The sequence below is a fragment of the Scyliorhinus canicula genome, chromosome 15, assembly GCF_902713615.1.
Source record: "Scyliorhinus canicula chromosome 15, sScyCan1.1, whole genome shotgun sequence".
NCBI classification, from domain to species: Eukaryota; Metazoa; Chordata; class Chondrichthyes; order Carcharhiniformes; family Scyliorhinidae; genus Scyliorhinus; species Scyliorhinus canicula.
In genome coordinates, this window is record NC_052160.1 from 53,933,541 (window position 1) to 54,077,719 (window position 144,179).

General features: G+C 50.2%; 1 protein-coding gene across 5 annotated transcripts; it reads right to left on the minus strand.

Annotated features, from left to right (window-relative positions):
• Positions 1-41,405: 41,405 nt before the first annotated feature.
• On the minus strand, positions 41,406-97,764 carry LOC119979128 (complement C1q tumor necrosis factor-related protein 1-like). Of its 5 annotated transcripts, none has more exons than XM_038821143.1 (5): positions 97,521-97,764; positions 77,377-77,471; positions 51,186-51,277; positions 45,397-45,644; positions 41,406-42,345 (listed from the first exon to the last, which is right to left on the minus strand). In XM_038821143.1, the coding sequence occupies exons 4-5, from the start codon at positions 45,623-45,625 to the stop codon at positions 41,789-41,791; spliced, it is 786 nt and encodes a 261-aa protein (XP_038677071.1). In that variant the 5' UTR covers positions 45,626-45,644; positions 51,186-51,277; positions 77,377-77,471; positions 97,521-97,764; the 3' UTR covers positions 41,406-41,788. The 5 variants fall into 5 exon arrangements, with proteins under 5 accessions (XP_038677071.1, XP_038677072.1, XP_038677073.1 ...); XM_038821144.1 differs by having other exon boundaries at positions 51,076-51,277; XM_038821145.1 differs by lacking the exon at positions 77,377-77,471 and having other exon boundaries at positions 51,076-51,277.
• Between the last annotated feature and the right edge of the window lie 46,415 nt (positions 97,765-144,179).

The following is a 144,179-nucleotide window of genomic DNA, read 5'->3' on the forward strand; positions in this document are numbered from 1 at the left end:
TGGGAGTGGGGTTGGAGGGTGTGTGTTTGGGAAGGGAGAGTACGGATGGTGGTGGTGGTGGAGCAGGGTGTGGAGGGTGGTGTGGGGGTGAGGGTGCGTGTGAGGGTGGTATGAGGGTGATGTAGGGGTGAAGGTAGTGTGAGGGGGATGACACATGTTTCACGAGTTCCCGTAACTCAGCGGGGTCTCACTGCTTCACCCGATGCCAATCTTTACCACGGCGATGGCAATTCCTTCGGGCCCACTGACTACCTCCAAGGGCCCTCTGTTCTGCCACAGTGAGGGGCCGCAGGTCCGGCCGTCCCCCTCCAGTCTTCTCCCACACCTGGTGGTTATGGGTAGCCTTCCCCTGGCGGGGGGAACAGAAAACGCAGAGTGTTAGACAGTCCGATGCATGCTGCCCAGGAGGTGCATTGCTGGTGGCTTCAGTTGCCATGGCAGCTGGTCATGGCGGCTGGTATGGTGCCAGCATGTGGAGCAGAATGAGGATTCGGCCAGCCTCCGGGAAGGGAGGGGTGGGGTTACGGCATATGGGTCATGGAATGGAGTGGTGCTAGGGACACAGTGCTGACTACTCACCCTGGCTGCTGTGAGGAGGTCATTCGGTTTCTTTCGGCACTGCTGGTCAGTCTGAATGGTGTTGCTCATGGCGCTGACCACTTCTGCCACCTGTGCCCAGGCCCGGCGAACAGCAGCGGCTGCCAGCCTCCTTCCCGACCCGGATACAGGGTTGCCTGCCTCTCCTCCACGGTATCTAGCAGGTAAGGGGGCTCAGCGTCCGTGAAACAGGGTGCCGCTATCCTCGCTGCCATCTTGTTGGCTGGGATGGTGTGTGCGCGGAGTGAGGTGTGTATATACGGCTGCACCTTGTCGGCCTCCTAAGTGTCAATCACGAATCCGGCAAATCCTGCATCACTTCCCATTGGAATCGATTCCATGTGGGCTGGTGCTAGCCCCTTAACGGTCACTGAATCGGCCCAGGTTCAGCGCCAGTTTTGCTGTGAAAGAAGTCCATGAATCCTGCAACAGCGTCAACTCAGGAACAGAGATTTGCACCAAGGACTGTTTCAATTAATTTCCTTCTGGTCCATCACAGAACTGAAATTGTTTATGGTCAAGTAGTTCTCTGCTTAACGATTGTAACTTCAAGCATATAATTGGGAGTGATATAATGATCATCCTGATCGTGAATTAGCACTGCATTTCCTAATAGGATGCTTGCCTATAATGTTAAGTATCAGAGGTCTTGCTGTGATCAATGGTCGCCATGGAAACTTTAGGTAACCAATGTGCAGTGAGCAAATGGACACCTACACACCTAGTCATTAGCATTCTGTTTAATGCCCTTTATTTTGCTTTCCCTTATTTTTAATTAGTTGAACATGTGTTGAATCCTGTGTCGTGATTTGAGTTTCCCAGATACTTTCACCTCAAAGTTGATCCCTATGGTTCTGATGTGTTCACTGCTATGGATGCTGGTGTATTGGAAAAGTCGAGACAATGGGTGGAAATCTCCGTCAGCTGACACCCAAATCGCAAAACAAGATTGGGTGGAGAATCGGTTCTGATGCCAAAATCACGGCGGGCGCCTATTTGAAGCCAAATCGCAATTCACCGTCACCTCGACAGCGGCATCACTGCATTCCGGAACGCACATACAGAAAACACCGTTTGTTGTCATTAATAATAATACTCGCTTATTGTCACGAGTAGGCTTCAAATGAAGTTACTGTGAAAAGCCCCCAGTCGCCACATTCCGGCTCCTGTTCGATGCCTGGACCACTCTAGAGGGGCCCTCCAATATGATGCTGAGAGGGTTGCCCGCATCGTGACGGCCTGCTGCGTCCTCCGCAACATCGCGCAGCAGAGGGGCGATGTTCTCGAGGAGGAGGAACACCATGCCACGTCCAATGAGGAGGATGTGGGGGAGGGTGAGGATGGGCAGTACATCCAGAGGAGGGGCTGGTTTAGCTCACAAGGCTAAATCGCTGGCTTTTAAAGCAGACCAAGCAGGCCAGCAGCACGGTTCGATTCCCGTACCAGCCTCCCCGGACAGGCGCCGGAATGTGGCGACTAGGGGCTTTTCACAGTAACTTCATTGAAGCCTACTCGTGACAATAAGCAATTTTCATTTCATTTCATTTCATACATGGGGCCCAGACAGACACAGGAGACTGCACAACGTCTGTGCGAGGGCCAGCGTGGGTGGAACACTCTGATCACCTCCAGGTTCACCAACAAGCGGGAGGGGGAGGGGGGGGGGGGGGACTGGTCAGAGGCACAGACACCGCATCCCGCCCCTTCACTCTCTCAGCCCCTCGCCCCCGGATTGAGGCTGATGGCAGCCCGCTCCATGATGAGCTCGTGTGTTGCGCATCGTATGACAACATCTGACTTCTGCCCATGGTAGCACTTTTCACCGTCCACCTGTGTGATCCTTGCATGCGAGCTGGCCATTCCATCACTCGGTCCCATCCTGGGGTGGTGATGGTGGTGATGGTCGGGGGGACAGTGGAGCTTGGGCCACCCACAATGTCTGCCCATTCCCCCCCACACACCCTCTCTGGCAAGCCCAGGCCAGCTTACCCCTCCCGCTCCCAGCTGTTGTGGGCAACCTTCTGCTGGAGGCGGGGGGGGGGGGGGGGGGGGGGAGGAAGCAGAAAACAACAGTGTTATGCAGTCGGATGCATGCAGTCCAGGGGTGGGTAGTTGGTGGTTCCAGTGGCCAGGTGACCCGGCCATGGCAGCCGGTATGGGTGCCAGCATGTGATGCAGGATGGGGGTTCGGATGCCCTCCAGTTTACGGGGGTGGGGTTATGAGTGTGTGGAACGGGGGTTGGTGCCAGGGGCACAGTGCTACCTACTCACCCTGGCTGCCCTGAGGTGGTCGTGCAGATTGTTCCGGCACAGCTGGCCAGTCTGGACAGCGTTGCCCACAGCGCTGACCGCCTCTGCCACCTGTGCCCAGGCATGGTGAATGGCAGCGGCTGGCAGCCTCCTTCCTGGGCCGGTCTGCCGGATCATCCACCTCTCCTTGACGACGTACTGGAGGGTCTCGAGCTCTGCGTACACAAAACCTGGGGTCGCGCGTCTTACTGCTAGCTTGGTGGCTGGGATGGTGTGTGTGGAGAGTGAAGTGTGTATATGTGGCTGCTGCTTGTCAGCCTCCTGAATGTCAATCGCAAAACTGACGATTCCGCCACCGTTTCTCATTGGAATTGATTGAGTTCCACCTGGCACCGGTGCTAGTCCCTCCACAGTAGCAGAATCAGTCCAGATGAGGCGCCAGTGTTGTTGGCGTGGATCGCCATGAATTCTACATCTACGTCAACACTTAACGGAGAATGCCGCCCCATGCCTCTTCTGTCCACTTCTAACATGGTGCATACCAAACACCATCTCATTAAGGGTATTGATGCAGGCGTTTTATGGAGATTATCATAGAAATAGAAATTGCAGTGCGGAAGAAGGGCATTCAGCCCATCGAATCTGCACCGGCCCCTGGAAAGAGCACCCTACCCATTCCCACACCTTCCCCCATCCCTTAACCCAGTAACCCCCTCTAACCTTTTTTACACTAAGGGCAATTTACCTTGGCCAATCCACCTAACCTGCACATCTTTGGACTGTGGGAGGAAACTGGAGCACCCGGAGGAAACACACGCAGACACAAGGAGAACATGCAGACTCCGCACAGACAGTGACGCTAGCCGGGAATCGACCCTGGGACCCTGGAGCTGTGAAGCAACTGTGCTAACCACTGTGCTACCGTGCTGCCCCAGCACATGATATTGTGATGTCTGCCAGCTTGTTATGCTGATTTGATGACTGACCAGATGGCATTTTGGACTCTCAATAACACCCTCACTTAAACATGCAGAGCTGAACATGCATTCAGCAGCACTAGGGTCCCATCTCCAGTTTTATTTAAAAGTATCATCACTCAACTCAGGGTACTGATACTCCTTATTGCTATTTACTGGTTCTTGCAGTGTTTGTGGAAGTACGAGGTGTTTTGATGAGTTTGTAGCTGTTGGTAAAGGATACAGGGAGCCTTGTTGGATGCAGGCAATGTGCTGGTTGCCTCTGTAAGGCAGCTGAAGGCACCATTTGCTCTTAGTCATTAGGGCAACAGTAACATTTCCCCTTGGGCTGAATCATCAGCGGGCGGTGAACGGGCTGGTTTAGCTCACTGGACTAAATCGCTGGCTTTTGAAGCAGACCAAGCAGGCCAGCAGCACGGTTCGATCCCCGGACATGCGCCGGAATGTGGCGACAAGGGGCTTTTCACAGTAATTTCATTGAAGCCTACTCGTGACAATAAGCGATTTTCATTTCATTTTCATTTTTCAGCAGAGAAGACAAACTTCTAAAGGAGGGGGAAGGAAGAGTTCAGGAAACCAAATCCACTTCTTCAGGGAGCACTTTTACTTATACCTAAGCTGGAAGCAGTGCATTTGACCGGTGCGATGTATCAAGTAGGTGGGCACAGAACGGTTCCACCTTTGGAACCAGACCACAGCCTCGAAGCAGGGGGAGGACATCATTGCCAGTGACTATGAAGGTTATTGTGGCCCTGAATATTTCTGTGGTAATGTTGTTTATTGTTTCCTAAAGAGGCTTGTATGGCTGATCAGCAAATGTATTATTTACACCAAACTATATACTTCAGTCCTATACGATTTATATACCTTTCCATTACAATTTCCAGAATTTTGCCCTGTGAGTTATCTTCATACTAACTTCTACCAGACTAATCTACCACTACCATATGTCTCCTGTACACCCATAACATTGGTGGTACTGTTTCCGCAGTCCCACATTAACACTTTCAGTCCCAAACACGCTATTATGGGCGGCATGGTAGCACAGTGGTTAGCACTGGTGCTTCAAAGCAGCAGGGTCCCAGGTTCGATTCCCTGTTTGGTTCACTGACTGTGCGGAGTCTGCACGTTCTCCCCGTGTCTGCGTGGGTTTCCTCCGGGTGCTCCGGTTTCCTCCCATAAATCCCGAAAGACGTGCTGTGAGGGGAATTGGACATTCTGAATTCTCCCTCAGTGTACACGAAGAGGCACTGCAGTGTGGCCACTCGGGACTTCGCACGATGACTTAATTGCCATGTTAGTGCAAGCCTTCTTGTGATAATAAAGATTATTATTATTATTATACTGTCAGACCCATCCTTAGACTGCCCATCTCAGCATGGGCAGCAGCATTCTAGGCTGGCTGGTTAAGAGGCGACAGCAATGGCAGTGAGAGAGTGGCAGTGGTGAGGGAACTCTGAGAGAGAACTGCCCCCACGGAGCCACTGCCACATCTCCCGGGAGGTGCCGCAGATATCCAAACAATGTTCTTGGACAATTGTGACTGCCTGCCCGCAGCCATGGTGACAGCAGCCTGAGCTTGCATAGCAACAAATTGAGATCTCATGAGTTGGGCCTCAGCTTTCACTATGAATTGAGATGTATGGGCGGGATCCTCTGGCTGTTCATGCTGGTGGGATCATCTGGTCACGGCAACGGTGCACCACCGCCAAGGGTTTTGCGGTAGCGTGGAGTGGATTCAATGACAAATCCCATTGACAGTGACTATCCCGCCACTGGCCAACAGAGGGCACCTCCCACCATGAGGAAACATGTCGCGGGGAGGTCAGAGAATCCTTCCCGCTGTGTGTCTTCTTCCTGTGCCGTAATGGAAGCTGAGACAATTGCCATATGATGCTGCATCAAGGTCGGGTCCACGGGTGTTACCATGGAGTTGGAGGACATAATTGCTCTGGAGAGAGTGCAGAGGAGATTTACAAGACCATTGCCAGGGCAAGAAAAGTGTGGCTATGAGGAGACATTGGATAGGTTGAGTTATTTTCCTTAGAACAAAGGATGAGGGGTGACTTAACTGAGGTGTACAAAACCATGAGGGTAAGAGATAGAGTGGGCAGGATAAAATTGTTTCCCTTGGTGGAGTATTCTAGAACCAGGGAACGTAGATTCAACATAAGTGGCAGTAGGTATAGAGAGGACATGAGGAAAGAATCTTTATTACACAGAGGGTGCTGGGAGCCTGGAAATCGCTGCCTGAGTTTCTGGTGGAGGCAGAGACCCTAAACTCTTTTTTTAAAAGTACCTGGATCTGCAGCTTAAGTGCTGTAAAATACAGGGCTACAGACCAGGAAAGTGGGATTAGAAAGGGCATCTAGCCAAATGGCCTCCTTCTGTGCTGTAACTTTTCTATGACTCTATGATTCTATTACCTTCCAGGCCAGAAAGGATGGACTTCATGCTCTGCGCAAAGTCCTGTGCGAAGTTGGAGCTGGACCCCGCCACGCTCCTCGGCAGTGACAGCAGGCTCGCTCTATTAGACAAGAACAGCCTCAGTGACTGCTTCATTCAAGCCCAGCACCATCACGTCCATGGGGTCAGCACACGTATCATGTTTGCCACCAGCCAGTTAGCTGCTTGTCCTTTAAAAGAGGAGAGAAATGTGTCAGTGAGTGCGGACCAATGTGTTTTCTTTTATTCTTTCACAGGCTGCAAGTGTCACTAGGAGGGCCAGCAAGATAGCTGGCAGTCTGTGCATGCTGTGGGATGACAGTGTGTGGCTTCCAGCAGTTATTAAGTATATGGTGGTGAGGTGAAGAATATAAATGTAGGCTAAGAGTCATGGTTGATAGAAATTGTTGGTAGATGATTGAGACTGGAGCAGTGTGTAAATTTAAGGATGCAGCTGATAGCATGTGGCAGGTGAGGATACATTGACTGATCTGGATCAAGTGAAGACTTGAAATCTTTAAACCTCTGGTAACACTGCATCTAGATACTCAGGGCGAGACTAGTGGCATTGACCGCATGCCCACCTGCTCCCACTGCCTTCTGTGTGCATGGCTGGAGGCCTTCTGGCCACCTGAGGGAAGAGAATCTCTCTCTTCCTGTCCGCCTCCTGTACCAAGGCCTTCAGGATGGCATTTCGGCAGTTCCAACCTTCTTCAATAAGCATCAGCCCCTGACTAGGTTCTTTTTCCTTTATTGGACTTGCCTCAGAAACATCGACCAATCTCAGTTTTGACATTTTTAATTGACCCTCAGTTTTTCGGGGAGAGAGTGCCAGATGTTCACTGTCCTGTCTGTGATGGAATGCTTCCTGACACCATCGCCGAAGGGCCAAATTTTAACTTTAAGATTTTGCCGCATTGTTCTGGGCTCTCCCAGCAGAGGAAATAATTCATATTTACCCGATCAACTTCCTTAATCATCACTAAACATCTGAATTAGACCACACTTTTCTCTTCTATACGCAAAAAAATGCAAGCCGATGCAAACTTGTCCTCCCACTTTAACCCTTTTAGCCCCTGTATCATTTTTTTGTATCTGCATTGCATCTCCCCATGGCCCACATCTTCCACAATGTGTGCTGGAAGAATAAGAGGCCAGTTTAGTTCTTTTGATTACATTTAGGACTTGAAATACATACCCATATAATTAATACTTTATTAATACATTAGCACAAGTGGTTGGCACTGTGGCTTCACAGCGCCAGGTTCGTTTCCCGGCTGGGTCACTGTCTGTGCGGAGTCTGCACGATCTCCCTGTGTCTGTGTGGGTTTCCTCCGGGTGCTCCGGTTTCCTCCCACAGTCCAAAGATGTGCAGGTTAGGGGGATTGGTCATGATAAATTGCCCCTTAGTGGCCAAAAAGGTTAGATGGGGTTATTGGGTTACGGGGATAGGGTGGAAGTAAGGGCTTAAGTGGGGCGGTGCAGACTCGATGGGCCGAATAGCCTCTTTCTGCACTGTATGTTCTATGTTCAATGTTTTCTAAATGATTAATACTTTCACAGCAGACTAACCCAAGATCTCTGCATTCCTTTGATTCTTGTCCCTTGTGCATCCACAGTTTTCATTACTTCGCCACTGGGCAGCCAAGTCTTCAGCTACTAAGACCCTAAGCACTTAAATCCCCTCCCTAAACCTCAATGCCTCTCTCGCCACCTCCTTAAAACCTACCTTTTTGGCTACAAGACACCTGTCTCAATATCCCCTAACGTGGCTCAATAAGACGTTTTGTTTGACAATTCTACCGCTAAGGCTCTGAGAGGAATTATTGGATTGAAAATGCAAGGCATTGTATTCAAAGATCAATTGACAGCAGCAAGTCTGGAAGTCAGTAAAATTAACATTAAGCCTCTGAACCAGGAGATCTTACCTAAAGAAAAGATTGAAGAAATTCAAAAGGGACATCCACGAGGTGATGTTGTGACAAATCCTGAGCTGCCGCTCAAGGTAAATATGGAAAATTCCATGAATGTGTCCTGGTCAAGATCTATGCCTCAATCAACACCTAAAATAAACAGAGGGTCAGATTTTCCAGTCGTTCCCGCTGGCTGGATCTTCCAGTCCCACCGAGGGACCCCCCTCCCATCCCCCTCTGCAGCAGGTTCCCCAGCAGCAGAATGGGTGGGCCACGCAGTACACTGTGGAAACAGCGGAACCAGAGGATCCACCCAGCAGGCAATAGCAAGCTGCCTCCGCCACCCGAAAACATGCCGGAAAATCCCACCCGGAATATCCTGTTGTTTCACAGCGCCACAGGTTTGATTCCCGGCTTGAGTCACTGTCTGTGCGGAATCTGAACGTGCTCCAGTGTCGGCGTGGGTTTCCTCCGGATGCTCCAGTTTCCTCCCACAAGTCCCGAAAGACATGGGGCGCGATTCTCCGCTCCCTACGCCGGGTGGGAGAATTGCGGGAGGGCCCCCCCCCGACTAATTTCACGACCCCCTGGCGCCCCCCGCGATTCTCCCACCCCCCGCTCGGAAGAATCGGCGCTCGCCGTTTTTCACGGCGATTGGCAATTCTCCGAGCCAGATGGGCCGAGCGGCCTGCCGTTTGCGACCGTTTCACGATGGCGCCAACCACACCTGGTCGCTGCCGTCGTGAAATCGCCGTGAGATGCCCGTTTTGGGGCTTGTAGGGGGCCTGGTGGGGAATGAGCACCACAACTGTGCTCGGGAGGGGACAGGCCCACCATTGGTGCCCACCGATCGTCGGACCGGCATCTCAATCGGACGCACTATTTCCCCTCCGCCGCCCCGCAAGATCAAGCTGCCACGTCTTGCGGGGCGGCTGAGGGGAAAGACGACCAACGGGCATGCACGGGTTCGAGCTGTCAACCGTCGTGACGTCAGCCGAGCATGCGCGGGTTGGAGCCGGCCAACCTGCGCATGCATGGCTGACATCACATAGGTACCGCCATCGCGTCATTCTCGGCGCGCCGCCTTGACGCAAGCGTCAAGGCCCGGCGGCCGAGAATAACAGAGCACCGCTCCTAGCCCCCCAGGTGGGGGTGAATTCGATGAGAGGAGGGAGGGGCAGAGACGGAGAGGTAGGCAGATAAAGAGAAAGAGCGACAAGAGTTCCAAAGACAGACAGAGTTACGTAGAGCGGGTTAGAGATAGACAAGAGAGAGAGGGAAAGAATTCATATTTCATTTTCAGTCGTGAAACTCGGCCGAGTTCACGACGACCTTCACGATTTTTCCCGGGAGCGGAGAATCGCGCCCATGCTGTTAGGTAATTTGGGCATTCTGAATTTTCCCTCCGTGTACCCGAACAGGCGCCGGAATGTGGCGACTGCGAGCTTTTCACAGTAACCTTTTTTTTTTAAATTTAGAGTACCCAATTCATTTTTTTCCAATTAAGGGGCAATCCACCCAGCCTGCATGTCTTTGGGTTGTGGGGGCAAAACCCACGCAAACACAGGGAGAATGTGCAAACTCGCACGGACAGGGACCCAGACCAGAGCTGAGGTCGAACCTGGGACCTCGGCGCAGTGGGGCAGCAATGTTAATCCACTGCGCCACCGTGCTGTCCTGCGCCACCGTGCTGTCCTGCACCACCGTGCTGTCCTGCGCCTCTGTGCTGTCCTGCACCACCGTGCTGTCCTGCGCCACCGTGCTGTCCTGCGCCACCGTGCTGTCCTGCGCCACCGTGCTGTCCTGCACCACCGTGCTGTCCTGCGCCACCGTGCTGTCCTGCGCCTCTGTGCTGTCCTGCGCCTCTGTGCTGTCCTGCGCCACCGTGCTGTCCTGCGCCTCTGTGCTGTCCTGCGCCTCTGTGCTGTCCTGCGCCTCTGTGCTGTCCTGCGCCACCGTGCTGTCCTGCGCCTCTGTGCTGTCCTGCGCCTCTGTGCTGTCCTGCGCCTCTGTGCTGTCCTGCGCCACCGTGCTGTCCTGCTCCACCGTGCTGTCCTGCGCCTCTGTGCTGTCCTGCGCCACCGTGCTGTCCTGCGCCACCGTGCTGTCCTGCTCCACCGTGCTGTCCTGCACCTCTGTGCTGTCCTGCGCCTCTGTGCTGTCCTGCGCCTCTGTGCTGTCCTGCGCCACCGTGCTGTCCTGCGCCTCTGTGCTGTCCTGCGCCACCGTGCTGTCCTGCGCCACCGTGCTGTCCTGCGCCTCTGTGCTGTCCTGCGCCACCGTGCTGTCCTGCGCCACCGTGCTGTCCTGCGCCTCTGTGCTGTCCTGCGCCACCGTGCTGTCCTGCGCCACCGTGCTGTCCTGCGCCACCGTGCTGTCCTGCGCCACCGTGCTGTCCTGCGCCTCTGTGCTGTCCTGCGCCTCTGTGCTGTCCTGCTCCACCGTGCTGTCCTGCTCCACCGTGCTGTCCTGCGCCTCTGTGCTGTCCTGCGCCTCTGTGCTGTCCTGCGCCTCTGTGCTGTCCTGCGCCTCTGTGCTGTCCTGCGCCACCGTGCTGTCCTGCGCCTCTGTGCTGTCCTGCGCCTCTGTGCTGTCCTGCGCCTCTGTGCTGTCCTGCGCCACCGTGCTGTCCTGCGCCACCGTGCTGTCCTGCGCCTCTGTGCTGTCCTGCGCCACCGTGCTGTCCTGCGCCACCGTGCTGTCCTGCGCCTCTGTGCTGTCCTGCGCCACCGTGCTGTCCTGCTCCACCGTGCTGTCCTGCGCCACCGTGCTGTCCTGCTCCACCGTGCTGTCCTGTGCCACCGTGCTGTCCTGTGCCACCGTGCTGTCCTGTGCCACCGTGCTGTCCTGCGCCACCGTGCTGTCCTGCACCACCGTGCTGTCCTGCGCCTCTGTGCTGTCCTGCGCCTCTGTGCTGTCCTGCGCCACCGTGCTGTCCTGCGCCACCGTGCTGTCCTGCGCCTCTGTGCTGTCCTGCGCCTCTGTGCTGTCCTGCGCCTCTGTGCTGTCCTGCGCCTCTGTGCTGTCCTGTGCCACCGTGCTGTCCTGCTCCACCGTGCTGTCCTGCGCCTCTGTGCTGTCCTGCGCCTCTGTGCTGTCCTGCGCCTCTGTGCTGTCCTGCGCCTCTGTGCTGTCCTGCGCCACCGTGCTGTCCTGTGCCTCTGTGCTGTCCTGCGCCTCTGTGCTGTCCTGCGCCTCTGTGCTGTCCTGCGCCTCTGTGCTGTCCTGCGCCACCGTGCTGTCCTGCGCCTCTGTGCTGTCCTGCGCCACCGTGCTGTCCTGCGCCACCGTGCTGTCCTGCGCCTCTGTGCTGTCCTGCGCCTCTGTGCTGTCCTGCGCCACTGTGCTGTCCTGCGCCTCTGTGCTGTCCTGCGCCTCTGTGCTGTCCTGCTCCACCGTGCTGTCCTGCGCCACCGTGCTGTCCTGCGCCACCGTGCTGTCCTGCGCCTCTGTGCTGTCCTGCGCCACCGTGCTGTCCTTTTCACAGTAACTTAATTGCAAGTGTTAAGGTAAGCCTACTTGTGACACCAATAAATATTATTATTCCTATCAGATTGCTGTTTCTGGGATCTTGCTGTGTACTAATTTGATACTAATTTGGTCTGACATTACGACAATCACTATACTTTATTGACTTTAAAGCACATCTGGACATTCTCAGGTGGTGAAAGGTACTAGGTAAAAGCTGGTTCATTTAGCTTGTGTGAAGGAAACAAGAAGAGACACTACGGCAGGTAAGGAGCACATTAAACAGAAGGTTCTGAATACAAAGAGTCATTAATCTATGGACTAGACTCTCAGTTAGAAATACTGCTGTATGAAGATGTGATATGTGTTTGTTAGTGGTGATATTAACACATTAAAAATGAATGAGTTAGCAAAGAAAACTAAAATAAACAAATTATTAAATAGAGGAGCTAATGTCTTTAAAATAAACAGGGAGCTACACATGCAGAATAAGTAGTTTAATGAATGGGCACAGTAAAAAAACAGCAGTTAATAATAATTATCTGTTTATTGTCACAAGTAGGCTTACATTAACACTGCAGTGAAGTTACTGTGAAAAGCCCCTAGCGCCACATTCCGGCACCTGTTCGGGTACCTCAGCTGGTACAGGAATTGTTCTGCATCACAAACCAGCTGCCTAGCCCACTGAGCTAAACCAGTTACATATTCAAAGTAACATAGATTGCTTAACAAATACTGCAGAGGCTGAGAACACATTCAGAATCAGCTAACTAATGTTCTCTTTAAATAGCAAATAAAGCATTGTCTGGCAAGTGCTTTCACCACCCCCACGTTATTGTTAACAAAACACAATTAAAAGCCCCCAAAATGTGGCATTAGAAGATTAATCAGAGGGACAATGATCAAAGGAATACCTTAGCACGTTGGGATGTTTACTGCTTTAGAAGATGCTATATAAATGCAAATTGTGGCTGTGGCTGGGTAGATGGCTTGAAAGAAAGGAAAGACAACGTTTACTGAATTTGTAAATTAAGTTTCGAGTTGTTTTCACTCTAGAAAGAATCAAGTATCAATCAACAGGTAACTAAAAGGATAGCATATGGATGGATTTGCTTTCAAGTAAATTATTAATGTTAAATGGAAGCACTGATATGGGTCACGAGTGGAGATAATGGATAGGTCAAATGAAGGTCATTGCTGTGGAAGCTGGTCTTGGCCTGTTTTTCAGATGAAGGCTGGTTGGTGTAATCGTACAGTTTCAGAAACTGGGAACCAGAATTAGATGCCAGACCTTATTTTTAAAAATGCTGCATGATGAGACCATCAATTCACGTGACACGTGGTTAGAAGCGAACAGTGGTTTTAATCGTCTTACAACAGAGCCTGCCTGTGATGAGATGAACTCTAGATGAACTGGCAGGCAGGCTCACAACAGCAACCTTTATACTTCCGGTTAGGGGGAGGAGCCATGGCCGGAGCCATGGGCGGAGCCAAGGGTGGAGCCCAGTACAAGCTCCTCATCTCCCCCTATGGGTAGAGCCGCACAACTACACATGATCTAGTACAAGGTACAGGCTGAACACATGTTGTACAATACAGCGTGGATTATTAGTGTTTATAATTCACCACATTCACCCCCTGTGAAAAAATAAAGTCCGGCTGGGGTGATGGTTTACAGATTGAGTTTGTCCGGTGGTTGAGTTGTCCGTTGTGATCGGCGGAGCACCGGGGTTGCAGCCTCTTTTGGTGGCTGGACGATCACGGTTGGTTGGGGTACGATGGCGGACTCTGGGGGTGATTCTGTCTGAGCTTCGTACCCGTCTGGTTCGACTGGGGACTAGGGGCGCTGGAAGCTTGTGAGCGCGGGTGCGCGGAACATGTGTAGCGACCCGGTAGGTGCGGGGGCACGACGAGTTGGGTGGGGTGTAGTGTGAGGGGTACCTCGGTGGTGGTAGTAGTGGGATTCGATCCTGCAGTATCCTGACGGCCGTATTGGGGCGTATTGGGGGTTTGAGTGTAGTAGAAGCACTTTCTCTATGAGTGGGTCAGTTTTGTGTGCCCTGACGTGCTTCCGAAGGAGTACCGGGCCCGGTGTCTTCAACCATGCCGGGAGCGAAACCCCCGTGGCAGTGCCCCTGGAAAAAACAAAGAGCCGCTCGTGAGGGGTCTGGTTGGTGGCGGGACATAGGAGGGACCTAATAGCGTGGAGCGCGTCGGGGAGGACTTCCCGCCAATGGGAAACCGGGAGATTCCTGGACTGGAGGGTCAGTAGGACGGTCTTCCAGACCGTCGCATTCTCCCTCTCCACCTGCCCGTTCCCCCTGGGGTTATAGCTGGTAGTCCTGCTCGAGGCGATGCCCTTGTCGAGCAGGTACTGACGCAGCTCTTCGCTCATGAAGGACGAACCCTGGTCGCTGTGTACGTAGCTGGGGAAACCGAACAGGGTGAAGATACTATGCAGGGCCCTAATGACTGTGTCGGAGGTCATATCGGGGCACGGGATAGCAAAAGGGAAGCGAGAGAACTCATCGATGACATTCAGGAAATACACATTCCGATTATTCGAGGGAAGTGGCCCTTTGAAATCGATGGCGAGGCATTCAAAGGGCCGAGAAGCCTTGACCAGGTGGGCCCTGTCTGATCTATAGAAGTGCGGTTTGCACTCCGCACAGATCGGGCAATCCCTGGTGATGGCTTTTACCTCCTCAGTGGAGAACTGTAGATTTCGGGCTTTGACGTAGTGGGCGAGCAAGGTGACCCCTGGGTGGCAGAGGTCATTGTGGATGGCTTTCATGCTGCGGGACAGGGAATCTGGGGGCTCGTTGAGCTTCCCCGGTCGATACACGATATCGTATTTATAGACATAGAATTTACAGTGCAGAAGGAGGCCATTCGGCCCATCGAGTCTGCACCGGCTCCTGGAAAGAGCACCCTACCCAAGGTTAACACCTCCACCCTATCCCCATAACCCAGTAACCCCACCCAACACTAAGGGCAAATTTGGGACACTAAGGGCAATTTATCATGGCCAATCCACCTAACGTGCACATCTTTGGACTTTGTAGGTGGAGAGTTCGACCCTCCACCTCAGGATTTTATCATTTTTAATTTTGCCCCTTTGCGAGTTGTCGAACATGAAGGCAATCGATCTTTGGTCGGTGATGAGGGTGAACCTTCTACCTGCGAGGTAGTGCCTCCAGTGCCTACACAATGGCTTGTGCTTCCTTTTCGACCGAGGAGCGTCAAAGTTCTGAAGCAGAGAGGGTTCGGGAGAAAAATGCGACTGGTCTCCCTGCCTGATTCAATGTGGCTGCAAAAGCCACATTGACGCCTCTGATGCATCGCTCTCAACCTGAAAAGGGATGGATTCATCCACCGCCCGCATGGCCGCTTTGGCAATGTCCTCCTTGATGCAGTTGAAGGCCTGGCGAGCCTCAGCCAACAGGGGGGAAAGTGTGGCCTTAAATAGTGGGCGGGCTTTGTCCGCATATTGAGGGACCCACTGGGCATAGTATGAAAAGAATCCCAGGCACCGTTTGAGGGCCCTGGGACAATGAGGGAGAGGGAGTTCTAAGACGGGGCCAATTACGCCGATAAAGCCCGTCCCCTCATCCAATCAGCCACGTTCCCTCTGTCGATGGAAGTTCCTTCAGCCGCATCAAAGCGGATATCGCAAAGGCCACGATGCGAGCTATCGACGATTACCTCCCCTTCCAGGTCGAGAGCGACATGTCCGATGTAGCTCTGGCAGCCACTCTCAACCAAGCGGGCAGACCCGTGGCCTTCTTCTCCTGTACCCTCCATGCTTCCGAAATCCGCCACTCCTCGGTCGGGAAGGAACACACAGGCCATAGTTGAAGCTGTGCGACACTGGAGGCACTATCTGGCCGGCAGGAGGTTCACCCTCCTCACAGACCAACGGTCAGTGGCCTTCATGTTTGACAACGCACAGAGGGGCAAGATAAAGAACGGCAAGATCTTGCGGTGGAGGATCGAATTGTCCACCTACAACTACGACATCTTGTATCGTCCTGGGACGCTGAACGAGCCTCCCGACGCCCTGTCCCACGGCACTTGTGCCAACGCACAAATGGACCGCCTTCAAACCCTCCACGCGGACCTCTGCCACCCGGGGGTCACCCGCTTCTTTCACTTTATAAAGACCCCCAACCTGCCCGATTCCATCGAGGAGGTCAGGACAGTCACTAGGGACTGCCACATCTGCGCGGAGTGCAAGCCGCACTTCCACCGCCCTGAAAAAGCGCATCTGATGAAGGCACCTTTGAACGTCTCAGCATGGACTTCAAAGGTCCCCTCCCCTCTACCAACTGCAACATGTACTTCCTCAACGTGATTTTTTTTTTTTTTTTTAAATAATTTTTATTGAAATTTTTCGATACAAACATTTACCCCTACTACATTTTAAATTATAACACAACAAATCCCCCCTGGAAAATCCTCCCCACGCCCTCCCCCGCGCGCACCCCCCCACCCTCCCCCCCCCCCCCCCCCCCCCCCCCGCGCTACCAGTCTAGCAACCAAACCGTTTTTCCCTTTCTACTGATGGCCTCGGGCAGTCATTGCCCGCGACCCCCCGCTGACGTGCTCCCTTCGCTGCTATCCCCCCCCCCTCCCTTCGCCCCCCCCCTTTCTCCCCGGGTTGCTGCTGTTTCGGCCTCCAGTTCCTATCTCTGATCCAGAAAGTCAAGGAAGGGCTGCCACCGCCGGAAGAACCCCTGTACCGACCCTCTCAGGGCGAATTTGATTCTTTCCAATTGGATGAAGCTTGCCATGTCGTTTAACCAGGTGTTAACACTTGGTGGCCTTGTGTCCCTCCACTGAATCAAGATCCTTCTCCGAGCTACCAAGGACGCAAAGGCCAATATTCCGGCCTCCCCTGCCTCCTGTACTCCTGGCTCCACCCCAACCCCAAAAATCGCTAGCCCCCACCCTGGTTTGACCCTGGTTCCCACCACTCTCGATATCGTCCCCGCCACCCCCTCCCAGAACTCTTCCAGTGCTGGGCACATCCAGAACATATGTACATGGTTCGCAGGGCTTCCCGAACACCTAACACACCTGTCCTCACCCCCGAAGAACCGACTCATCCTAGTCCCCGTCATATGGGCTCTGTGCAGCACCTTAAATTGGATGAGGCCCAACCTTGCGCACGACGACGACGAATTGACCCTCTCTAAGGCATCCGCCCATGTCCCATCTTCTATCTGCTCTCCCAGCTCCGCTTCCCACTTGTCTTTCAGCTCCTCTATCGATACCTCCTCCACCTCCTGCATTATTTTGTAGATGTCCGAGACCTTCCCTTCTCCGACCCAGACCCCTGACAGCACCCGATCACTCACCCCTCTATCGGGAAGCAAGGGAAATCCTTCCACCTGTCGTCTGGCAAATGCCTTCACCTGCAGGTATCTAAACGTGTTCCCCGGGGGGAGCTCAAATTTCTCCTCCAGCTCTCCCAGGCTCGCAAACCTCCCCTCTATGAACATGTCCCTCAGTTGCCTGATGCCCGCCCTGTACCAGCTCTGGAATCCCCCGCCAGTGTTCCCCGGGACAAATCTGTGGTTCCCTCTCAGTGGCGCCGCCATCAGACCCCCCACTTCCCCTCTGTGTCGCCTCCACTGCCCCCAGATTTTAAGGGTGGCCGCCACTACCGGACTCGTGGTATACCTTGTGGGGGGGAGCGGCCATGGTGCCGTTACTAGCGCCCCCAGGCTTGTATTGCCGCAGGACGCCCTTTCCATACGTTTCCAAGCTGCCCCCTCCCCCTCCATCACCCACTTGCGCACCATCGATGCGTTCGCCGCCCAGTAGTATCCGGAAAGATTGGGTAGCGCTAATCCTCCACTGTCCCTACTCCGTTCCAAGAAAATCCTTCTCACTCTAGGGGTGCCATGTGCCCACACATAGCCCATAATGCTGCTAGTTACCTTCTTGAAGAAGGCCCTGGGGAGAAAGATGGGCAAGCACTGGAACAGATACAAGAACCTCGGGAGGACCGTCATTTTGACTGACTGCACCCTCCCTGCTAGCGACAGCGGTACCATGTCCCACCTCTTGAACTCCTCCTCCATCTGCTCCACCAGCCTTGAAAAGTTCAACTTGTGGAGGGTCCCCCAGTTCCTTGCCACCTGCACCCCCAAGTACCTGAAGCTCTTTACTGCTCTCTTAAAGGGGAGCCGCCCAATTCCCTCCCCCTGATCTCCCGGGTGTATCACAAAGACCTCACTTTTACCCACATTTAATTTATATCCCGAAAAGTCCCCAAACTCCGCTAGTATTTCCATTACCTCCGGCATTCCCCCTTCCGGGTCTGCCACATACAACAACAAATCATCCGCATAGAGTGATACCCGATGTTCCTCCCCTCCCCTTGTCAGTCCTCTCCACCCCCCTGAACCCCTCAGTGCCATCGCCAACGGTTCGATCGCTAATGCAAATAGTAAGGGGGATAGGGGGCATCCCTGCCTGGTACCCTCGATGGAGCCCAAAATACTCTGACCTCCTCCCGTTTGTAACCACACTCGCCATCGGGGCCGAATACAGCAGCTTCACCCACTTGATAAATCCCTCCCCAAACCCAAACCGTTCCAGCGTCTCCCACAGGTATTCCCACTCCACCCTATCGAATGCCTTCTCCGCATCCAGTGCTACCACTATCTCAGCCTCCCCCTCCACTGCTGGCATCATAATCACATTCAACAGTCTCCGGACATTTGTGTTAAGTTGTCGTCCCTTTACGAACCCCGTCTGGTCCTCATGGATTACCCCTGGCACACAATCCTCTATTCTGGTTGCCAGGACCTTTGCCAACAGTTTGGCATCTACATTCAAGAGGGAGATAGGCCTGTAGGACCCGCACTGTACAGGGTCTTTGTCCCGCTTCAGGATCAAGGAGATCAGGGCCTGTGACATTGTCGGGGGCAGAACCCCCCCCCTCTCGCGCCTCATTGAAGGCTCGCACCAGCACTGGACCCACCAAGTCCACATACTTCTTATAAAATTCCACCGGGAACCCATCCGGCCCCGGCGCCTTCCCCGCCTGCATCTGGCCTATCCCTTTAACTAGCTCCTGCAGCTCTATCGGCGCCCCCAGCCCCTCCACCCGTTCCTCCTGGACCTTTGGGAACCTCAATCTATCGAGGAAGTTCTCCATTCCCCCCCTCCTCCTGGGCGGTTCAGACCGGTACAATTCCCTGTAGAAATCCCTGAAGACCCCGTTCACCTCTTGCCCCTTCTGCACTACGTTCCCTCCCTTCTCTCTCACTCCCCCAATCTCTCTGGCTGCATCTCGCTTGCGCAGCTGGTGTGCCAGCATCCTGCTCGCCTTTTCCCCGTACTCATAGACCGCGCCCTGTGCCCTTCTCCATTGCGTCTCCGCCTTCCTAGTGGTCAGTAGGTCAAACTGGGCCTGTAAACTGCGCCGCTCCCTCAACAGCCCCTCCTCTGGTGTCTCCGCATATCTCCTGTCCACTTCTATAAGTTCCCCCACCAGTCTCTCCCTCTCCTGCCTCTCCTTCCTTTCTCTGTGTGCCCTTATGGAGATCAGCTCTCCTCTGATCACTGCTTTCAGGGCCTCCCAGACTACCCCCACCTTCACCTCGCCCGTGTCGTTCGTGCCCAGATATCTCTCAATGCCCTTCCGGACCCTTCCGCACACCTCATCGTCCGCCAGCAGCCCCACATCCAGGCGCCACAACGGGCGCTGGTCCCGTGCTTCCCCCAGTTCTACCTCTACCCAGTGTGGTGCATGGTCCGAAATCGCAATGGCCGAGTACTCCGTGTCCTGCACTCTCGAAATCAGCCCCCTGCTCAGTACAAAAAAGTCTATTCTGGAGTACACCCTGTGGACGTGGGAGAAAAAAGAATACTCCCTCGCCCTTGGCCTGCCAAATCTCCAAGGGTCTACCCCCCCCATCTGCTCCATGAACCCCCTTAGCACCTCTGCCGCTGCCGGCCTCCTATTCGTCCTGGAACTCGATCTGTCCAGCCCAGGGTCGAGCACTGTATTGAAGTCCCCCCCCATGATCAGGCCCCCTGCCTCCAGACCCGGAATGAGGCCCAACAGGCGCCTCATAAAACCCGCGTCATCCCAATTCGGGGCATACACATTCACCAGCACCACATTCTCTCCCTGCAGCCTACCCTTCACCATCACGTACCTACCCTCCTTATCTGCTACCACCTGCGCCGCCACGAACGACACCCTCTTTCCCACCAAAATCGCCACCCCCCGGTTCTTTGCGTCCAAGCCTGAGTGAAACACCTGTCCCACCCACCCCCTTCTCAGGCGTACCTGGTCTACTACTCTCAAGTGAGTCTCCTGCAACATTGCCACATCCGCCTGCAGTCCCTTTAGGTGTGAAAAAACCCTTGATCTCTTGACCGGCCCATTCAGCCCCCTCACGTTCCAAGTAATCAACCGGGTCGCGGAGCGACCCGTCCCTTTCCCCTGCCTGTTAGCCATGTCCTGTCCCCTGTTCGCCCCGGGTCGACCCTCCCCTTCTGACCCGTTCCCCATGGCGATGGCCCCTCCCCCTCTCTCCTCCCGTTCTTCCCTTCCCGTCCTCGGCCTTTCCAGCAGCAACCCGGTATCCCCCCCTAACCCCCCTTCCCCCCCCCCCCCCCCCCCCCCCCCCCCTGGCTAGGACCCCTCCTAGCCGCGGTGTATCCACCATCGTACTCCCGAGAGTCAGCTGGTTTTCGCTGACCCGGCTGCCCCTGCCACACTCCGACTCCTCCCGATGTGGGGGGGGAGGGGCTTCCCCCCCCCCCTTGCCATCCCTCTCTGACCCCGCTTCAGCGCGGGAAAAGCCGCCATTGCTGGCCACACCCCACTCTTCTCTCCTCCCCCTTCCTCCGTCCCGCGCGCGGGAAACAGGGGAAAGCCCGCGCTTTCGCCCGGCCACACCCTACCCCGCCATCTTCAATTCCACCCCCGTCCCCATCCAAGCCCATAAAAAAGCCCCCTTAAAACGAGAGGAAGAAAAAAGAGAAAAAGAAAACACGCATAACCAACTTGCACCCCCCCGTCCCGCCTCCCCAACTTAACAATATAACAATATAAATAACAAATCTCAAATAAATACATAAATACATAACTATGCCTGCATAACTAAATAACTGCCCAATAATAACGTATTTAACCATCACCCTCCATCGAACAGAACAGTAACCATAACCCTTAAAGAACAGATCAAAAAGCAGTAAAAAAAAAAAAAGCCCCCCCTACAACAACAATAATTAAGGGAAGTTGGCAACGGGAAGAGACACACAAAAAGGAACAAAGAAACCCCCCATAACACAAGTTTCAAAGAAACCAAACGATCCATCAACTTTAACCAAGTTCCGACCTGGCCTAAGAAACACATGGGCCACTTGATCAGTCAAGGGTACTCGGGCGGCCTCGACCGCCGGCGTTCCCAAGTTCTAGTTCAGGTCCAGCTTTTCCTCCCGAACAAAAGTCCATGCCTCCTCTGGGGTCTCAAAGTAATGGTGCTGGTCCTTGTAGGTGACCCACAAACGCGCTGGCTGCAGCATTCCGAACTTGATCCTCTTTGCGTGCAGCACTGCCTTCGTCCGGTTAAACCGGGCCCGCCGCTTTGCCACCTCCGCACTCCAGTCCTGATATATCCGCACCGTCGAATTCTCCCATTTGCTGCTTTTCTCCCTCTTGGCCCACCTCAGCACTTTCTCCCGATCACAGAAACGCTGGAATCGCACCAGCACCGCCCTCGGGGGCTCGTTCGCCCTAGGCCGCCTAGCCATGACCCGATATGCTTCTTCCAGCTCCAGGGGCGATGGACCGGCCCCCTCTCCCATCAGGGAGCTCAGCATCTCCGCTACATATTTCGGGAGATCAGGCCCCTCCAGGCCTTCTGCTAGGCCCAGGATCCTCAAGTTCTTCCGCCTCATTCGAGTGTCCAGCTCCTCAAAGCGGCTCTGCCATTTCAGGTGGAGTGCCTCGTGCACCTCCACCTTTCCCACGAGGACCGTGGCTTCCTCCTCCCTCACCGCCATCTCCTGCTGCAGCTCTCTTATCGACGCCTCTTGGGTCGCCTGGGCCCCCATCAGCCTTGTGGTCGTCGCGTTCATGGCCTCTAAGAGTTCCACTTTCAGCTCCGTAAAACACCGGAGGAGAGCGGCCTGCTGCTCCTCCGCCCATTTTCTCCAATCTTCTAGCGCGCCACCGGCCGCCATTTTGGTCCTCTTCCCCCGCTTTTTTCGGGGAGCTGCTGCTGCTTTTTTTGTCGCCCCACTCCGAGTACCGACCATAAAGTTGGTCTCACTCTCCTCAGGGAGCCTTCCCCCACCGGGATTCGTCTTTACAGTACCGTCGGGGCCCTCCAATCGGCCCTTAAACACCTTTGTCGCAGGAGCTGCCAAATGTGCGACTTAGCTGGTCATAGCCGCAACCGGAAGTCCTTCCTCAACGTGATTGATGAGTACTCCCGCTTCCCATTCGCCATCCCCTGCCCCGACATGACCACACCCACCATCATTAAAGCCCTCCACACCATTTTCTCCCTGTTCGGATTCCCCGCTTACATTCATAGCGATATGGGGTCCACCTTTATGAGTGACGAACTGCGTCAATTCCTGCTCAGCAAGGGCATTGCCTCAAGCAGGACGACCAGTTACAACCCCCGGGGTAATGGACAGGTCGAGAGGGAGAACGGTACGGTCTGGAAGGCCGTCCTGCTGGCCCTACGGTCCAGATATCTCCCAGTCTCCCGCTGGCAAGAGGTCCTCCCAGACACCCTCCACTCGATCCGGTCACTACTTTGCACATCTACCAATCAAACGCCTCACGAACGTCTTCTTGTTTTCCCCAGGAAGTTTTTCTCAGGGACCCCACTCCCGGCCTGGCTGGCTACCCCCGGGCCCATCCTGCTCCGGAAACACGTGCGGGTGCACAAGTTGGACCCGTTGGTTGAGAGGGTCCAGCTGCTCCACGTGAACCCGCAGTACACGTATGTGGAGTATCCCGACGGCCGACAGGACACGGTCTCCCTGCGGGACCTGGCACCCGCCGGGTCCCCGCCATCGCCCCCGCGCCAGCCCCCCTAAGCCCCCTCCAGCCGCAACTGCTTCCGGCAGGCACTCCCCTCCCTGGCCCGCCAACCCCCTTACCCGCGCTGCCTAGAGAACCGGACGCCCCTTCCCCGGCCCGGCCCTCGCCAGCTCCGCCTAGGGGTACGGACGCAGCCACAAGAACCGGATCATCGCTCCCGGAGTCATGGACTTCCGCAGCTCCAATGTCTCCAGCGAAGCTCCGCAGGTCGCACAGGACGTCCAAGGCCCCCGATCGGCTGATCGTGTCTATGTGAACTGTTAATGGACCTTGTTGCTTGTTCTCTCGTTTTTTTTTTATTCCTTCAAATCTGTATATAGTTGCCGTGTTCTGACACGTCCCTGTACATAGTTTCGGGCCAGTGGGCAGCCACCGCTGGAGAGGTTTGATCCAACATCACCAGTCATACTACCAGTCTCTTACCCTCTTGCACGGGACCCCCCCCCCCCCCCCCACGCCCTCATTCCCCACACGCAACCCCCCCCAGTTTCTTTCTCAACAAGGGGTGAGTGTGGTAGTATGACTAGGGGTATTACGGTGCCTGGGAGTGTGAGCTGCCATTGGTGCAGAGGGCTCGCTGCCCATTGGCCCAAGTATTGTGTCCTCTGTATTTTTAGAACAGTACAGCACAGAACAGGCCCTTCGGCCCTCGATGTTGTGCCGAGCAATGATCACCCTACTCAAGTCAACGTATCCACCCTATACCAGTAACCCAACAACCCCACCCCCATTAACCTTATATTTGTTAGGACTCTAAGGGCAATTTAGCATAGCCAATCCATCTAACCCGCACATCTTTGGACTGTGGGAGGAAACCGGAGCACCCGGAGGAAACCCACGCACACATGGGGAGGACGTGCAGACTCCGCACAGACAGTGACCCAGCTGGGAATTGAACCTGGGACCCTGGAGCTGTGAAGTATTTATGCTAACCACCATGCTACAGTGCTGCTAAATTCTCATTGGCCGAGAGGAAGGTAGCTCCGCCTACGGGGTGGGGTATAAGAACCCGTGTTCCCCAGCAGACAGGTCATTTCTGTACTCTGCTGGGCTCACTTCTTGCTGATTAAAGCCTTTCGTTTCGGACTACACGCACGTTTCGTGTCCATTGATTGTGCATCACAGTGTTAATGTAAGCTTACTTGTGACACTAATAAAGATTATTATTATATTGTGTGTGAAATTACTCATTTACCGTATCCCCAAATGTAATTTTCTGGAAGAAATCTATCTGAGTTGCATTTCTCCATATCAGCAGAGATTTACATCCCAAATAATTATTGCCGTCTGACACTAACAGGAGTGTAGAGGGCAGGACCTGCACAAAGAACAGCTGAGGTCAAATCAAAATAATGTTTTTTTTTTTAACCCTCTAGAAACAAATCACAGCCTTCTGGAGTGTGACTTCACAATTCCATTGGCCCTCTATCAACCCCAATGGCACGTGTCATGTCCTGACCACAAAATAAGTCACAAAAGAGTTGTCTATGACATCAATTACCAGCCCTAAATGGCTGAATCATTCATTTCAACACGGACTATCCAGGGGGTTTCACAATCTGCATTAACTTCATTGAGGAACATCAGGGCAAGTGGGGTCTTTGGTGAGGGTGCAGTTCATCCAGCAATTTATGGAGAATCAGAAGTCATGGCGTAGATCCTACACTCCGTAAATTGCTGACATTTTTCACAAATTTATAATGGCATGTACAGCAAATACTTCATGATTATTCCAGCAGTTTCTAGCTCTGTGGTAACTATGTGCTGGAAGATATAAGGCGATTATTTTGTACATTTTGTGTCAAGGTGTTCCATTAACCGAAAATAAGTAGTACAACTGAGACATTTGACTCATCCAGAATTAAATTTAGAACGATTTGAGACAACATTCTGACCTAACCTCAACATCCGTCCAAGTGTAATTGTACAAAGTCAGACTTCAAAAGCTTTCAAATGCTTTGTAAGTCTGCAGTTCGCATCTTTTAATGTTGATGAAGAGTCAGTCTGATCAGCTCCTCAGTAACGATCGCTACAATTGGCATATGGGCGTTACTGAGTGCAGCATGTGTGCATAGGCTACATTTACTCCAGTCAGTGTGTGAAAGAAGCCTAGCAGTTCACTCACGCAATGCCATCAGCAGGGAGTTGGCGACAGAGACAGGGGGCGATATGCAATGGAGCTGAATGAACAGTGATACAATTAACCTTCAGTGATCTGGCCATTTCCACTTTTTCCCAATTCAGCTGAATTTATCGTGCATCCAGCTCAAGATTCACTTGAGAGCTGTAACTCTAAATTCCATCAGTTTGCTCAGCATGTGTTTCCTTTATGGAATTGGTTAATTGCGTGGTTGCCATTCAGTTTAATCCGATGAAGGTCTCCTTAATTGCCCGTGATTAAATTGGAACTGAGAAGCACTATTCCTTTCCTCTGCTCCTTGGAATGCACATCGTGGGATTTTGCAGCCTCAACATCTGACCCCAAGCCCACTTGAATTCGTGGGTGGAAATTTTCAAACAGGGAGCGAGCAGTTTTGTGCTCGCGTGCGCTCATTCTGTCTTCCAGTCACTCAGCCGCCTGTTAGCTGGTCCCTCGTGTGGGGCAGTTAAGAGTCTCACTTGTGTTCTCCTGAGCTTGGGGTTTGAGGCCTACTCAGCAGGACTTTTCTCAGGGGTCACCCTCTTCCGCGCACCACCACCCCCACCCCGCCCCCCTCCATCAGCTGCTGCAACTCCTGCAGAAGATTATGTGGGCTGACAGGAAGTATTCTCTCTGGAGCAGGGAAGGTTATGGGAAGATTTGAGACACATATTCAAAATCCTGAAGGGTTTTCATTGAGGAAAATCAATCTTGAGAGGCATATGGCTCAGCAACCACGGGGAGGGCACCAATTTAAAGGTAATTGGCAAAAGAATCAGAGGTAAAAAGAAGAATTGTATTTTATGCAGCATGTTGTTGTGTTCTGTAATGCAATGCCTGAGAAGGGTGAAGCGAATTCGATAATAACTTACAAAAGGGAATGGAATAAACATGTAAAAGTAAAAAATGTATTCCTTGGGTAATGGAATTAACTGAATAGTTCTTTCAAAAAGATGGCAATAGCGCAATGGGTCAAAGAACCTCCCTCTGTCGTATCATTCTATGATTCGAGGAATGGTAATAATTGGATGCCTGTCACGAAGGCTAACAAAGGAACAATGGAACCTTTTCTTTTGCCCTCAGGACGTGAGAATCGCTGGAAAGGCCAGAATGTATTGGTCATTCCTCATCATCCTTGAGAATGGGGTAATGTGCTGTCTTCTTGAACCATGGTAATCCAGGTGGCGTAAGTAAACCCACTATGCTGCTGGAGGGAGGAGGGGATAGCCCCAGCGATTATGTCACAATGATGTAGTTTCATGTCCAGGATGGTGTGACTTGGACGGGAACCGGTGGTGTTCATATGGATTTTCTGGGGCGGGATTCTCCAACCCCCTGCCGGGTCGGAGAATCGCCCGGGGCCGGTGTCAATCCCGACCCCGCCGTGTCCCGAATTCTCCACCCCCCGAGATTTAGCGGGGGCGGGAATCGCGCCGCACTGGCCGGCGAGCCCCCCGTGCCAGTCGACAGGCCCCCCACGGCGATTCTCCGGCGCGCGATGGGCCGAAGTCCCGCCGCTGACAGGCCTCTCCAGCCGGCGTGGATTAAACCATCTACCTGACCGGCGGGATTGGCGGCGTGGGCGGACGCCGGGGTCCTGGGGTGGGGGGGGTGGGGGGGGGGGTACGGGGCGATCTGACCCCAGGGGGTGCCCCCACAGTGCCCTGGCCCGCGATCGGGGCCCACTGATCGGCAGGCGGGTCTGTGCCGTGGGGGCACTCGATTTCTTCCGCCTTCACCATGGTCTACACCATGGCGGAGGCAGAAGAGACCCCCTCCCCTGCGCATGTGCCGGTATAACGTCAGCAGCCGCTGACGCTCCGGCGCATGCGTGGACTTACGCCGACCGGCGAAGTCCTTTCGGCCCCGGCTGGCGTGGCGCCAAAGGCCATTCACGCCAGCCGGCGGAGTGGGATCCACTCCGCGCGGGCCTAGCCCCTCAATGTAAGGGCTTGGCCCCTAAAGATTTGGAGACTTCTGCACCTCTGGGGCGGCCCGACGCCGGAGTGGTTCATGACACTCCAACATGCCGGGACCCCCCACCCTGCCGGGTAGGGGAGAATCCCCGCCCTAGTCTTTTCCTTCAGGGCTGTAGAAATCATTGGTTTGAAGATGCTGTTAAAGGAGCCTTTCTGAGTTGCTGCAGTGTGTCTTGTATATGGCACACACTGCTGTCACTGTGTGCCGGTGGTGGAAGGAATGAATGTGGTGGATTGGGTTCCGATCAAGCAGGCTGCTTTGTCCTGGATGGTATTGTGGTTCTTGAGTGTAGTTGGAGCTGCATTTATCCAGGCAAGTGGGGCATATTCCATCACACTCCTGTGCCTTGTAGATGGTGGACAGGCTTTGCGGAGTCAGGAGGTGAGTCACTGCAGAATACTCAACCTCTGACCTGGGCGAAATTCTCCAACCCCCAGCAGGGTCGGAGAATTGCCTGGGGCCGCCTAAAATCCCGCCCCCGCCGTGGCAGAGATTCTCCGCCACCCGGGAAGTGGCGGCGGCGGAATCTCGCCACTCCGATCGGAGAGGCCCCTGCGGTGATTCTCCAGCTCGGATGGGCCGAAGTCCCGCCGCTGGGAGGCCTCTCCCGCCGCCGAGGTTTGAACCACCTCTGGAACGGCGGGATCAGCGGCGCGAGCAGGCCCCCGGGGCCCTGGGGGGGGGGGGCGATCGAACCCCGGGGGGTGCCCCCACGGTGGCTGGCCCGCGATCGGGGCCCCCGCTCAGACTCCGGGCCAGTGCCCTGGTTGCACTATTTTCCTCCGCGGCCGCCACGGCCTCCGCCATGGCGGAAGCGGAAGAGAACCCCACATCGCGCATGCGCCGGCAGTGACGCATGCGCGGACCGGCGAAAGCCTTTCGGCAGCCCTGCTGCCGGGGGCGCCGGTTTTTTGCGCCAGTCTTCTGGTGCCAACCGCTCCGGCGCGGGGCTGGCCCACAAAGGTGGGGAGAATTCCCCACCTTTGGGGAGGCACGACCTCTGAGTGGTTGGCGCCACTCCCCTACTCCGGGACCCTCCGTCATGTCGGGTAGGGGAGAATGCCGCCCCTGCTCTTGTAGCCATAGTATTTACAGCTGGTCCAGTACAACTCCTTGTCAATGGTAACTCCACAAGATGTTAATGGTGGCTGTTACAGACAGAGGAGGAGAGGTAAATCGAAACCCTTAATTCCCTTCCATTGTGTCTGGAATCAGTGTGGTTCGTTTTTGAAAAGATAGATGAGTGTGTTTCTAAACCCCAGTTGCGTGTGGTGCATTTAAAAATTACAAGTATCAGGCTTGCATGGGTTTAAACAACAAGGATTATTTATTGACAAACTTGCACCAAAAGATCTATGCTACATTAGTCACACAGCACAACGCAGGAAGGGTACTATTAATGAAGGTGGTGCACTTTTACAAGTATAAACCAGAAGAATAGTTAACAATTCATGGGTGCGATTCTCCCGATTAGAGACTTCAGTGCTCCCGCCAGCAGGAAAACCAGAGTACTTCCCATTGGCACTTGGAGCAGACCCGATGTGCCATTCAATGGCACTTAGAAATTCTTTTACCCAGGATCGGGGTTTCCGCCCCATTCAGTGGCACATTAGCTTTCTCGCCCGACCCGAGAGGGATGGGACTCAATCTCTCTGACAGAATAATACCGTGCGGAAGAGGCCCTTCGGCCCATCGGGTCTGCACCGATGCATGAAAATCACCTGACCTACCTCCCTAATCCCATTTGCCAGCACTTGGCCCAAAGCCTTGAATGTTATTCTGTGCCAAGTACTTTTTAAAGGATGTGAGGCAACCCGCCTCTACCACCCTCCCCGGCAGTACATTCCAGACTGTCACCACCCTCTGGGTAAAAAAGGTTCTCCTCAAATCCCCCCAAACCTCCTTCCCCTCAACTTGAACTTGTGTCCCCTCATAACTGACCCTTCAACTAAGGGAAACAGCTGCTAGTCACCCTGTCCATGCCCCTCATAATCTCGCCCCACAGTCTGCTCTGCTTCAGCAAAAACAACACAAGCCTATCCAACCTCTCTTCAAAACTTAAATGTTCCATTCCAAAAGGGAACTGTAGCGACATGTATGACCGACTGGTAGAAAGGGACGACACCATACTGGACGCAACAAGAAAGAAATGGGAGGATGACCTGGGGATTGAGATAGGGTCGGGACTCTGGAGCGAAGCACTGCATAGGGTCAACTCCACCTCCACGTGCGCAAGGCTCAGCCTGACGCAACTAAAAGTGGTACATAAAGCCCACTTAACAAGAAACCGTATGAGTAGGTTCTGCCCGGAGGTGGAGGACAGATGTGAACGGTGCCAAAGAGGCCCGGCCAACCACGCCCACATGTTCTGGTCTTGCCCCAGACTTGTGGAGTACTGGACAGCCTTCTTCAAGGCTATGTCCAAAGTGGTGGGGGTGAGGGTGGAGCCATGCCCGATAGTGGCGGTCTTCGGGGTTTCAGACCAGCCAGATCTATTCCTGGGGAGGAGGGCAGACGCCCTTGCCTTTGCCTCCCTGATCGCCCGCCGTAGAATCCTGTTTGGCTGGCGGTCAACAGCACCGCCCAGAGCTGCAGACTGGCTGTCCGACCTCTCGGAATCTCTCCAAATGGAGAAAATCAAATTCGGGTTCGTTATGGGGGTTTGTTTGCATGGTTTTACGCTTATTTCTTTTTCTTGTTAATTTATTGTTTTTGTATTGGAGGGGAGGGGTTACTGCTTTTCTCTGTTGTGATAAAATCTGTTGTTGAAAACTTGAATAAAAATTATTCCAAAAAAAAGGAAGGACAAAGCCGCAAGCGACAGTCTGATGGCAAGCTAGGGCCCGAAACCAAACTGTAAATAAATGCCTATAAACATGTGCCTCGGCCATATTGGGGAATGTAAAATATGTATGCCGGTTAAAGGGGGCGGCCACAGTTGTTATTATGAAGATGCTTACCTGTAAATATACATGTTAATTTTTGCGTGTTTTGTTTTCTAATAATTTGTAATTTGTTGGATATAAAATATGAAAACTCAATAAAAAACATTTCCAAAAAAAAAATGTTCCACTCCAGGCAACATCGTGGTGAATCACCTCTGCACTCCCTCCAGTGCAATCACGTCCTTCCTACAATGTGGTATTGCTAATTGTGCTTTTACTTAATTGCTCTGTTTTAATAACCTTTGCTCTAGAGTCGCCAGGTATCTTTATGATACCACCACGAGGTTCAAAGCCAAGTGCTGATCAATAACTCAATACACCAGTTAGTAAGTTTCAAATCATAACACATTTATTATACACACAATCACTGCTCATGCATAAAACTCTACTTACTAGACTATCTCTAACACTAAAAGGCCTATGCTTAGCTTTGGAAATGGCCCACCAGGTCAGGGGAACAATAGCCTTTTGTTCGATTCTGAGTCTGCAGGCTTCAAGCTGGTATGGAATAGTAGCTAGGAGCACCTATCTCGTAGCGTGCGTTGACTGGAGACTTACTTGGTTGGCGCAGCTGCTAGGCAGGTCTCTCCTTGTTGAGAGTCACGGTCAAGAGTTGTTTCGAGCTGCTGAGAGATCCTGCCAAGAAGGACGAATTGAACTTGGGGACTCTGTTTTATAGTCCCCAGGGGTTTCGCGCCCTTTTGGGCGGGCCCCGGACCTCGTCCTAATCAATTGGACCAAGTCCCAATCGTTTGGATCGATTTCTCCAATACTGGAGCTGTTCCCTGATCGCTGGGCAGTTCCTATGTGTCCGTTGGCCTTTCTTTGTCCTGGCTCCCGCTGGCGCCGGGGAGTCTGGTTTGGTCCCGATCGTTTCAATGTATCTAATTGTTCCCGGGGATTGCTCATTAATATGTAGATGGTTGCTGGTTTCTGTTCTGTCTGGGTTTCTGCAAGTCCAAATACACAGGAAACTTTGCACCTGCTTGTTTCCCTGTGGCTGGCCAGTTTTCCCTGTATTCTTAGCGGGAATCCATTTTGGAATCGGGAAGTAGCCACCCTGGCTACAGTGGCAACCAGAATTGCACACACTCTAGGTGTGGCCTCACCAAAGTTATATACAACTCCAACATGACCTCTCTAATCTATGCCTTTTGTAATCTATGCCTCCATTGATAAAGGCAATAGGGCAGCACGATAGCACAGTGGTTAGCACGGTTGGTTCACAGCTCTAGGGTCCCAGATTCAATTCCCGGCCTGGGTCACTGTCTGTGTGGAGTCTGCACGTTCTGCCCGTGTCTGCGTGGGTTTCCTCCGGGTGCTCCAGTTTCCTCCCACAAGTTGCCAAAGATGTGCTGTTTTATCGAGTAATGGAGATGAGACATGGCTGGGCCAGTCTTTGACATTATTATAAATACAATATTAAACTTTTAACTTCGCACCGAAAAGACAATTTACAATTACCTCTTAACACAGCTATAGAAACCCATATGAGTAGGTTCCTCCCAGAGGTGGAGGACAGATGTGAACAGTGCCAAGGAGGTCCGACCAACCACGCCCATGTTCTGGTCTTGCCCCAGACTTGCTGGGTACCGGACAGCCTTCTTCGAAGCAATGTCCAAAGTGGTGGGGCTGAGGGTGGAGCCATGCCCGAAAGTGGTGGTCTTCGGGGTTTCAGACCAGCCAGATCTATTCCTGGGGAGTAAGGCGGACGCCCTTGCCTTTGCCTCCCTGATCGCCCGCCGTAGAATCCTGTTCGGCTGGCGGTCAGCAGCACCACCCAAAGCTGCAGACTGGCTGTCCGACCTCTCGGAATCTCTCCAAATGGAGAAAATCAAATTCGCCACCCGAGGGTCAGACGTCGGCTTCCACAGAATGTGGGAGCCATTTACGCAACTGTTCCGGGACCTGTTTGTGGCCAAAGAACAAGCGGAAGAATAGCCAGGTAGCCAAGAATCAGGGGAAAGTCGTCAAAGCATGAGAGGGAGAGATAGACCGGGAGGTTGGTGGGGGGGGGGGGGGGGGGGGGGGGGGGGGAGGGGGGAGGTTGCAGCTAAACCTAAGAGGAAAGAAAGGTGAATCACAGGAGAGGGAAGAGACAGGGAACAAGGGAGGAGAACCAGGGAGGTGGGGGGGAGGCAGAGAAATGACAGCTGGAAGGAAGACACGGGATACAAGAACGAACATTGCATCTCCAGGAGCAGGGAATGAGGAGAATAAAGACGAAAGACGGGAGGAACGGCAGAAGCGGAGGTGAACGCGAGACGGCAGCGGGATACGTCCAGGAGAAACAAGCGACAAAACCAACACCAAACCCATTCAAGTATTGCCCACTGTAATTCTTTCTCCAGCACCCAAATGTGTATTTACCTCCCCAGTCTCCACCCCCCCCCCCCCCCCCCCCCCCACCATCCCTCCCCCCTCCACCAACAGTCGGCCACTTAAGTGTTGTAAATAATTTTGCCAGGTGTACAGAGTTGCTGCTGTTGAGCTGGTGCACAATACCCTACCAGTTATTCTATTTTATTTTTTATTGTTTTTTAAAAATTATTTACTATTTTATTTTCTTTGGTATATTTGGTTGTGCCCTTCTCTAATATATATATATATATAATGTCTCTTATCCTGTGTACATAACGGTAGTTATACTTTGTTCAAAAACCCAATAAAAAACATTTATAAAAAAAAACACAGCTGTACAAATTCTCATTAAACAACAAGAAAATAAACATACAGCTCTTAATCCAGCTCAAAACCTAGCAGGGCATAATGTAATACTTTCTTTATAATACAGATTTGGCTCCGATTGGAAATCCTTCAGACTCTAGTTGAATGTCTTCAAATTGCTGCTTCAACTAAGCTGTTTCAACCTCTTTGTTTTCAAACAAGACTGTTCTGCATTAAAATATTATTACTCCCTCTATTTTAACTATCCTACTGGGAAAGAATTATGGACTCAGAGTCAGGCAGATCAGAATTCAACTCCTCTCTCTCTCAAAGCTTTTCCAAAACTCACTGCCTCATTGAAGTTGAAAAACAAACAGGGCTGGATTTTCCATTCTTACGTCTAAGTGCTGATGCCAATGGAGGATCTGTGGAGTTCCATGATGGAAAAATCGGCATCACACCCGCACCGATTCTGCTACCATTGAGGGGCTAGCACGGTGCTGCGTGAAACACCCGCAGAACACGTGAAAAACAGTGGGAGAATCGCCGGGTCCATGCTGGATATGCACAGGGCTGACAAGCTTCAGCCGCGCGTACACTTAAACCCCCCACACACACACACTGAAAAGATGGCGGCAGTTGTGCTGGACTTACTCCCCATCCACCCCGACCCCACAGTCCACCTCCTGGCCACCCCCACTACTCCCCCCAGCCTTGGCAGAACCCCCCCCCCCCCCCCCCCCCCCCCCCCCCCCCGGCCAGTGGAATGGCTGTCAGTGAAGTATGGTGGTGCTGGACACTGTCCATATGCCCTCTCTTTCCCTCTGCAGTCGCCACGTCAGGCTCATGACTGTTGAGACCACACCTGGATAGTGCCAAAGGGAACTTAGCCTATTGGAGGCAGAGCATTGTGGGTGTTGCAACAACGCATGGCGCGAGTCGCAATTACGCCAATTTGGAGGGTGCCAAGCATCGCGACCCGGCATCAAACTTGTGCCTGCCACAATTTCGCCATCGGGGGCTCTTCTCTGCCCAATCCCCATTCCCATCGGCCAATGGATAATCCAGCCCACCGTCTCTTCAAATTGACTCTCCAGGGTCTTCCCCTATTAAGTTACATTCCTCTGGTCAATAACACCTTCTATTTCCTGGAAGCAAAACAAAATCATTTCAAAACCATGACATCTGCTGCCAAACACACAATAGCCCCCAGGATTTTACTCTTAACTTGACCCAATATTTAGAAGCCAATATTCATAAAATCCTCCATTCGCCACAGGCGACCATGGCCAAGGGCATCATATCCCAGTCACTGAGGGAAATGTCCCAGACACAGGTGGACATTGCCGAGGCGTTCCAGAGCATCACTGAGGGTGTCCGCACCATACAGACAATGGGAGCCACCAGGACTGGCAGAGCTAAATAACTCTGAGGACTCTGGAGCTCACTCCAACTGCCCCTCCATCCCTTGGAGACCCTCAAGGCCCTACAGGCACCATCAAGGAGAAGGAAGTACTGGAGGCCAACCTGAAACCTATCACCTAGGAGACATCGGTGGTCTCCAATTCTTCCAAATCACCCCCCTCCTGACACCGGCACTTCTCATGGGCAGCGGTGTAGAGATCTACCATGCGGATCTAGTGGCACTTGTGAACATTAAAACTCAGTAGAAATTTGAGTTAACACTTCTCGGGTGCAAATCAGAATCGTTTTATTGACTCTAGTTGATTACAATTGAGAATCGCTTAAATCTTATGCTCTAATAAGTCCAGCTAGCAAAAGGACTCAAAGAGAAGCACTTTGTAGACAATATAACTTTCAAATAATACAGAAATGATTTTCTTGCTTACGGCAAAACAGCTTGCATTTACTTCAAGAGTCAGAGTTGGAAAGTGAAAGTATGAAAGATAGAGAGACAGCGAGTAAGTTAGATCAAAGTATAGATGATTCATGAATGGAAAATGGCCGTACAGTCTATCATGGTTATATTAAATCATATCACTCTTTAGCCATCTATCTACACCCCTATGTAATCCTAATTGGTTTGGGTTAGAATCAAATATGTTTGATTTGACGGTTAGCCGTCTGTCTTTAATGTGCAACATTAACTTGAAATGTTTCATAAATGAATTCTTCGCTGTGTTATGGAATGCGATTTGGTCCCATTATCGCAAGCAGCTTGAACTGAATTCTTGCTGACTTGACTGTCAGGACAATGACTCCTTTAGGTTACTGTACCGTTGCTATGCTGTTGTCACGGAGCTGCCCTGTCCTTGGACTGCTTAGTGTCATATTATCTTGCAAATGTATTTGTTAGCTGAATAAGAATACTGTTTTAATCTATAATGATTTATGCTGTTTCTGTGTTCTGTTGAAGCTATGTTTTGAAATGAATTCTGCTGAATATGTGTTTTGAAATGACCTGAGGTTATGAGTGAGTTTTAAAATGGGTATTTAATAAACTAGGGGCTTAATGCTAAATAGCTTTTACCTATCATATTTACCTACTTTACCTGTCAGGTGTGTTAGAAAATACAAGCAGGCAGAACAGGGTGGAACGATAATGCCAGTGATACTGACAAGTCAGCCGGAGCCCCCTGCCTCCAAGTCCTCCAGAGGACGTCAGCCAAGGGCATCAAAGGCTACAGGGCGCGCAGAGCAGCAGGCTGCCTCCACCTCTAATGTGCATCCTGGGGCACACTTAAATGTAGCAATAGGTCATGAAAGATCAAGAAGATTGAGGAGCAATAAGTGAGCACTGGGTAACTATCTGTAGCCGGGAAATGGAAATGTCCAATGTTCACAATTAAAACATGTCACACCTGATACATGTGAAGCCTCTGTCACATTAAACTCCAGAGCGGGCCTGCCTGCACCTCCAACCCCTGTTGCACTCCGCTCCAGCCATTCCCTTCCCCCGGGCTCCATGTTCCAAGATCAAAAGCCCCCGATGCAGACTCCGTTCAGAGGATGGATGTGAGCGCGCTGTCAGCAGATAGGCAGGGGTCAGACTTTAACATAAACTGAGGAACACCAGAGCTAACCTCAGGGCAAGTTATCATCACTCACCTGACTTGTATGTTGACCGCACTGACAGTGCCGACAAGGCCTATCACCCTAGGATAACGTTAGCCCTCTCCTGTTAATGAAGGGCACTTCCTGATGGCGCGGTGCGTGCAAAGCGCCACGCCTGCCATCAATTACCCCCTCGACCTGGGGCATCCCAGTGATGGTGGGGAATCCTTCAGCCTGGGCATTTTGATGGGCCTGGTCTGGTTAAAAGTGGATAAAGTTTGATGCCCATGCATACAGGGTGCACTTGTGGTCTGCAGCTTGTGATATGCTGCACAAGTCCCTGATTGAGTCCAGGAATGATCCGGTTGCCTAGAGGTTCAGGACTGCAGTGACCTTCATGGCCACCGGGAGTAGGTGGGCTCCTCCTCTACGGGATGCCAAATCCATGAGGATGTGGCACAGGTGTCACGCTGTCCCTCTGATGAGACAGTGTCTCCTGCGACAAATGCTGTCCATCATCTCCTCGAAAGACCAACGACGCCTGCACACCTTGGGCTGTCGCTGGTGTCTGCCTCTGGATTCCTCCTCGGCCTGATGGACAGCCAGGTCTTAAGGGTGTATGGCGGCCCCCTGCACATGGGGTGCTGCCTCCAGCTTCCGTCGATGCTGCTGTCTTCTCCGGCTTCTGTTACCTGGGCTTCCAGAAGCACCGCACAGGTAGCCTCTGCGGAACCCGACATAACCAGCCATATTGTTATATCTGTAAGGAATTAGAGGAGAGAGATTGACACTCAATTAGGGCTTCCCTCCCGGGACCCTTAAATTCCCCAAGCCTCCACCATCCTTATGTGTCCCGCCTCCTTTCAGAGTGGCATCCACTGAGCCAATTGTGCGAGAAAACCTTCCTTTGCACACTCATCGCTGCTGCCACAGCAAGAGCCCTGAGACCCCAGACCTCTGCTGGGAACATTAGGGAGACCGTGCTCTGGTGCCCTACCCTGAACCACATACTCACACTATGGTTAAGAGGATATCCCCAGTGCTGAAACCCAGCTTTTGAATGTTTAATTGTTGGCTGCTGCCTCTATGGTGCTGACACTTCTGGAGTTCAGGCAAACGGTTCAGGCTTCAGGGTTTGATTGAAATGCGATGCAACCATCGTCTGAGACATGGCACGTGTACCCACGAGAAGGCACTTGAGAGCTGTGAAGTGCTCTCACAATTAACAAGGCAATTCCTCATTAGCAATAGCATTCAGCTTTGAAGCTAGAGGCTGCTCACAGTCAAAGGGAGTTAAAGTGACCTTCAGCATAGAACCAAGAACAGGGCTGTGTCCTGGAAATGTTTAGCAGGACGGACAGGCAGCAGCTGTGGTTGCCCCTGGCATCCAAAATATTTAAAGATGGCTTGAAGGTCTCACAGACAAAAAGAAACCACTCACTCCAGTGCCCTTGAGCTGCAAGTCAGAAAATGGAGATGGCCACTCACCACCTCAGTTCCCCTCAGTAGCCACTGCGCCAGCTTCACGTGTTTAAAAAGGAGTACTAAACGACACCCGTGTGATTTCTCGCTGGGCAGCCGGTTAATTCCTGGGAGGCCATTGCATTCAACTTCAGTTTCGCTAATGAGATGGAAATGAATGCAGATGAGGATTAACAATACACTTGCCATGTTTGGGCGTGATCCAGAACTCACCCTCAGGAGGAGGCCGGTTAGATAGCAAACTGATTCGCGCCCAACGAGAATTCTGGCCTTTCCGCCATTTAACCCGTGTGTCCAGATCTGTGCTGTACTCGGTGCAGTGGTTAAATCACAGCCAGAGAGACTAACAAGAGCAGACAGGACCCAAGAGCAGCAAGTTGAGTGGAGAAAGAGGGTGAGACTGAAAGATGGGATGGAGGCAGGGTGGGGGGAGGGCGGGGGAGGGAGGGGGGGGGGGGAGAGAGAGGTAGGATCTCTTTCTGCTTCTCAGCTATTTGTCCTTCGTTCTGCTGAGAAAACGTGCTCAAAATATACAAAGGGGTAGCTTGTCATGTGACCACCCTCACCACCTGACCAGTAATTCAATCATGATCCTGTATTCCGACGAGGGCATAATTCTTCCTCTGAGCCATGGTTCCATAGTTGAAGGGTGGGATTCTCCATCGGCTGACAACAAAATCAGGAAAGGTGATTGGATGGAGAATCGGTTTTGTCGACGAGATCATGGAGGGTGCGGGTTCACGCCAAATGACAATCAAGTGTTGAGTTTGATGGTTTGTCTCCATTCAATTGAGGTTGTGCAAATGAAATAGGAAATATGGCTGATTCACAATCCTCTGAGGTAATTGTCTGTGTTGAGTTTTTGCAGACCTACCGCCTCAAACAAAATGGGGTTGGACTGTGGAGCACAGAGTAATGCAAATTAGGGAGCCATCATGGCTGTGAGTTCAAGTCACTTTAGCCTGTGTTTTTTAAAAAATCTGGGTTTTAATATAACTTTTAATTCAAGTTTCCACCCAGTAGATTAACATTATTACTTTTGAAAATGCACGGGCTAGATTCTCCAGACGCCGACGCCAAAATCACGTTTGGCGACTGGCCAGAGAATGCAAGTTTCCAATGAAATCAGGGGCGGCGCCACTTTCGTGATGCTCCGCCCCCTCCAAAACAGCATACTAGCAGAGTACACCCCATCAGCCATGATTGAATGGCGGAGTGGACTCGATGGGCCGAATGGCCTTACTTCCACTCCTATGTCTTATGGTCTTATCACGTATCGACGGCCTCAGGACATTGCCTGTGGCCCACCAATCGATACCCCCCCCCCCCCCTCCCCCCCCGGACCGGCCAAGTTTACGACGTTGTGGGGGCTTCTCATGGTCTCACCCGTTGGGAACTCAGCGTGGCAGCTGTGGACTCAGTCCAGCTCCACCACAGTTGGGGGAGGGCCGATCCGCGGGCAGGGGAGGACATTATTCGCGCTGGGGGCACTGTGGGGGGGGGGGGATGGTCCGGGGCGCACGAGCCGGCTGAAGGGGGCCTATTTCGCGGGCTGGGTTCGCAGGCGGCTGCCACCATGTAGCATGGCGCAGCCACGGACCAAGCAATTCTTCGGGGCGAATTGGCAGCGGGAGCTGGGTGCTCTATGCTGCCATCCTGCTAACCTCCAGCAAAATGAGGAATTGGTGGCCGTTTTGCGCCAGTTTCTCTGCCAGAGTGGGGACATAGCCCCAGAATCGGAGAATCCAGCCCTATACCTTTATAACAGGGTTTTCAGGCACACCTCCGAGGCACCTCAATCAAGGCCCCAATTCAGCACCTCATTGCTTCTCACTGCACTTGGTTGAAAGAAAAATCAAAATTAAAAAATAAAATTAGAACACAGAGAGTCAATGGAGAAGAAGAAAAAAGTAGGGAGGAAGACAGAAATAATTAAAAGTTCTTACATTCTTGATTTTAATTGAAATTACTTTGATATGTTTAGCCTGTTGTGCAGAATTAATTTTACACTAACAAGACTGCTTGAGAAATCTGAGCAGCTTAATTACTAGTGTTTCGGTTTGTGACAATGCCATGAAAACATCAAGATGAAGGCCAACTTTGCTGGAGCTATAAGAGGTTGCTGCAATGAAATATATAAAATTACACAATGTCCTCTCTTTTCTTATTGTAAAACATAACACGTATACAAGAATATAAATGTGTGTCATAATAGATAACGAGTTAAGAGTGATCCATCATTTCAATGGACAGTTACTTAATTTTGTAATTTTCTTTGTAATTTATATAAAAGGATCTAGTCACAATGCCATTGATTTATGTTAACTGCTGGAATCCAGCTTGAGGTCATCCAAAGCTCTACAGCCCATATCCTGCCTTGTACCAAGCCCCATTCACCCATCAACCTTGTGCCTACGGACCGACATTGATTGCTGGGATTTTTCAGAACTTCCCATTGGCAGAATCTTCCGGTCCCGCCGATGGCGTCCGCCTGCAGTGCGTTCCCCAGCGGCAGAGAGTGCAGGGCATGCAAAACCACCTGGGCATCGTCAGGACCGGAAAATCCCATCGTTGGCCAATGGCACCTCGGCCGCGGTTAATACACCCCGGGGCAGGAGGAGAATGGAACATTCCACCACGAGCTTTGAAACACCACGATAAAATTCTCATCTTTGTTTTCAAATCTTCCGCTATCTATAATTTCCTTCATCTACACAGCCCTCTGAGATCTAGGGTTCCTCCAATTTTTTCTTTTTTAAAAAAAAGTACCCAATTCTCTTTTTTTTCCTTATGAAAGGGCAATTTAGCGTGGCCAATCCAACTATCCTTTTGGGTTGTGGGGGTGAGACCCAAGCAGGCACGTGGGGAATATGAAAACTCCACACAGACAGTGACCCGGGGCTGGGATCAAACCCGGGTCATCGGTGCTGTGAGGCAGCAGTGCTAACCACTGTGCCACCGTGCTATGCCCAGGGTGGTCCTCCAATTCTGGCCTTGTATGCAAATAGCTCTACCATACCATGCCTTCAGTTGTCTAGGCTGTAATCTCCACAATTTGCTTCCTAAACCTCACAGCCTCTACCTCTCCAGCTTTGGTCATCTGCTCGGTCATATCTTTAAGTGGCTTTGTGTCAAACTCTGCCTGAGGAGGTGTCTCAGGACATTTGACTAAGTTAAATGCACTATATGAATGCAAGTTGTTGATGTGTTGGATGCCAGTTATCCACCTTGCAGTGCAGGGAAGGTAGAAAAACACGAAAGGCGAAGCGAGTGCGGTCGTGAGAAACTAAAACGAATACTGCGGTTGTTCAAAATCTGAAATAAAAGCCCAAAGTCCTTGAAAACCCTCCCTCAGCAGGTCAGGCAGCTTCTGAGGAGAGTGAACCCCATTTCAGGCCAATGACTTTCATCAGAACTCAGATTGTGCCTGAACACAGGGAGCTCCAAAATGCAAACCAGGTAAAAGGAGAATTAAGTGTTCAGGACTAAAACACTTTTGCACCCAAAAGGCAGTGAAAATCTGGAATTCTCTTCCTCCCAAAGGCAGTAGATTCTGGGGGCTCGGTCAAAATATTCAAGACTGAGATTGCTGTGTTTGTATTGGGGAAGGGTTCGAAGGGATATTGATCAAAGGTGGGTCATTGATGAGTTAAGGTACAAAGGAGCACAGAAACAGGCGTAGGCCATCCAGCCCCTTGAGCCTGTTCCCATTCAATTAGGTCATGGCTGATCGATCTACCCACTTATCTATCCACCTTGGTTCCATATCCCTCAATGACCTTGCTCAACAAAAGTCTATCAAACTGTTTTGAAATTTATAGTTGACCTCCAGCCTCACCAGTGATTCACCTGAGGAAGGGGCAGTGCTCTGAAAGCCGATGATTCAAAACAAACCTGTTGGACTTTAATCTGGTGTTGTAAGACTTCTTACTGTGCCCACCCCAGTCCAGCGCTGGCATCTCCACATAGTGATTTTGAGACAGAAATCACTAGATTTCCACCAACCTTTATGTGAAGTTCTATTTGAAATATGCCTTAACAGGCCAACTTTAATTTTTTAAAGCATTTTTCATTCCGTTATCATTCAGGCCAGCCCTAATTGCCCTTGAGAAGATGGTGGGGAGCTGCCTTCTTGAACCGCTGCAGTCCATGCGACATAGGTACACCCTCAGTGCTGTCAGGGAGGATATTCCAGGATTTTGACCAGTGATGGAACGGTGATATATTTACAAGTCAGGATAGTGAGTGGCTTGGATGAGAACTTCCAGGTGGGGGGGGGGGGTTCCCATATATCTTCTGCCCTTGTCCTTCTAGATGGTAGCGGTTGTGGATTTGGAAGGTGCTGCCAAAGGAGCCCTGGTGAGTTCCTGCAGTGCATCTTGTAGATGGCACACACGGCTGCCACTGTGCATCAATGGTGGAGGGAGTGAACGTCTGTGGAAGGGGTAGAAATCAAGTGGGCTGCTTTGTCCTGGATGGTGTCAGGTTTCTTGAGTGTTGTTGGAGCTGCACTCATCCAGGCAAGTGCTCCATTACACATCTGATTTTCGCCTTGTGGTGGATTGGCTTTGGGGAGTCAGGAGGTGGGTTATTTGAGTTTGTTGTGGACACTTGCACCAGAGTAAATAATTTATTTCTATCGATCCTATCATCTCCTTTAAACATTTTAAGTACCTCAATTAGATCACCCCTTATTTTTTTATATTCAAGGGTATATAGCCCAGTCTATACAACCTATCCTCACAATGTAATCTTTTTAAAGCCATAATCTATCTTACATGGTGGAATGGGCTTTCTCTACTGCACTGCCCATTGCTCTCCTAATCTGACCCTTCTGCTGCTGCCTTGATTAAATAGCCATTGAATGTGATGTAGACGTCACCCTCCCCACTGTAAATGGCATTTTCCCGGTTCTCCTGGTATAGCCGCACCCAAACCTCATCTTTCTCACTCAGGTCCAGCATGACACTCTGGCTCTGCATGATGCTGCGGTTACTGGGTTGAGTGTACAGGATCACCACCTCCTCACCATTGCGCACGAGGTGGAGGTACGTTTCCTTAAAGTTCCAGGTGTGCACGTTGAGGTTAAAGAAATAGACTCCCGGGACGAAACAGTAGAACTTGCCCGTGAACATGTTGAAGTGATGGTAGAGGTTGACAAACTCTGTGTCAAAAATCAGCTGCGTTTGGAGTTCTTTACTCTGGATCCCCTTCTTGCGGCCCACTGAGAATGCTGCATAATGTTGCTTGCAATTGTTCCCCGGAATGCCCACTTGTCCTTTGTCCCCCTTGAGGCCTGTAGTACCAACGGAACCAATGGGTCCTGCTTTTCCTGTTTTTCCTGGCATTCCTCTCTCCCCTTGCTCTCCTTTGGAGCCTGTATGGAGAAATTAACATTCAATGTTGGTTTTATTAATGGGTTTTTCTTCTGGAGGTCTAAATATAGAATAACATCGAACCTACAGCACAGAAACATACCAACTGATCTATTCCGGTTTATGCTTCTAAGAGCATCCTACCACCAGAATGGGACCATGAGGTTACAGATTAAGATGGAATACCATTCTGCTGCTGCTAATGGTCCACATTGCCTCATGGATGCCCAGTTTATTTGCTAACTATGTTCGAATCTGTCCAATCTAACACGGTGGTAGTGCCACACAACATGATGGACAGTAACCTCAGTTTGAAGATGAAACTACGTCCCCACAAGGACTGTGGGGTGGTCACTCATTCTAATAATGCTGTGGACAGATCCGTCTTGGACACAGTGATGGTCAGCAACAGAATAAATGTAAGGCATAGGATCGTTGGTATATGGGAATAGGGCTTTTGGTTACTGCGATCATTCTCAGATGATTCATTCACAGACAGTCTGAGCAGATAGGGGCTGTCCAGATTGTCTCCTCCCTTGCTGCTCACCATATACCTGATGGCAAGGCACAGTAATTTTGTATAGTATGCAACAGATCACCATGAATCTTGGCACATGCTCTTTTGGGTAGTGCACACCTCCTTCAGATTGGTTCAGTCAGTAGAGGCATTCTTTCAGCACCAAGGGTTTGCTTTATCACAATCTTTGTGCCAGCATGGCTTTCTTTGTGAGCATTCTGCCCACATCCAGGTGTGTTGCACACTGGAGTCATGAGCCATGTCTGTAAAGGATGGCTCTTGTCACCCAGTATCCACCCTCTGGTTTGTTGAGGTGGCGGAAATGCAGTTGATGGGCAGCACGGTGGCACAGTGGTTAGCACTGCTGCCTCATGGCGCTGAGGACCTGGGTTCGATCCCGGCCCCCGGTCACTGTCCATGTGGCGTTTGCACATTCTCCCCGTGTTTGCATGGGTTTCGCCCCCACAACCCAAAGATGTGCAGGGTAGGTTGATTGGCCACGCTAAATTGCCCCTTAATTGCAAAGAAATAATTGGGTACTATAAATTTATTAAAAAATAAAAATAAGGAAAAGGAAATGCAATTGGCACAATGAATTGATACAGAATGTGGCTGCCTGGATAATGGGCATTGACCTCTATGAGATACACTGAGTATGGGTCCTAGTGGAAGTTCACAAGAATGATCCCTGGAATGACGAGCTTGTCATATAAGGAGTGGTTGAGGACTCTGAATCTGTACTTCTTGGAATTTAGAAGTATGAGGGGAATCTATTTGAAACTTACAGGATACTGAGAGGCCTAGTTCAATAGAGTGGATGTGGAGAGGATGTTTCCACTAGTAGAAAAAGGTAGAACCCGAGGGCACAGCCCCAGACTGAAGGGGCGATCCTTTAAAACAGAGATGAGGAGGAATGTCTTCAGCCAGAGGGTGGTGAATCTGTGGATCTCTTTACCGCAGAAGGCTGTGGAGGCCAAATCACTGAGTGTCTTTAAGACAGAGATAGATAGGTTCTTGATTAATAAGGGGATCAGGGGTTATGGGGAGAAGGCAGGAGAATGGGGATGAGAAACATATCAGCCATGATTGAATGGTGGAGCAGACTTACAGGGCTGAATGGCCTAATTCTGCTCCTAGTGTTATGCTCTTGTGGTGAACTGTGTGTTGTGTGCAGATCTCAGAGCTGACAAGTGCCCACAAAGCGATGTCCGTGTAATCAATGGCACCACCCTACCCGTGGAGCAGCCTGCAACCATCTTGAAACCATTGATCACTCCTCCCTGCTGAGAAGGAATGAAATCTATTTAGTTATTTTGATATACATAGCCTATGGGCAGCACGGTAGCATGGTGGTTAGCATAAATGCTTCACAGCTCCAGGGTCCCAGGTTCGGTTCCCGGCTGGGTCACTGTCTGTGCGGAGTCTGCACGTCCTCCCCGTGTGTGCGTGGATTTCCTCCGGGTGTTCCGGTTTCCTCCCACAGTCCAAAGATGTGCGGGTTAGGTGGATTGGCCATGTTAAATTGCCCGTAGTGTCCTAAAAAGGTTAAGGGGGTGGGGGAGGGGGTTGTTGGGTTACGGGTATAGGGTGGATACTTGGGGTTTGAGTAGGGTGATCATTGCTCGGCACAACATCGAGGGCCGAAGGGCCTGTTCTGTGCTGTACTGTTCTATGTTCTATGTGAAGTCCCTTGTACAACTGTGGATGGTAAACTGGGAGATGCTGAAATTAATACTTGCTCCAGCCTGGAAGAAACCCAACATATAATCAGTGATCAGTGTCTTCTTCACTGCTATTGCAATGCCATCGTCATCCTGCTCACAGGTTGCTGTCCTAGCTGTGGACTGTGGAAAATTTCATGAGGACATCCTTCCTGACCCATAGACAGCTCACACATTGTTCCTCACTCAGATTCATATCGGAGAATTGTCCTTGAACACCTTGAACAGGTATGGGCTCCTGTTGAGAACCTTTCTTCTCCTTCCTCCCGCCTCTTCCAGCAACCTGCCCTGCTCTGTGTCACCTCTATTCTATCCCCTTGCATGCTGACTTCAAAGGGGAATAAATACCACTGTACCCATATCCGGGAGCAAGTGGTTTGTGCAGAATTCCTGAAGTCAGTACAACGTTCTTCAGCTCGGTTTCAGGAATTCCAGGAACCGTCAAACACTTATACAATCCCAACAAGTGGCAGTAAAATCAATCAGCAGCTAAAATAATTGTTGATATCTTTAGACAGTGCTAGTTGGTGAGGTGTCTATCCTGCTGTCATGCAGGTTTCGGCCTGTGTTTAAGAGGTGGCATTAGCTGGAGCTTGAGCTCCAAAATGATAGCATTAGCATTGAATCGGCGTTACACGAATCACCATGTACCGAATCTGGACTCCTCCGATGGAGACTAACATCATTACCAAAATGATGTCTGGCGTGGCTTGCGACAAGCCTATGGATGCGGTATGGATGACATTTTGGAGCTGGAATGGCCCTCGTAGTGCTGTAAAACCAGACGCTAAGGAGCTGAAATTCATGGCCTTTACCTTTTAATATCGTCATGTCTATCTTTGGCTTGATCTCAGGCATGGCGTAGATAGGATGGTCGCTTGCCATCCTGTGGCTGGGCGACAATCTGTATGGAGACGCAGGCTTCTCCAACGGGCCACAGCATCGGACACATGAAGATCGGACGGTCTCTTTTTGAAAGTGAATTCTTTTCGATGAGACGGTGACAGCCAGCAAGGAAACAATCAGAGAAAGTGAAGCCTTCATATTTCAACAGCTGAATAACCTGTGCACAGGAGGATACAGAAGATAATCAACATTTCTCCTTGCCCGTATCCATAAAACAGGACAAGGCTGCCAACAGTCCAGGATTGTCCTGGAATCTCCAAGAATTAAAGATTAGTGCTCTGCTGTAAGCAAAGGCCCTGGAGAAAAGACATGGTGGAATTTTTAAAATGCGTCTTTTTAAAATTTCCTTTATGAATTGTCAAAATACTGGAAGGAAATCAGCTGACTGACAGTTAAGTATCATTGGATTGTTTAAGGCGGGGCACTGTGACATGCCAGGTGATCAATTGTGGGGGGTGGGATAAGAGCAGTTGGAGACATGAAGCCAAATGATTTTACCTGCAGTAACATGTCCAATCCAAATTGGAACCCTTAAACTAAGGTAAACTTAATCCAAGTCTTTGAGCACAACCAGTCGAGTGCAAATTCCTGCTCGGGGCACGGTTCTGCTCTGTTACAAGCTCAAAAAGTGCATTGCTTCCAGTACAATGGGTACAATTGAATGGCCACGCTGCGCCTGAAGGGCTGTGGCACAGTGTGGCTGATAGAAGTCGGGAGACTCCGCTCCCAAGATCCATCCTGTGGTATTATCATAACTATCAGCATTGGAAGGGTTAATGTAGTGTCGAGAGTAGCCACTAGAGGGAGCTACAGCTGCAACTATATAAGGCAGTGATGCTAGACCTCAGGGGAGGAGTGTTTGCAGAAGATGGCTCGTAAAGGTCATAAGAGCAGAAAGTGTAGTGGGAATAGCAGTAGATGAGTGTAGTTCGATGTTATTGATCACTTGGCATTTTTTTTTTTGTTTTTGTTTTATAAATTTAGCGTACCCAATTATTATTATTTTTTTTTCCAATTTAGGGGCAATTTAGCGTGGCCAATCCACCTTACCAGCACATCTTTGGGTTGTGGGGGTGAAGCCCATGCAGACACGGGAAGAATGTGCAAACTCCACACGGTCAGTGACCCAGGGCCGGAATTCAAACATGGGTCCTCAGCGCCGTAGTCCTAGTGCTAACCACTAGGCCACCGTGCTGCCACTTGTATGTTCTTAAGGACTAAGTGTCGAATCCCAGTTTATTAGTGTAAATAAAATCATAACTTTGTTTAAGTTAAAGCTATTTTGTGGTCTTTGTGAACACTACGCCAACCATCCTGAAATAAGCAACACAAAGAACACCACATGGTACCAGGTACTATTCCTCATAAGAAACAGCAATTAGATTAGGTTAGAATAGCATTGGAGTTTGAAGAAGCAATCCTGACAACTCAGAAAACATCTACAGCAGAGACTGATCAGAAGATGGAAGGTCTCAAGAAGCCTGACCATGTCAAGGCACATGATAAACTATGCCAGAACTAGGCTTTCTTTAAGCAACAGTTTGAAGTTTTTATTTCTGCCTCTGCGCTTGAAAATGCCTCAGACCAATGGAAAATAGCACTCCTACTAACTTTGGTTGGACCGCAAGCATTGGAGTTGTTTAATTTGTCTGAATACAGTGCAGATGTGGATGAAAATAAATACTGAGATTAATGTTCCTGGAAATTTTTTATGAGCGCTACATGTTAAGAAAATGGCTGCAGTTCAGAGGAGAGGTTGTAGATTAATTAATCACAGCGCTAAGGCTTGCGAGTGCAGTCCGGTAATGTTTCCTCAGCCTGGATCAAGGAAAACCCTAAAGCTTTCTATAGGTATGTCAGGAATAAAAGAATGACTAGGGTAAGAGTAGGGCCAGTCAAGGACAGCAGTAGGAAGTTGTACTTTGAGTCCGAGGAGATAGGAGAGGCACTAAATGAATATTTTTCATCAGTATTCACACAGGAAAAAGACAATGTTGTCGAGGAGAATACTGTGATACAGGCTACTAGACTAGACGGGATTGAGGTTCATAAGGAGGAGGAGTTAGCAATTCTGGAAAGTGTGAAAGTAGTTAAGTCCCCTGGGCCGGATGGGATTTATCCTAGGATTATCTGGGAAGCTAGGGAGGAGATTGCAAAGCCTTTGGCTTTGATCCTTATATCGTCATTGTCTGCAGGAATAGTGCCAGAAGACTGGAGGATAGCAAAGGTTGTCCCCTTGTTCAAGAAGGGAAGTACAGACAACCCCAGTAATTATAGACCAGTGAGCCTTACTTCTATTGTGGGCAAAGTCTTGGAAAGGATTATAAGAGATAGGATTTATAATCATCTGAAAAGGAATAATTTGATTAGGGACAGTCAACACGGTTTTGTGAAGGGTAGGTCGTGCGTCACAAAACTTATTGAGCTCTTTGAGAAGGTGACCAAACAGGTGGATGAGGGTAAAGCAGTTGATGTGGTGTAAATGGATTTCAGTAAAGCATTTGATAAGGTTCCCCATGGTAGGCCATTGCAGAAAATACGAAGGCATGGGATTCAGGGTGATTTAGCAGTTTGGATCAGAAATTAGCTAGCATGAAGAAGACAAAGGGTGGTGGTTGATGGGAAATGTTCAGCCTGAGTTCAGTTACTAGTGGTGTACCACAAGGATCTGTTTTGGGGCCACTGCTGTTTGTCATTTTTATAAATGAGCTGGAGGAGGGTTTGGAAGGATGGGTGAGTAAATTTGCGGATGACACGAAAGTCGGTGAAGTTGTGGACAGTGCAGAAGGATGTTGCAAGTTACAGAGGGACATAGATAAGCTGCAGATCTGGGCTGAGAAGTGGCAAATGGAGTTTAATGCAGAAAAGTGTGAGGTGATTAATTTTGGAAGGAGTAACAGGAATTCAGAGTACTAGGCTAATGGTAAGATTCTTGGTAGTGTGGACGAGCAGAGAGATCTCGGTGCCCATGTATATAGATCCCTGAAAGTTGCCACCCAAGTTGATAGGGTTGTTAAGAAGGCATAAAATGTGTTAGCTTTTATTAGAACATAGAACAGTACAGCACAGAACATGCCCTTCGGCCCTCGATGTTGTGCCGAGCATTGTCCGAAACCAAGATCAAGCTATCCCACCCCCTGTCATTCTGGTGTGCTCCATGTGCCTATCCAATAACCGCTTGAAAGTTCCTAAAGCGTCCGACTCCACTATCACAGCAGGCAGTCCATTCCACACCCTAACCACTCTCTGAGTAAAGAACCTACCTCGGATATCCCTCCTATATCTCCTACCCTGAATCTTATAGTTATGCCCCCTTGTAACAGCTACATCCACCCGAGGAAATAGTCTCTGAACATCCACTCTATCTATCCCCCTCATCATCTTATAAACCTCTATTAAGTCGCTTCTCATCCTCCTCCGCTCCAAAGAGAAAAGCCCTAGCTCCCTCACCTTTCCTCATAAGACCTATCCTGCAAACCAGGCAGCATCCTGGTAAATCTCCATTGCACCCTTTCCAATGCTTCCACATCCTTCCTATAATGAGGTGACCAGAACTGCACACAATACTCCAAATGTGGTCTCACCAGGGTCATGTATAGTTGCAGCATAACCCCGCGGCTCTTAAACTCAAGCCCCCTGTTAATAAACGCTAACACACGATAAGCCTTCTTCACGGCTCTATCCACTTGAGTGGCAAACTTCAGAGATCTGTGGACATGAACCCCAAGATCTCTCTGTTACTCCATATGCCTCAGAACCCTGCCATTGACCCTGTAATCCGCATTTAAAAATTTTTTACCAAAATGAATCACCTCACACTTATCAGGGTTAAACTCCATCTTAGAGGGATTGAGTTTTGGAGCCATGTGGTCATGGTGCAGCCGCATTTGGAGTATTGCATGCAGTTCTGGTCGCCGCATTACAGGAAGGATGTGGAAGCATTCGAAAGGGTGCAGAGGGGATTTACCAGGTTGTTGTCTTGTATGGAGGGAAGATCTTATGAGGAAAGGCTGAGGGACTTGAGGCAGTTTTCGTTAGAGAGAAGAAGGTTAAGAGGTGACTTAATAGAGGAATACAAGACGATCAAAGGATTAGATAGGGTGGACAGTGAGTTTTCCCTCGGATGGTGATGTCTAGCACGAGGGGACATAGCTTTAAATTGAGGGGAGATAGATACTGGACAGATGTCAGAGGTAGGTTCTTCACTCAGAGAGTAGTAAGGGCATGGAATGCCCTGCCTGAAACAGTAGTGGACTCACCAACATTAAGGACATTTAAATGGTCATTGGATAGACATATGGATGATAATGGAATAATGTAGATGGGCTTTAGATTGGTTTCACAGGTCGGTGCAACATCGAGGGCCGAAGGGCCTGTACTGCACTGTAATGTTCTATGTTCTATGTTCCGAGTCTATGCTGCAAGATAAAGTTGTGTTAGGAATAAACAATGTACATTTGCACAGGAAAATGTTAAGAAGACCGGTTTTATCGATTGAAGATGCTATTAATATGTGTAAGGCCAGCGAACAGGCATCAAGTGAATATGCCGAATTCATGGTAAACGAAAAGAGAAAAGGAAAGGCAAACAAAAAGGAAAATCGGGAAATGTGGCTAACGCCATTAATGCTGTGTCGCAGCAAAGAAAACCGCGTACAATGGCCGGTGGCCATTTTGAAAGTGACATCACAAGCATGATGATGTGCACACGCTGTGGACACGCCCACAGTCAAAAAAATTGTCCGGCGAGAGGGAAACATTGTTCCAATTGTGGCAAATAGAACCACTTTGCAGCACAGTATCGTTTATCAATAACTGTTCAGGTAACCAAATTTAAACAGTTTTGTAGTGATGGCAGATCCAAAGTGCACAGAGTGCAGAGACAAAATTCATCATCATAGTGGATAGAGAGGATTGCTCACCAGACTCACTTTCAGATACCTTCATGATAGAAGCTACCACCAGGATTGATTTACTGGATCAGAAGGAAAGACCAGTAAAAACAATCTCAAAGATAATTGAGAAGTGGACTGTCTCATTATAAATAAATGGAGAACTGATCCCATTTAAGATTGACATGGGAGCGCACACAAATATTATCATGTATCAATCTTTCAAGCAATTGACCAACCGTTAATAAAGCAATCCACTTGTAGGCTCGAGGATTAGAATGTTAACAAGATAGTCACAAGAGGGTCCTGCTGTCTTGACATTAAAAATGGGTAAATTGAGATACGTATTGGCTTCAAGGTGGTAGAGGGTGAGAAATCATCATTAATTGGAGTTAATGCTTGTGAAAGATTGCAGATAGTTGAAAGGATTCATTCAACCAGTACTTCAGCTGACCAAGACGAAGAGTCAAGGGAAGATTTAGCTGTTGTGAACAACCTCTCCAAAGCTACCACTGGTGCTGAAACATCAGAATCCAGGGCAACCACAGATGCTGAAACATCAGAACCCGAGTTACTCCAAAGAGTGGAATCTCAAGCTTGTTTAATTACCAAGATATTACCAGTGTCTGACCGCAAACTACAGACTATAAAAGCTGAAACTGAAAAGGACTTGCTGCTCCAGAAGGTGGAACAATACCTCACAGAAGGGTGGCCTGCTGGATGTAGATCAGCCTTTGAGGATCTAAGAGATGATCTTTCAACAATAGATGGTGTCCTGCTCAAGGGAGACAGGATAGTGATACTTGCCAGCTTACGCTTCGTGATTCGGTAGCAGTTTCACGAGGGTTATCAAGGCATCGAAAAGTGTCTCAGGCGAGCCAGACAGCCGGTGTATTGGCCTGGAATAAACAGAGACATTGACAAATATGTTCAAGCATGTCCAATTCTCAGATGCATCAACCTGCACAGAGCATAGAAACCATGCTGCAGATGGAGATTGTGACCTGTCCATGGAACACAGTGGGCATGGATTTATTCTATTTCCGGAATCATGACTATTTGATAATCATAAACTATTACTCCAACTTTCCAGAATTGATGATGCTGAAAGATTCAACTGCCAGAACAGTAATAAAGGCAACGACATCAATTTTTGCACGCCATGGGATACCACTTAATGTTGTCTCTGATAATGGTCCGTGTTTCTCCAGTTGGGAGTGGATACAGTTTGCAGAGCAATATAATTTCAATCATGTGACGTCTAGCCCATGTTATCCTCAGTCTAACGGGAAAGCAGAGAAAGGAGCAGGGACAATTAAGAAGCTATTCCGCGAAGCAAGTGAAGCTGGTCAAGACATATCGTTAGCATTGTTAGCATACTGTGCAACACCATTATCAACTGGTCTATCACCTGCTCAAATGCTGGCAAAGACTAAGAACCACTTTACCAGAAATCACCAGTCAGGAAGCTGATAATAAAGAGATAACTGAAAGAATCACGACAACTAAAAGAGAAGCAATAAGAGGTCTACAATAGACAAACAAAAGCGATGGCTGAACTTCGAGAAAGTGACTTTGTGAGAATTGAGAATCCAGAAGGGATTTATTTCAAAAAGTGTGGAGAGAGGAGAGAGTTCCTATTGAATAGCAGGGAGAGAGGCAAAAGTTCATATTGAATAGTGTGGGGCGAGAGGAGAGAGTTCCTATTGAATAGCAGGGAGAGAGGCAAAAGTTCATATTGAATAATGCGGGGCGAGAGGAGAGAGTTCCTATTGAATAGCAGGGAGAGAGGCAAAAGTTCATATTGAATAGTGCTGGGCGAGAGGAGAGAGTTCCTATTGAATAGCAGGGAGAGAGGCAAAAGTTCATATTGAATAGTGCTGGGCGAGAGGAGAGAGTTCCTATTGAATAGCAGGGAGAGAGGCAAAAGTTCATATTGAATAATGCGGGGCGAGAGGAGAGAGTTCCTATTGAATAGCAGGGAGAGAGGCAAAAGTTCATATTGAGTAGTGAGGGGAGAGAGGAGAGAGTTCCTATTGAATAGCAGGGAGAGAGGCAAAAGTTCATATTGAATAGTGCGGGGCGAGAGGAGAGAGTTCATTTTGAATGGCAGGTTGAGAGATGAGAGTTCATATTGAATAGCGGGGAGAGAGGAGAGAGTTCATTTTGAATAGTTCAGGGAGAGACGAGAGTTCATTTTAAATAGTGGGGAGAGAGGAGAGAGTTCATATCAGATAGTACAGGAACAGAGACGACAGTTCATTTTGCATAGCAGGGAGAGAGACGAGAATTCATATCGTGGTAAACCACGTTATTGTGTTTACTGTATTATATTCACTGTGCTGTATTGTACATGCCTGGGTTTGTCCAGGTTGGCTCTGCCTGTGGCTCTCCCTCTCAGGGCTTCTGTATAAAAGTGGCAAGACTCCGTCACCGGACCCAGTTTGGGTCCAGAGGCAGGAGGCTTGCTGTTTAGTTATTAAAGCCTCATTTACATTTATCACTCGTCATCTATTATTGATGGCGTATCACATATTGAATAGTGTGAGAAGAGAGGAGAGAGTTCATATCAGCGGGGAGAGAGGAGAGGGTTCATTTTGAATAGTATGGGGAGAGGGTTCATTTTGAATAGGACGTGGAGAAAGGAGAGTGATCATATTTATCAGACGGGAGAAAAGCAAGAGTTGATTTTGAATATCATCCTGCCACAGTGATCTCCTGGACTCGTTTTGATTGCAAGAAGGGGTCACAGAGGGATTTCCCCAGAATTTCTTCCCATATTGGCCCTGGGTTTTTAATTCTATTTTTTTTGCCACTCCCGGGAGATCACACGGTTTGGACCAGGGGGTGGAGATTATTCTGCGGGATTAGAATAACACTGCAAAACTAATGAATTAATTAATGAGGTCGAGATGGCTGGGCAGGTCATGTGTGTAGCCGCATGATGTGGGAGCTGGCAGATCCCATTGTGAGGTGCAGTGACCACATCTGCAGCAAGTGTTGGTTGCTCGAGGAATTTTGGCTCAGAAGTGATGAGCTGGTATCTGAGCGTCGTACACTGCAGCACATCTGGGAGGGGGAGGGTTACCTGGACGCTTTGTTTCAGGAGGTGGTCATAACCTGTAGATTAAGTACTTCAAATTTGGACAGTGATCAGGGACAGTAGGGTGTGACTGCAAGTGAGGCTAGTAGAGGGATCCTGAATTCAGGAGCCTCAGCTCTTGACCTTGTCCAACAGGTATGAGGTACTAACTCCCTGTGTGGATGAGGAAAAGGACGATAGGGAGAGTGAGCTGCACCGTGGCACAGGGACCATTCAAGGGAGGGAGCAAAAAGACAAGAGGTAGTTGTAGGAGATTCTATAATTAGGAGGATTGATAGCATCCTTTGTAAGCAGGATCGAGAGTCCTGCAGGTATGTTGCCTGCCCGGTGCCATAACATCCCTGACCAGCTTGAAAGCATATTGGAATGGGATAGGGAGGATCTAGGTGTTGTGGTCCACGTTGGTACAAACAACATAGGCAAGACTAGGAAAGAGGACCGGCCTGGGGATTATCAGGCACTAGGAACTAAATTAAAAAACATGTCCTCAAGGGTCATAATCTCAGGATTACTACCTGAGCCACGTGCAAATTGGCATAAGGATAGGAAAATTAGGGAAATAACCACGCGGCTAAAGGAATGGTGCGGGAAAGAAGGGTTCCATTTCATGGGGCACTGGCATCAGTATTAGAACAGGATGGTCTTCACCTGAAGCAATCTGGGACCAGTGTTCCAGCGGATAGGATAAATAGGGTGGTCACAAGAACTTTAGCAAGTGGGGAGAAGGGATGGGTGAAAGTATGGGATGAATAATGGTTAATAAGAGCAAAGCAGCAGGTTAGCATGTGGGAAGGAGGGTTCAACCACAGGGAAAACTATTTAAAAAAGTTAAAGGGAAGAAGAACTCAGGAGCTGTTATTAATGGAGGTGCTAGGATTCAAAAAGAAGGTATAAAACTAGCATAAAGGCACTTTACCTAAATGCTCTTAGCATTCGAAACAAGGTCAATGAGTTGACGGCACAAATCATTGCGAATGAGTATGATTTAGTGGCCATTACAGAGACATGGTGGCTGGGTGGTCAAAACTGGGAGTTAAGTATCCAGGGGCATCAGACTATTTGGAAGCTCAGGCAGAAAGTAAGGGAGGTGGTGCAGCTCTGATATGTAAGGATAACATCAGGGTGGTAGTGAGAGATGCCCTAAGTTCTATGGAGCAAAAGGTTGAATCTATTTGGGTGGAAATTAGAACTAGTAAGGAGAAATATTTGCTGATAGGCTTAGTCTATATGCCACCAAATAATAACATCATAGTCGCGTGAGCAATAAACAAATAAACAACTGATGCATGTAAAAATAGTACGGCAATTATCATGAGGGACTTTAATCCACAGGTTGATTGGTCAAATGAGGTCAGTCAGGGCAGCCTTGAGGAGTTCATAGAATGCATCGTGACAGTTTCCTCAAGCAGTATGTAATGGAACCTACGAAGAGCAAGTTATTCTAGATCTAGTCCTGTGTAACGAGAGAGGAATAATAAGTTATTTCGTAGTTAGAGATCCTCTTGGAAGGACCGATCACAGTATGGTTGAATTTAAAATACAGATGGAGGGTGAGAAGGTAAAATCCAATCCCAGTGTCTTGTGCTTAAACAATGGAGACTACAATGGGATGAGAGAGGAGTTGGCGAAGGTAGACTGGGAGCAAAGACTTTTGGGACAATTGAGGAACAGTGGAGGACTTTGAAAGTGATTTTTCACAGTGCTCAGCTAAAGTATACACCAGTGAAGATGAAGGACTATAGGAAAAGGACTAATCAGCCATAGATATCTAAAGAAATAAAGGAGGGTGTCAAAGAAAATGCATACAAAGTGGCAAAGATTAGTGTGAAACTAGAGGATTGGGAATGTCAACAGAAAGCCACGAAAAAAGCTATAAAGAAAAGTAAGATAGATTATGAGAGTGAACTAGCTCAGAATATAAAAAGATAGCATACGTTTCTACAAATATATAAAACGAAAAAGAGCGGCTAAGATAAACATTGATCCTTTAGAGGGCGAGGGGGTGATTTAATAATAAGAAATGAGGAAATGGCCGAGGCATTGAACAGGTATTTTGTGTCGTTCTTCACAGTGGAAGACACAAATAACATGCCAATAATTGAATGCAAGGTGGCTATGGCAGGTGAGGATCTAAAAATTATCATTATCACTAAGTAGGCAGTATTGGACAATCTAATGGGGCTATAGGTAGACAAGTCTCCTGGCCTGATGGAATGCATCCCAGAGTACTAAAAGAGATGGTGGGGGAATTAGCATTGGGTAGTGAGATCTCTTAGCACTTTATTAATTCTTTGGGCCTGTAAAGATCTTTCTGGCACTTCATGTTCACTTGATTCTCTCCTTCTGCAGCCATTATTGTAACAGTCACAAACCATTTATCACCGATCGACTTGACAAAGTCAAGGTGTATGGTGACCCGTCAGACCCCTTGGCTGATTTCTCTCCAGTGCAAGCTTTCTTTGCTTCTTTCCAGCCAAACACCTGTGTGCAAAATGATTCTTGCATCAAGAACACTGCTTTCCCCAAGCTGGACATATCTTCATTTCCTATGTGTGATTCCTCCGCAATATTTGCATCCTGCCCTTGATCATTCTGTTTTCGCCCTGGAATGTCTATGAGCATAATGCAAAGCTTGGTCTGTCCAGCCGTACATATGCACTAGCTTTATAGCACCCTCGCAAATGTTCAAACCTTTCTTGGGAGTAAGTTTCTCCTCTCTCAGTAGACTTGCTCTCTCAGCAGGATCTCGTATGCCGAAGACAATCCTATCTTTTTTTTAAATTTAGAGTACCCAATTATTTTTTTTTCCAATTAAGGGGCAATTTAGCGTGGCCAATCTACCTAACCTTCACATCTTTTGGGTTCTGGGGGTGAAACCCACGCAGACACGGGGAGAATGTGCAAACTCAGTGACCCAGGGCCGGGATTCGAACCCAGATCCTCAGCGCCTCAGTCCCAATGCTAACCGCTGCGACACCGTGCTGCCCCCGACAATCCTATCTATAATGAGATACTAGTTTCTTACCTAAAATCCTTTCTCATCCTTTCTGGGCCCAACTTCTGACTCAGGCCAGGTGAGAACTGCATAGTGACGCACGCACCTGAGGCCTTCTGACGGAGACTGCAGAGTTGGACACAAAGAGACCACACCCACCTTTTGTATGGCATTATCTGCTGTAAATCAGTAAGTTTAAAGGGCCCAACCACTTTTAACCCAGGAAGGAAGTAGGTTTGTAAAGCAAGTGGGTAGGTCTTGGTGAAGGGGGGGGGGGATGTGTGGTGTTCTTCGTGTTGTTTATTTAGGATGATTGGCATACTGTTCCACAAAGACCGCAGTATAGCATTTACTTAAACAAAGTGTCATGTGAGAGTACCTTAAAGAAATGGTTGTTTAAGCAATGTACCTTTAAGAAATGGAGCCGCTCGTATTACTGAAGTGGGGGTAGCTGAGTTGAGTTCTCTTCTGTTTTTAGCTTCAGTTTGAGAGAGCAGCTGAAAAGTGCCTGGCTAGTTTGCTGTGAGCTGTTTGAAAGGAAAAGCCAGTTTTGAGGAAAAGAGCTTGGGTGTGTCTGTGCAAGCAGTAAGCTGGATCTGCAGTGATCTCTGCTATGAAAGACTATCTCTGAACCATTTGGGTGATTTAAACTCACAATAATAATGTCTTTAACCTGATGTGTTTCTGTTTAAAGGTGTTAAGTCTTTTGGAGGTTTGAAGGAATATTTTGAGGGATTATTTAGTGTTGTATTATTTTCAGGGTCATCTTTGAAGTAAGGGGTGTTAAGGGATCAAATGTTTATTTTAAAAGTTTAAGGTGAATTCATGGAATAAACATTGTTTTGTATTTAAAAACCCATGTGTCCATAATTGTAATACACACCTGGAGACCAAGCCGTGTGCTTCAAAAGTAACAATACATTAAAGGGAGAGGTTGGTTGAACTCCATGATACATTTTTGGGTTCTGAAAACGCCGCTCCCATAACAAAAGCTATGATTTTATTTACACTGGGATTCAACACTTAATCCTTAAGAATACAGAATTGATCAGTAGCATCCAACGACACTTATCTACTGCTAATCTCACTACTGGTATGAATTATAATCTAACCTTCTCACGCTAACTGCTCTTATGACCTTCACTAGCTATCTCCTAAGTACAATCCTCCCCTAAGGTCTAGCATCACTGCCTTATATAGTTGTATCTGCAGCTCCCCCAAGTGGCTACTCTCGACACTACATTAACCCTTGTAATGGTGATAGTTATGATAATACAACAGGTGGATATCAGGTTGGTCAGGAAAGGTGTGGAGTGATCAGGTGGGAGGGAAGGTAAATTGGTAGATGGGGAATAGGGGCTTTGGTCAGGGGTGGTGCGCAGTCATAAGGATGCGGTCAAGTGTTGCAAATGAGGGGTGCAGTTGGGAGAGTGTGCAATCAGGATGTGCAATTGGTTGAGGTTGGAGAGGGTTGCAGTCAGAGATGGTGCAATTGGGGGGGGTGCGGATGGGAGAGCAGGCAGGGGTGGAGTGCAGTCAAAGACTCCCATGCAGGTCAGGGGGTATAGGAGGATCCGCTGCTGGGGTCGCAGGGGCTGTCAGCAGGGTGGGGAGCTAGTGGACAGAATGTGCCGAGGTCAGGGGATCCCATACGAGGTTGAGGGGTTGTGCATCGGTTTCCATGGGTGGGGTTGTGTGTCAGCTCCCATGGGGGGTCGAAGGGGAGTGGGGATAGTTCCCGGCGATGCCAGAAGATGTGAAATGATGATGTGTGTGGTGGTTGAGAGATCCTGTAGGATCTAGCAGGGTGTAGTGAGTGATGGGGTTTGTCGCATGTCCTGTATGGGAGATTAGGGAAGGTCAATATAATAGTTACCCAGATGCTACAAATGATGTTAATTCTTCCAACATTTTCTGGGTAGCTATTGCTGGAAGACAGTTGGAAGTATCTGTAGTTTGCGATTAAAATCTAATTTCCAAATGTTTCCCAGTGCAAATAATTGCCCATCACAAATTTGAAGCAATTTGCACACAAAGGTCCACAAACAGCAATGTAAAAATGACAAGATCATTTCCCAGTCATCCAATTTACAGATAGTCAGAAACTGGACTAATCTGAAAATACTCTATCTGGGACCCTTGGAAGTTCCAACACAAGGACTCTGTGGGAGTTGCCCAGGAAGTTCGGATCTCTTTTTAAAAAAATTTAGAGTACCCAATTCATTTTTTCCAATTAAGGGGAAATTTAGCGTGGCCAATCTACCTACCCTGCACATTTTTGAGTTGTGGGGGCCAAACCCACGCAAACACGGGGAGAATGTGCAAACTCCACATGGACAGTGACCCAGGGCCGGGATCGAACCTGGGACCTCAGCGCCGTGAGGCCGCAGTGCTAACCCACTGTGCCACCGTGCTGCCCTAGAAGTTCGAACTTCTGATGGGAAATTCCTCTGCTGCTGGGATTCCTCCAAAAAATTCTCCATCTCTGAGTTTGAGTCAGAGACTTTGGGCAGTTTTGACCTGTTCACCTGGATAGTTACCAAGGAAATGTTAAACAGAATAAATCCTAGGCCTGAATTTTCAGAATGGTGAGGGCTTGGCACCCATCATCTGGAAAGACGGAGTGGAAAGCATTCCCCCCATTTTATGCTCCATTGAGTGTTGAATGGCAGCAAGCAGAACTTCCATCTTCACTTAGAGAGCTGCCAACCAATCGACTCACCAGCCCCTCAAGGCACAGTGCTAAGTGGCCAGCAGAGGCATTGCAGCGCCATATCTGAGACTGAATACCACATTTAAGGGGCGGCACGGTAGCACAGTGGTTAGCACTGTTGCTTCACTACACCAGGGACCCGAGTTTGGTGCCCGCTTGGGTCACTGTCTGTGCGGAGTCTGCACATTCTTCCTATGTCTGCGTGGGTTTCCTCTGGGTGCCCTGGTTTCCTCCCACACATCCTGAAAGAAGTGCTTGTTAGGTGATTTGGACATTCTGAATTCTCCCCCGGTGTACCCGAACAGGCGCCGGAATGTGGCGACTAGGGGCTTTTCACAGTAACTTCATTGCAGCGTTAATGCAAGCCTACTTGTGACAATAAAGATGATTATTATTTTTATTAGGATTGTAAGTACCAGTCATTTCAGGGAGGGGAGGGGAGGGGAAAAGATGCCCTGGTGTGTTGGGAGTGAGTCAATCTCCGTGTCAGGGGGTAGGCCAGTGGGAGGGAGTGAGGGAGGGCTGTAGCTCCCCTGTCCCTGAAGGGTGATTGCTCCCAGATTAGGTCTTCCAATGGAGGTGTGCACCAATTCTTCCATCCCTCCCTCCCCAACCATCCCTCCCGAGATCGAGGATGAGAACATTTTCAGTTTCCCACCCTGAGTCATCGGTCACGATCCAGACTAAAAATTGAGGATGGGTGAAAAAAGGCCTTTAAGTAGCCACCTAAGGGCCTTAATTGGATATGGGTGGGCTTCCCGTCTGAGGCCCTGCCTGCCCCAATGTAAAACCGCATTGCAATTGAGGCAGGCAGTATCCAGTGGCGGGAGGGGAGGTGGGGGTGGCAGTATGGGGGAATCCCATTCCTGCTATCTTATGCTCCCCCACCTCAGCCACCTCAGAACCCACAGGGAGTATTAAATTCTGGTTCTAATATCTGGGTAAATATACAACTGACCCTCTCCCAATCACTCACCCCCTGCCCCACCCCTCACATAAAATAGCATGAATACCCCGACCAACCCCGACGTCAGACTTCCTTAGCCACTTACTACCCTACCCTACCACCCGACCCACTTACCTCACCCACCTCAACCTTTTAGGCACCTTGACTCCCTCACCCACTTACTTTCTTTCTGTTGCTTTTCAAAGAGGCTTTTGGACATTAAACTCTTTACTTTCTGGACGACACCGGCCTGTGCCGTATCAAGGGGATGATGTGGAGATGCCGGCGTTGGACTGGGGTGAGCACAGTAAGAAGTCTTACAACACCAGGTTAAAGTCCAACAGGTTTGTTTCAAATTACTAGCTTTCGGAGCACTGCTCGAGGTGAATCCTCATCATTCATCTGAGGAAGGAGCAGTGCTCCGAAAGCTAGTGTTTGACACAAACATGTTGGACTTTAACCTGGTATAAAGGGGAAGTTTCTCTCGACTCCTCCCTCCAAGGATTACTGCACCTGGTCATTTCCCATCAGGCAATTGGCCACAAAAATCGCAGGAAAATAAGTGTGTATTATTTTGTCTGGCCAGGATTGGAAATACGGAGCTGGATTCCCCAATTTTGCGGCTAAGTCCCGGCGCCGGCGTGGGAAGTATGGCGTTCTATGACACCAAAATCGGCATCAACCCTCACCGATTCCAGGACTGGTGAGGGGCTAGCTGCGGCGACCTGCCAGATAGTGCCCCCCTGGACCCCACCTCGCCACCCCCACCAGTCCCCCCAGTTCCCCCAGCCCTCGCCGAAGCCACCCTGGCCAACGGAATGGCTCCCCTCGACTGTGGCGGCGCTGGACACAGTCCGCAGCCGCCACACAAGGTTGACGAAAACTGAGAGCACAAATTACCATAGCCATAGAATTTACAGTGCAGAAGGAGGCCATTCGGCCCATCGAGTCTGCACCGGCTCTTGGAAAGAGCACCCTACCCAAGGTCAACACCTCCACCCTATCCCCATAACCCAATAACCCCACCCAACACTAAGGGCAATTTTGGACACTAAGGGCAATTTAGCATGGCCAATCCACCTAACCTGCACATCTTTGGACTGTGGGAGGAAACCGGAGCACCCGGAGGAAACCCACGCACACACGGGGAGGATGTGCAGACTCCGCACAGACAGTGACCCAAGCCGGAATCGAACCTAGGACCCTGGAGCTGTGAAACAATTATGCTATCCACAATGCTACCGTGCTAGAACATAGAACATAGAACAATACAGCACAGAACAGGCCCTTCGGCCCTCGATGTTGTGCCAAGCAATGATCACCCTACTCAAACTCACGTATCCACCCTATACCCGTAACCCAACAACCCTTAACCTTACTTTTAAGGACACTATGGGCAATTTAGCATGGCCAATCCACCTAACCCGCACATCTTTGGACTGTGGGAGGAAACCGGAGCACCCGGAGGAAACCCAAACACACACGGGGAGGATGTGCAGACTCCGCACATAGAACATAGAACATAGAACAGTACAGCACAGAACAGGCCCTTCAGCCCTCGATGTTGTGCCGAGCAATGATCACCCTACTTAAACCCACGTAACCCGTATCCCAACAATCCCCCCATTAACCTTACACTACGGGCAATTTAGCATGGCCAATCCACCTAACCCGCACATCTTTGGACTGTGGGAGGAAACCGGAGCACCCGGAGGAAACCCACGCACACACAGGGAGGACGTGCAGACTCCACACAGACAGTGACCCAGCCGGGAATCGAACCTGGGACCCTGGAGCTGTGAAGCATTTATGCTAACGACCATGCTACCGTGCTGCCGTGAACTCGGCCCATCGGGAGCGGAGCATCGGTGGAGGGCCTTAGGTGACATCCTGATGCCATCCCAATGGCGTACTCACCGATGACGCCGTTTTAGAGGGGGCGAAGCATCTGAAAATAGGCGCCCCCCCCGATTTCCCGCCCGATTACCAATTACGATGTCGGCATCGGGCAACGGAGAATCCCGCCCACTGTTTCTGACCCTGATTGGAGGGTTTGGGCCACATAGTGTTTTCATGACACCAAACCAGAAAGTTCTGGAAAAACTCAGCAGGTCTGGCAGCATCTGTGGGGAGGGAAAATTGAGTTAATGTTTCAAGTCCAGTTAAGGACACAGAACGTTAACCCTGTTTCACTTTTCAGTTTTTCCATCATTTTCAGGTTTTGTTTCAGATTCCGCAGTATTTTTATTTGCGTGTTTTAGTGATATTGGTTGAGGGATAAACGTTGTTCAGGGCACCAGGGAGATGTGTCCCAGCTCTTCGACAAAAATAGTCATGGGATCTTTCACATTCACCTTAAAAGGGCAGACAGGGCAGTATGAAGGCGCAGTGGGTTAGCACTGCTGCCTCACGGCGCCGAGGTCCCAGGTTCAATCCCGGCTCTGGGTCACTGTCCGTGTGGAGTTTTCACATTCTCCCCGTGTTTGCGTGGGTTTCGCCCTCACACCCCCAAAGATGTGCAGGGGTAGGTGGATTGGCCACATTAAACTGACCCTTAATTGGAAAAAATGAATTGGGTATTCTAAAGTCATTAAAAAAAAGGCAGGCAGAGCCATCTATTTAACATCTCATCTGGATAATTGCAGAACATTCCCTCAGGACTACACACATTTGCCATCCCAGATATTTCTGCTCAAGTCTCTGGAGTGGGATTTGACCCCACAGCCTCAAGGGGAGACGACCTGGAACTGAGGCACAACTGACAGCGATTCTTTGGAGTGAAGAAAGCACACTGAAAAATGACAGTAACTTTGCTCAGATTGAATAATTGGGAAGAAGCTACAGTGAATTTAAGTTGTGCAGGAGCGGGTAAACTAATGTAACCAAATTAGCTTTTTCTTAGTCCGCACTAAGTTATTGATTGGATTTAGACTAGCTGTGAAAATCTGAATTTGTTCAATGACAAGTGCTCTGAGATATAACCGTAGAGGAGGTTGTGGGGCGCAGTGGGTAGCTTTTCCGCCTCTGAGCCAGAAACTCCATGTTCAAGTCCCACTCCAGGACTTGATGGCGTTCGTGACGCAGCCAAACAGGCTGAGTGTCAACCTACAGGAAATCCTTCCAACATGCCAATGGCTGACAGAAAGAGCGGGAGAGATTCCTGGTCAGCCATGCTCGATGTGGAGCATGTCATTTAGGCTATAAGCCCCTTGCAAACCTGTGGGAGCACGAGGAAACACACTGGAGGCTTCCAGCAGTAACAAAGGAGTTTATTGATGCAAAGCAAAAGCTGGTGATAATATAAGCACAGAGCACAATAGGATTGATCTTGTCTCTTTGTCTCCGAGGTTCACACTGCCCGGGGTGCTACTCCGAGGGCCCTGCGCAAACTCGCTATTAGCCCTGCGCCAGTCACGTGATGTGCCAGGCCTGCCCCCTTAAAGGGGCCATGCTACCGCACCCTACCCCCCTCCTCGAAGTCCCTTAGAAAGTTTTAGACAATAATTATGTACAGATTATATATACATGACAGAAGACATATTGTCAAAGTTCATCAAAGTGTCATTCAGACCAGGACCTTCCAGTCCTTCTGGACCTCCGTCGCCTGGCCCACAGTCTCGATATCCTTCGATGTAGTCGAGTTGTCAACAGGCAGCAGTGTTCAGGAGGCACTGCCTCAACAAGAGGGGACTGGTCTCAGCCGCCTCCACAGACTTGGGATTTCTCAACTCCTCTGCTCCGGAACATTTATCGGAGTGTCGACAACACGAGTGGGATTCATTGACTCCAAATTAGGGTTCATCGTAAGACACAGGCCCTGACTGGGACACAATCCATCCTGCTAACCAAAGTGGTCCTGAGGCGAAGTTATGGACCAAACCCAGGTGGCCTAACCAGAATGATCTGTCGCCTCTCTGCGTAGCCCACCGACTCTTCTGGGAGGCGTGGCATCCTCCACCCTCCCCGCCAAGTTAGGAAATACGCGATCCAAAAGTATTCTGAGGCAACGGCAGTCCATGAATAGCAAACACTCGGCGCAAGGTATCCATCATGGCCACCGAGGCCATTGTCCCCGTCTCCTGTATAGACAGCCACTTGGACTGCGCATCCACCAAAACTAAAAGAATCCTGCCCAGGAAAGGACTTACATAGTCAACATGGACCCAGGTCCACGGGCTGACCTGGGCACGCCCGAGAGTACAGTGCCCGACTGAGACAAGGACTGCTGCACTTCACAGTGGTGACATTGCTATACCAATTCTTTAATGGCTAATCTATCTCAATCAGTTTTTCCAATGTTATGGTAGTTTCAGCCAGGAGTTTCTTCTGGTTATTGAGGTTATGGATCCCACAAACCAGTCGGTCATGCAACATGTCACTCAGCGCAGTCCTGAACCAGCAGTTCTCAGTAAGCTGACGAAGCCTGGTTATGAAGGCTGAGATGGATTTTTCATTTTCCCTGCTCCCAGGGTACTGTACAAACTCGCTATTGGCCAGGGTTTGCTTATTCCTGACGACTGGCTCCAAGCCAGTCACATGGTCCGTCAGGCAGACCCCCTTAAAAGGGCCACATCATCACAGATCTGTTCCAGGAATAACTGGCTATAGAAACAGACAAAAGTCTGCCTTACTAGGTACAGGAAGAGAATTGGAATGGAATAACCTTAGGCTGATGATTTGTGCTACAGTCAGTGATGCACCATCAATTGGACACGAGACGAGGATGAGATCCAAACGATAGGCTTTACAGAAGAATGGCCGACTGCACATGACTTACCCGGGCCAATGGGCAGCGAGTCCTCCGCACCAATAGCAGCTCACTTCTAAGGTACCGTAATACCCCTAGTCATACTACCACATTCACCCCTTGTTGAAAAAGAAGCGGTGGGGGTACGCGGGCATGAGGGGGGGGGTGGTGTCCCGTGAGTATGTGAGACTGGTAGTATGACTCGAGATGTCTAGGTCGTACTGTTGCATCGATGGCTGCCCACTGACCCGTAACTATTTGTGCAAAAGAAAAAACAACAACTATGTACAGTGTGCTCAGTTAGGGGGGGGAAATGGGGGAACAGGTAAAGAACAAAGAAAACTCACAAGAGTCCGTCCGCAGGCAGAAGTCCACCAGTAGGTCACATCGATTCAATCAGTCAAGTGGGCGCCTTTGATGTCCTGCTTGACCTGCGCAGCGGCGCCGGCGACGTCGGAGCGGTGGTCGTCCGTGACTCCGGAAGCGACGGTCTTGTTCCTGTGTCCGTACCCCTGGTCGGAGCTAGCGGGGGCCAGGCCGGGGGAGGGGGTTCCTGTCCGCTGAGCTGTGGGTGCATCAGTACTGGGGGCAGTGGTGGTCGGGGGGGGGGGGGGGGGGGTGCTGTTGTTGGGGGGTGTGGCCGAGATCCGGCGGGTGCCAGGTCCTGGAGGGAGACCGTTTCCTGTCGGTCGTCGGGATACTCCATATACGCGTATTGTGGATTTGCGTGGAGTAGCTGGACTCTTTTGACCAACGGGTCCGACTTGTGCACCCGCACGTGTTTCTGGAGCAGAATGGGCCAGGGGGTAACCAGCCAGGTTGGGAGCGGGGTCCCTGAGGAAGACTTCCTGGGAAAAGCAAGAAGATGTTCGTGAGGCATTTCGTTAGTGGTGGTACAGAGAAGTGACCGGATTGAGTGGAGGTCGTCTGGGAGGACCTCTTGCCAGTGGGAAACTGGGAGATTTCTGGACCATAGGGCCAGCAGGACGGTCTTCCAGACCATACCCTTCTCCCTCTCGACCTGTCCGTTACCCCGGGGGTTGTAACTGGTCGTCCTGCTAGAGGCAATGCCCTTGCTGAGCAGGGATTGACGCAGTTTGTCATTCATAAAGGAGGACCCCCGATCGCTATGAATGTATGCGGGGTAACCGAACAGGGAGAAGATGGTGTGCAGGGCTTTAATGATGGTGGGTGTGGTCATGTCGGGGCAGGGGATGGCGAAAGGGAAACGGGAGTACTCGTCAATCACGTTGAGGAAGTACGTGTTGCAGTTGTTGTACGTGGACAACTCAATCCTCCACCGCAAGATCCTATCGTTCTTTATCTTGCCCCTCTGTTCATTATCAAACATGAAAGCCACTGACCGTTGGTCTGTGAGGAGGGTAAACCTCCTGCCGGCCAGATAGTGACTCCAATGTCGCACAGCTTCAACTATGGCCTGTGCTTCCTTTTCGACCAAGGAATGGCGGATTTCGGAAGCATGGAGGGTACAGGAGAAGAAGGCCACGGGTCTGCCCGCTTGGTTGAGGGTGGCCGCCAGAGCAACATCCAACACGTCGCTCTCGACTTGAAAGGGGAGGGACTCGTCGATAGCACGCATCGTGGCCTTTGCAATGTCTGCTTTGATGCAGCTAAAGGCCTGGCGGGCTTCCATCGACAGGGGAAACGTGGTGGACTGGATGAGGGGGTGGGCTTTGTGGCGTAATTAGGGACCCACTGGGCGTAATATGAAAGGAAGCCCAAACAGCGCTTGAAGGGCTTTGAGGGAGTTGGGGAGGGGGAGCTCCATCAGGGGGCGCATGCGTTCGGGGTCGGGGCCTATCACTACATTACGCACTACGTAGCCGAGGATGGCTAGACGGTCGGTGCTAAACACGCACTTATCCTTATTGTAGGTCAGGATAAGGAGTTTTGCGATACGGAGGAATTTGTGGAGGTTGATGTCGTAGTCCTGCTGGTCGTGGCCGCAGATGGTGACATTGTCGAGATACGGGAAGGTTGCCCGTAAACCGTGTTGGTCGACCATTCGGTCCATCTCCCTTTGGAAGACCGAGACCCCATTTGTGACACCGAAAGGAACCCTTAAAAAGTGGTAGAGTCGCCCATCCGCTTCGAACGCGGTGTACTTTCGGTCACTCGCGCGGATGGGGAGCTGATGGTAGGCGGACTGAAGGTCCACCGTGGAAAAAACCTTGTACTGCGCGATCCTGTTGACCAGGTCGGAGATACGTGGGAGAGGATACGCGGCCAGCTGCGTAAACCTGTTGATGGTCTGACTGTAGTCTATGACCATCCGATTTTTCTCCCCGGTCTTAACCACCAGCACTTGTGCTCGCCTGGGGCTGTTGCTAGCCTCGATGACCCCTTCCTTCAGAAGCCTTTGGACCTCGGACCTGATGAAGGTCCGGTCCCGGGCGCTGTACCGTCTGCTCCTGGTGGCGACGGGTTTGTAATCCAGGGTGAGGTTTGCAAACAAGGATGGGGGATCGACCTTGAGGGACGCGAGGCTGCAGACAGTAAGGGGGGGCATAGGGCCGCTGAATTTGAACGTTAAACTCTGGAGGTTGGACTGGAAATCTAACCCCAGGAGTGCTGCTGCGCAGAAGTGGGGAAGGTCGAAGAGCTTATAGTTTTTACACTTCCTCCCCTGGACCGTGAGGTCTGCTATGCAGCACCCTGTGATGTGGACCGAGTGCGAACCAGAGGCCAGAGCGATTCTTTGTTTTACCGGGTAAACGGGAAGTGTGCAGCGTCTTACCTTGGCGGGGTGGACAAATCTTTCCGTGCTCCCGGAGTCCAGCAGGCTGCTCGTCTCGTGGCCGTTGAGAAGGATCTTCGTGGTCGCCGTGGACAGCGTGCGGGGCCGTGACTGGTCCAATGTTACTGAGGCGAATCGTAGCAGGAACTCCAAGTCATCATCCGGCAACGAGTGGTCACTTGCGGGGTCCTCGGTGACGATCCAAGATGGCGGCGCCCGGCGGCCGCACATGGTGGGAGGTGACCAAAATGGCGGCGCCTGGGGCTCGCACGTGGAGTCGGGGGCCCAAAACGACGGCGCCCGGGGATCGCACATGGTGGTGGGGTTGGGGGCAGCGAGGTACGCGGGCCGCGTGGGGGGGGAACCCGTGGTCGCTGCTCGGGACTGCAGCGACCGCCTTTGACTGGCAAACGGCCGCAAAATGGCCCTTTTTGCCGCAGCTTTTACAGGTTGCGGTGCGGGCCGGGCAGCGCTGGCGGGGGTGCTTGGCCTGGCTGCAGAAGTAGCAGCGGGGCCCCGTGGGTTTATCGGGTTGCCCTGCGGCGCAGGCCTGAGGGGATTCCGAGTCTGCGGAGGTGAGGGGGGTCGCGTTCCATGCTGCCCAGGGAGCCGCCACACGGTCGGGAGTGTACGCGTGGGCGTTGCGATTGGCGACATCTAGGGAGGAGGCGAGGGCCCGTGCCTCGGTGAGGCGTAAAGTTTCTTTCTCTAAGAGCCTCTGGCCGATCTGGGAAGATTGAATACCCGCAACGAAAGCGTGTCTAATTAAAAGTTTGGTGTGTTCGGCCGCAGAAACTTGTGGGCAGGCGCAGTTTCTCCCCAGAACAAGGAGGGTCTGGCAGAATTTGTCTAAATTCACCAGGGAATTGCTGTCTCGTGGCCAGTAAGTGCCGTGCGTAGACCTGGTTCACCGGTCGGATGAAATGTCCCTTAAGCAAGTCCATGGCTGCGTCATAGTCTGTTGTGTCCTCTATGAGCGTATACACGGCGGTGCCAACACACGAGTGGAGGATATGCAGTTTTTGTTCCCTCGTCGGGCGGTTTTCGGCTGTGCTCAAGTAACTATTGAAACACGCCAGCCAGTGTTTAAATGCTGCTGTTGCATTTGCTGCGCGCGAGCTGAGTCGAAGGCACTCCGGCTTGATATGAAGCTCCATCCTTTAAAACCTGTGCATTAAATTGATGCACCGTCAATTGGACACGAGACAAAGATGAGATCCAAACGATAGGCTTTAATGCACAAGATGTGTGCCCGGCAGCAGACGTACAGAAGAATGGCCGACTGCCGGGAAGCACGGGTTTTTATATCCCATCTTGTAGGCGGAGCTACCTACCTCTCAGCCAATCGGCTGAGAGGCACATGACTTACCCGGGCCAATGGGCAGCGAGTCATCTGCACCAATAGCAGCTCACTTCTAAGGTACCGTAATACCCCTAGTCATACTACCACATTCAGGAAGTAAAATCAGGGCCTTCGATGTTATTGAAGGGGAATACCTCAAGAACATTTATTTTCTAAATATGCCGTACTGGTGATATCAAATTGCTTTGTGAATGGTCTCAAAGTGATTGCTTTTTTAAAAAACAATTAGAGCACCCAATTATTTTTTCCAATTAGGGGGCAATTTAGCGTGGCCAATCCAGCTATCCTGCACATCTTTGGGTTGTGGGGTTGAAACCCAAGCAGACATGGGGAGAATGTGTAAACTCCATGCAGACAGTGACCCAGGCCGGATCGAACCTGGGTCCTCAACACCGTAGGCAGCAGTGCTAACCACTGCATCACCATGCTGCCCTTAACCAATCAGTGCTGATGGCAATGGGGTCAAGTTATGGCATCTGCCAAAAGTTGGAAATAAAATATTCCTGTTTGCAATCCGAGAGAAGAATTGATTCCAAACCCAGTTTAAAAAACAGCATTTACAGATTCTGTCCATTGTCTGGCTTTCATACCCTGGGGCAAAGACTGTATGCAGAATTTTGTATTTCTGAGCACAGGGATTTAAGGCTATTTCTCTTTAAATGGGAAAAGGGGTAACATATTTTCTAAAGATTATAAACGAAATGTCGGGAGGACATCTGTTCCGGTTCATTTGGTAATCGGATGGGATGAATTGTTTGGACTATCAGATGTAGTACATTGTAAAAATGTAATCAGGAAATATAACAAGCCACCTAATTATGTCTCTTCAACCTGTTCAATGACAAACTTCCCATATTTGCCGATGACTCTATTAGTCATGTCAGTGTAATGTCTCATTTTGTCACATTATAATCATTATGGTCTGTGAGCTTGCCATCCTCAAAATGAAGTACAAACATATCAGCATTCATCTAATCTGTCTCTATCACCTGCTGTTTGAAAACCACTTCCTTCTGAGGCAGTCCCTCGGGATCGAAGATGATGACTTGCAATCCGGTTCAATGGGTCAGATGGCTGATAAATCCAATGTACGATCTGCGGACCATGTCACATGCAGGTAGGTGGTGCCTGAAGGGTTGGGTAGACATTTTGTTTGGAGATCTGTGTGCTCTCTCTGACGTGTCGACTTCTCCTTATTAGATTCCCGATGAAGACCCTCCGTGTCATTAGGGGCAGTACGGTAGCACAGTGGTTCACACTGTTGCTTCACAGCGGCAGGGACCCGGTTTCGATTCCCAGCCTGGGTGTCTGTGTGGAGTCTGCACGTTCTCCCCATGTCTGCGTGGGTTTCCTCCGGGTGCTCCGCTTTTCCTCTCACAGCCAAAGATATGCGGGTTAAGTGGATTAGCTATGCTAAATTGCCCTGTCGTGTCCAAAGGTTAGGTGGAGTTGCTAGGTTACAGGGATAGGGTGGAGGTGTGGGCTTAGGTAGGGTGCTCTTTCCAGGGGCCGGTGTAGACTCGATAGGCTGAATGGCCTTCTGCACTGTAAATTCCATGATTCTATGATGTGTCCGGTCCCTTCCCGAATGAGCCTTCTACATTTTGGTTGGTCAGGTCACAAGCCAGGGTTTCCCATGATCTTTTGCGAGGACATCCGTGAAATATTTCCGCTGTCCTCTTCGGGGTCTCTTGCAGCAACCAAGTTCTGAGCAGAGCAATTGATCCGGGCTTCTTGTGTCAGATATACAACCGATACAACCCAGCAGATCTGATTTTCTGCTTCTCTCGAGGCTGGGCAAGTTGTTTCGGGAGATGATGTTGCTGTTAGACCATGTTTCGTGCCACCAGATTTAAAGGATCCTGGGAAGGCACTGCTGGTGGTGCTTCTCCAGTGCTTTGAGATTCCTGGAACACAGGAATCACTGCTTCCTGATAAACTACCAACCTCAGACTCAAATAAACTTTTTGCCTCAGTCTGCTCAAGGCTGGGCTGGTGCATTGGCGGCGATGATGAACCTTGCCTTCTATATCTGCCTTCATTTGGGAGGAGTCTCCCAAGATATGGAAAAATGATCCGCACTTTCCAGGATCCCTCGATTGACCTTAATCGATGGGGAATGTGGCGGTGTGGGGGGCAGGGAGCAGATGTTTTGCTGTGGGTGCTGATTGAAGATGACCTTAGGTTTTCTGGATTTTTAGTGAAAGGTTCATTTTCTTATATGCTTTAGAGAAGGAGCTGAAATTGACCTGGAGCTCAGTTTGTGAGTGAGTGCGCACACAAGAGTCATCTGCACAATGAAGCTCTATGACTGAGGTTGCAGTGGATTTGGTTTTGAATTGAAGGCAGCAAACGTTGAACAGGTTCCCATCTCTCCTGTAGATTATCTTCCCACCTGTGGATAATTTGCTGGAGACGAGGTGCAATTTTACATACAAATATGAGTTTAGGAGCAGGAGATGGCCATTCAGCCCATCAAGCCTGTTCTGTCATGTGATAAAATCAAGACTAATCTGATTGTGGCCTCAACCCTATTTATTTGCTCACCCCCAATAACCTTTGAATCCTTTGTCAGCCAAGGACTTATCCAGTTCAACCTTAAAAATATTCAATGACCCTGCCTCTACCCGCCTCTAGGGAAGAGAATTCTAAGACTAACAACCCTCTGAGAGAAAATATTTCTCCTCGACCCATTTTAAATGGGTGACCCATAATCCTAGTCTCTCCCACAAGATGAAACCTTCTTTCAACACCCCCCCACCCTGTCACGTCCCCTCAGGATCATATATGTTTCAAAAATATCACATCTCACTCTTCTAAACTCCAATGGATACAGACCCAACCTTCATTCCAGGAATCAGTTAAGTGATCCTTCGCTCCACTGTTTCCAATACAATTATATCCTTTGTTAAATACAGAGGCCAAAACTGTAAATGTTAATGTAAGCCTACTTGTGACACTAATAAAGATTCTTATTATTAGATGTGTCACCAGTGCTCTGTACAATTGTAGCAACAATTCACTACTTGCAATAAACAGTACCATTGCATTTCCCTCCCTAATTACTTGCTGTACCTGCATGCTAACTTTCTTGTGATTCATGTACCAGGACACTCGGATCCTCCTGTACTGAAGACTTCTGCAATCACTCTCCATTTAATAATATTCTGGCTTTCTTTTCTTCCTGTCACAGTGGAAGAGTTCACATTTTCCCACATTATACTCCATCTGCCATATTTTTGTCCAATCGCTTAACCTACCCATATTCCTTTCCAAATTCCATCTGTCCTCATCATAACTCATTATAAAATCTCTACAGTGCAGTAAGATGCCATTCAGCCCATCAAGTCTGCACCAATACTCCAAAAGAGCACTACACTAAAGGGTCTACTCTTCCATCTACCCCGCCTTATCCCCATAACCCCATAACCTAACCTGCACATTGCTGGACACTAAGGGGCAATTTAGCATGGCCAATCCACCTAAACTGCACGGGCGCGATTCTCCGCTGCCCACGCCGGTTGGGAGAATAGCGGGAGGGCCTCCCGACATTTTTTACACCCTCCCGCTATTCTCCCCCCCCCCCCCTGTTTTTTACGGCGAGTGGTGATTCTCCGTGGCCGATGGGCTGAGCGGTCGGGCCTTTACGCCCGTTTTTTCACGGCAGCAAACACACCTGCTCGCTGCTGTCGTAAAAACGGGCGCTGGATGCCCGTTTGGGGCGGGAGCACCACCGTTGTGCTCGGGAGGGGACAGGCCCATGATCGGTGCCCACCGATCGTCGGGCCTGCGTCCAAAAGGGACGCACTATTTCCCCTCCGCTGCCCGACAAGATCAAGCCACCACATCTTGTCGGGTGGCGGTGGAGAAATGCGGAACTGCGCATGCACGGGTTCCGTCAATGACGTGATGACGTCACCCGCGCATGCTCGGGTTGGAGCCGGCTCCAACCTGCGCATGCGCGGCTGGCATCATACAAACGCCAGCCGCGCGGCCTTAATGGCGGTCGTTAAGGCCGCGACACCGTGATTCCCAGGGTCCCGCTCCTAGCCCCGAAGAGGGGGGGAGAATCGGGTCCCGGGAACGGGCGTGAAGGCTGCTGTGAAACACGGCCACGCATTTGCGGAGAATCTCGCCCCACATCTTTAGACTGTGGGAGGAAACCGGAGCACCTGGAGGAAACCCATGCAGGATAACATGGGGATAACATGCAAACTGCACACACAGTCACCTAAGGCTAGAGATGAACCCAGGTCCCTGGCACTGTGAGGCAGCAGTGCTAACCACTGTGCCACTGTGCTGCTCTCATTCAACCTATCTGGCCCAGCAGCAATATTTAGCAACCATATATTCAGTCCCTTGATCCAGGTGATTGATACAGATTGTAAATAGTTGAGGACCCAGCACTGATCACTGTGAAACGCCACTCATTACATCTTGCCCACCCAAAAATGATCCATTTATCTCTATTCTCTATTTCCTGTTGTCTCATCAATCCTCTATCTTTGCTAATATGCTACCCCCTACACAATAAGCTCTTATTTTGTGAAGTGTACTTTGATGCAGCACTTTATCAAACACCTTCTGGAAATCCAAGTACAACAGATCCACAGGTTCCCCTTTATCCATGTTGCTTTATTACTTTCTCAAAGAATGGCAATAATTAGTCAAACATGATTTGTCTTTCAGAAAACCATGTTTCCTGATTCCATTGAGATTTTCTAAGTGTCCTTCTATAACTTCCTTAATAATTAGAACATAGAACATACAGTGCAGAAGGAGGCCATTCCGCCAATCGAGTCTGCATCGACCCACTTCCACCCTATCCCCGTAACCCAATAACCCCTCCTAACCTTTTTGGTCATTAAGGGCAATTTATCATGGCCAATCCACCTAACCTGCATGTCTTTGGACTGTGGGAGGAAACCGGAGCACCCAGAGGAAACCCACGCAGACACGGGGAGAACGTGCAGACTCCGCACAGACAGTGACCCAGCGCTAATCGAACCACGGACCCTGGCGCTGTGAAGCCACAGTGCTATCCACTTGTGCTCCCGTGCTGCCCAAATAGATATCAACATTTTCCCTATGACAGATATTAGTCTAACTGCCTGTAGTTTCCTGTATTCTGGCTCCCTCATTTTTTCATTAGAGGAATTTCACCTGCCATTTACCAATCTGATGAGGCCACTCCAGAATTGAGGGAATTTTGGAAAATTAAAACCAATGCATGGACTATCTCAGCAGCCACTCTTTTAAGATCCTAGGATAAAGTTCATCGGGACCTGGGGACTTGTCAGCCTTTAGCACTGATAATTCTCTTAATTGTTTCTGCTTTAGTTGTGTCAGCATCATAGATTAATATTCATATCCCGCCAACATTGAGATGGGTAGCACGAGCTAAACCAGGCATGACCTGTTAAAATGTTAGTCCTGATAATGAGAACGTATGAATGGTAATGATTTAAATACGGGCCTTGCAGATTTGAAGTGAAGGGACTGTGACTATTTTTATCCTGGTGATTATAATTGTTTTAACTTCCTCCCTCCCTTTACTTCTTGATTTATAATTATTTCTGAGATGTTATTTGTGTTTTCTACAGTGAAGGTTGGCACAAAATATCTGTTCAATGGATCTGCCATTTCCAAAGGACATTGGGTAAAATTGAAAATGAAAATGATGTCGGAATTTTCAGGAAGGGTGGCTAGCTAAAGAATTTGTGCATATTATTGGTGTCTGCGAGTTTGTGAATCTCCCGTGCTCTTTCTGTCCACTATTTGTACTTTATGCTGTGAGCTTAATGCTGCAGGTTCATTGCTTTTCTCTTGATCTGCAGTTAAGTTTCCAGTCAATTAAATCTTTGCGCTTATGATCACTTATTCCTGTATCTCTTGGTTTTCGTCAAACCTGTCATAACCCCCTGAAATGCATCCCCTCCTCCATTTCTGTCATATGCTCATATGATTTTGGAGCAGAATTAGGCTATTTGTGCCTGCCCACCATTCTATCATGTGCTTTTACAATAAATCCCTAATATCCATTGATCCATCATTGGTGGCTGTACCTAGACCCAAAACTCTGGAATACACTCTTTAAACTTCTCCTCCTGTCTAACTCTTTTCTCATTTAATATTCTCCTTCACACCCATCTCTTTGACTAAGCTTTTGGTGATCTATTCCAATATACATTCTTTGCCTTTGGTGTACATTTTAGTCTATTTGTGCTCCTGTGACACACGTTAGAATATTTTAGTACTTAAAAGGTGCTAGCTACTGGGCATTTCTACCATTTACAATCTTCACATAATAAAAGCTATACATAAGCCAAAATGTAAAGGCTCTGGGGGTGCAATGGATGATTGGTAATGCAATGGAAGTCAATTGAAAAGAGACTCAGAAGGGATATCAGATCAATTCACTGCCATTAAATTTGCATTACCAATCATCCATTGCACCCCCAGAGCCTTTACAAGGAGCCAAATTCCATTATCAGCCTCTTCTACCCTGAAGCTCATGATGAAGCCTGGAACATAGGACTCAGGAGCAGAAGTAGGCCATTCATCTCTTTGAGCCTGCTGACCCATCAGATTAGATCATGGCTGATCTTGGTTGTGCCGCAACTCCACTTTGCCATCTTCTCGCCTTGATTCCTTTCTCCATCAAAAATCTATCTAACTCTGCCTCGAATAAATTCAATGACCCAGACTCCAACGCTTCCTGCGAAGAGAATTCCACGGGTTAATGACCCGAATATCGAGGAAAAAAATCTTAATTTCCATCCTAAACGGTAGATCTCTAAACCGTAATTTGTGTTTCATCGTTCTGTCTCTCCTGCAAGTTGAAACATCCTTACGCTATCTTCCCTATCAAACCTTCTCAATTTATATATTTCAATTAGATCACAACTCACTCGTCTAAATTTTTCTAAATTCACTGCACAAATGGCAGAGGAGGCTGACAATTGGAAGTGCCACCCCCGGATATGCCACCTATCACTTTTGCGGGCACGGGAATGGATTGGACTTTGCCCATACATGTTTTGTGGAGGCACCTGCCCATTTATAGCAGCAGCTTCCTCCACTCCTTTCATTTTGATGTCCCAAGTGTGTGAAACATGACATGAGCAGGTTAGACCTGGTACAAACAGGTGCAAATTTTGTGCAGTCCTTTGGCGAGGTAGGGTACCCTTTTGGAGATGAAGGTTTCCCCATTTGATATGATCCTGGGACACATTTGGCACAGACCCTCCCGGGGATGTCAGGTACCTCTTGGGAGAAATAACATGCCGCTTAGGATTATTAAAAGTAGACATGAATGTACATAAATTTAATTAACTGTCAAGCACATTGGAACTATCCAATTTGTCAAAATGCATTATCAAAGCCACAGTCAAAGATGTCAAAATTAACTGGAAAAGGCAACTGTCAAGCTGTCAAAACATTTAAACTCCTGCCCTTTAAAACTTAAATAAATATCTGAAGTGCTTTAAAAAAATCATTGCTTGCAATTTCACTCTGTTGATATAAGCTTGAGGGTTACCATTACTAAATTAGGGCTGCATGACTGATTTCACAACCTTCCATTATCACAGTAGGGTGCCTACCATTTCACAGTTTGGTTGACAACTGCAAGATTGTTTCGAATGGGACGATCAATTCCAATGTTTGTTTTTCTAAACGGTTGTGCACTTTAATGAAATGTTTCTTCTGATAAGCGATTTTGTAGTTGAAGGAATGTAAATGTAATAAATGGAATTTTAAGATTGAATATTTTTAAATAAAGTCTGCAATGGGCAAGAATTTTATATTATTTAATCTTCGTACAACACCTGAGGTATGCCCATGATGGGTGAGTTGGCACATTAGATATCAGGGCAATGGGTGAGTGGGGGATGGGTTGGCACCAAGTTGGTATTGCAGTATAAAGGGTCAAGGGGTGGGAAACGGGGGATGAGGTGGCATTATATGTATGGGGGCAAAGGGGGATGGGAAGAGAGATGTAGATTACCATGGAGTGTGTGTGGGGGTTGAGGGAGTGTGAGGGGTGAGGGCAAGAGGGCTGTTTTATGTTTTATTGAGGTTTGCAAACTTCAACACAGTGCTGGAGCACCAAGGGGCAAACCTTCTTCCAAGCCTGCCTCCGCACACAGCAGGCATTGTATTTGTTCCCAAGTCGCCTGACCTGACTCTCAGAGACCCGTGCCAGCCCAAAATGAAAACCATTGCTCCTGGGACACTTTCTCCCAGGTCGAAATTGCTGAGCCAGGACACACCCTAGTTTGTGTTTCCAACTGGGAGCGAAAATCCAGGCCTGATTGTCCATCTAACATGGGGAGCTGTTTACACTTATATCCTTACTTCTTTAGCACTCACCACTCTGCTTATTTCTTCAGCTATTCTCCGTGCAAAGCGTTGTAGAATCCTGGAACTCTCTCCCTCATTGGCTGCGGCCACTATGTCAGTTGAAACTGGCAAGAAGTGAAATTGATAGAATTTTGTTAGTTAAAGAAATCAAAGAGGATGGAGCAAAGTCAGCTAAATGAGCTGATAGTATAAATCAGCCATGATCCAAGGGGTGACTTGAGGGGTTATGTTCCCCTTCCCCAATGGAGCTCAACAATGGGGAAGATCATTGCATTTGCGCCTAATACGGGGCCAGCAGAATCGTTGACCTCAGCTGCCTGACTGCTGCTCTGAAAGAATGGCTGACCTTTCAGTGCAACTGCACATGGGTAGGTGTAAAAAGAAAAGAAAGATTGCTTTTCTGGAGCACCTTTCTTGCTTTACCCCTCAGTCCCACAGTGAAATGTCAGCCCAGATGATGTGTTCAAGTCGCTGAAGCAGAACTTAGACCCATTGAACATTCTGACCCAGAGGCGAGAGTGCTACCAACTGAGCCAAACAAGCAGTAATCTCCTTGAGGTAAACTGTACATCTGCGGGCTGAATATACAGTCAGATCTACTCAGACTGTGCATCCTAAAATAAGCATATTGCTGGCATTATTCCAAATTTTGCAAATTGGTACTAGAATCACGTCACACTCTGTATATTATCTGATGGTATAATCATTCCTATTAAGGTAAGCCTGATTAGAAAAATACTTCAACCCACGAGGGTTATTGAACAATATAATATTTATTATGCATTAAGCAAGTTAAATTTTAGACAACGTTATTGATCCTAACCCACCAGGATAATTTAGAGGGTGCCAGCAGTGTTAGAATGAGGAAACTTGACAATGTCATGAAGTTAAAAGGCAATGTGCCATAAATGATTGGTAGTGGAAGAGGTTGGGTGAGGTAGGATTTTGGGCAATCAATCCTACTTTGGAATGTGTTCATTCTTTAGAAATTGCCATGTTCCCACTTACTCTCGCCTCCCTCCACTTCCCCTTCCATCCCCTCCCCTTTCCCTTCTGCTCCTTTCCTTCCCCCACCCCTTCCCTATACTCAATTTGCATCCTTTCTCTTTCTGACCTTGTACTCCACCCCCCCCCCCCCCCCCCCCCGCCCCCTTCCCTTGGTCCTTCCCCTCATCGTGTGCAATTTTGGTCTCTACATTTCAGAAACAATATAATTCATTGCAGGCAGTATAGCGAAGGTTCATTACAGTGATCCTGGGATGAGGGACCACCATGGATGAGAGGTTGAGAAAATTGGCCTTATATTGAGATCAAATTAAGGTATACGAGATGATAAATGTATGGGATAAAGTCGACGTGGAGCAGATGCTTCCTCTTCTGGGGATTCTTCAGTGAGAGGATATAGTCTTAGGACAAGAGGTGGCAAATTTAAAACAGATTTGAGGAGAAACTTCTTCTCCCAAAGGGATGTGTAACTGTGGAATTTGCTACCCCAGAGTGCGGTGGATGCTGGGACAGTGAGTAAATTTAAGGAGAATTAGCCAGATTTTTAATTGGTAATGGGTTGAAGGGTTGTGAGGAATGGGCAGGACGGTGGAGTTCAAGCCAGGATGAGATAAGGCCATGGTCAAATGGTGGAGCAGACTCGATGGGCCAAATGGCCTAATCCTGCTCCCATGTCTTATGAACTTGTATCCTCTGGCGTTTAGGAGAATGAGAGATAATCTCATTCAAACATACAACATTTTGAAGGATCTTGAGAGGGTGGATGCTGAGCTATTGTTTCCACTGGCCAGGGAATGTAAAACATGGTGGCACAGCCTCAATTAAGGGGCCAATCATTTAGGACTGAGAGGAGAAGAATATTACTTCACTGAAAGGGTTGTGACTCTGTAGAATTCTCTGCACCAGAGGGTGATGGGTGTTCCATCACTGAACATATTTAAGATTGGGTCAGATTTTTGGTCTCTCAGGGAATTAGAGGATATGGGGAGTGAGCGTGACAATGGAGTTGAAGCTCAGGAACAGCCATGATCTTATTGAATGGAGCACCTGGAGGGGCCATATGGTCAACTCCTGCTTTTATTTTTTTATGTCTCGTGTTCCCCTCTTTTATCATCCCAGGTTAGGTTGAGTTCTATGCTAACTTATCAGGTCTCACATGGTGCTACACTCAGAGTAGGGAGCAAACAATAATCCAGGATGCCGTGCTATCTGATTGTTACTCAGCAACCCCGGCTGGTAAACGTACAGATGTGAGTATCAGGTGAGGACATAGCACGGCTCAGCTTTGGTACTTTCCATGGCCTTCCTCACCCATCCACATCCCCTCTCTTGGTGTGGACGCATGGAGGATGGATGCCCTGCTGAGGGACTGACCATCCTGCAGCACCCCTGAGACTATGGGTGGGATTCTCCGGCCTCCCAGCCGTGTGTTTCCCGTGTGTTGTTCGCTGGTGGCGGGATTCTCTGCTCCCGCCGCTGTCAATGGAAATTCCCATTGAAGCCACTCCACGGCACCGGAAAACCCGCAGGTGGGGTTTCACTGCCGTCGGGACCAGTGAATCACCCCCCACCAGTGAACGGCCGGAGCATTCCAGCCTATACTTCAACATGAGGCCAGAAGGAGAGAAAACTCTGGGCAAATCATTCCACGCGATTACCCTGTGGCTCGTCCTGTTATGGTATCAGCACACAGACGGTGGGGATAGATGGTTGAGAGGGCTGGGAGGTGGGGAAGTTGTGCGGCATGGGCAGGGGGTTGGGGGAGTGAGGAGGTTGGTTTGGGTGGATGACAGGGAGGTTGGAGGGAGTTGGGATGTGCTGGCGGGGAAGTGGGTTTGGGCATTGAGGAGGGGGGTTTGAAGGTTGGGGGAGTGAACTTTAAGGTTTGGCACCACAAAACATAAGTTGACAAAATTCTGAAGACATGCTGTGTTGAGAATCTTGGGGCTCACCAAAATTGAAGTAAGAAACCAAAAATCTGGAATGATGAAATGAAATCCCTATTTGTCCCCAAGAGGTTACTTAAAGGTAAGTTTTACAAATCTCTGCTCCTTCCTCGGTTCACTCCACCCTGCACCATCCTGTTTTAAATCTAGCAGAAACTGGTCACCCTGCAGGGAATAACATTTCGCTGGAACTGAGGATTTCCAATCATCCATTGTAACTTTATCAAAAAAGATCCATTGAAATCTTAGTGAAACAGCATAAAGGGCTTTTCCCATAAAGGATATTTATGGAAACCCAACCCTGTAGGTGCTTCTAGAAATGACTACACTTGAGAGTGTCACACTATTTTTTTGCTGTTGGAGTTTCTTATTTATTAATTATATTTCTCCACTTGATTTTTCTGTTGATTTCACACCTTAAACAACAAGTAGAATTTTAAAAAATACTATTTGCACTCTTATTTAGTATAAATGCAATGCAACATAATATGGAACCTGTGGAAAGGCTGCAAATTCACATTGTACTACGTAATTGTAATACAGTGGTTTGGCGCCAGAGGATGAGAATGGTAAGGTTGTATTAGCTACAGAGTTGAATTGTTTTGTAAATGTAGTTATTTCTTTTGAAGACACTTTCCAAGCATCATTTGATTGCTCTGTGATTAATTATCATGAGGGGATCAGCACTGAGCCTCCAATTTCAGCATTGCAACAGTCACTCTTCCTTCTGCACGTGCGTGGAATGAAAGAAAGGCCAAAGCTACATTTGAACAACACCTTACAGGATGTCCCAAATTGCTTAACAACCAATTATGTACTTTTGATTTGTACCCACTGTTCTAAATATAGGCAATGGTATCAAATGGCTGAGCAGACTCAAGGGGCTGAGTCCACTCCTGCTCCTAATACACATGTCACTGCGGATTGATGAGATGAGCTGGGCTAGGTGGCCTTGATCATCTGTAATTACCTCATGTGTAGAGGGTGGAATCATGGCTGGAGTTCTATTTATTTTGCTGCTAATAAAAGTTTACTGTGAGCAGACTTTGTGGGGTGAGATTGCCAGGGTAGGAGTGCTCATAGTTTGACACCGCACATAATTTTCAAGATACTAGTCCATTGACTTCAATATTGTCCTTTTGACTACTTACCTATTATCCCACGCAATGTTGGTGCTTTGAGTTTTATGGGGTATTGAAATATCGTGATAACGTTGTGTTGCATATTAGATATTGAAAATATAAATCATAGTGAGAAGCAGCAATTAGCAAGTCTTCAGATATTGTACATGGGAGTCATTTTTCTCTCTGTTGCTTTAGTGCTTTGTTTGGCTTTTTATTTGTGTTTTTGCCTCGCTTCTCCATATCTTTTCTACCCCCATGATCTTATGCTCCAGTTGACCGGGGTAACCCATCTATATTTTGTTTCGCGAGAGTTTACTGGGAAGGCATCATATGCATTGTCGCTGCAAACTGTCATACAGAGCTACTGGGATATCGGGGGTTAGGGCCATAGGGCAGGACTTTACATGCAGTGGGACCAGGCCAGCGGGGCGTGGAGGGGACAGGCACTACTCCTTGGGTGTCAAGGCTGCCCCTCTACAAGCCCCAGCTAGGTAGCTTAAGGGGAGCGGGGGAGGGTAGAATGCTGTCACACAGCTCACACGTGGGGGTGGGTGGAAAGACGAAGGTGTCGGCGGTCATCTTGGACAGGTCAAGAACAAAGACAAACCTTTTGCAGGGGCATGTCCATGAAGTAAATTTAACTGACCCATAGGAGGGTGGGGGGGGGGGGGGGGGGGGGGGGGGGGGGGGGGGGGGTGGGGGGTGGGGGGGGTGGGGGGGGGGGGGGGATCGTCACCTGGAACGTGAGAGGACGTAACGGCCCAGTCAAAAGTTCCCGAATCTTCACCCGCCTGAAATGCCTGAGGGTCAACGTGATCTTTCTCCAGAAGAGGCACCAAAGAGCTAAAGACCAGATGAGCGTAAGGCAAAACTGTGTGAGACAGGCGTATCAGGCGAGCTATGACATGAGGCCAAGAGGGTGGCAATACTATTCAGAAAGAGAGTAGCCTTCACGGCAACCAACACGGTGACTGACCCAATGGGACAATACATAATGGTTAGTAGGGATCTGGAAGGTGGTACTAGTGTTTAAGCCCCAAGATGGACAACGCCAAGTTCATCAAAAGGACAGAAGCAGAGGTCCCCGACATTGACTCTCATCAACTAATCATGGGGGGAGACTTTAATTGTGTCCTGGACCTGAAGTAGATAGGTCCCGGCTCCTGTCAAGGAGGGCCCTGTCGCCCACGCTGACACAGACCTTAACCTCTGATCCCAAAGAAAGACAAAACCCAGCGGAGTGTGGTTCATACAGACCCATCTCAGTCCTAAACACTGACGCTAATGTCTTAGCGAAGGTTCTAGCGAGGCGACTGGAGAGTTGATTGCCAGAAGTAATTGTGGAAGATCAGACAGGTTTTTCAAGGGCAGACAGCAGATAGCAAGCATCAATTGCCTGTTGAACGTGACCATGACCCCACCCAGAGAGGAGACACAAAGAAGACCTTTGACTGGGTGGAGTGGAAATACCTCATTGAGGTACTGGAATGGTTTGGGTTTGGGCCAATGTTCACCTCATGGGTAAAACTGCTGTTTAGCACTCCCATGGTGAGTGTACGCATGAACACCACCAGCTTAAATGACTTCCAGTTGCACAGAGGGATGAGGCTGTATGCTCTGGCAATTCAGCCACTGGCTCAGATCAGCGGAGGGGTGGAGAGGAATTTAGAAAGAAAACAGGGAGCACAGAGTCCCACTCTATGTGGATGACCTGCTGCTATACGTCTCAAACCCCCTAGCCAGCATGAGTAAGATAATGGATCTCCTGAGGGAGTGAGGAACCTTCTCAGGATAAAAACTAAACCTGAGGAAGAGCAAAATCTTCCCAGTGAATCCCCAGGGGGGAGAAACAGTGCTGGGAAGGCTGTCATTAAAACGGGCCCAAACCAATCTCAGATACCTGGAGATCCAGATAGTTCACATCTGGGCCTGGCTCCACCAGTGGAACCTGTCTAGCCCGGTGGAGGAGGTGAAAAGGGACCTGCAGAGGTGGGACTCACTCCTGTTCTCCCTAGCGGGGAGTGTACAGACGATAAAGATGAACAACCTGCCAAGGTTCCTTTTCATATTGAAATCAGTCCCGATCTTCATCCCAAATACATCTTCACTAAACTAGTCAAACTAATCTCGGCTTTGGTGAGACAAGGAAGAATCCCATGGTCTGTAAACCCATCCTGCAGTGAGGGCAGCGCGGAGGGGGCTTAGCACTCCCTAACCTCCTGTTCTACTACTGGGCAGTAAATGAAGAATGGGTGCGGGGTTGGCTGGGGGAGCTGGGGGCGGCATGCGTGCAGTTGGAAGAGACCTCCTGTATTGGGACGTCCCTGCGGATGCTGCCCCACTCCCCTTCCCCCTGGCCAAGTACTCAACGAGCCCAGTGGTGGTGGCCACATTGTGAGCCTGAATCCAACTTAGGCACCACGTTAAGCTAAAAGACATGTTGGCTCAGCTCCTGCCTGCAAAAAACACAGATTCATCTCGGCCAAAATGGCTGCCACATATAAAACCTGGAGAAGGGAGGAAGGGGTGTTGAGGCTCAGAGACTTGTACATAGATGGTAGAGTGGCAGCTCTGGGGGAAGTAACAGAGAAGATCCAGTTCCCGAAAGGGAACGAGCTCCAGTATCTTCAGATATGGGACTTTCTCTGCAAGGAGGCCCCATCGTTCCCTCAGTTACCCAGACACACCCTGCTAGACAGGCTGTTATCATAGGATGAATTAGAGGAGGGAAAGTGCATGGACATATACGGACGACTACAAGAATAGGAAAGGGCCCCACTGGACGAAACGAGAGAGAGGTGGGAGGAAGGATTAGGCAACGAGATAGGGAGAGGAATCTGGAACGAGTCACAGGGTGAACTCCGTCACCTCATGCACGTGGCTGAGTCCGATGCAGCTGAAGGTGATTCACAATGTATTCCTGACCAGGACACACATGGGTTCTTCCTGCATGTGGAAGACTGATGTGAGCGATGTCAGGAGGGTCTGGCCTATCACTCCCACATGTTCGGGTCCTGTCCAAGACTTACCGGATTCTGGACCTTTTCTCAAGGCCATGTTTGAGGTTGTGGGGGTTAAGGTGCAGCTTTGCCCATTTGTGGTAGTTTTAGGGGTGTCAGAATAGCCAGAGCTCAAGGGCAGCACGGTGGCACAGTGGTTAGCATTGCTGCCTACGGCGCTGAGGACCGGGGTTCGAATCCCGGCTCTGGGTCACTGTCCGTGAGGAGTTTGCACATTCTCCCCATGTCTGCGTGGGTTTCACCCCCATATCTGCGTGGGTTTCACCCCCACGGCTCAAAAAAGATGTGCAGGATAGGTGGATTGGCCATGCTAAATTGCCCCTTAATTGGAAATAATAATTGGGTAATCTAAATTTATAAAAAGAAAAAGAAAAAAAAAGAATAGCCAGAACTCTTCAGGCCATCGCTCTGGCCTTTGCCTGCCTGATAGCCCGGCGGCGACTCCTGCTCAGGTGGAGATCGGCAGCACCGCCCAAGGATCAGACTGGCTGGCTGACCGGGCGCAATTCCTGAGACTAGAAAAGATTAAATTTACCGTTGGGGGTTGGTTGAAGGGTTCCACTCCAGTTCACCGCAATCTTCAAACTTCGTGACCAGCAGCTAGGGGGAAGGTGGGGTGGGTTGGGGCGGGGTGCGGGGGGGGGGAGGGTGTTGAGGGGGGAGGAAACTCTAGGGTAGTGGGAGAGTGACTGGGGGCTAGCAACCACACTACTGCAGAAAAAACAAATTGTTTGCACTACATCCATTACACTGGTGTTTACGAGCTGTATCACTGTTACATTATCCAGCAACTTGTTGAACAAAAATATACTTTAAAAAATAGAATCCAGTTTAACCGTTTGTATGAAATAATTACACTGAATAATATCATGCACCGAGGCAGGAGAAAATCCTCTTCTACTTCTTTAGAATGGAAAAGATCTTGTGCAGTTTATCTGGGTTGCAAGTATTGAATCTTTGATGAGGATTGAGGTAGTCACCAAAATCAGTGCTACCGTCTACACAGTGTTATAAATTACTCATGGGATATTTTCCTGTCAAATTATTGTATGATGCTGTTCAAGAAAAAATTGTACTCTCTGGTTTGTTTCATCGTCACCTAACCAAACTAACACTGCATTATATTTTGTTAATATTAATATTAATGACGCATATTGCATATTTTTTTTTTAAATTTAGATTACCCAATTATTTTTTCCAATTAAGGGGCAATTTAGCGTGGCCAATCCACCTACTCTGCACATTTTTGGGTTGTGGGGGCAAAACCCACGCAGACACGGGGAGACATATTGCATATATAGACAACATTTACAATCAGATGCCAGCAATGGGCTATATCATTTTACTGGGACCTTTCTGTGATTGTTTGGTGAACTGATTGGTGAATTCTAAAAGGGGAAATAATACCGTACATGAGGGGTAGAATTAAAGTAGTGATGGGGGAATAAGGGACCCGGAAACAGGAGAACATAGAACATTACAGCGCAGTACAGGCCCTTCGGCCCTCGATGTTGCGCCGACCTGTGAAACCACTCTAAAGTCCATCTACACTATTCCCTTATCGTCCATATGTCTATCCAATGACTATTTGAATGCCCTTAGTGTTGGCGAGTTCACTACTGTTGCAGGCAGGCCATTCCACACCCTTACTACTCTCTGAGTAAAGAACTTACCTCTGACATCTGTCCTGTATCTATCTCCCCTCAATTTAAAGCTATGTCCCCTGGTGCTAGACATCACCATCCGAGGAAAAAGGCTCTCACTGTCCACCCTATCTAATCCTCTGATCATCTTGTATGCCTCAATAAGTCACCTCTTAACGAAAACAGCCTCAAGTCCCTCAGCCTTCCCTCATAAGATCTTCCCTCCATACCAGGCAACATTCTGGTAAATCTCCTCTGCACCCTTTCCAATACTTCTACATCCTTCCTGTAATGCGGCGACCAGAATTGCACGCAATAGTCCAAATGCGGCAGCACCAGAGTTTTGTACAGCTGCAACATGACCTCATGGCTCCGAAACTCAATCCCTCTACCAATAAAAGCTAACACACCGTACGCCTTCTTAACAACCCTCTCAACCTGGGTGGCAACTTTCAGGGATCTATGTACATGGACACCGAGATCTCTCTGCTCATCCACACTACCACACACCTTACCATTAGCCCAGTACTCTGTCTTCCTGTCATTCCTACCAAAATTAATCACCTCACACTTTTCTGCATTCAATTCCATTTGCCACCTCTCAGCCCAGCTCTGCAGCTTCTCTATGTCCTTCTGTAATTTGTAACATCCTTCCGCACCATAGGGGCATAATTTCTCTCTCTGGCCCTGATTTTCTCCCCCATTACTGAAAGCAGGCTTTCTCCGGAAAAGCCTGCCTCTCAACCCCCTATGATCTCCGTGTCAAAGTCCAGAACCACTCCCTAGTGAATCCAAAACCTCTTGCCAATTCCTCCTATAATACTGAACAAAACGTCTCCACTCGCTCTGCAGCAGCAAAAGAAATTGCAAATCATCTCAAAGTTAAAAGGTGTTCTTTTTATGTGGCACTCACGCTGTGGTCCCTCATGCAGCTAAACACATGTTCATCTGGGAGTGATTAAGCGAGGGAATTACCTGGAGTGTCCAAAATGGCAAATCAGATGCCAAATCTGAAACTGTTTGATGTCGGGATTTGCCCAGTCTGCATGTTCCCAGGACACAGGTGGCACACGTGTGCTAGAGCCCTTACAGTCACGGCACGCTGCTCTGAAGTTTTGGGTTTCCTTAGCTCAAGCACCTTGCAGCACTGTGGAGTTGAAATTTGCAGAGTCTGATTCCATCGGCGTTAAGTAGCAAAACAGCTGTGACTGATTTGTCTGTGCTCATTAAACTTCAATTTCTGTCATTGAGCTCAGTCTAAAAGCACCATAAATAAAACCTGACGTTCTTTCATCCCACTTGAGTTATGCTCTGAGCCTCAATCAATGAGATATGCATATGAACAGAGAACAGGACATGACACGTCCTCTGTATGCACATTCTCAATTTACTTGAATTTTCTTCCTTCGGACTATTAGCCAGCTGACTTGTTGGAGCTTGCTTCACATCAGCAGTTCTCAAGTTTCCCACTTTATTTATCTCGCCTTTCTTCTCCCTTCTCGTGCTTCCGATTTTTACATTTTTACTTTTTCTCATTCTGACTCTTTTTTTGTCTCTCGCTCTCACCACGTTTGCCCTTTAACCATTTCCTCATCCTCTCCTGAACAGTTTACAGGACATCCCACGCCCTTTCTAGTGAGTGTGGTGATTGTGTTCTTCACTCTTCCCCTTGCTCTATTTCTGGTTATTTGTAACATCCTTACATTTCGAAGAAGGGCTTGTCACCTGTCTGGTGTTTTCTCTGAATTGCCTGCTGAGCGCCTTTTCCATTTTTGTCTCTGGTTACTGGCAGCTGGGGTATTTTGCGCTTGTCGGCTCGCTGTCATTGGCTGAATTCCTTCTTTTGTCAGCCCTGGAGTGGCCTTCAGTGCTGATCCTTTTCTTGTGTGCTCTCATGGTTCAGGGAGCAAAAAGCGATTCCAAACACCTCCTTCAGACTTAAACGGGTGCTGAACTCCTCCCAGATTTAAGGAGTGTTTTATTCTATGTGTTTGTTGTTGAATGAGACATACTCTCCAGCACAATATTCCCTCTTACTCAGAATTTGTATTTCACCCCCCACCACTCCTTCTCAGTCCATGATCTGATGTGTAAACAAGTTTCTATGTGTTCACATCCTCAGGATCGATTTACCTCTCAGCTTTGTAAACACCAGGGGATTACTCCTGTTACATACCTACAGGTATTGTTCACGAGGAATGTTGACTCTCATTCAGCTTCTATTATGCGCAGATTAATTTTATAGATGCTTGACCATCAGCCCCACCAACATGCCCCCACCATGCCCCCTCACTCCTGGGCTGCATTTCAGGAGATCGAGCACACCTTTCCCCCAATTTTTGATCACACTTCCAGTCTCCAAGTAAGTTCTCCCAGAGGCAAGGTTCCATGCCAATAGCATGCATTCATTTAAACTTTGGACGCAGGAAGTTGATGGGTTGAATTTCCTGAAATAGGAACAAGAGTTGGCCAATCAGCCCCTTGGGCCTGGTCCACATCATTCAATTAGACCAGGGTTTTTCAAAGTGCAGGTTACAACCCGCAGGTCAGTTGCGGGCAGGCATCAGGAGAGTCGTGGAGCACTTGTTCGTGGCATTCCCATGGTGGCCTCCATTTCATGGGGAAAGCACCCAAAAGCCGCTATTGGCATTTAAATTGAGAATGGCGGCAGCTACCGCCTTTTATTTGAGAATGAAATGAGGCTGTGTGTAGTCTTCCAACCATACGCAGAGGAGTGAGCAGGCCAGGGGCCCTGCACAAACACTTGACATCAAGCGCCCTGTTTGGACATGCTTTTGGCATCAAATCTTAGAGGAGAACCTCTTCCATTTTCTAGCAGCTAGCAAGCAAGGCAAGTGGATTGTGAAGATGAACCATTTTGTTACAAGAAAGAAACGGCCAGAGACAGACATAAGCAGAGAACCGACTGACCTGGATCCCATATCTGAATCTGCTGGAGAGTGCTGCACAGGAGAGTCTACAGCAGGAAATAGCAGCGCTAGTGTTATCTCTAGGGACTCTCTCTCTGGTTTACAGCCTACAAAGAAGAAACTTAACTTACAAACAAAGCAGTATAAAGGTGATTTCTTGCTTTGTCAATTGTCCCAGTGTAAATAAGGGTGCAAATCCTATGTGTGTTACATGCAGGGAGGTACTTGAAAATATGAGAAGTTTCAGATTTTGAAAGACAAGTGGTGTGTGTAAAATTCCATTTGAGGTTGAGACACCAGAGTCAGATATTAAGTTAGAGCTGACTCCAAATGAAAAGACTATCTTGTTGTATGTGACCTATAACAGCACATTAAAAACACACCAGAGATCCATGAGGCTGCCAGCATTCTGGTTTGGCATCTCCCAGGAATATCCAGTGCTGAGTAAAACAAGCATTTTGTTGCTATTGCCCTTCATAACGACCTATATGTGTGAGTTCTGATATTCCGTTCTCAAACAGATGAAGACAACACAAAAGAACTGGCTAAACTCTGCACCTGGTACGAGCATTGCCCTCTCCTCCTGTGAACCTGATTGGAGTGAGATCATGAAGACCATCAGGCTCCCCTTTCCTATTGCGCGGTGAGTGTCGCAAACGTCACCCAACTTGGGTCATGAAGGTCAGCTGGTGTGGGTCCCAAATGTCACCCGATGTGAGTCATGAAGGCCAGTCAGAGTGGGTCACGAAGGTCAGCCGACATGGGTCGCGAAGGTCGGCTGGTTGATAAAAGTGGGTCCCATGAAAAACAAGTATGAAAGACACGGAATTAGGCCGTGACTGATCCACACCTCAACTCCACCCACCCACCTTTAATTGAATTCCTCATTCACCAAAATCTTCCAGCGGGCGAATCACCACAAGAGGAGAACATAATTATAAAAGTCAGCCTGCAAGCTCTTACAACTGAATTACATACCCTATGAACATGCAGCTGTTTGGAAGAATATCATGCTTACTTAATCTGCCAAAATAAGGCAATATTTTAAAATTGAACAAAGACTTTAACACTCTCCAAGTGCAAAGCTCCATACATATTTTCCTCCAATGGCATGTTGAGAAAAGGTTTCTGAATGAAAAATGTGAGGAGTAATAACTGGACAATGTGGAAGGGAATCAAAGCTTCAAATAAGTTAAGAGTCCCTTGATCAAAAAAACATTCTGGAATAAGTTTTTTAACCTCCCACACATTCAGAAGCAGGTTAAGTAATGTATTTTTCTAACAGCTTTTTATGTAGCCTGTAGCTTAGTACACGAGAGTAACAGTTAGGTGACATGAAACTTATGCAGCTTCCCACGTCAAGTCGCACCTAAAGGATGTGACCTTGGGACTAAAGCTCTGACTGACAATATCCTCTTTACTATGTGATGTGTCAGGGGAGAGCTAGTTTTCACTTTAGCAAGTTTCTATTTTTGCCAGTGATCTTTGTCAGAGTGTGAAGAGCAGGAGACGAGATTGCTTGGAGTGAATGAAGTAACTTGAACTGGCTATGTGATTGTTCCGGGCTCGTAACAAATTGCACATTTTCACGTTCAATTAAATCGGGTTTACTGGCCACGCACATCTCCTGTCACCTGCTTTCCACTATAAATCCGACACTCATATTTAGGGAGGTCTTGTTCAGAAGGAGGTCATTCAGCCCATTGAGTCGCACAGACCCTCCGAGCACCCTACCTAGGTCCAATCCGCCACCCATCCCCGTAACGCCACCTATCCTTTTCACACTTGGGCTCAATTTAGCATGACCAATCCACCTAACCTGCACATCTTCGGACTGTGGGAGGAAACCTACACAGACACGGTGTGAATACACAATCTTCACACAGACACCTGAGGTCGGAATTGAACATGGATCCCTGTCGCTGTGGGGTAGCATTGCTAATCACTGTGGCATCGTGCTGCCCGTGTCCTGACCCCCAAGCAAGAAATGCTGGGTTCATAGTCCCACTTCAGGACTTGATGGCCTCAAAAGCTGAGTGCATCATGTGGCCAAAGAGGTCAATTATCAGAGGATAAATCCTCAGTAAAGAGCCGGAGAGTATCCTGGCCAGCTATACAGAAGAAGGCAACCGGAAACAACTGTAGTGCAATGCCAAGTATCATCATAGACCAATCCAACAGAAGTCCATGATGGCCAAAACCCTCTTAGGGCCTGGTACAAGGGGGAAGCTATCCATATTTATATTAAGAAGTCTTACAACACCAGGTTAAAGTCCAACAGGTTTTTTTCAAACCACTCGCTTTCTGAGCACTGCTCCTTCCTCAGGTGAATCACCTAACCTTTAACCTGGTGTTGCAAGACTTCTTACTGTGCTCACCCCAGTCCACCGCCGGCATCTCCACATCATATTTATATTGGTAACTGTCTATGTAAACTTGTCCGTAATTATGTTCTTCCCTCACTGGATGTCTTCCAACAGCAAGCTGACATAGGCAGTATCCATTTTAACTGAGAACATACAAATTTATTTACAATAAAAATATATAGTTCAGTGGTCGCAGAGTGGTCAAAAGTTGTGAGTTCAAATCCCACTCCACAGACTTGAGCAAATAATTCAGGCTGGCACTTCAACATATTACAAAACTGTCTGGGGGTCTGAGTATCGGAAGAGACATTAAACCTGAGACCCATCTACCTTCTTAGCTGGACATATAAGACACCATGGCATTAAAGAAAAGAAGAGCTGGCACAAGACAAAGGAAGTGTTAATGGTAATGTTAAGGACTAAAGAAGGTGCTGATTGTGGCATCAAGGTAAAATAGCAGAATGTGTTAATAAGGAACAAAGGTCTGCGCTCCAGTTATTTATCTTATTCTCCAGGTTAACATCCTTGCCAAAGTCACCAACCTTCTTCAAGTTCACTAGGTCTGCCGGAGAACACAACCTTAATTCAACATTTGATTTGAACAACAGTATCACCAACAGGGCAGCACGCATTCAGTATTACGCTGGAGCTTCACTCGATCAAATGCTCAAGTATCTGCAATGAGGCTTGAAATCACAGCTTTCCTCTTCAGAGGTGAGAGTGTTGCCCATTTCGTCAAGGCTGATCTATCCGCCCTTGCTTGATTATCCTCTTTGATGTTAACTTGCCTTACCTGAACCCTAGACTTGATCTTAACTCCGTAAGTATAATGCAACGGGTAGTTGAAAAAGATCTAAACCGTGTACAACTGGGCGACAGACGTCCCAAGAAATATTGTAACCACGACACTGACCAAAGTTGTACCATATGCTCATAGATAAGACTTCCAGGAGTTATGACACATCTTTATCAAACCAAAAGCAAACACATTTGCCTGGAACCCTTTAAACTGTGGGTGAAGTTATGTGCACAGATGCTTAGATTAGTTGTTGACTGTTGCACACTTCAAGACGTTTCCGTCGATTCATTCTTTAGCAAATGTTAATAATCCAACATTTGTCATGACCTATAATAAAAGCAAAATAATGGGAATGCTGGAAATCTGAAATGAAAACAGAAAATGTTAGATAAACTCAGCAGTTCTGGTAGCGTCTGTGGAGGGAGAAGCAGAGTGAACGGCCAGATTTTCCCACTGTATTTTCTGGTCACGCTGGCAATGCAGCCCCACAGGTATCCCACAGCGTGGGATGGCTTCAATGGGAATTCCTATTGACAGCAGCGAGAACAGAGAATCCCGCATCCAGCGAATGGCGTGCCGCCTCTTGCCGCCGAGAAGCACGTGTCTGGGAGGCCGGAGCATCCCACCACGCATTTTGAGTCCCTATTATCTTCTACAGAACAGTTCTGCGAAAGAGCCATACTGACTCGAAACTTTAACTCTGTTTCTCTCTTCACCATTGCTGCCGGACCTGCTGAGATTATTGTTTCTTTTGTTTTTTTTGAAGTGTGTGCCCTAAACACCCGAACCTTCATTTGAACTGAATCGGGGCCTCATGGTAGCATGGTGGTTAGCATCAATGCTTCACAGCTCCAGGGTCCCAGGTTCGATTCCCGGCTGGGTCACTGTCTGTGCGGAGTCTGCGCGTCCTCCCCGTGTGTGCGTGGGTTTCCTCCGGGTGCTCCGGTTTCCTCCCACAGTCCAAAGATGTGTGGGTTAGGTGGATTGGCCATGATAAATTGCCCGTAGTGTAAGATTAATGGGGGGATTGTTGGGTTACGTGGGTTTAAGTAGGGTGACCATTGCTCGGCACAACATCGAGGGCCGAAGGGCCTGTTCTGTGCTGTACTGTTCTATGTTCTATGTTACTGGATGCTGATGCCAGCAAAATGCAGTAGAATCGTGGATAGGGATGGCAAAATTCCTGAAATTTCAGGCCTGAACTAACTCGCCTGGGACCCGCACACAGTTCTCATTGAAATAGGACAAGAAATGGGCCAACAATCTGCAGTGCAACCAGAAGGGTAGCTAGCTCATTTAAATATTTAAATATAAAACATCTAAAAATGGCACTTTTTGCTACTGGTTAATATCAGTTAACAGTTGACGGCACGTAACCAAAACTCCCATGAGTCCTCTTTTAATTTATTTCAACAGTTTTTAATGCCTTGGTTCACACAGGAGGTTTCATCGAATGCAATTAGCATGTTAATAATCCACATCCTGATATCGTTCCATTTCAGTTCAACACAATAATCGAACTGGATTGAGAAATTGTTGCAGCGTGAGATTTAAAAAATGCTTTCAAAAAACATCAAAGGAAATTAAGATGAGAGGGCTGTCAATTTAGAAATGGAGCCTGAAAGGGAGGCATCACATTCAATAGTAATTTTAATTAATTCGGAAAATCCTGCAGATCTATAGGGAAAAATCATGGAGATAATTGGATAACATTTCACAAGAGGTAAAAGGACAGGGATAACAGTGAGGAGGGGGCGCAGGGTGAGGCAGGGGGGCAGATGAGGGTGGGCAGGCTGAGGGGTGGGGTTTGGGTGATGGGTGTGGTGAGGTAGGTGAGGGATGGTTCAGGGTGAGGGGGTGGGGTTGGCGACGGGTGGTTTAGGAGAGGGACTGGGTGAGAAGGTAGAGTGGGTGAAGGGTAATTTAAAGAGAGGGGCAGGGCAGGATGAGTGGCAGGGTGTGAGGTGGATGAGGGGTGGTTAGGCATAGCGTGGGGCCGGGTGAGCGGCAGGGTGAGGGCTGGGGTATGGGGTGGGTGAAGGATGGTTTAGGCAGAGGGTAGGGGTACGGTGAGTGGCAGGACAGGGTGAGGGGTAGGTTAGGTGAGGGGCGGCAGGGTGAACATTTAGGGCAGAGTGAGGGTTTCGGGCAGGGTGAGGGTGGGGCAGGGTGAGGGTTGGGGCAGGGTGAGGGGTTGGGGCAGGATGAGGGGTTGGGGCAGGATGAGGGGTTGGGACAGGGTGAGAGCTGGAGCAGGGTGAGGGGTTGGGGCAGGGTGAGGGGTTGGGGCAGGGTGAGGGGTTGGGGCAGGATGAGGGGTTGGGACAGGGTGAGAGCTGGAGCAGGGTGAGGGGTTGGGGCAGGGTGAGGGGTTGGGGCAGGATGAGGGGTTGGGGCAGGGTGAGGGGTTGGGGCAGGGTGAGGGTTGGTGTGGGGGTGAGGGGTTGGTGTAGGGTGAGGGTTCAATCAGGAAACTCTGAAGAACAGCAGGTTTCCTTTGGATGCCATCCAATACAATTGTATATCCTGGCTGCAGCAGTTAGGATGATTGGCTGACTATTGGCTATTTGAGGAAAGGCCGGTGGTGCCAGGCTGAGACAGAGGAAGGGGCAAGAGATTACAATTTTTCTTTGTTGATGGGTACGGCTTCATTGACTAGACCAATGTATATTGCCCATCCCTAATTTACTTGCAAAGGTGGTGATGAGCCACCTCTTGAACGGTTACAGTCCATGAGGTGTAGGTAAACCCACAGTGCTGTTAAAAGCAGGGAGTTCCAGGGCTTTTACTCAGAAACCGTGAAGGAACAATGGTTTATTTCAAAATGAGGATGGTGTGTGGCTTGGAAGGGAATTTGAAATTGGCTACGTTCATGTGCATCTGCTACTCTTGTACTTCCAGATGGTAGAGGTTGTGGGTTTGGAACATGCTGTCCAGGGGCTGGTTTAGCTCACTCAGCTAAATCGCTGGCTTTTAAAGCAGACCAAGCAAGCCAGCAGCACGGTTCGATTCCCGTACCAGCCTCCCCGGACAGGCGCCGGAATGTGGCGACTAGGGGCTTTTCACAGTAACTTCATTGAAGCCTACTTGTGACAGTAAGGGATTTTCATTTCAAAGGAGCCTCAGTGGGTTACTGAAGTGCATGTCATAGATGGCACACACTGCTGCCACTCAGTGGTGGAGGGCGTGAATGTTTATTGACTATGGGGCAAGCCAGGGGAGGGATCACTCGGTGAGCTAGTTTCAGTCAGGGTGGTTGAGAAATTGGCTCTGGGGGATTGGAGACATTGGGTGGCTGGAAACATCAGAGGGTCAAAGGCACAATGGGGTGTGTCAGCAGTGTGCTAAAGTCACATCAGCGTGGACAGGGGTGGCAAAGAGAGGGAGGAGGAGCAGAAACACTGGAGTGTGGGAAGAGATTGGAAGTGTCAGATAATTGACGCATCATGGCTCAGGATGGGGGCAGGAGTTACGGTTGTTCATTTGCAGGGAGAGGGTCAGCAAATATTATTGGATCCAGCGATAAGTGGAAGGCGCTCACCAGTCGGATCAGCAATCCTCCCTTCTCTTTAGCTGACGGGTTTCCCAAAGCCAGGCAAATCTGGCCAACCAGGTCCTATGACAGGGAATGGGCATAATATTTCATCCACCTGAAGTCAATACAGACTATAATCATCTGCTGGATTCACGGTTAAAAGGATTGAATTGATTATTTTGCCTCTACTTATTTTTATTAATTAGCAAAACTAATCATCGCAAAAAAATTGTGTCAACTCTCCATAAATTTGCAACCGTGATCACTGCTTCAATTCCAGCATGCCACTAATATATCCTCAACTGTAACATTGCTGCATTTAATAGCAAACAAAACAAGTAATCCTTGAGATTACGCTTCAATAGATTAGCAATCTACAAAGATCAATCGAGCAGAACAATTAAGTCTTGCAGCAATTGTCAATTCAACGTGTGATTTTTAATAGCTCTAACTGAGCAGTATAAATATTTTCACTACACTCTTGATAACTCTGACCCAGTTACGCAGTATTTTACGATAAACCTAAAGGTTATGGCATAATTCATTCGTACTCCACATCTTCCATCAAGAGAACATCATTTAGAAGTTCTAATGAGAATTTTACACATCCATCATTGTGTGCCTAATATTAATTATGAGCTCCACAAAGGTCAGAATAGAGTATATGGGCTGTAGCATATGTCCAAGGGCAGTATTGGTTTATATTGAGGTTTATGCTATACTTGTTCCTGTGCGCTTAATGGAAACAGTCCAGACCAGAATCACATTTCGAATGACAAAGTAAGATTTTAACTCATTCAGAACCTATCCATTTGTACACCGTTAAAATTAGGCCCCCTGTGGCTGGCATTGCCCGGCCATTCCTGCCGGCAGTACCACCCGGACCCATAAATGGCGTCGCCCCCCCCCACCCCGCCCCTCCCCGCCGCCTCCACGCGTTTCCCAATGGGAAAACCTGATGACAGTGGTGGGACAGGAAGGTCCCGGCTCCAGCCAATGGTGGGCCACTTCCGCCGTCGCTACACATGCTGCGGGGAGAGCGGAAAATCCCACCCATAGAATAATACAGTAGGAGGCCATTCAGTCCATTGTGCCTGTACTTGTCCTTCGAAAGAACTATCCAATTAGGCCTACTTACTCCTGCTTTTTTCCTCATAGCTTCCAATTTATCCCCCTCGCTTTTTAAATTTACACCCGATGGATGCCCTTCTGAAAGATCTTTACCTCACCCTGTAACCCTCCAATACCCATTCACTGTTACGAATTTTGTTTTATGTCTTTTCTGAGTGAGAAAATAATCTCTTTACACGGCAATGTGAACAGATTCGGTCAGTGAATTAAACTGGTTAGAATACTTTCGCCCCTCGCAGTGGCTCGGTAGTTAGCATTTTGGCCCCTGAATCACTAGGTTATGGGTTAAAGACCCAATCTGGAGCGCCGTGTTCAAAACTCTAGGCTGACAATCCAGTACTGAGACGCTGCGGCACTATTGAAGGTAAATTCTAAGCTGAATATAAAAGAAACTGTGGCACGAGTTCAAAGAAGAGAAGGGGGGTTATCATCGGAGCCCTGGCCAATATTTATCCCTCAATCAACATCATTATCACGTTGCCGTTTGGCGGAACTGCCTGTACGTAAACTGACTGCCACATTTCCTACATTACAACAGTAACTGCACTTCAAAAAGTACTTCAGTGGCTGTAAATATCTTTGGGACATCCGGAGGTGCTATATAAATGGCAGTCTTTCTTTTCCTTTCCTCCTGCCTGACTTAAAACAACTTACCTGAGGACTTGCTACTGTGCCTTCTTCAGTGAGGTGTCCATCCCTACTTGCAGCAAATAGGTTTCCTTCCACCTACTCAGCACTCAGACCTTCAGCCTGCGAAGGATATCACAGCCAAGCACAAGTCAAGCGCCGATCTGATTATTGTTTCTATTTGCATTGGCAGGCAACCTTTTCTGCACAGGGAGTTATTTGCTTTGGCTCGAAACACTGAGATTGCAGTCCTTCCAATTACTGGGACCCAGTCTGGGGCTTGGTGCAGTGCACAGCCTGCGGAGCCACAGATTCCCATTGTTCCTGATCCAACAGGAAAAAGAAAACTCGTTTATTTAAAGTGTTAAAAACATCTCCCCCAGGCCAAAGGAAAGAAAAAAATGTGGTAAAACCAGCTGGAAGTGATTTTGGAGTCGGAAACGTCGGCAGTGCCGGAGCTTGGAGCAACTGCCCGGATTCTGGGACATTTGGGAAGCCCTTTCGACTAAAAGACAGAAATTTGTTATTATTCTGCTGATCCCCTCATACAATCATAGAATTGTTACAGCAGAGAAAGTGGTCATTTGGTCCATCCTGCCAGTGGCAACTCTCTGTAAGAGCAATTCAGCCAAACCCACTTTCCCCATAGCCCTACAAATTCTTTACCCCAAACTCCCTTATCCATTACCATGTCACCCTGGGGCAGTGCTTTCCAGCTCTTAACCACCCGCGCAGAAAGAGCTTTTCCACCTGTCACCATTGCTTCTTTTGCCAATTACCCGAAATTTCCCCACCCGGTTCTCGACCCTTACACCATTGGGCACAGTTTCTCCCTATCTACTCTGTTCCACATGATTTCGATCTTTATCAAATCTACTCTTAACTTCCTCTTATCCAGGGTAAACAGCCCGAGCTTCTCCAATCTGAAGTCCCTCATCCCTGGAATCATTCTCACCTTTTCTGCACCCTCACTAAAACTTTTGCATCTTTGCTAAAATACAGTTGCCAGAATTGGACACAATACTCCAGTTAAGGCCGCACCAGAGTTTTATAAAGCTTCATCATAACTTTCTTGTCTTTGCACTGTATGGCTGGGATCTTCCAGCCCTGCCAGCCCCCCACAACTGCTTTCCAGTGGCAGGGGTGGCTCGCCATTGGCTGCCGAAAAGATCTTACAGTCCCGCTGATACCCAATGGAAAACCCGCAGTTGGGATGGGGGGGGGGGGGGGGGGGGGCAGAAAATCACAGCATATGCCTCAATTTATAAAACCCAAGATTCCATATGCCATTTAAATCGCATTGAAACCACCCTGTCACTTCCAATGATTTGTGCACACATATCCCCCAGGCCTCTGTTCATAGGATCATAGAACGTTATGGTGAAGCTTTAGAGAATCACAACAGTGCAGAAGGAGGTCATTGGCCCATCAAGTCTGCACCCACCTTCTCTGAAAGAGCACCGTACCTGGGCCCACCCCCCACCCTATGCTTGTAACCCCCACCTAACCTTTTTGAACACCAAGAGGCAATTTAGCATGGCCAATCCACCTAACCTGCACATCTTTGGACTGTGGGAGGAAACCGGAGCACCCGGAGGAAACCCACGCAGATATGGGGAGAATGTGCAGACTCCGCACAGTCACCCGAAGTCAGAATTGAACCTGGGTCCCTAGCACTATGAAGCAGCAGTGTTAATCACTGTGTCACCCCCTCTGTTGTTGCATCCCCTTTAGAAATATGCCCTTTACTTATATTGCCATGATGGGCTGGATTCTCCAATTCTGGGGCTATGGCCCCAAACTGGCGTGGGAACGGTAGCGTTTTAAGTCAGAAAAGATGGCGTTAAACCACCACCGATTCCCCATTTTGCCTCAATCAATGTCCTGAGGCACGCGGCTACGCTCTGAGTACGCTGCTTTGGAGGGGGCGGAGCATCGTGGAAACGGCGCCGCCCCCGATTTGGTCGGCAACTGTCATTCTGCGGTCAATCGCTAAACACGATTTCGGCATTGGCAACCGGAGAATCCAGCACTTATCTTTATCCCACTAAAATGTACCAATTCACTTTTCAGAATCACAAAGAAAGACTGAGGGCGGAATTCTCCGCAACGCCCGACGCCGTCGTGAAACTCGGAGTGTTTCACGACGACGTCGGAGGCCGCTCCTCGCCCCCTATTCTCTCCCCCCCCCCCCCCCCCCCCCCCCCCGGCGTGCCGTAAATCTCGGCCGCCGAGAATGACGCGGCCGTCGCGCCTAATGACGTCAGCCGTGCATGCGCAGGTTGGCCGGCTCCAACGCACGCATGCGCGGTTGCCGTCTTCCCCTCCGCTGCCCCGCAAGACGTGGCGGCTTGATCTTGCGGGGCGGTGGAGGGGAAAGAGTGAGTCCCTTTGAGACACCGGCTCGACGATCGGTGGGCATCGATCGCGGGCCAGTCCCCTCCTGAGCACGGCCGTGGTGCTCACTCCCCTCTCCGCCCCCCACAAGCCACAAATGAGCCTTTGGCGCCATGTTCATGATGGCAGCGACCAGGTGTGGTTGCCGCCGGCGTGAACGTGTCAGGAACGGCAGGCCGCTCGGCCCATTCGGGCCGGAGAATTGCAGGTCGCCGTGAAAAACGGCGAGCGCCGATTCTCCGAGCAGGTGGTGGGAGAATCCCCGGGTGGTGCCAGGGGAGCGTGTCGTGAGTCGCCCGGCCATCCCGCGATTCTCCCACCCGGCGTGGGGAGCGGAGAATCGCGCCCTGAGACTTTTACACCAACTGAGATACTTGTTGAGTTCCTAATTGCTTATAAAGAACTTTTGAAGTGCAGAACTGTTGTACAGAGCAAGATCCCATGAACACAAATGTATTGACGGCCAGATAATCTGTTTCTCGAATACATGGGGCGCGATTCTCTGCAAATGCGAGAGTCATAAAGGCTGCCGTGAAACTGGCCGTGTTCCACGGCAGCCTCCGCGTCCCCTCCCGGGACCCGATTCTCCCCCCCCCCAGTCGGGGCTAGCAGCGCGGCTCCGCGAAGCACGGCATCGTAGGCTTAGCGACCGTCGCTAAGCCCACGCGGCAAGGGTCACGGCGGCTGACGTGCACGATGACGTCAGCCGTGCATGCGCGGATTGGACGGCTCCAACCCGCGCATGCGCAGATGACGTCTTCACGCATATGCGTCAAACCCACGCATGCGCGGGCCGTCATGCCCCTCAGCCGCCCCACAGACTGATCCTGCGGGGCGGCGGAGGAGCAAAGAGTGCGCGGGTTTCGGACCCGCTGCCCGCGATCGGTGCCCACCGATCGCATCCCATGCCGCCCTTGGCACAGCCGTGGTGCGGCCGTGCCAATCGTGCCATGGTTGTCGGGAACGGCACTTTGCGGCCGTTTTCACGAACGGTGAGAGCAGGTGTGTTTGCGTTCGTGAAAACGGCCGTAAAGGCCTGGGAACTCGGCCCATCGGCTAGGGGAGAATCGCTGTTCGCTGTAAAAAAACGGCGAGCAGCGATTCGTGTCGTGGGGCGGCCGTGAGGGGGGGGGGGGGGGGGGGGGAATAGCGGGAGGTCGGGAAAAATGTCGGGAAGGCCCTCCCGCTATTCTCCGACCCATCGTGGGCAGCGGAGAATCGCGCCCATGGTGTGAGTTATTTTTCATGATATTCAAGAAGGATCAATAAGAATAGGAAGCTAGATAAAGGTGGAGGGATAGCCCTGTTAATCAAAGCTGGCATTGGTGCAATAGTTAGAGATGACCTTGGTTTAGGAGATCAGGATTTGGAATCAGTTTGGGTGGAGATGAGGAATAGTTGGGGAAAGAAGGCACTAGTGGGAATGGTCTACAGACCCCACAACAGTAACCACTTTGCAGGACAAAGTATACAAGAGGAAATATTGGGTGCTTATGATAAAGAGACCCCAATAATCATGGGTGATTTTAATCTACATATAAACTGAATTAGATTGGCAGTAGTAGCCTGGATGAAGAGTTCGGAGAATACTTTCAAGATAGTTTTTAACAGCAGGTTCTGGAACAAACGTAGGAGCAGGTACATTAGACTTGGTATTGTGTAATGTGACAGGATTAATTAATGATCTCAGAGTAAAGGCACCCAAGGTGGGAGTGGAGAGTGGGTTTAAGACTAGTATTTCAAACTTAAACAAGGGGAACTATGTTGGCATGAACACTGAGCTGGTTGAAGTGAGTTGGGCTAAGAGGCTAGAGGGTAGATCAATAAAGAAGCAGTGGCAGACGTTTATGGGAATATTTCAGAATGCCCACAATAACATTATTCCTATGGTTTAAAAATTGGTTCTAAGGGATGAACCCACCATCCATGGTTAACTAAAGAAGTTGAGGCAGGACAGTGGCGCAGTGATTAGCACTGCTGCCTCACTGTACCTACGACTCGGGTTCGATCCCAGCCCTGGGTCACTGTCCATAGGGGTACAAATCCCACTTTAGCAACTGGTTGAATTTAATTTCAAACAATTAAAAATTTGGAATATAAAGCTGTTATGTGTGTGGAATTATATTCTTGCTGGTTCTGTGTCACGCGATATGGAGTGACATCAGCAGAGTGTTTGCGCAGGCTTTGAACAAATCGCCATCTTGAAGATATGAGCAACGCCCTTAATAAACCTCTCGTTGTGTTTTACAGGACTCCAGAATGTGGGCACCTGCATACCTTTTGTCTTTGCGGCAACAAAGCAATACAACAAAAACTAGCAAAATAACCATGAAATAATAATTGATTGTTGTAAAAACCCATCCGGTTTACCATTGCCCCTTTAGGGAAGAAAATCCATTTCTTGCCTTGTCTGGCCTACTTGTTACTCCAGACCCACAGCCATATGGTTCCCTCTTGACTACCCAACTGCTCTCATCTGGCTCCATTTTTATCCATCAAGTTGTAACCAGAGAATCACTTCTCTCCTGCTCTGTTACCTCTGGTGTCCCCAAGAAGCTCTCCTCAAACCCTATCCTCTTTCGCATCTATACACTGCCTCCCATCAGCATTATCCGAAACTACAGTTTGCACATGTGCACTGACGATACACAGCCCTACCTCTCCACCACCTCTCTCAACCTCTGAACTGTCAGATTGCTGGTTCGACATCCAGTGAGCATAAATCTCCTCCAATCAAATATTGGGCAGTCTTCAGACCCTGCCACTGTCACAAGCCCAGTTGATGTTATAACTGGACGGGAAGATCCCAGAACAGAACTCAGACTCAAAAGACCGTCAGCTGGTTTCTCCGTCTTTGGGACTTCGCCGGTGTCAAAATGGTGGAGTTTTACTCTGGAAAATCGTGGATTAAAGGGACACGAATTCCCAGCCCTGCAGAGGACTAGCAGGGACCCAGAGTAAATCTCGCAGCTTTTGCTGCAGATACGGGCCCCCATACTTCCGGGTCAGAGGCCATGCATGTGCACGGTGGCGGACTCTAGCAGCCACACCATGCTCCGTGGTGGACTCGGACTGCGGAGCTAGACCCACAAAGGAGACCCCCCTCCCCCCCGATTGGCTGCGCGCCCAACCCTCAAACCCCGCACAATCATTCCCCAGCCGCCTGTAAGGCCCCCCCCCCCCCCCTCCAGCCTCCGATCCCCCCCCCCCCAGACCAGGGCAGCCACGGACTGAGTCCGCAGCCGCCACGCGGGTATGCCAACCGGCTGGACCAGGTTAGTTCCACACCGTCGGGGCCTCTGCCTGTCGGGGGCAGAGAATGTCGGAGCGGGCCTCTGGCCGGTCCCGGTTTCCGCGTCAAATTGGATTCTCCACCCCGGCGCCTGCCACGATTCCGGCGTCGGGGTGCGGAGAGTCCAGCCCCGTAACTTTAACTTTTTTAATAAAATGCTTTCCTTACTCCTGCAGTTAATCTCAATTTCAATTTATCTGCCAATTCAGTTAACTCTCCATTACTTTCTGTACACCAGTCAAAGTTACATCTTCAATGCCATTTTGGATTCTAACCTGTTTAATATACCTCACAGTACCTCCAATTCCTTTGCCCAGTACCTCAGTAGCCCACTTACCCTTTTTTAAGGATTCACAAATCCCACAATTTAATAATACATCCCAGAACAGGTTTTACTATTCAGCATCCAATAACTTGCTTTCCACATTTCAAAATGTCCCAACAAATTATTGCTAATTCAGCATCCAATCACCCTTTCTCCATGTTTTGAAATCCCCCAAGAGCCCCCACTTTTGTTCCGAGCCCTGGTGATGTTATAACTGGACGTGAAGACCCCAAGATGGAACCCTGACTCAAAAGACGTAACTTTTAATTTTGTTTTCATAAAATGTGGAGGAACAATGTCACAGGACCGCAAATTACTTTCAACAAGAAAATACATTTATTAAACATGAAAAGTTGGATTATTATACAACACTCCTTTACTACCCCCCTCCCCCCCTTAGCTTAACAAATACACACCAATTTTAAGGTTAACGCAGACTACATAGAACATCTTAAGCCACAATGGTCCCATCACCACAAAGTCTCTTTTAAGCACACAAATTGGCTGTGATCAAATATGAAATGAAAATCGCTTATTGTCACGAGTAGACTTCAATGAAGTTACTGTGAAACGCCCCTAGTCACCACATTCCGGCGCCTGTTCAGGGAGGCTGGTACAGGAATTGAACTGCTGGCCTGCTTGAAAAGCCAGTGATTTAGCCCAGTGTGCTAAACACACACTCTGCTCTGAACCCAAGTTAGTATCGATGGTTTTCTCCTCGGAATCCCCCCCAGATGATTGTCACATGAGAGTTTCTAACTCTCACTCCCAAAATGACACTTTGAAATTTTCTCTCGTAATAATAATGCTTTCCCTGAGCGGTTTGCACTCCGAAATCAAGTCCAGGTTTTACAAATGATACTTTTAAACAAAGCTGCTGCTCCACTTTTAAAAAATAAATTAAGAGTACCCAATTCAATTTTTCCAATTAAGGGGCAATTTAGCGTGGCCAACCCATTTACCTTGCACATCTTTTGGGTTGTGGGGGCGGAACCCACACAAATACGGGGAGAATGTGGAAACTCCACACGGACAGTGACCCTGAGCCGGGATCAAACCTGGGACCTCGGCGCCGTGAGGCAGCAGGGCTAACCCACTCTGCCACCGTGCTGCCCTTGCTCCACTTTTAACAACAAATCTAACCCAGGATTTTACACCAACCCATTTTCGGATTTCCTTGACTTGACAGCTGTATAAGCTGTTCATAGTTGCTTTAACTCGCAATAACCAGACTGTATCAAAATGACAACAAATGTTTAATTTACCTCTGAATTGTGCTGTCCCACTTTAAATCACTTGAGTGCAATTGTCTCTTTAGCTCAGAACACTTTGTTTACTCTTCCTCGAAACCTTCTGAACAATTTCTTGGTCTTAGCTTCAGGTACATTAAATGTTCTTCCTGTCCCAATTCCCTGGTTATCTTGATTGTATCTTGTTACTTGGGAAACTTGCATCTTTGCAACTCCCTTGTCCTGTCCAGCTCCCCTGGCAGAGTTGAAAGTTGTTCACTCCCCAGCATCCTCTCTCCAATTGCAGTCAAATATAGCTGAACTAAAAATTAAATGCTTCTCTACCTTACAAGGTCCCAGTTGCTAAGCAACCACTGCTGGCTTATTTACTCTTCATGCCGTAGCCATCTCTAAGCACAATGGAATCACAGTTGGAATCAAACCAACCATCACACATACAAACACCTTTGTCCAGCATGAATTTAACAATAGGTTTTACCTTTCTGGGCACAGAAACATTCAATTAAATGGACTTAAAACTATACCATATTTCTAATGTTTACCAATACACAGATACATTTCTTAAAACTACCTTTGTTTTCCAAACACCACAAATTCCATTTCCCAACTACCAATTCTATTCCTCTTCCCAACAACTGTCTGAGGATGAACCACACTATTTACAACCTTGATCTCATATTTAACCCTGAGATGAGCTACCTGGTCACACATCCATGCCATCACTCAGTCTTCCCATCTCTGGAACATCTACCCCCGCTCACCTGCAGCTGAAACACTTATTAACCCTTGTCTTTGTTAACTTTAGACATAACTATTCCAATGCACTTGGGGAGTGCCTCCTCAACCACCCTCTAGGTGACTTCCAGGCACTGAAGGAGGGATATGCAGGTGGTGCAGGAATCCCCAGAGTATAGCTCTCCTCTGAATACTGGCAGGAATGGTGGTTCATCTGGAAAGTGCAGCCAGAGCCAATTCCATTCCACCATAGATGGTTCAGTCATACAAGGAGCTGTATGGATGTAGGACGAAGATTGGGGCAGCAACAGTGAGAGGGGAAAGAGAAAATACTGGAAAATCTCAGCAAGTCTGGCAGCATCTGTAGGGAGAGAAAAGAGCTAATGTTTCGAGTACGATGACTCTTTGTCAAAGCTAACAGACAGAAAAAGTGGGAAATATTTATACTGTGGAGTGAGAATGAAAGATGAGTCATAGCCACAGAAACCCAGGGAACCTTGGTGCTAATGGCCAGAGATACCAAGGGGAAAGAGTGTTAATGGCAGTCCCAGAGAGAACAAAAGATGTGAAAGGTCAAACAGCAGGGAAACTAACATCAGAGGTTGAACTGTAGATGTGGGGGGAGATGAAGGGGAAGCAAAGAAGAGAAAGGTGCAGGAAAGATGGATAAGATTGGGCGGGGGGGGGGGGGGGATTAGATGTATATTAAGAAAGAAACAAATGGTAAAAGCCAATTAAAATGAAATGAAAACAAATGGGTCGAGATGGGGCTGATCATCTGAAGTTGTTGAATTCGATGTTCAGGCTGGAAGGCTGCAGCGTGCCTAACCAGAAGATGAGCTGTTGTTCCTCCAGTTTGCGTTGCGCTTCACTGGAACATTGAGAACATCTTAACAGTGAAAGGTGTTTTAGACAGGTTTTTCCTTGGCTGCAGCGAGGCATGTTACTTCCCTGGTGCCAAGATCAAGGCTCCTACTGGGTGACTGCAGAGTGCCCTGAGGGGGGAGATTGAACAATGAGCGACCACAGTTCGTATCGGTACCAAAGACGAACATAGGTGAAAGAATGAAATCTAGCAGGTAAATTTTAGGAAGCCAAGAAGAAGGTTAGCAGAGAGATGAGATAGACCTCACGGTCTGAATGGCCTTCTTTGATGATGTAACCATTCCATGATAATATGAATTTATAAATTTCATTCACTCATCATCTCTGCTCATTGATTTACATTAGCTCTTAGCTAGTTGCACATAGACTTAAAAATTCTCACCCTTGTTTTCAAATTCCTCCATCGCCTCGCACATTCCTAGCTCTGTCCTGTCCTCCAGCCATGAAACCGTCCAAAATAACTGCTCTCTCCTAATGCTGGCATCTTGAATTGAATCGCTTCACCATGGATAGCCTTTCCTTCAGCTGCCACGGTTCTAAGTTCTGGAATGCCCTCTGGAAAGCTCTGCGCCTCTCTACCCCACTTCACTCTTCTAAGACAATCCTTGCACCTTGGGTTGTTTGATTACATTAGTGGTGCTATAGGTTATTGTGGGTGCTGGTGGTGGAGTTGTTTACAGGCCCTAAATTGGCTGTAATGTGAAAAAAAATCAGTGTTTTTATTCCCAACACCTGTTATGTGATAATGAATTGAGGACAGGCCCAAGCTCAGTTTAAAACTCCGACTGCCCACATCTCCGGTGAAAAATGGCCACTCAATATCATACAGGAGGATGTTCGTATCCAGCATGACCTTCAGGAGAAAAACAGCAAGACCTGAAGGATGCAAGAACAAGCATCAAAATAATGAAGTGTTGCAGTTTGACCTTTTGTATTTTAAAGGCAACGATTTAAACACTTACTGTAGGTAATAAAGAACCAGTTGAAGTACATTCACAATTATATTAGTGAGACCAGGCGCACTTTCTATCTATTAGGATATTAGCTGGAATAAAACTGACTGACAATGGGAAAGCTGAAGGGCTTTCTCCATATGAATCTTTCAGCTATGATTACATGAGAGAGAGGATTCCTGGTCTGAGTCAGGAATATATGCACTTCATGTGGTGTCTTCATATGGTGGCTTTGATTAAATACTTTTGAGAGGTATTGCCTATTGCATTGTCGGAAAACACAGCAACCAATTTGCACACAGTGAATTCCCACAAACTGCAATTTGATAAATGACTGGAATTTTTGGGGGATAAATATTAACCACCTACATGAGGTCATTAAACCTCCTTACCCAGAACAAAAGCAACTTGCATTTATATAGCTGCTTTAATGCAGGAAAGCGTTTGAAGACACATAACAGGAGGATTATTAAACGTATATTAGCTCTAAGGCACTGAAGGAGGTATTAGAACAGGAGATGTGGGCAGCACGGTGGTTGCTGCCTCACGGCGCCAAGGTCACAGGTTTGATCCCGGCTCTGGGACACTGTCCGTGTGGAGTTTGCACATTCTCCCCGTGTTTGCATGGGTTTCATCCCCATAACTCAAAGATGTGCAGGGTAGGTGGATTGGCCACGCTACACAATTGCCTCTTAATTGGAAAAAATGAGTTGGGTGCTCTAAATTTAAGGAAAAAAAAGAGCAGGAGATTGATCAAAGAGGGAGGGTTTAACAAAATTGCAAAGGAAGAGTAAGAGAGACAGAAGGGTTTGGGGAGGGGATTCCAAAGTTTAGTAGCTGAAGGCATGGCCACCAGTGGTGGAGTGAAGGACACCAGAAGACCTCTGTCCATTTTCTCTTCAAATATTGCATCTGATATATGACACCACCAATAATCTGGTGTGCCCACTTCATCTGCATGATTGGCATATTTCCACATGTAGCTGAACAGCTCCCAAGCTGCCAGCCTCTTCCACACAGTTCGGACTGCCTCTGTGTACAGCAGGAGAGCCCAACAGTGCTGCACAGCTACCACCTGGTGTGACCTGTCTGCTTTTCTTAAAGGCAGGCTGCCCCCCTTAAAAGGGTGTGCCGCTGAATAAGATTACAGCAATTTAAACGGTGAAAAGGTGAACACCAGGGCAGAGAGAAGGTTCCAGAATGACGGTTGTGCGGCGGGAGACATTAGAATGTGAAGGATTATGTGTTAATAAATCCATCCATAATGAGGGGTTATATGGTTAAAAGACTTATTTTCCTATATATAAGAGCGTAAAAAATTAAAAAGAGGTTTTTTTAAAGATTAAATACGGTTCACACTGCCTGACCACAGGTCCTTGCATTAAGAGACTTGTCTCTGCTTACAGCCCTGATACATCCAAATTCACAAAGTAACATTTTCTTTTGTAAACTGTCTAGAAAGCCATCACAATATTGTGCTTGATAAAATGAGTTCGTACTCATACTCAATTCAATTCAATTTCAATCCAATTTCACTTTATTGTCCATACAGAAATTCATTTTGGGTACATTGCTCAGCTGTTAAAACATTACATATAAATGAATTATGACAATGAGAGAAAGCAAATTACCCTACCTCAGAGATCTAACTTTAATTAAATTTGTGTTAAAACCTATTCAAACACATTAAAATAATCAGAGGGTGCATATCTGCATCCATTCATCAAATCCGTGTTCAATGTTCTTATAGGGAAGAGCACAAACGAGTTCAAGATATTGATTTGTCCTGCATCTGAGGGATTGTAGCCTTTTCCCTGAATGCAACCAACATTAATACCAAGACAGGGGGTGATTCCCATTGTTCATGACACTCGTTACTTTCATCAAAATTCTTCAAGAGCAGACGTGGTCAAGAAAGATCTGCTCGCACATACCCTTCCTGCCTGGTTCAATAAACTCTGTACCCTTAAAGAATCTGGTTTACTAACAACACCAGGGAAAATCTTTAAAAAGGATAGCACTTTCAAATAGTGAGAGAGAGGATTTTCACACTTGTAGGATCTACTAAAAAGGATTGTTTTCTTCTGAGATGATGTCCCTTGACCATCACATCTGTACACAGTTCTCTCCAAGCCAGACAGTCAAATGGATTTTTTACAAGCTAGCACAACACCTTCCTAACACCTCTCCCCCTCCCCGCTTCAAAATACATTCTGCACCTCAATGTGAAGGGGCGAAGTACTAGAAGTAGGGGATTGCTGAAAGTCATTGAGTTTTACAGCATAAAAACAGGCCCTTTGGCCTATCATGTCTGTTCCAGCCATCAAGCACCTATCTATGCTAATCCTATTTCCCAGCACTTGGTTCATAAACCTGTGAAAATCTTGACTGACGTACCACTTAGGATATTATGTGAGATGGCCAGATTCAATAGAAACTCCAAAAATAACTCGCGAACCTGGGCAGTGAAGACTTGGGTCACAGCAAGCTGAGTGGATGACCACAGCTAAAGTGGCAACAACCACCTGTGCAACTGGAGATTGGCTTCCATGCTGCACGAGGGGAAGACTATGGGCCCTTCCATCTTATTTATCCAAACAACACTGTGGACAATGAATGTGAAGCCCATCTCATACCAGCTCAGGCATCTCCCAGTCAGCAAAGGCCCACATCCCCTGTTGAGCAACCAGGAAAGGGAAGGAAAATGCGCTACTGGAAGAATTGGATCAGCATCAAAGGGCCTGGAAAAAGATCCCTTGACTTCAGTCCAACTCCTTAAGGAGTTCAAAGTTGCAGTATGGGATGTGCGTAGCATGCTTCAGCTTGGAAAAGTATAGTTGCTTACTTAGGGAAATGGAGAGAATTGGTGGAGATATCTGTGGTCTGGCAGAAGTGTATTGGGAAGGTCAAGGTCACTTTTCAGCAGTGGAAGGATACACCATAGTTTACTCTGGATATGCATGTGGCCTGAATGGACTGGCATTTGGCTGGAACGTTAATGCGATAAGAAACAATCACTGAAAGAGTCATAGTTGTGCTCATTAAACCAAGAGACATCACTTTCATTCAAGCTTACTGACCTACATCGATTACCTACAATGTGTTGAAGGCAATGAAACATAAAAAATAGGATCAGGAGTCCGCCATTCGGCTCTTCGTGCCTGCTCTCCCATTCAACATAATAATTGCTGATCGGTGCAGCATGGTGACGCAGTAGTTTGCTCTGCTGCCTCAAGGCACCGAGGTCCCAGGTTCGATCCCGGCTCTGGGTCACTGTCCGTGTGGGGTTTGCACATTCTCCCCGTGTTTGCGTGGGTTTCTCCCCCTCAAACCAAAGATGTGCAGAGTAGGTGGATTGGCTAAATTTCCCCTTAATTGGAAAAAATGAATTTATTAATAAAAATAAAAATGATTATGGCTGATCCTTAACTCAACACCATACTCCTGCAGTCTCCCCATATTCCTTGAAGCATTTACAGTAATATATTCAGTGATTTGACCTTGACAGCCTTCAGTGGTGGAGAATTCCTCAAGTTCACCGCTCTCTGAGTGAAGACCTTTCTCCTCATCACAGTCCTAAATAGTCAATCCAATATCTGAGACTGTGACCCCTTGTTCCAGGACTTTCACGAGTATTTTCGCATCTACGTTCAGTAGCAAAATAGGTCGATATGATCCATCGGATCTTTGTCCTTTTTGGGTATCAGCGATATGGTAGCCTGAGTTAGCATAGGAGGCAGGTTGCACCTTGTTAGCAAGTCTGCACACATCTCCCTTGGGTGCGGGCCAAGAGTGGTACGAATTATTTGTAGCGGTCTGCCGGGAACCCATCCGGTCCCGGTGCCTTCCCCGCCTCCTTGGATGTTGATACTCTCCATGACCTTTCCCAGTTCTATTGGTGCTTTCAGTTCCCTCCGTCTATCGTCCTCCATGAATGGCATGTCCAGTCCATCGAGGAACTGTTTCATCCTTAAATCCCCGTTGGGGGGCTCGGAGGTGTACAGTCCCCAGTAAAAAGCCTCAAATGCTTGGTTGACCTTTTTTGGTTCGGCTACTGGTCCGCCTCTGCTGTCCTTTACCGAGGCTATTTCCCTCGTGGCTGCCTGCTCTCTCAGCTGGTGAGCCAACAGGCAGCGAGCCGTCTCTCCGTGTTCATAAAAGGTCCCCTGTGTCTGGCGGAGATGTTGCACTGCCTTCCTGGTGGATAACAGGTTAAAGTCCATTTGTATCTTTTTACTCTCCGCCAGATGCTCTACCGTCGGGGCCACAGAATATCTTCTGCTGACCTCCAGGATGAAGTCGATCAGTTGTTGCCTAGCCTCCCTCTCACCTCTGTCTCTAAGAGCCTTGTAGGCTATAATCTCTCCCCTTGGTCCGGAACCGTCTTTGTTGCCATGAACACTGTCCACTTGCTGAACAGAATAGCTACCACCCTAGCCCTCATCCTGTAGCAGGAATGGTAGGTCTGTCCCACCCAGCCTTTCCATACCCACACTTGGTCCTTCTCCCTCAGGTGCGTCTCTTGGAGGACGTCTATGTCGGCTTTCAAATGTCTCAAATGGGCAAAGATTCTGGATCTGCTAAGTCCCCTAATGTTCCAGGTGATAGTCCTGCTGGGGGCCTTTTGCCCTCGCTTTCTGTGCGATCAACCATACTTACCTGGTGGACACGCCCCTGCACTCCAGGGTTTCCCTTTGTTAGGGGCAGTCCAAAATGGCCACACCTGCCGTTCTCACCATGAGGTCAGGTTCCGGTACTCCAGGGTTTCCCTTTGTCCAGGGGGCACCCAACATGACTGCCATCTGTACGAACGCCGAATGAGTACACCTCTGCATTCCAGGGTCTTCCTTTGTTTCGGGATCCTCCAAAGTGGCTGCTTTCTCCCTCCATCTTGTTCCCTCACCCTGCACCTTACATGCTGAAGCCAATCTGAGACCCCCCCCCCCCCTCCCTGCCAGGAGGTGCACCTTGCTTTCATGCTTCCTAGCGCTAGCTTTCCCTGCTGGTGTGGTGGCCCCTCTCCCAGGGCTGATCTTTCTCCTTTCCTTTACCCGATGGATAGCTGTTCCCTCTGTCGCCTCGTCACCCTCTCCTGCGACCCGCTGCCCTCGGCATTTCCTGTGATCTGGTGATTTTGCTCAAAAGAAGACAGTACTGTCTGCACAAACATTGTTCAAGTCCTTCACAGTTCTTTTCTCTTTTTTTTCTCTGCCTTGTCCTCAACGCTGTCTTGTCTGCCCCTTGTCCAAGCCGTTCGTCCGCACAAACCCGCTTGCCTCTGCCAGGGTGTTGAATTAGTGTTCCTTGTTTTGGAATGTAACCCAGAGCCTGGCTGGGAATGACATTCCAAATTTCACTCCGCTTTTGTACAGGGCCGATTTCACCTAGTTGAACCCGGCCCTGCACTTTGCCAGGTCTGTCCAAATGTCCTGGTATATTCGCAATTTATGTCCTTCCCAGATGCTCGCCTTCGTCTGACTTGCCCACCGCAGAATCTTCTCCCAATCCTGGTATCTATGTAATTTGGCAATTATTGCCCTTGGCTGCTCCCCTGCCTTGGGCTTCAGCCGGAGCAATCTATGTGTCTCCTGTCCATCTCCAGCGGCTTGAGGAACCTGTCCCGCCTGACTAAGTTGCCTATCGTCTGCGCCACATAGTCCATCGGGTCCCTGTCCTTGAACCCTTCTGGCAGCCCCACGATCCGGATATTCTGGCGACGAGACCGATTATCCAGATCTTCGACTTCGCCTTTCAGTCTCTCCTGGATCGCCACCAACCTTTTAATTTCAGCCTCCAGAGCAACAATCCTGTCACTCTGGTCTGTTCACAGCTTTTCCAGCTCAAGGATCATCTTCCCATGAGCTTCCAGTTTCTTCCCCATTCCTTCTATTACCGTCTGCACGGTGACCGACACCTCCATCACAGCCACCTTGACCGCCACCTGGAACTCCACTTTAATCGCCTCTCTCATCACCATCAATTCCTTCGTCAGGAATGTCTTCCATCCATCCCCAGGCTGGTGGGGGGCATTGTTCTAGTCGTCGGTCTCCCTCTCTCTGGGGTGGCTGGAGACCTCTCACCTCGTGGGTCTGCCAACTCGCTTTCCCACTGCTCTTGACCATTTAATAATAATAATCATCTTTATTAGTGCCAGAAGTAGGCTTACATTAACACTGCAATGAAATTACTGTGAAGAGCTCCTAATCGCCACACTCCGGCGCCTGTTCATAGAATCATAGAATTTACAGTGCAGAAGGAGCATATATCGCCCATCGAGTCTGCACCGGCCCTTGGAAAGAGCAAACCACCAAAGTCCACACCATCCCAGTAAACCCACCTAACCTTTTTTGGACACTAAAGGCAATTTATCATGGCCAAACCACCTAACCTGCACATCTTTGGGCTGTGGGAGGAAACCGGAGCACCCAGATGAAACCCACGCACACACAGGAGAGTGTGCAGACTCCACACAGATAGTGACCCAAGCTGGGAATCGAACCTGGGACCCTGGAGCTGTGAAGCAACATTGCTAATCACTGTGTTACCGTGCCATCCTGTTCGGGTATTCCGGATGTCCAATTTGGGAGTTCCGAATGTCCAATTCACCTAACAGCACGTCTTTTGGGACTTGTGGGAAGAAACCGGAGCACCCGGCGGAAACCCCCGCACACACGGGGAGAACGTGCAGACTCCGCACAGACAGTGACCCAAGCTGGGAATCAAACCCGGGTCCCTGGTGCTGTGAATCAACGCTGCTAACCACTGCGCTACCGTTCCTCCATTACTACCTTCTCTGCGGCCTCTTGAGCTCCCATTCGCTGGCATACTGCATCTTACCTCTCCCTTTCTTGCTTATGGGTGAAATACATCCGAATTTCCGGGCTACATTCGTCTAAAAGTGCCTACTTGATTGTATTCTGGAGGAGAGTCACCTTATGTGCGACTGCTGAGCACGTCTCCGTCACCAGAAGTCCTCCAGGCTGGTGAACCTTCACTGCACTCCCTCTGTGACAAGTATATCCTTCTTTAGATAAGGAGACCCAAACTGTACACAATACCCCAGGTACGGATTCACCAAAGTTCTCTCCAGCTGCAGAAAGATACCCTTGGTCCTGTACTCGAGTCCTCTTGTAATGCAGGCCAACATACCATTTGTCTTCCTAACTGCTTGCTGTACCTACAACTTCCAAGGAAAGGCATTTGGTTAGTTATGGACGATTTCAATTCCAAGTTGGTGCGTGGGTTACGGATAGGGTCCAGGAATGATCAACCCATTTAGATTAGGCCAAGCCACTGAAGCTGGAGTGTGCCTTCGCGACTTTTGTCAGAAACAATGATTCAGTTCCAGCCAACACATGATTTAAACATTGGCCAACTCCGCACCCAAGTCCTGATAGATCCTCAGCATTTTTCCTTCCTGTGATGATATGATCTGCATACTCGTCTGCCATTGGGCCAGAACGTCGGCTTACCATTGGCCCTGGTCGGTCATGTGCCTCTCGACCGATTGGCCGAGAGGCTGAGTTAACCACGCCTCTATCAACGAGGTATAAATGCTCAGAAGCCTGACGATCGTCCCTTTCCACTGTAGACGATCGCCAGGCTGTGTTCTAGTTAATTAAAGCCTGACATTGGTAAATCACTCGCCTTGCATGCAATCGATGGTGCATCAATTTAATTAACTAGAACTTTGAAGATGGAGTTCCGCATCAAGCCCGAATGCCTCCGCATCAGCCCGCAAACTCCGAACTCTACAGAACTTTTCAAACTCTGGCTGACTTGCCTCGAAGGGTTCCTGGCATCTACAACCACCCCCCCCCCCCCCCCCCACCGGGGCACAGAAGCTGCACGTCCTCCACTCCAGCGTGGGTATTGCCGCTTACTCAATAATCGAAGACGAAACAGATTATGATGACGCTATACGGAAGCTAAAAGGACAATTCCTCAAACCGATCAACAGGGTATTCGCTCGACATCTGCTGGCCACCAGAAAGCAGGTCCCCGGTGAGTCTCTAGACCAATACGCCCGGGCCCTCTGTGCCCTGGGGAGAGGTTGCGCCTGTGAAGCGGTGTCCGCTACAGAGCACATGGAGCTACTCGTCAGAGACGCTTACGTGGCTGGGATGCTGTCTCCCGTGATCCGCCAGCGGATGCTGGAAAGAGACGAACTCAGTTTAACGGAGACACTGACTCTCTCCGCCTCCCTGGAGGTCGCAGATCTAAGCGCTCGCACCTATTACCCTGGCCAGGCCGCCTCCTGGCACGCTTCCCACCAGCTACCCACCGCTCCCGGCCTCCCTCAGGCCTGTGCCGCGGGGCGCCCCGATAAATCCGCGGGGCCCCGCTGCTACTTTTGTGGGTACGCTAAGCACCCTCGCTCGCGCTGCCCAGCCCGCTCCGCCCTCTGTAAGAGCTGCGGGAAGAAGGGCCACTACTCCACGGTCTGCCAGGCCAAATCGCTGGCTGCAGCGCTTCTGGAAGCTGCACAGCACTCTCCCCCCCCTCCCCCAGGCCTCTGCAAACGGCCTGTGTGCCTCCCTCTCTCCCCCAGGGCCGCCCCAGCCGCTCCCGACTCGTGCCCCGCCGTCCGACATGCGCACCTCCCCGGCCCCTCCAGGCCTCTGCCTGCCCGCCGCGCACGTTTCTCCCCCCCGCCCCCGGGCCCCGGCGCCCGACCGGCTCGCCTCTCCGGGCCCCCCTGGTCCCTGCCTGCCCGCAGCGGCCCTGCTTCCCTCGCTCCCGGACCCCGGCTCCCCCCACCCCCGGGCCCCGGCGCCCGACCGGCTCGCCTCTCCGGGCCCCCCGGTCCCTGCCTGCCTGCAGCGCGACTCGGCTCCCCCCCGCCCCCGGCCCCCCGCACCCGGCCCGCGCGCCTTACCTCCGCCCACAGCTGATGCACCTAGCCGGCGTCCTGGAGCCGGCTTCCGCATCCCCACAGCTGATGCACCTAGCCGCCGTCCTGGAGCCGGCTTCCGTATCCCCACAGCTGATGCACCTAGCCGGCGTCCTGGAGCCGGCTTCCGCATCCCCACAGCTGATGCACCTAGCCGGCGTCCTGGAGCCGGCTTGTGCATCCCCGCAGCTGATGCACCTAACCGCCGTCCTGGAGCCGGCTTGTGCATCCCCACAGCTGATGCACCTAGCCGGCGTCCTGGAGCCGGCTTCCGCATCCCCACAGCTGATGCACCTAGCCGGCGTCCTGGAGCCGGCTTGTGCATCCCCGCAGCTGATGCACCTAGCCGGCGTCCTGGAGCCGGCTTCCGCATCCCCACAGCTGATGCACCCAGCCGGCGTCCTGGAGCCGGCTTGTGCATCCCCACAGCTGATGCACCTAGCCGGCGTCCTGGAGCCGGCTTGTGCATCCCCACAGCTGATGCTTGTTACTCACCTCCTGGAGCCGGCCTGCGCGCCTCTCCGCTCACAGCGCCGGCAACGCTAGCTCCGCCTCCAGCGGCCACGAGGGCTTCCTGGGCGCCGCCATCTTGGGGTGCCGACCCCACGTGCGGGTCCTGGGCGCCGCCATCTTGGGGCCCCGACCCCACGTGCGGGTCCTGGGCGCCGCCATCTTGGGGAACAGACCTCACCTGGGGATCCTGGCCACCGGCTTCCACATCTGCCACGCAAGGTCCCTCCAGCATGGAATCGGACAGCGACGACGGATTTTCTCCACGGCTCGCGGCCGTTCAACTCGACCAGTCTCATCCACGCACGCTCGCCAAAACGACTACGCTGATCCACCTCAACGGCCACAAGACGGACTGCCTGCTGGACTCCGGGAGCACGGAAAGCTTCGTTCACCCTGACACGGTAAGACGCTGCGCGCTCCCTGTCCATCCCGTAACACGCAAAATCGGTTTAGCCTCAGGTTCGCACTCCGTCCACATCACCGGGTGCTGCATCGCGGACCTCACGGTCCAAGGGAAGGTTTTTAAAAATTATAAATTCCTTGTCCTCCCTGACCTTTGCGCACCGGCACTCCTAGGACTGGACTTCCAGTGCAACCTGCAGAGCTTGACTTTTCAATTCGGCGGCCCTATACCCCCCCTCACTGTCTGCAGCCTCGCGTCCCTCAAAGTAGACCCTCCCTCCCTGTTTGCTAACCTCACCCCCGATTGCAAACCCGTCGCCACACGGAGCAGACGGTACAGCGCCCAGGACCGATCCTTCATCAGGTCCGAGGTCCAGAGGTTGCTGACGGAAGGGGTCATCGAGGCCAGCAACAGTCCCTGGCGAGCCCAAGTGCTGGTGGTCCGGACGGGGGAGAAAAACCGGATGGTCATCGATTATAGCCAAACCATCAATCGGTTTACGCAACTGGACGCGTATCCTCTCCCCCGTATCTCTACCATGGTAAACGAGATCGCGAGATACAAGGTCTTCTCAACTGTGGACCTTAAGTCCGCTTACCACCAGCTCCCCATCCGCGCGAGTGACCGACTGTACACCGCGTTCGAGGCTGACGGGCGCCTCTACCACTTCCTTAGGGTTCCGTTTGGCATCACGAATGGGGTCTCGGTCTTCCAAAGGGAGATGGACCGAATGGTCGACAAGTACGGATTACAGGCTACCTTCCCGTACCTTGATAATGTCACCATCTGCGGCCACGACCAGCAGGACCATGACGCCAACCTCCAGAAATTCCTCCAAACCGCAAAACTCCTTAACCTCACGTACAATAAGGATAAATGCGTGTTCAGCACCGACCGCCTAGCCATCCTCGGCTACGTAGTGCGTAACGGAGTGATAGGCCCGATCCCGAACGCATGCGCCCCCTGATGGAACTCCCTCTCCCCAATACCCCCAAATCTCTCAAACGCTGCCTGGGGTTTTTCGCATACTACGCCCAATGGGTTCCCAACTACGCGGACAAGGCCCGTCCCCTCATGCAAACCACGACCTTCCCGCCGTTGACGGAGGCCTGTCAGGCCTTTAGCCGCATCAAAGCGGACATCGCAAAGGCCACGATGCGCGCCATCGACGAGGCCCTCCCCTTCCAGGTCGAGAGCGACGCATCTGAAGTAGCTCTGGCGGCCACCCTGAACCAAGCGGGCAGACCCGTGGCCTTCTTCTCCAGAACCCTCCAGGCTTCCGAACTCCGCCACCCCGCTGTGGAAAAGGAAGCCCAGGCCATAGTCGAAGCCGTGCGACGTTGGAGGCACTATTTGGCCGGCAGGAGGTTTACCCTCCTCACAGACCAACGGTCAGTAGCCTTCATGTTTGATAATGCACAAAGGGGCAAGATCAAAAATGACAAGATTTTACAGTGGCGGATCGAGTTGTCCACGTACAACTATGATATCTTGTATCGTCCTGGGAAGCTCAATGAGCCTCCTGATGCCCTGTCCCGCGGTACCTGCGCCAGCGCGCAGATAGACCGCCTCCGCTCCCTCCACGCAGACCTCTGCCATCCAGGGGTGACCCGCCTATACCACTTCATTAAGGCCCGCAACCTGCCCTACTCTATCGAGGAAGTCAGGACAGTAACCCGTGACTGCCACATCTGCGCCGAGTGCAAACCGCACTTCTACCGCCCCGAGCGCGCACACCTGATCAAAGCATCCCGCCCCTTTGAATGTCTCAGCATTGACTTCAAGGGGCCCCTTCCCTCTAACAGCCACAACATTTACTTCCTGGCGGTTGTCGACGAACACTCCCGCTTCCCCTTTGCCATTCCCTGTCCCGACATGACCACATCGACCGTCACTAAGGCCCTACTCTCCATCTTCTCGCTGTTTGGCTACCCCGAGTACATTCATAGCGACCGGGGGTCCTCATTTATGAGCGACGAGCTGCGTCAATTCCTGCTTGACAGGGGCATCGCCTCTAGCAGGACGACCAGCTATAACCCCTGGGGTAACGGACAGGTCGAGCGGGAGAATGGTACCATCTGGAAGACCATACTACTGGCCCTCCGGTCTAGAAATCTCCCTATTTCCCGATGGCAAGAGGTGCTCCCCGATGCGCTGCACTCTATCCGCTCACTGCTCTGTACTGCTACTAATCAGACACCTCATGAACGACTTCTTGTCTTCCCCAGGAAGTCGTCCTCCGGATCCCCTCTCCCGACGTGGCTGGTCACCCCCGGGCCCATCTTGCTCCGGAAGCATGTGCGGGTGCACAAGTCCGACCCGTGGAGCATGTCCAGTTACTCCACGCTAACCCGCAGTACGCGTATGTGGAGTACCCCGACGGTCGGCAGGACACGGTCTCCCTCCGGGACCTGGCACCCGCCGGCGTGCAGCCCCCCCCTCCCCTTTTTCACCCCAGCACCCCACGCAGCTTCCCCATCCCTCATTCATGGCGTCTCCGCGGCCAGCTCAGGTGACGGAGACTACTCGAGGTCTATCGCTCCCGGACTCCAGGACATCAGCAGGACCATCAGCCGATCCGACGACACCTCCTCCACTACGGCGCTCGGCCAGGACGTCAAGGACCACCAAACGACTGATCGAATCCTTCTAGAGTTCTACGGTCCCATGGACTTCCTTTTGTAAATATTGTTATGTCTGGGCCAGTGGCAAGCCCCCAAATTTGACAAGGTTACGGAGAGAAAATTATTCTCCCGACGGCTACTCATATCATCAGTTCTTCCCCCCCCCCCCACCCCGGGTCTCGTTCACACCCCCCCCCCCCCCCCCCCCCCCCCGCCTTCCTTCTCCGTCAGGGGTGAATGTGATGATATGATCTGCATACTCGTCTGCCATTGGGCCAGAACGTCGGCTTACCATTGGCCCTGGTCGGTCATGTGCCTCTCGACCGATTGGCCGAGAGGCTGAGTTAACCACGCCTCTATCAACGAGGTATAAATGCTCAGAACCCTGACGATCGTCCCTTTCCACTGTAGACGATCGCCAGGCTGTGTTCTAGTTAATTAAAGCCTGACATTGGTAAATCACTCGCCTCGCGTGCAATCGATGGTGCATCACTTCCCAGGTGCACTTTCTTGTTTCCTTCGCCCACCTCAGTAGCTTCTCCTTGCCAAGAAACCAACGCAGCCGCACCACCACTGCCCTCAATGGTTCCCTTACCTTCAGCCTCCTCCTCAATGTCCTGTGCGCTCGATCCATCTCGGGGGGGATGGTCAAAGACCCTCTCCCCCACCAACTTCTCAAACACATCCGCCACATGCCCTGTGGCCTACGTTCCCTCAATCCCTTCAGGCAGCCCCACGATCAGAAGATTCTGCCTCCTGGAATGATTCTCCAGGTCTTCCATCCTCTCCCGCCACCTCCTTTGCCTGTCCGCCACGAGCACTATCTCTGCCTCCAATGAGGCAATCCCGACATCATACTCACCCACCCCCACCGCCACCTTCTAGAGCACCAGATCCTGCGCCTCCAGCCTCTGCTCCAGTCTCTCAATAGCCGCCCTAAGCAACTTCACCTCCTTCACCAGGTCGTCTGAGCCTCTGAGGTCTCCTACCCTTGCTGCTTGAACTTAGCATTCAAAATGTTCACCAGCTGCTCAGTGGACCACTGGGCGGGCAACACCACCTCAGAACTCTCTGCCATCTTTTCCTCTGTCACACTTTGAATAACCTCTTAGCCAGATGCTGCCTCTTACTCATTACACTCCTTATCTGGAAAACCATAAACCTGCTCCACTGATGGAGCCTGACAATTTCTCACCTCATACCAGAAAACACCCCTTAAATGGGGTGAAACAGGACCAAGCAATTCCACCTCGAAAGGAAGCCATCAAAAGTGCCACTACTCACTCCATGGCCGTCATCAGACGTCTGAACTGATTCTATCTTTATCCCTCTTCTGAAGAAAGGTGACCTGCAACAGTGCTCATTTATAGGATAACAGTATTAGTGAAACCATGCTCAGGATCATCTGGGAACATATCCCGAAAAAGGCTGAAGAGCAAGTTGGAGTGTGATGTGGAGGTAGAACCAGAGATCAAGTCACTAATTTGAGAATAACAAAGCACAAAGTCCAAAATAATAGCAACCAATATATATATGGGCTTCACTGATTTTGAAGAGGATTTTGATTCAGTCTCACAAAATAATTCTGGATGACAATGTGAGACATGGGATACCCACCGCATTTAAACGATTCGCTGACAAGCTTTACTGTAAGCAACGAGCCAGGGTCAGAGATGCCGGCACTGTCTCAGAATGGTTCAGAGTCAAAAAGGCTTAGATGGGGGGAGTGCCCTCTCTTCATATTTAGTCAACATGCTCGTAGAAATGGTAATGAGAGAGACACATGATCATAGAAGCATAGAATACTGGTTTAGCTCAGTAGGCTAGACAGCTAGTTTGTGAGGCAGACCAAGGCCAGCAGTGTGGGTTCAATTCCCGTACCAGCTGAGAATTCTGAATTCTCCCTCTGTGTATCTGAACAGGTGGCAGAATGTGGCGACTAGGGGCTTTTCACAGTAACTTAATTGCAGTATTAATGTAAGCCTATTTATGGCAATAAAATTTATTTACCTACAGTGCAGAAGGAGGCCATTTGGCTCCATCAAGTCTGTACCAACCCTCCTAAAATGCACCTCATCCTATCCCCGTAACCCCATCTAACCTTTGGACACTAAGGGGCAATTAACATGGCCAATCCACTTAACCTGCACATCTTTGGACTGTGGGAGGAAACTGGAGCACCCGGAGGAAACCCACAGTCACCTGAGGTTGGAATCAAGGCTGCTGTTGTGAGGCAACAGTGCTAGCCACTGGGCCACCATTCCGCCCATAATCGATACTGATTGCCACACGATGAGTTTCCGACCTTTGATATGTCAATGTCATAATTCTGCTCGCTAACTCAGCAGAGGAGCTACAGGAGTTGATAGATTATCTTGATCAGTCTCCTGATCAACGATGACAAGGCAAAGGTGATGGGGATGGGTGGAAAGAGCTGCAAGATTCTGGTTAACGGAGTTCAGCTTGAACAGGTTCCGCTACGTTGGGTCACTCATCACGGAAGATGCAGAGTCTCCAAGAAATTCAGGCTAGGCTTAAAAGGGTCACAGCATGTGACATCAGTTAAGAGAGTATAGAGTAGCCACAGCATATCGATTATACCAAATATTTGTCACCTGAAATCCCTTGTGTGGCTGGTGACAATGAATGGCTGTGAAAGATGGACGATCAAGAAGAGTGACGAGGCTCAAATAAGAGTGTATGGAATGAAAGGACTCAGGCGGATATTGAGCGTGTCATGGACGGCCAAGCAGATAATGGAGTGGGTGCTTGAGAAAACTGGCATTCAGAGGAACGTGATTCAGGCAGTGATATCAAGCAAGCTCAGGTATTTGCTTCATATGCTGTGAGCAGGAGCAGAGTGTTAAGAGTTAATGCAAGGAAAAACACACAGAAAAACGTGCACAGCGATTCATCCAGGTACAAGTGGGCCGCAGACTGGCCAGGAGGAAAGACTGGTTCCTTTCCAAGCTCACTGGAGGGTGAGGTAACAGGTTGGTTTGATTGCAGAGGACTCAGGTGAGGACCTTGATGGGGCGGCATACAGAGAAACGCTGGATGGGTTGCCAGACAGCTTCTTGTCACTGTCCAGGAACACGGAAACATCCGGCTCCAAGTTAGCCAAGGACATGCAGAGAGATGGAGCAGAGGGCAAACTCCGCCAAATGTCATAGAGTCTATGTTCCTGTGTTTCAGACCCAGTGACGCACACCACTGTTGTCCCTATACATTTTGCAGCGTTGATGGGGGACAGGTGACGCATTCCTCTGCCGTCCCTGTGAGGATGGATGAACAATTCCTGGCTACATCCAGAAACGCATCACAACACTTCCAAAATAAACACCAGCACTCCAGAGTACTTCCAGACAGCTTGCAATAGAAAAGGTTTTTCAAAACATTCCCTTACCTGCAATTTGGGTGCATGACCTTTTAAGGAATGCTAGTGAAGGGGCCATTTTGGAATAGAATATTTGTTGCTTGCGGAATGATCTACAAGGCGCAGCCCAGACCTGCCTGGTTCAAATTTAATATCCTGTCATTACATCATCCAGTTGGGACTTGTGGCATCATTTGTGTTGATTAAAGATTTCCAACATTTGCACGGGGCATCCTCCCCAGGCACCCCTATCCTCATGAAATGCAGCATAGAATGCATAGGAAGAGGCCAGCAGAGGATTGCAACCAACAAAAGCAGTGCCAGGGCCCCCTCAGCACTGGAGGTGCTGTTACAGAGATGAACTTTGCACCTTTTAACTGCAAAGCTAGCAGGGTCTTCCAATACCTTCCAGATAGCCAGTCTTCCGTACTGTACTGTAGGTAATAGTTCCTTCTGGATAATGATGTTGAAAGTTATCTGTCAGCCTCCAGAGGTGAGTGGGGCAACAATGTTTGAATAAGCAAGATTTAAAGTGATGCGTATTGCCAATCTAACAAATCACTTTTGTTCCTGTGTTATTTTCAGTGTATTTTCAGGAAAATATTGAAGCTCAGAAACGCGCAGGTAAATTGTTTTTCTGTTGAAGTTCAGGGAAAGAAAAGTCACTCTAAATGACAAGCCACACTTATTAACACAGTTCATAGACACCACATTTATGGGACTCACTGTCACACTCTTATCTAATCCCTATATTGTATATTTTGTAATGAGAATTAAAATTGAGGAACCCATGTTTATTGCAGCTGCCTCTGTATTGGAACTGTAGCTCAGCGGCTGCATTAGAAAGGTGTGTGTTCACACCCCAGTGAGTTAGATTGATGCTGCAATGCGACACTACACTAGTGCTGCAGTGTAGAGGTGCCACCTTTGGGCTGAGACATCAAGCCAAGACCCTGACGGCCCTCTTGGGTGGATGTGAAAATCCCATGGAACTATTTTGAAGGGAGGAGGGGGGAATTCCCCCTGTAACCATCAATCAAGATGAAATTAAACAGATTATCTGGCCGTCACCATGATACATTACTGGGATCGTGCTGTGCATTTCTGTCTCTGAGTGAGCGTGCACTTTCTGCCTGACATCTTAGGAGGTCATCGAATCATAGAATTCCGACAGTGCCGAAGGAGGCCATTCGGCCCATCGGGTCTGCACCGACTCTTCAGAAGGACACTCTACCCAAGTCCACTCCCCCAGCCACCCCGCCCTATCCCTGTAACCCCACCTAACCCGCACATCCCCGGACATTAAGGGGCAATTTAGCATGACCAATCCACCTAACCTGCATATCTTTGGACTGTGGAAGGAAATCAGAACACCCGGAGGAAATGCACACAGGCACAGGGGGAACGTACAAACCTCATACCAATAATCACCCAAGGCTGGAATCGCGCCCAGGTGCTTGGCCCTGTGAGGCAGCAGCGCTAACTCCTGTGCCACCATGTCACTTAATGTCCAAGTTCTATTGATCAACTTAACACACACACAAATCAATTAATCCTCATCCCCGCTCAGAGGTTGGACTGGCGGGGGAGGGGGGGACAGGATGGAGAACTGGGGCTACAATGTCGTAGGTTAATCTCAGGTCCATGCTCCGTCTGAGAACAGCACTCTCACTGGGAGCACAAAATCAGATTTCTACAATTAGCTGGATGAAATAGCAAAGGGATTAGCACCAGTGCAACATTTCTTACATGTCATAACAACTGCAAGCCTCCCCTTTGTAAATAGGTTTCTAATTCTGTCATGCACAATGTTCATTTTCCACCCACTTCGTGCTCCGACTTGTTTCTGGGCCCTCGACCTGCTTCACTGATACCTGACACTTGAGACTTTTTAATGACCGTATTCTTGGTAAATAAGCTTGCACATGGTCACCAAATCACTTGACCCGTTACTAATTCTTTCCCTCGTTACTTTGATGCAGAGCTGGTGTAAAAAAACATTATCCACCATTCACAAATACTGCACTTAGGCAACAAGGACTAAGTGCAGCATAATAATGGAACAGAGCTGCTGCTTTTGGTCTCTTTGATTTGAAACCTCGCCGGAATTTCCCAGTTTTACGTTGCAAAATTAAATCCGGGGAAGGATCAGGAGGAATGATACATTTTCATTTTTCTGGGCGAGGGTGCAAGGCAAAATCCAAGGCAACTTTTGTGCATTCATACACACAGGCAGAAAGGAGCATTTAACATGTATGTGAAACTCTGTCTAATATTCTAATGATGCAGTTAGGACAATTAAAATAAATTAGTTAATGCGACTGTATTTAAAAAAACAGAGAGGAATGTGATACAAATGAGTTTGATACCTGCTGTGAACCTCCTGTAACATTTCCTTTCCGGTTTATCATATCTCCATTGCATGATGTGCAATCCACAGATATTTTTTTAAATATAAATTTAGAGTACCCAATTATTTTTTACAATTAAGGTGCAATGTAGAGTGACCAATCTACCTGCCCTGCACATCTTTGGGTTGTGGGGGTGAAACCCACGCAGACACGGGGAGAATGTGCAAACTCCACATGGACAGTGACCCAGGGCCGGGATCGAACCTGGGACCTCAGCGCCGTAGGCAGCAATGCTAACCACAGTGCCACCGTGCTGCCCTCAATCCACAGATATAATACAGCTGCATCTCACTGAACGTGGCACAGAGTTAATAATAATAACCTTTTATTGCCAGCAGTATGAAGTTACTGTGAAAAGCCTTCCGTCGCTACATTCTGGCGCCTGTTTGGGGAGGCTGATACGGGAATTGAATCTGCGCTGCTGGCCTCGTTGTGCATCACGAACCAGGGGCGGGAAGACGCCGGCGCGAGAAACGGTGCGAAACACTCGGGCGTCGGGGCCCCCAGAATGTCGCGAATTCTCCAGCCGGGAATGGGCTAGCAGCGGCGTGATGCCATTCACGACGGCGTCTTCCATCACGGACGCGTATGGCGTCGCAGCACAAAAGACGCCCTCTCCCCCCTTGAGAGCCGGCAAAATGGCCACCCGCCGCGAATCGGCGAGGTTCCCTGAGTGGGACATCGAGGCGCTCCTGGACGCAGTGGAGCAGAGGGGGGAGGCCCTGTACCCTGGACATAGCCGCAGGGTCGCACCACGCCTCAGCCGGCGCCTGTGGAGGGAGGCTGCACCCACCCATGCAGGCTGCATTGGCAGGATGGGTTGTGAACCTCCGCCAACAGAAGAAGCGCTCTCACAGAAACGGGAGCGTGAGAGGCTCGGAGGGGGTCCACCTGAACTGCGACCACTCATCATCCATGAGGACAGGGCCCTGGAACGTGCAGGCGGACCCGAGGATCGGGAGATTGCGGATGCAGATGTCGGGGGCGCACCACTAAGTGAGACCCCCCACTGCCTGCCCCCCTTTCCCCCTCCCCTGCATTCTCCTTCCCCATATCCCCCCTTTCCCCATATCCTCCTTTCCCCCATATCCCCTTCCCCATATTCCCCCTTCCCCATATCCCCCTTTTTCCCATATACCCCATTCTCCCATATGCCCCTTCCCCATATCCTCCCTTCCCCCATATCCTTCCTTCCCCCATATCCTCCCTTCCCCCATTTCCCCCCTTACCCCATATCCCCCCATATCCCCCCTTCCCCCTTCCCCCATATCCCCCCTTCCCCCTATCCCCGTCTGTGGGTCTAACCATGCATGCTGCATTGCGTATTGCAGGGCCAAACATCTACCACCCGTCCCCGCGGATGCCGACCACCCCAGGATGTTCCAGGGCGGCCATGAGACAGAGACAGACCCGGCCCATCAGGCATACGACACCCGCAGGACCGTCCAAGGTGGCCACGAGCCAGGGACAGATCTGGAGCACCAGGCAGACGCCGCCCCCATCTAGTGTGAATGCACCGACACCGGCGGGCCACACCCAGCGATGAGGAGGGCAGCCACATTAACAGGCCCCCATCGCAGCCGACCCAGGACACTGACACACAGGACACAAGCGCCCAGGAGACCCACATACAGGACACACCCACCCAGGACACACCCACCCAGGACACCGACGCACAGGACACCGACGCCCAGGGCACTGACGCCCAGGACACTGATGCCCAGGACACTGACGCCCAGGACACTGACACCCAGGACACTGACGCCAAGGACACACCCACCCAGGACACTGACGCCCAGGACACTGACGCCCAGGACACTGACACACAGGACACTGACGCACAGGACACACCCACCCAGGACACACCCACCCAGGACACACCCACCCAGGTCACTGACGCCCAGGACACTGACGCCCAGGACACTGACGCCCAGGACACTGACGCCCAGGACACTGATGCCCAGGACACACCCACCCAGGACACTGACGCCCAGGACACTGACGCCCAGGACACTGACGCCCAGGACACTGACGCCCAGGACACTGACGCCCAGGACACTGACGCCCAGGACACTGACGCCCAGGACACTGACGCACAGGACACTGACGCCCAGGACACTGACGCCCAGGACACTGACACCCAGGACACTGACGCCCAGGACACTGACGCCCAGGACCCTAACACACAGGACACTGACGCATACGACACCCACACACAGGGGACGGATGGACAAGAGTTACCACTCCAGGGGACTCTGGACTTCGGATCGGATGAGGAGCTCGACACTATGCCACTGCTATCTCCTACACCCTCCACCATCACGGAGACACTCACCTCGGTTGGGCACTTTAGCGATGAGGCATCTGGGACACTAACTGGTGTGCACAACACAGCCATCCTGGTACAGCAGGTGGAGGTAGGAGCAGCTGAGAGGCTGGGCGGTCAGAGGGCAGCCCGGCGCAGGCAACCATCTGCCGCCCAGACAGGTCCCGGGTTCCTGGAGTTACCACACCCACCCATCGACCCGATGCAGTCACGGACCAAGGGACGATCGAAGGGGGTGACGGCCGGCTTGCAGCGGCTGCAGGCACAGGTGGAGAAGTCCACCTGCGTCCAGGAGCTGGGAGTGGTGCTGGTCATGAGTGTCACCCGGGCCAAAACCGCACGGGTGGTCCCTGGTGGAGGCAATGGGTGCGACGGTGTCAGACATGGGTCGCAGTATGCAAGGCCTGGGGCTTTCCGTGCAGGTGGCGTCCGTGGCCCAGGACATGGCTGCCCTCTCACAGGCAGCCATGAGCCAGAGCCAGCAACAGATCGCAGAGGCGCTCAATGCCGTGGCCCAGTCCCAGCAGGCCATGGCCCAGTCTCAGCAGGCCAGGGCCCAGTCTCTGAAGGCCATTGCTGAGGACATCGGCGCTATTGCCCAGGTGCTGGCCGGCGTCGCCCAGACACAGACAGGGATGTTCAACTCCCTGAGCTCCATGGCTGCAAACCCGCAGACCCTTGTCGATACCAGCACGGGCCTCCAGGACTGGCAGCAGCAGGTGTCGGGGGGGCGCGTTGGACGCTCGGCCCGTTCACATCCCCGACCCATTTGGAGGCCCGGGGGCCATCGGCCACCCCGAGGTAGGAGGAGGTGCTGGGGCCCGTTCTGGGTCCCCCTGCAGGGGGGGTGTCCCAGAACACCGCAACACCTCGGGCTCCCCCCCTTCTGTCCCAGGTGCATCTGGTGGGCATCGGGCAGGACAGGCTGGCAGCTCGCCATCCCAGTCGCCCGAGCCGCAGCCTGGCCCATCAAGGCCGGGCCGCCCCAGGAAACGGCCGCCAAAGGGGTCCCTAGTCACAGGGCAGGAATCACAGGAGTCCACCTCCAGTTCTGCTGTACCATCTGGGGTATCACATAGAAGTAGTCATAGGGCCCGTGAAGCCAGATAGTTAGACACTGAGTAATTTGGCATGGGTGCAGGGCACAGATTAGTTCTGGGGCTAGGGCATGTGTATGAACTGTTTATTATTAAAATCACTTTCACACCTACAGAAGCTGCCTTTGTGCTCTGTCCAATGCGTGCGGGGGTGTGGTGTGAGGTGAGCGCCAGTGTGTGTGTGAGGGGTGATAGAACGTCGGCCTCAAGTGAGTGTGCCCACCCTCCCCCCCGGGTTGCCCTCTCCATCCCCCCGGTCAGACGAGGGGACCTTGCGCTGCAGTGTCACGGCCGCATGCATGGACAGTCTGGGTGGAGGGTGGTACTGTGGTCATGGGCCAGACATTGTCCAATGATGTGGAGCCAGGAGCTCATCGCAGAGCGGGTCGCCATCATCCTCCATGTCCTGCAATAGACTCGCTTCCACCGGCGACCGTGTGAGCCCGGCCCGTCGTGCCGCAGGTGGATGTGCAATGGAGGGGTGGGGTGCATGCGGGTGGGGTTGTGGTGAAAGTATTGTATTAACCATTCACCATTAACCATGCTACGGTATCATGCTGTTGCCCATGTGGGTTCCACCTGTGGACCATTGTACGATATTACATGGAATGTAACAGGTTGGTGCCCTTGTGGGCTCCGCCCCTTGAGGGGAGGTACAAAGAGCAGCTGCCCTGTAGGCGGTTCTCAGTAGCAGAGCAGTCGCAGGCAGGCACTGTTCTAGTCGATTAAAGCCACAGTTTACATCTACTCTCTGTTTCGCGTGAATTGATGGTCGCAACAATTTAATCGACTACAACACCACAATGTAATCGGCCCTCAAACCTGACCGACTGGAACACGACCCGCAAGCCGCAGAGGCCAAAGGGATTTTTTCGCACTGGCCCCGCTGCTTCGAGGCCTACCGAGCCGCCTCCTCCTTGTCCTCCGTCTCCGACGATCAGAAGCTGAGCCTCCTCCACGCCCGGGTGAGCCATCGAATCTCTGTACAACTCGAGGAAGCTTCAACCTACGCAGACGCCCTCGCGATACTGAAGCGCCTATACGTAAGGCCAGTGAATGAGGTGTACGCGCAGCATCTCCTCAATACTCGTCGCCAACGCCCCCGGGGAATAGCTGGAGGAGTACCAACGCGACCTCAAAGTCCTTGCGCGATGTTCCAACTACCAGGCCATTACGGCCACTTAACAATTTGACCTCGCCGTCAGGGACGCCTACCTGGCTGGAGTCAACTACGTGAGACAGCGCCTCCTCGAGAAAGGTGCCCTCGACCTGGAGGACACGGTAAAGCTAGCCTCCTCCCTAGACGTAGCGTTCCAAAGCCTCAAAGTGTTTCCGTCTGATCATGCGACCCCCTCATGGACCCCCGACCAGAGAGTACCCCAGACCTGTGCCGCACAGCTGCCCAACACGGGGTGGGGGGGGGGGGGGGGCTACCCTGCTATTTCTGCGGCCAGGCAGCACTGCTCGGCTCGGACCGCGAATTGTAGCAACTGCGGTAAAAAGGGACATTTCGCTAAAGTTTGCCTGGCCAGGTCCAAATCCTCTAAATCACAGGCCCGACTCTTAGACTCACAGGCCCGCAGACCCCACAATGTGACTGCGTGCCTGCTGGCTCCCCCCCCCCCCCCCCCCCGGATGCCTCATCGGCCGCTTTTGTCGATGGGGGCAGCCATCTTCAAGCCCACACAACATGTGCGACTCACAGGGGCCGCCATCTTGGTCATCGTCGCCCACGCAGCCTGCCACATGCGACTCATGGGGGCCGCCATCTTCGACGCCATCTTCCTCGCCGCCAAACACGTGCAACCGACGGAGGCCGCCATCTTGGCCACCATCTGCAACGCGGCCCGACATGTGCGACCGACGGGGGCAGCCATCTTGGGTCCAGCACCTCTGACCACGCTGGCTACCCACAACTCAGAGCGGTAACCCTTGACCGGTCACGACCCAAACACCTCCGGACCTCCATGGTGACCGTCCAGGTCAATGGACACGAAACGCCTTGCCTGTTCGTCTCTGGGAGCACGGAGAGCTTCATTCATCCAGACATGGTAAGACGCTGCTCGCTCCGAATCTTCCCTGCATCAAACCATCTCCCTCGCTTCTGGGTCGCTTTTGGTGCAGATCCGGGGGTGCACTACTGCAACCCTTGCAATACAGGGCGCAGAGTATGCCAATTTTAAGTTATATGTACTCCCCGACCTCTGCGCTCCTCTCCTGTTGGGACTGAACTTCCAGTTCAACCTCAGGAGCCTAACACTAAAGTTGGGCGGCCCCTACCCCCACTTACCATATGTAGCTTCGCGATCCTGAAGGTCGACCCTCCCCCGCTCTTCACAAATCTCACCGCCGACTGTAAGCCAGTCGCCACCAGAAGCAGGCGGTACAGCATCCAGGACAGGACTTTCATCCGGTCCGAGGTCCAGCGACTCTTGCGGGAGGGGATCATCGAGGCCAGCAATAGCCCCTGGAGAGCTCAGGTGGTGGTCGTCAGGACTGGGGAAAAGAACCGGATGCTTTTAGACTACAGCTAGACCATAAACCGGTACACGCACCTCGATGCGTACCCCCTTCCCCGGATCGCAGACAGGGTTAATCAGATCTCACAATACCGGGTGTTCTCCACGGTGGATCTGAAGTCTGCATACCACCAGCTCCCAATCCGCCCAGAAGATCGCCACTACACGGCCTTTGAGGCAGACGACCACCTCTTCCACATCCTCCGGGTCCCCTTCAGCGTCACCAACTGGGTCTCGGTCTTCCAAAGAACGATGGACCGAATGGTGGACCAGTACAGGCTGCGGGCCATATTTCTGTACCAACGTCAACATCTGCGGCCACGACCAGCAGGACCACAACGCCAACCTCCAGAGATGTCTCCAAACCGCCCAAACCCTTAACCTCACTTATAACAAGGAGAAATGCGTTTTCCACACAACCAGACTAGCCATCCTCGGCTACATCGTGGAAAACGGGTTCGAGGACCCGACCCCAACCGTATGCACCCCTTCTTACAATTTCCCCTCCCACACTGCCCCAAGACCCTGAAAAGGTGCCTCGGGTTCTTTTCCTATTACGCCGAGTGGGTCCCCAACTATGCGGACAAAGCCCGCCCACTAATCAAGGCCACCATCTTCCCACTGACAACTAAGGCCTGCCAGGCCTTCAGCTGCATCAAGGCAGATATTGCCAAAGCCGCAATGCGCGCAGTGGACATGTCCGTCCCCTTCCAGGTGGAGACCGACGCGTCAGAGGTCGCCCTCGCCGCCACGCTTAACCAGGCGGGCAGGCCAGTACCATTTTTTTCACGTACCCTCAAGGCCTCCGAAATCCGGCACTCCTCGGTTGAAAAAAAGAAACACAAGCCATCGTGGGAGCCGTGCGGCACTGGAGACACTACCTCGCTGGTGGGAGGTTTACCCTCGTCACCGACCAACGATCGGTAGCCTTCATGTTCGACAATACGCAGCGGGGCAAGATCAAGAATGATAAGATCTTGAGGTGGAGGATCGAACTCTCCACCTATAATTACGATATAGTATATCGTCCGGGAAGCTCAACGAGCCCCCAGATGCCCTGTCCCGCGGCTTGTGCGCCAGCGCACAAGATGACCAACTCCGGGCTATCCATGATGACCTCTGCCACCCGGGGGTCACCCGGATTCTCCACAACATCAAGGCCCGCAACCTGCCCTACTCCACTGAGGAGGTCAGGGCCATGACCAGGGACTGCCAAATCTGCGCGGAGTGTGAGCCGGGCTTCTATCGACCGGATAAGGCCCACCTGGTGAAGGCATCCCAGCCCTTTGAACACCTCAGTATTGACTTCAAAGGGCCCCTCCCCTCTACAAACCGCAACATGTATTTCCTCAACGTCGTTGACGAGTTCTCCCACTTTGCCTTTGCAATCCCTTACCCCGACATGACCGCGGCCACCGTCATTAAAGCCCTACATAGTATCTTCACCCTGTTCGGTTTCCCCACGTACATCCACAGTGACCGGGGCTCGTCATTCATGAGCGACGAACTGCGTCAGTACCTGCTCGAGCAGGACTACCAGTTACAACCCCCGGGGAAACGGGCAGGTGGAGAGGGAGAATGCGACGGTCTGGAAGATAGTCCTCCTGGCCCTACGGTCTAGGAATCTCCCAGTGTGCCACTGGCAGGAGGTCCTCCCCGGCGCGCTCTGCTCCATGTGGTCCCTCCTTTGCACGGCCACAAACGAGACCCCTCATGACCTCCTGTTTGTTTTCCCCAGGAAATCCACCTCCGGGGTCTCGTTTCCGTCCTGGCTGAAAACACCGGGGCCCGCCCTACTCCACAAACACGTCAGGAGCCATAAGTCCGACCCCCTGGTCGAGAGGGTCCAGCTCCTTCACACCAACCCCCAGTATGCATATATAGAACACCCCGATGGCCAACAGGATACCGTTTCCCTCCGGTACCTGGCACCCGCAGGTTCCACTACCACCGCCACCCCAAATTACCCTGCCCAACTTACACTGACCAGCGGTCCCGCCCCTACATGGCACCCGCACCCCCTCCTGTCCCTCCCTCCCCCTTTCACCGACCCACAGGAATGAAGCTCCAGAATTATTGATGATTATTGCTGAACGAACTCTATGACTGAAAGAATAATTTGACATCTGTGGTGTCTCGTTCTCAAAAGAAAATTAATGCTGCAGATTTTCTTTTCAGCTTAGAACATAGAACAGTACAGCACAGAACAGGCCCTTCGGCCCTCGATGTTGTGCCGAGCAATGATCACCCTACTCAAACCCACGTATCCACCCCCGCCTTAACCTTACTTTTTAGGACACTACGGGCAATTTAGCATGGCCAATCCACCTAACCTGCACATCTTTGGACTGTGGGAGGAAACCGGAGCACCCGGAGGAAACCCACGCACACACGGGGAGGACGTGCAGACTCCGCACAGACAGTGACCCAGCCGGGAACCGAGCCTGGGACCCTGGAGCTGTGAAGCATTTATGCTAACCACCATGCTACCGTGCTGCCTTCTCTGTTGTTCTCCTTTATCTCTCTCTATTAATCCCATCTCTGTGTCCCAGTCTTCATTTTACTCCCTGTACATTAATTCAAATGTTCTGGTTTATATTTCTTGGTTGCCAGACTGTGTGCTTCAGTGAGGATCGGGTTAAAGAGTCTCGCTGTTGCTGGTCCTGATTACAGACGTCACAGATTTCCCTCCAGCGAGTGCTGTGGTGGATCAAATGCCCAATTAGCAGAAATCTCCACTGACAGTGTTTTGGCCACTGTACACAAGGCGAGCAGTACCGTTCCTTCACTACTGAGAAAGAAATCCAGTCCATTATAACAGTGTCTACAGGGCAGCACGGTGGCACGGTGGTTAGCATTGCTGTCTCACGGTGCAAAGGTCCCAGGTTCGATCCCGGCTCTGGGTCACTGTCCGTGTGGAGTTTGCACATTAAGAACATAAGAACTAGGAGCAGGAGTAGGCCATCTGGCCCCTCGAGCCTTCTCCACCATTCAATGAGATCATGGCTGATCTTTTTTGGACTCAGCTACACTTTCCGGCCCGAACACCATAACCCTTAATCCCTTTATTCTTAAAAAACTATCTATCTTTATCTTAAAAACATTTAATGAAGGAGCCTCAACTGCTTCAGTGGGCAAGGAATTCCATAGATTCACAACCCTTTGGGTGAAGAAGTTCCTCCTCAACTCAAACTCAAACTCAAAATCAAACCGAAATCGACTTCCCCTTATTTTCACCTTTATTGCTCCCTAGTTCTGCTTTCACCCACCAGTGGAAACAACCTGCCCGCATCTATCCTATCTATTCCCTTCATAATTTTATATATTTTTATAAGATCCCCCCCGCATCCTTCTAAATTCCAACGAGTACATTCCCAGTCTACTCAACCTCTCCTCGTAGTCCAACCCCTTCAGCTCTGGGATTAACCTTGTGAATCTCCTCTGCACACCCTCCAGTGCCAGTACATCCTTTCTCAGGTAAGGAGACCAAAACTGAACACAATACTCCAGGTGTGGCCTCACTAACACCTTATACAATTGCAGCATAACCTTCCTAGTCTTAAACTCCATCCCTCTAGCAATGAAGGACAATTCCATTTGCCTTGTTAATCACCTGTTGCACCTGTAAACCAACTTTTTGCAACTCATGCACTAGCACACCCACGTCTCTCTGCACAGCAGCATGTTTTAATATTTTATCATTTAAATAATAATCCATTTTGCTGTTATTCCTACCAAAATATATAACCTCATATTTGTCAACATTGTATTCCACCTGCCAGACCATAGCCCATTCACTTGACTTAATCTAAATCCCTCTGCAGACTTCCAGTATCCTCTGCACCTTTTGCTTTACCACTCATCTTAGTGTCATCTGCAAACTTGGACACATTGCATTTGGTCCCCAACTCCAAATCATCTCTGTAAATTGTGAACAATTGTGGGCTCAACAGTGATTCCTGAGGGACACCACTAGCTACTGATTGCCAACCAGAGAAACACCCATTAATCCCCACTCTTTGCTTTCTATTAATTACCCAATCCTCTATCCACTACTTTACCCTTAATGCCATGCATCTTTATTTCATGCATTCTTCCTGTGTTTGCGTGGGTTTCGCCCCCACAACCCAAAGATGTGCAGGGTAGGTGGATTGGCTTCGCTAAATTTCCCGTTAATTGGAAAAAATGAATTGGGTACTCTCAATTTTTTTTTAAATAACAGTGTCTACAATTCTGAACATAATTGTCTGCAGAGCACTCTGATGATAAGTCATTCTGTCTATTAGCTCCGGAGCACTTTGGGATATTCTCAGGTTGTGAAATAGGCACTATATAAATGAACGTCTCTCTTTCTGTAATAACCCTCATGAGACACATGGGGACGACCCAATTGACCTCCCCATGGGGCTCATGGAATAGGAGCTCCCCCACTGAGGTGCAAAAATCCATCATCTGGGACTCATATGAATCACCTCTTTAAAGCTGGCCCAGATTGAGACTGACATGATCGGTAGTCCCAGTCAGAACCTTTGTGCTTTTTGCCGTATTGCGACCTTTTCTGCCATAAAATAAATCGCCGTTCTGATTTACCATCTCGGGTCTCCTGAGCTTTTACATTTCCCATTGGCCATGAAGCCTGTTGAGGTCACGAAAAAGCACGGTCTAAATATAAAGGGCTGGACTCTACGCCGTCAGGATGCTCCATATTGCCGGCAGCCCGGGGGTTTCCCGCTGACATGGGGCTGCCCCACAATGGAAAACTCCATTAACCAGCCAGCGAAACAGAGCATCACGTCGACGTACTGAACCAGAAATCCGGCGTGGCGGGACGGAGAATCCAGCCCAAACTCTTTCACCTGTGCAGAACTGTGTTCCCAGGCAGATTCATAGTTACATCAAGCGTGAAGCCTGAGCAGTGTGAGCGTTCCAATTGGATGCCTTGCAACTCACAACCTGATGCAAACCCTCCCTGCCCCTATCCCAAGCTAGCCTTCCACTCTCTCGTCAATGTGCATTAAAGCAAAAGGGGCAACGATCACTGTCTAAGAGTTACAGACACTGCATTATGGGCACATCCCTTCCAAAGTAGCTGCTTCCCAAGCACATTGTCAATGGCCTCTCTCTAGAGTGACAGATTGCACACAAGAACAAATGGATCTCCAATCAAATGCCTGTTTAATACCACCAGGCAAGTTTCATGGCTTGCTATAAACTAATATTTGTTAAATGCACTGCAAATATATGGCAGCTGACAATCATCTTGAAAAAAGCAATTACTCATTCAGATGTAAGCCTGGTTTGTGCTGTGAAAACATGATAACATCTTAATTGAGCTGTTGGGTAAGGTTGTGTAAGACAAGCAGCAGAGAAGTTGGGGATCTGAACGATGCATGTGATTATCTATCGTTGGGAGGTGAAACAGGCAAAGCGAACTAGTTCTTTCAGTCTCAGTGCTTCACACAATATGTTCAATACCTTCCCCCAAGAACAGAGACAAATTCTGAGCAACAAGCTGCCTACCTCAGTTAGCAGTCAGAAGCTACCCAGTATAACATGAGCAAATGCACTTCAGAGGACGTGAAATAAATTAAACATTCCAGACAATGATTTCAGGGAATTATTCAACAAGTGAGAGTGACTTGATTTTCAATGTATCCCTGTGGATTAGGTCAATGGCTGAACAAAGAACAATAAAGAACAAAGAAAAGTACAGCACAGGAACAGGCTCTTCGACCCTCCAAGTCTGCGCCGACCATGCTCCCCGTCTAAACTAAAATCTTCTGCACTTCCGGGGTCCGTATCTCTCTATTCCCATCCTATTCATGTATTTGTCAAGATGCCCTTAATCGTCACTATCGTCCCTGCTTCCACCACCTCCTCCGACAGCGAATTCCAGGCACCCATTACCCTCTGTGTAAAAAACTTACCTCGTACATCGCCTCTAAACCTTGCTCCTCGCACCTTAAACCTATGCCACCAGGTAATTGACCCCTCTACCCTGGGATAAAAGTCTCTGACTATCCACTCTGTCTAAAGAACAAAGAAAAGTACAGCACAGGAACAGGCCCTTCGGCCCTCCAAGCCTAACATATGGGACACTGGAGAATAGCAAACGGGAAACGACCAGCTTGTCCATCAAGCCTGTCCCACACACCATGGACGAAATTCTCCGCGGACCGACGTGACGCCCATTTCCAGCGGGGAAAAGCGGTGCGGATGACTCCGGCGTCAGGGCCTTCTTTTAAGCCGGTAATCTCCGTTCCCAAAAGGGCCAGCAGCGACTGACGCGATACGCGTCAGTTTCACCCGCTGCGGAAGTGGCGAGTCCCGGCGTTTGTGTGGTGGGGAGAGAGAGACCCGGCATTGGGGGGGGGGGGGGGAGAGGAAGAGAGACCCGGCGTTTGGGGGGGGGGGGGGAGAGGAAGAGAGACCCGGCGTTGTGGGGGGGGGGGGGGGGGGAGGAGAAAGAGAGACCCGACATTTGGGGGGGGGGGGAGGAGAAAGAGAGACCCGGCCTTTGGGGGGGGGGGGGGAGGAGAAAGAGAGACACGGCGAATTGGGGGGGGGGGGAGGAGAGGGGAGAGACCCGGCGTTTGGGGGGGGGGGGGGGGGGGGAGGAGAAGAGAGAGACCCGGCGTTTGTGGGGGGGGGGTTGCGGAGTTGAGAGGGGGAGAGGGAGGGAGGGAGAGGGGAAGAGGGAGGGAGGGAGAGGGGGAGAGGGAGGGAGGGAGAGGGGGGGGAGGGAGGGAGAGGGGGAGAGGGAGGGAGGGAGAGGGGGAGAGGGGGAGAGGGAGGGAGAGGGGGAGAGGGGGAGAGGGGGAGAGGGAGGGAGGGAGGGAGGGAGAGGGAGGGAGGGGGGCGGTTGCGGCGTTGAGAGGAGAGGAGAGGGGAGAGGGGGGTTACCTGCGTTGAGAGGAGAGGGGGGGAGGGGGTTACGGCGTTGTGTTGAGAGGAGAGGAGGGGGGGGGTTGCGGCGTTGAGTGGAGAGGAGAGGGGAGAAGGGGGTTACCTGCGTTGAGAGGAGAGGGGGGGAGGGGGTTGCGGCGTTGAGTTGAGAGGAGGGAGGGAGGGGTTTAGAACATAGAACAAAGAACAGTACAGCACAGAACAGGCCCTTCGGCCCTCAATGTTGTGCCGAGCAATGATCACCCTACTCAAACCCACGTGTCCACCTATACCCGTAACCCAACAACCCCCCCCCCCCCCCCCCCCCCCCCCTTAACAGGATGATACAAAGATAGGTGGAGGGGCAGGTAGTATTGATGATACAAAGATAGGTGGAGGGGCAGGTAGTATTGAGGAGGTGGGGAGGCTGCAGAAAGATTTAGACAGTTTAGGAGAATGGTCCAAGAAGTGGCTGATGAAATTCAACGTGGGCAAGTGCGAGGTCTTGCACTTTGGAAAAAAGAATAGAGGCATGGACTATTTTCTAAACGGTGACAAAATTCATAATGCTAACGTGCAAAGGGACTTGGGAGTCCTAGTCCAGGATTCTCTAAAGGTAAACTTGCAGGTTGAGTCCGTAATTAAGAAAGCAAATGTAATGTTGTCATTTATCTCAAGAGGCTTGGAATATAAAAGCAGGGATGTACTTCTGAGGCTTTATAAAGCACTTGTTAGGCCCCATTTAGAATACTGTGAGCAATTTTGGGCCCCATACCTCAGGAAGGACATACTGGCACTGGAGCGGGTCCAGCGGAGATTCACACGGATGATCCCAGGAATGGTAGGCCTAACATACGATGAACGTCTGAGGATCGTGGGATTATATTCATTGGAGTTTAGGAGGTTGAGGGGAGATCTAATAGAAACGTACAAGATAATGAATGGCTTGGATAGGATGGACGTAGGGAAGTTGTTTCCATTAGCAGGGGAGACTAGGACGCGGGGGCACAGCCTTAGAATAAAAGGGAGTCACTTTAGAACAGAGATGAGGAGAAATTTCTTCAGCCAGAGAGTGGTAGGTCTGTGGAATTCATTGCCACAGAGGGCGGTGGAGGCCGGGACATTGAGTGTCTTTAAGACAGAAATTGATAAATTCTTGATTTCTCGAGGAATTAAGGGCTATGGGGAGAGAGCGGGTAAATGGAGTTGAAATCAACCATGATTGAATGGTGGAGTGGACTCGATGGGCCGAATGGCCTTACTTCCACTCCTATGTCTTATGGTCTTATGGTCTTAACCTTACTTTTTAGGACACTACGGGCAATTTAGCATGGCCAATCCACCTAACCCGCACATCTTTGGACTGTGGGAGGAAACCGGAGCACCCAGAGGAAACCCACGCACACACGGGGAGGACGTGCAGGCTCCGCACAGACAGTGACCCAGCCGGGAATCGAACCTGGGACCCTGGAGCTGTGAAGCATTGATGCTAACCACCATGCTACCGTGCTCCTCCCCCCGTTCCTTCCTCCTTCCCCCCTTCCTTCCTCCTCCCCCCCTTCCTCCTCCCCCCATCCTCTCCTCTCAACTCAACGCCGCAACTCCCCCCCCTCAACGCCGGTACCCCCCCCTCTCTCAACGCCGCACCCCCCCCCACTAACGCCGCACCCCCCCCCCCCCCCACTAACGCCGCACCCCCCCCACTAACGGAGGAAGGAAGGGGGGGAGGAGGAAGGAATGGGGGAGGAGGAAGGAAGGGGGGGAGGAGGAAGGAAGGAAGGGGGGGTGGAGGAAAGAAGGAGAGGTGGGGGGTGTGGGTACTGGCCTTCAGAGGGAGGGGGGGTGGTGTGTGTACCGGCCTTCAGAGAGAGGGGGGGGGTGTGGGTACCGGCCTTCAGAGGGAGGGGGGTGTGTGTACCGGCCTTCAGAGAGAGGGGAGAGGTGTGGGTACCGGCCTTCAGAGGGAGGGGGGTGTGAGTACCGGCCTTCAGAGGGAGGGGGGGTACCGGCCTTCAGAGGGAGGGGGGGGTACCGGCCTTCAGAAGGAGGGGGAGGGGGGTGTGGGTACCGGCGTTGAGAGGGGGGATGTGTGTGTGTACCGGCGTTGAGAGGAGAGGGGGGGGACCCTGCGTTGAGGGGGGGGGAACCCGGCATTGAGAGGGTGGGGGGGTTGCGGCGATGAGGGGGGGGGGGTTTGAGTGGGGGGGGGGTTTGCGGCATTGCGAGGGGGGGTTGCGGCGTTGAGAGGGTGGGGGGTTGCGGCGATGAGGGGGGTGTTGAGGGGGGGTTGCGGCGTTGTGAGGGGGGGTTGCGGCGTTGAGAGGGTGGAGGGTTGCGGCGTTGAGGGTGGGGGGTTGCGGCGTTTGCGAGAGAGGGGGGGGGCGGTGTTCGAGGGGCGTAGGTGTGGTGGGGAGGGGGGGAGGGGTGGTGAGGGGGGTAGGGGCGTTGGAGGGGGTAGGGGTGGTTGGGGGTAGGGGTGGTGAGGAGGGTAGGGGCGTTGGAGGGATGGAGGTAGGTGGTGGTGAGGGGGGGTGGTTGGAGTAGGGGGCAGCGGTGTGCAGAGGGGGGGGCGATGGTGCATTGGCCCTGGGCATCCGTCGCCCCCCCCTCTCTGCACGCCGCTGCCCCCAACCTCCCCACCATCCCTACCCCCCCAACGCCCCTACCCCCCCCCCGCAGCTACCCCCCCTCCCCACCAACCCCTACCCCCCTCCCCAACCACCCCTACCCCCTCCCCACCACCCCTACCCCCCTCCCCACCACCCCTACCCCCCTCCCCACCACCCCTACCCCCCTCCCCACCACCCCTACCCCCCTCTCAACGCCGCAACCCCCCCCAACGCCGCAACCCCCCCTCCAACGCCGCAACCCCCCCTCCAACGCCACAACCCCCCCTCCAACGCCGCAACCCCCCCCTCCAACGCCGCAACCCCCCCTCCGACGCCGCAACCCCCCCCTCCAACGCCGCAACCCCCCCCTCCAACGCCGCAACCCCCCCAAACGCCGCAACCCCCCCCCTCGCACTCGCCCTCGGACACTGAATGGCGTCAACGATCATCAATGGTTGACGGCGTTTTAAAGCTACTCTGTTTTTCGCCGACGTGACCCGTGGCCACGTCGGCGGGACTTCAGCCCATCCGGGCCGGAGAATTGGTGAAAGAAAAATATAATGAAATCCCGCCGGCGCCAGCTGTTTTCAGAGGCTGCCGGCGGGATTTGCACAACGCCGGTTTTTGGCCGGTCGGAGAATAAAAAACCCGGCGGGAGCGGGATTAACGCCGCTGCCGGCCGATTCTCCAACCCTGCGTGGGGTCGGAGAATTTTGCCCCATATGACTCCAAAAAGAAACTCAGAAAAGAAGCAGAAGGATTAGCATTCCCCTCACAACCCTGGGGCTGCTAATGGAGTTTATGCATCTCCCCCACCCTTATCCCACTCATGGAAAAGGAGGTTCATTAGAACAATGTTTGCTTTTTGTTATTTATCTCCCGACATCTAATGTCTAATCCATAGGGGGCATTGGAGAATGGCAAACGGGAAACGGCCAGCTTCTCCATCTAATCCATATGCAAAGGCAGACTTTCACCTGTTCCCATGGTGAGGTTTTTCCTGGAACAGGTCACGCACCTTTTTGCCAGAGGCTTAAAGCTTGAAGAGCACCACTCCACACTAAGCATGGCTGACCGAGAGTCTCTCTCCAACTCTTGCTGAAAGCCATTGGCACTCAATCTGTTTGGCCGTGTTACAAATGTACCTTCCTTGGCCATCAAGGCCTGGGGTGGGACACAAACCCAGAGCTTCTGGATCAGAGAAAGGTGTCAGGAGAATAGAGGTAGTTTTAAGTGATCCATATTTGTATTGTTAAAATTATACCTTTTTTCTAATATTTAGGTGGGTTTAATTTAGTGTTGCTGTGTAAGAAACTGTAAGCCTATGTGCTAGGCAAAGGTGTTTGCATCTGGGGGTTTTTGGTTTCAAATAAAACTATGCTTCCATTGTGCATGGAGTGTGAAAAGTAAACGAGCTGGAAACAAGTATAAAGTCGTTGCTTAGTAACAAGGGGCACCTTGAGGATAGGAATGCTTTTGAGTTTAGTTTTAGCTGGATTTGTAGCAGTTGGGTATCGGCAGCTAGAGAGGGAACATCTTTTTCAGCTCTGCTAAAAGCAGAAAAGCCATACAATGGAACAAACTGCACAAAAGCAAACTCTAGAGGAATGAAAAGACAGTTAGTTCTGGAAACCACGGGCAGTGGTTGGGCAGCACGGTAGCATTGTGGATAGCACAACTGCTTCACAGCTCCAGGGTCCCGGGTTCGATTCCCGGCTAGGATCACTGTCTGTGCGGAGTCTGCACATCCTCCCCGTGTCTGCATGGGTTTCCTCCGGGTGCTCCGGTTTCCTCCCACAGCCCAAAGATGTGCAGGTTAGGTGGGTTGGCCATGATAAATTGCCCTTAGTGTCCAAAATTGCCCTTAGTGCTGTGTGGGGTTACTGGGTTATCGGGATAAGGTGGAGGTGTTGACTTTGGGTAGGGTTGCTCTGTCCAAGAGCCGGTGCAGACTCGATGGGCCGAATGGCCTCCTTCTGCACTGTAAATTCTATGATATAAACCAGGGAATGGAAGAGAAACTCCAGAGAGATTGAAGTAAAGAGGATCAAAGAGGAACTGAGTGGAGCAGGATACTGTTGATGGAAAACAAAGTCAGACCTAGGAAAGGAAGATCTGATATCGTTGGCTACAGACAAGCCACGTATCTGAAGCAATTGTAAGGTTTGATGTCCTTATTTCTAGTACTTGAAGCAATTCTTTTGGGGGTTGAGTACCTGAGTTTATGTAGAATTTTGGATGCATGTTCCAATTCAGCATAAAAGAAGCCTGAAAGGAGGTGTGGAAAACCTGGTGCTGGTTTCCTTGCTAAACTCACAGAATTTACAGTGCAGAAGGAAGCCATTCGGCCCATCAAGTCTGCACCGGCCCTTGGAAAGAGCTGCCTACTTAAGCCGACGTCTCCACCCTATCCCTGTAACCCAGTAACCCCACCTAACGTTTTGGACACTAAGGAGCAATTTAGCATGGCCAATCCACCCAACAGCAACATCTTTGGACTGTGGGAGGAAACCGGAGCACCCGGTGGAAGCTCACGCAGACACAGGGGGAGGAATTGCAAACTCCACACAGTCAGTGAACCGAGGCCGGAATTGAACCCGTGTCCCTGGAGCTGTGAGGCAGCAGTGCTAACCACTGTGGCGCCGTGCTGCCCCACATGTCCGAAGATCCATCCAGACTCGAAATGTTAGCTGCCTTCTCTCCCCACAAACCCTGTCAGACCTTTCTGTCTTTTGTCCAGCATTTCCTGTCTTTGTTTCAGATTCCAGCATCCTCAGTAATTTGCTTTTATCTTACGGAAATGAAGGAGATTGATCGAGGAACAAAGCTAAAGATGGGCAATCAAAGTAAATGATGAAGTTGAACAGGAAAAAATTAAGGTTAGGCAAATCAGAACCATACATGGGGATGTACAGGAAGAAAGGAAGTAAATTAAATGGTGTAACAGGACTGAAAGAATGGAACGAGATGAATATGTAATGAATAGAGGAGTGAATTGCTAAGCAACACGGCCATGGTTGATTAATTTGGACGGGGTTTGGTTGGACGGTCGTCCTAAGGGTGAGCTGTGATGTGCAAGATTGCTTCCATAATTGCACACTAATCCTCGAGTCTTTGTGCCAAGCATTTTGGACTGTGAAACACATATTTCTGCTCTGCAAAGCACAAAGAAATTCAGTCTGCTTCCATAAAG

What these genes read in the sequence shown, in the direction of transcription:
- LOC119979128 (XM_038821146.1), bottom strand. Translation starts at nt 45,625, where the DNA reads ATGAAGGCTTCACTTTCTCTGATTGTTTCCTTGCTGGCTGTCACCGTC. An exon ending in AGACATGACGATATTAAAAG is followed by an intron (nt 42,346 to 45,396) that starts GTAAAGGCCATG and finishes TTCTCCATACAG; the next exon opens with GCTCCAAAGGAGAGCAAGGG.